The sequence below is a fragment of the Triturus cristatus genome, chromosome 1_1 (genome assembly GCF_964204655.1).
Source record: "Triturus cristatus chromosome 1_1, aTriCri1.1, whole genome shotgun sequence".
Taxonomy (NCBI): domain Eukaryota; kingdom Metazoa; phylum Chordata; class Amphibia; order Caudata; family Salamandridae; genus Triturus; species Triturus cristatus.
The window spans coordinates 525,521,737-525,665,915 of record NC_140579.1 but is presented as its reverse complement, the minus strand read 5'-3'; the positions used below and the strand labels follow the sequence as shown (position 1 = coordinate 525,665,915).

At 45.7% G+C, this 144,179-nt stretch overlaps 1 long non-coding RNA gene across 1 annotated transcript; it reads left to right on the top strand.

The window, feature by feature from the left end:
- The first annotated feature begins 30,190 nt into the window (after positions 1-30,190).
- Positions 30,191-142,474, top strand: LOC146870554 (uncharacterized). The gene is made up of 3 exons (XR_014959408.1): positions 30,191-30,452; positions 133,806-133,975; positions 140,679-142,474. It is a non-coding gene; the product is annotated as an uncharacterized LOC146870554 (long non-coding RNA).
- Positions 142,475-144,179: the final 1,705 nt, after the last annotated feature.

Below are 144,179 nucleotides of genomic sequence, written 5' to 3'. Positions count from 1 at the left end.
ATATTTATGTGTCGTAGGGTTCCAGACCCTCCAGCCATCACAGAGCCCGAGGCCTGCTGCCCAGCTGGCAAGGTTCCTTCCCTCTCTGGGTATTGAACGGGAGGCCTGAAGGGAGTCTGTTGGACTTGGCCCTTTTTACAGGGTCATCCCTGAACTTTTCGCTTTCCCTCCTAGCCTTTTTTCTGACATGGTGGTTGGTGGTTTTAGGACTCTGGGCACTGCAGTCCTGTGTAAAGTACGTGTGCTCTCTATGGTAAACAAGGTAAGATTGGTCTACACCTGTTTGGCATATTTAATTTACTTGTCAGTCCCTTATAAAGTGGTACCTCAGATACCCAGGGCCAGTAAATTAAATGCTACTGGTGGGCTTGCAGCGCTGATTGCGCCACCCACCAAAGTAGCCTTTCAAACCTTTCTCAGGCCTCTGCCACTACAGGGCCTGTGCGCGCAGTGTTACTGCCCCTGTGACGTGGCACCTAAAGTGTGTGCCACTTCTGTGACCCCCCTTTTACTGTATGTCAGTCCCCCATAAGGTAGGCCCTAGCTAGCCCTATGGGCAGGGTGCATTGTAGGTAAAAGGTAGGACATGCACCTTAAGTGCGTGACATGTCCTGGTAGTGACAAAAAGCCATTTTGGTTTCTCTCTGCTGTGAGGCTGCCCTCTCATAGGAATGCATTAGGGATTCCCTGATACGTGTTTCAGTGGTAATTCCTGATATGAGAGGAGCAGCGTGGTCAAGTTTGGTATGTTTGAAATAGTAACAATAAATGCTGCGCAATGGTGTGCGCAGATTTATTATCACTATTTTATGTTATGTTATTGGCATTTGTAGCGCGCACGGCTACTCACGAGTGTCCCGGTGCGAAAGCCAACTAAAAAGCAGTAAAACTGAGAGAAGCGCAACTTAATTGAACAGCAGAGTCTTTAGGTGCTTCTTAAACAGCCTAAGGTCTTGAATGTTCCATAGTTTAAAGGGGGGGGCATTCCAGGATACAGCAGCCTTAAAAGATAAAGAGCTGCTTCCCATGCGAGAAAGGCGAAAACGGGGAACCACCACTAAACGCTGCCCAGCTGAGCGCAATTGTCTCTTGGGCTCATAAAAATTAAAGCGTCTTCTGAAATAGGGCGGCCCGATCCATGCAGCGCTCCATGAGTGAGAATGAGAGCCTTAAACTGGACACGCCTGGCCACAGGAAGCCAGTGTAAGTCACAAAGGTGTTGTTTCATGCTAGATCTTCCAGGAATGCCGAGCAAAACTCTAGCAGCCGCATTTTGTATTGTTTGGAATTTATTTAGCTGATAACCAGGCAAGCCAATGTACAATGCATTGGCATACTCAATGCGTGACAGGATAAGGGCTCATGTCACCATCTCCTTTGCTGGTCTAGGAAGCAGAGGCAGGAACTTTCTAAGGGATTTCAGTATGCCGAAGCACATACCAGCAAGTCTCTTTATCTGAGAGCTGAACCACACCCCCACATTCTTAACTAGATTGCCATAGATTTTGGCATGGGGTACTCTGTAGGCCAGATCGTTTCCCTAAAATGTGGGGGGAAAGCCATACAGTAGTATCTCAGACTTGTCCTCATTGCACTTAAGCTGTGATAGTGCAAGACATTTGAAAACGGCAGAGAGAGACCGTTTTTAGCTTGGTCTGGGGACAAGTCGTTTTCCTTCCAGGTAAAAAGAAGCTGAGTACCATCAGCATAAGCTATGATCTTAGTTCCCAATTTCTCTGCTAAGTAGATCAGGGGCGTAACGTAGAGGTTAAAGAGGAGAGGACTCAAAGTAGAGCCCTGTGGAACGCCCTGGTCACCCTTCTAGTGGACGAGGAGAAGAGCGATATCCATACCTGCTGAGTTCTATCTTCAAGAAATTATTTAATCCAGCCCCAAGCTAGACCAGAAACGCCAATATTCAAAAGACGAGCAACTAATTGATGGTGGGGCACCATATCGAACGCGGCAGAGCGGTCCAACAAAATGAGGGCCGCTCTGCCGCCGGCATCCAAACATTCTCTAATCGCCTCCGATATTTCAACCAGGGCCGTCTCCGTACTATACGTTGCCCTAAATCCCGATTGAGCAGGATGAAGGCTTCCGGATGTCTCCACAAAGGTGGCCAACTGCTTGTAGACCTCTTTTTCACACACCTTTGCCACATCCGGGAGAAGAGATATGTCTCGATAGCTAGCTGGTGTTTTAGGGTCTAGGGAAGCATTTTTTTAATAATGGTAGTAGTTTGGCCTGCTTCCACTCAGGTGGAACTATGGCAGTCTGAAGTGCTATATTTATGATGGTATTAACTTCAGGATTATCCACCTCGGCGACCCCTGCTAGCAATCTTGCTAGACAAGGATCCGCAGGGGAACCAGATTTCAAGGATTTAAGGATCAACAGAAAGTCAGGCAACCCAATAGGAGAGAACCCCATCAGGGGGGACACATGAAAATTGGACCCTACAAAATTCCTACAAGAAGCCATTGCCTGCCCTGGTGAGCTAGTCACAAAGTTGTCCTGAATCGCCTGAATCTTGTCAATGAAAAAACAGGACAGCCTTTCACAACATGCCACAGAAGCTGGTAAATGCAAAAACAACAGTTGATGGACAGAATGCAGAACAATGTCATACATTCACCCCAGTACAGTGATCTGGGCCTAAATCCATCGTTTTTTTGCTCACCATGCCATTCCAGTTTGAACCCAGCCATATGCAAATCAGTCTTGACCCTGTGCCTCATGGGAACAGTCCAGCCCGAACTGCCAAGCCAGGTCCTCCCTGGACTGGAAACAAGCATCCTAGGACCGGTTTCGGGGTTTCACCCCTCTTCAGCCAGGATAGCTTGATTCCAGTGGCATGGAGAGCACAAGACTCACGTCTGAGCATACCCGTCCCACTCGGGGTGACAAATGCAAAAACAACAGTTGATGGATAGAATGCAGAACAATGTCATACATTAGATAGATACATAAGATAGCCTGGCTGATGAGGGTTATGAACCTGAAACCGGTCCCAGGATGATTATTTCCGGTCCAGGGAAGACATGGCTTGGCAGTTCGGGCTGGACTGTTCCCGTGAGGCACAGGGTCAGACTGATTTGCATATGGCCATGTCTGAACTGGGGTGGTGGAGTGAGCTAAAGAATGATGATGAATTAAACCCAGATCAGTTGACTGTGGGTGAATGTTTGATTTGCTCAAACACTCCGTCCATCATCCCCTTTGGTATCACAGAAGCTGGTAAGACACTGCGCTCAGCTTCAGGGGTCAGAAAGCTCTGCACAATAGAGAACATTTCCATTGAGTTGTTTTTGGACATAGCAATTCGATCTGTGTAGTATCTACTTTTAGCCTCCCTAATTGCAGCATAATAATCTCTCTGGGCCTTCGTAAGCACTGTTTTGGCCAAGGGGCAGTAGGCCAGTCTCCAGCTACATTCTAGTTTTTTACAGAGCTGTTTTAGCTCTTTAAGCTTGCTAGTATACCAGGGCTTTGAAGGGGTGTTTCTAGCTCACTTATTAGCGAGAGGCGGAGATAAGTTATCAACTGCCTGAGAGATCCAATTACAAAAGCTCTCTAGAGCTCCCACCAGATTTGTAGCAACAGAGGGGCGTGTGTCTAACAGAACCCTGCTCAGAGCCAAAGGGTCAATTCTTGGAGAATGTATACTTTGGAGATGTCCCTTAGTAAAGTGCGGCATCTGAATGGTCCATGAAAATTGGATCAAATAATGATCCTACCAGGATGTTTGAAGGGGTACTTTGACACTTAGTGGAAAGTTGGAGCAAATCAGGTCTAAAATATGCCCCCCCACTATGAGACAGAGAGCTAGTCCATTGGGTGAGTTGAGCCATGTTAAGCGAGTCCCGCAAATCCCTCGTATCACTTGCCTCCCCTCGATCCCAATGGATATTAAAATCACCGAGGAGCAACAATTTCGAGAAGCGCAAAGCCCTGGGGACAATTACCTCATCCAGAGCTTTGAGAAAGGCTCCCGTGGGGCCAGGGGGTCTATACACCAGTGTGCCACCCAGTGTAAAGTGGGGCGATAAGAAGATGGAAAAATTCAATACCTCACCATCACCAATAGCCTGGGACTCCTCTTGGGTAAAAACCCACTTTTAGAATTGGGCATTTCTATGTGCTATGTGCCTGCCTGCCTGATTTGTATTGCATGTCTGGCTCTAGAGTGACTGGGGCTGGTGAGGTGTGTGGTTCCAGGGAGGGCAGGCAGGGTGAGTCAGCGCTAGGCTGAATGGAAGATCTGCATTTGGAGTAGTGGGAGGAGTAGCTCCCTGACCCTGAATAGGTCTGTGCCTGCCTGGGTGAATGCTGGCTTCGCCCCCCTGTGGTGTGTCTGATGACCTAGCCCCCACCTGACAAAGGGGAAAAGGAGCCTGGCAAACAAAGTGCTCCACTACGCCCCAGAACCAGTTGCGACTGGTTCCCCCAGCCCTGTGCCAGGGCAGAACAAAGGGAAAATGTTGCATAAGTACTGGGGCTGTGACCCCATGAAAATGTGCTTCCTTGTGCTTCTTGGGGATACTTGCTGCTGCTGATACCCAGGAGGAACCACCACGAGGGACTGCCTCCCTTCTGGAGGGCCCTGTGAGCTGGCCTGCCTGGGCCCAGCCTTTGCCCTGGAACTTTGGACGACGCGCCTCGTGAGCGCTACATCTTACTTGCCCAGTGCCAGGACGGGCGGAGCGCTGCAGGCTTCTGTGCCCTTGAGACTCTGGTGTTGGCTCGTGTTGGAGCAGATCAGCCCTGGACCGGGAAGCGCTGCAGGATTCCTGTGCCCTTGATTTGGGCTTGTGTCGTAGCAGCGCGGTGTGGGCACTGTTCATAGTGCCAGGCGGGGACCTAGAAATTGTGCCAGGCGGAGACTACGATCATCTGCATTTCCCGCGAGAACCAGAAGTCAGGCATCTTGCCTGGTTGGGGGCGCAGCCAGAGGCGAGGCAGCGTGACCCGGAAGCCGTACAAATCGCCCCGTGTGACAGTGGGAGCTCCGCGTGCCTGGCCCACAAGAAGCAACCCTGGCAGGAGTCTACCCTGCCTTCGTGATTGCCAAAGAGGGAAAGGATAGGAGACCTCGTGCCCTGGGCCGGTCAGTCCTGGCCCAAAGTCAGGCAAGTCTGCCTGATCAGGGGCGGAGCTTCCCCCAATGGAGACGGAGCCCGCAGTGGCTCGCACCCCGGGGCACCGCCGGTGAGTGGGAGCCCGGGAGGAGGCACTGTCGGTGCCAACGGGAGCCCGTGAGATCCCCCTGCAAGAGAAGCCCCAGTAAGGGGGGCTCTCAGGGCATGAATGGTGCCGAGTAAAGTGCACCAAGAGGAGCCCAGTGAACGGGGCTCCCTAAGGCACTGTTAGTACCAGTGCTTGTGTCCACAGCTGCCCCGCCGGCCTGCGGGCAGCTGCAACGTGGGGGCCTTCAAAGGCACGGTAGTGCCAGTGCTTGTTTCTGTGCCACAGTTGCACCACGAGAGCGCAGGCAGCTGCAACGAAGGGGCATCGTTTTTGCTTCATAAGGAGGAGGTGGTGAGACGTACCCCCCCCCACGCCCTCAGTGCATTGCGCACCTTGTCTTCGCTGCATTGGCAGCCAGAGGGCCAGTGGAAGGCCCTACAGCTAACAGCCCTGACATTTGGGACAAAGGGTATTTGAGCCCCACAGAAGGCCAGTTGGCCGGGGGTCAGTGTTGGTAGGGCGCAAGGCCCTAATGTGATTTTTATGCATAATGTTTTGTGCCTATAGAGATTGCATAATGTGTTTATGCCTACAGAGATTACATAATGTGTTTATGCCTACAGAGATTGCATAATGTGTTTATGCTTATGATGTTTTATGCCTAATGTGATGCAGACAATGCGTTTATGTTGCTAGTGCTAATGCTGAGTACAGTATTTTGCCAGTAGTTACTGGTTGTGTTTTATATTTGCTAGTTGTGCTTTGTGATGGTTCTGACAGTGGCCCGATTGGCCCTGTCATGTATATAATCCCCTGTAAATTACTACCTGGTGCCAGTTGGCACAGTGTATATGTGTGATTATGATCTAATGTGTTTTGGATAATACAAAGGTTATTTTTTATATAAGCTTGTGTGGAATTTCTTTTGTGGTGTGCCTAGTGTGTTGCTACTGTGTGTGTGTGTTGCACACACGCTTTACACATTGCCTCTGGGATAAGTCTGACTGGTCGTGGCAAGCTACCAAGGGGATGAGCAGGGGTTATCTTCAGCGTGTAACTCCCTTGCCCAGACTAGAGTGGTGGTTTCTGCCTGGCTTAGGCGCATGCCCTAGCCAACCAGAAATCCTGTTTCTAACAGTCCATGGGACTCATGATGTCATTAAAGTCCCCACCCATGATTAGCTTGCCAGTAGCGAGGAAAAGTATCAAGTCCTTTATAGATATGAGGAAGTGGCAAGTTGTCGGGGGATATATTTGCTAAGAAGGCTGTATTGAGTACCATCAAAGGAGACTTCTACCATTGCTTATCACCCTATGGTAGCATGTGTAATATGGGACACTGCCATCGGCAAGGAGTTATGAAGGAGGATTGCTACACCCCAAGAGCCATGGCTGTAGCCCGCAAGGTAAACTCTGGAGTACCCTTATCTAGCCTGGAGGAAGCAACTTGTACCTAAGAGATGTGTTTCTTGCAGCAATTTGGGGCTGTGTCTGTGATGGAACCGTAGAATCATGCCTGTGGGAGAGTAGGGTCTGCTATCCTATGGTCACCCCAAATTTTTGCTTTTTGCTTCACTGGTTTTTGACATATTGAGGCTGTGGGCCTGCCAATCAGACCCCCAGCCTGCTGTTCTCTCTACTAAATTAAAACTATGCACCCTAGGTGCATAACCAATTGGAAGTGGATCACCCTGTCAGCCCCTGTACCAATGTACACTAGGTACCCAGGGCATTGGTGTACCCAAGGCCTGCCAGGGGCTGAAGCATGTATTATGCCACCCCAGGCTTGGCCTAACAATTTGACACAACTGGCTGATCACTCAGCTGGGGTAAGTTGGTGTAATCACCTCTTACTTAGGTGTAGTATACCTATACCTAACCTTAAATTGGACACCTGGTAACCTATAAGTCACTCCTATGGCAGGCCTTAACAATCCTGAAGGCAGAGTGCTTGGTTCCATGTGAGATGGTGCTCTGGCATGAGCTGAGCCTGTCTGCAGTGGTCGGAACAACTTCCTTCTACTGTTTCCAGATATCGTCATACCATATACTCTTAAGTGCATTATGAACCTCGCGGTTAAATGCTATCTTTGGTTTGGCTTTATCAAAACATGTCGAGTAAGGTGTCATACGAATTGGAATACTAACCACTCGCCAATTCTGGCGACGGGGTTAGCATTCCACCCTTCTAGAGGGACACGACATGTACAGTACCTGAAACCCGGGTAAAATCAGACATAGCCTCAGCTCCACAAAATGGATGCTGCCACCACAGACACAAGTCTGCCCTCCTGCTGCTGGGAGTCCTTCCAGCTTGGGAGGTGTGGACAAAGGGTTTCCTGCCAGGGGAGGTGCATGCACCACCCCAGACAGGATTTTGTGTATTGGTCAGGTAGGGCTTGAAAGAAACCAGACATGCCTGTGGCTCACAAGGAGCCTCGGTGCATATGCCAGTTCAAACCGGTCCTGGGGCACACCAGTCCCGGGCCTGGGGCGAGCTGGACAAAGGATTGGGGGTGTAACCACCCCCCTTCCTGGTCCCACCCATAGGGAGGGACCTAGCAGGTAGTCCGGCCCCTAGAATCCGCTTAAAGGTAGGAGCTGTGTCCTAAGACTTCAGACATCCTGGAATCAACTTGAAACTAAGAAGAAGACGGGAACTTCGACATTCTGCTGCACAGAAGACTGAAGGAAATCTCCCCTGTGGTTAGGGAGTGACCACCTTGCTAACGCAAGCACCATCCAGCGAATCAACGTCTGCTTTGCCGCCGCCTCCCGCCGGAGCCCGAGCCCAGAGACTGACAAGACCTGGACCTCCAGACCTCTCATCGCCCGATCCACAGTCCCTGAAAAGAGGAGACCCGTGGAGGCACCGAGACACGTGGAGCCAGCCATCTTGAAACGACCACGACAAGCTGACAAGTGCAACAACCGAGGCTCCCTCCAAGTTGTGCTTTGGTATCTGAGAAGCCCAACCCTCGAGCAGCACCTGCATCAAAGGTGAGCCCTCCAGCATCTCCACGATCTGCGTGGGGCCCTTCTGCATTTTGCCACTCGACGCGCCTAACCGGTTGCTGGCCCGCTGGCTAGTAGCCATCTTGGCGACGAACTTTACGAAATACACCGCTGGTCTGGTTGCTCCAGACTGGCCCTTGCTCCCCTCCAAAGGAGCAGTCCCTCTGACCTTGCTGGTCAGAACCATCAGCTTATTTCATCTCCTACAACAATTGCTTTTGCCAAGGTTTGTTTGCTTCGATCAAGTCGCCGACACCGCCGACAGCGAGAGCCTGCGTGGGACAGCTCGTGAACCGACTCCTGGGCGTCGTCGACCTCCATGGACCACGTGGCTGCAGAGACAAGCTACACCTTTCTTCCTGTTTGCACCCGACATTGCCTGGTACCCACCTGGTGCCATGCTGGTCACTGGCTAGTGACTGTGAATACTGTCCCCTCTGCTTACAGGTCTTCAACATCTCCGATCCACTCTTGGATCCACCGCATCTCTCCCGGACCGACCGCCTGCAGCATCTTTGTCTTCAGGCTCCACGGAACAGATAGAAGAAACCCGACGCACTTCGAGGCCTATGCACCCGCTTCCTGTGGGTGAGGTAAAGCTGGTGCAGTATTACATCTCTAGTGCCTGTGTTCCAAATCTTGAGTTCCTAGTCCATCCGGAAGATCCTCTTTGCAGTAACTTTGTACTTTTTACGCACCCATTGAAACCTATGGGAGCACGCGTGTGACTATTTGCTCTGCACACGCCACCCGTGGACCTCCTGGTCACTAACTGAAGTTAGCTCCTTGTAGGCCCAGCGATTCTAGAGGCCCTAGGCCTTTTCCCTTTTCTGTTCGTGGTACTTATACCACTATTTTAGTATATGGTTCGAGCGGCTACCAGGGCCTATCCATATAAAGTGCAACTTCTGTGTATTCTACTGTAATCTTGTTTGACGATTTGTGCTCCTGTGCTCATAAAGAGACTAGGGGTTACTTTGAGAAATAAATACATATATATTTTGAATATATATCTGTGTGGTGTCCTTTCATTGGTATAAAAGGGGGTTGCATTTGGTAAAACAGCTGGCTTAACACGCTTCACGAGTTTAGCCTCAAAGACTGCTTAGCCTACGCTACCACTAGGGCAGCTAGTCCGAAAAGGTTGACTTACAACCACACCATAAGGGTTGCTTGGCATGGTACAAGGTGATCACTTTAACTAGTGAGCATCATATACCAGGCCAACTTCTCACATTGGTGAGCAGCGGTTGGATTTGAGCTTGCTGTGTTTTACCATTGTAATCTCTTGGTTACCAATTGAAAGATCACATAGGTACCTGTAGGTACATATAAAACAAGATTAGATATACATAAGTTCTACTGAACTTAGTTGTTGTAGAGCAAAGGGAGTAGCACACCCTGACTACAACTACTAGATAGGTTTAGTAGGTAAACCCAAGTGTAGGTAGATTGCAACACATCCACCCACACTTAAGAGCAATGGCTGGGGCAGAGGGGTCCACTGTACCCATCTCTGTTGAGAGTGACCCCCAGAGGGCACCATCCATCTTTGCTACCCTTAATCAGAATGAGCTCAATCTTTTGGCAACTCTTAGAGGCCTTAAACAGCCCAAGAACCCTACCTCTGCTGAGCTCAGAGAACTCTTGCAAAATGATGAAAATCAGAGAGAGCTCAAGAAAGCTTCCCAGTTAGCCCCCTTAGGGTCAGGAACAGGAGGCCCCCCTTCTGAAGATGCTACAGAAGTACCCCTTTCCAATAGCCATCCCTTAGATGAGAACCATACTACAGAGGAGGAAAGTGGGGAGGATACAGAGAGTAGTGATGATGAAGGGAGAACTAGCCCAGTGCCAAGTGTTATACTTGGCCCAGCTAAACTAAGGCTATTGGGGACTGACAATGGGACCATCCCATTGGATCTCCCCAGTGGACTTAACCAGGGGCTTGGGAGGCAAAGGAATCGCTCAGGTGACTCCAATGCTTCTCATGCCTCTAGAGGCTATCAAGGTCACTCCAGGAAAAGGATGACCACCCCTCAGAGGAGGGAACATGAGGCCAGAATGCAGGAAGCCCAGCTGAGGATCAGGAAGCAGGAGCTAGAAGTAGCCCTGATGGAAGAAAAACTTAGTAAGGCTAGGCAACCTAGAGAGAGTGGGTCTATACCCACTGGTGGCAGCATTGTCCCTAAGGACAAAGATAGGGTCTTTGATAATAGGAACCTGTCTAAGGTTGTGCCCCCCTACAAAAGTGGGGATGACATCCACAAATGGATAACTGCTCTTGAGAGAGCCTGCAAAGTACAGCAGGTTCCTGAAGACCAGTGGGCAGCAATCCTCTGGCTCTCCTTTAAAGGAAGAGGCAGAGACAGACTCCTCACTGTTAGAGAAGAGGATGTCAGAAATTACAGAGTCCTGAAGAGTGTTCTAGTTGATGGGTTAGGCTTAACCACTGAACAGTACAGGTTAATGTTCAGAGACACCCAAAAGACACAGACTCAGGACTGGTCTGAATACATTGAATGTGCCACTAAGGCTTTGGAGGGTTGGTTGCTGGGAAGTAAGGTATCTGATTTTACAGGATTGTATAATTTGATGATGAGAGAACAGATTTTAAATAACTGTCAAAACCAGCAACTGCATCAACACTTGGTTGACTCTGATCTGACCTCTCCCCAAGAATTGGGAAAGAAGGCAGACAAATGGGTCAGAACCAGGGTTAAGCAAAAGAACCAGAACCAGGGCCAAGGGGGTGATCAGAAGAAAACAGACCAAAAGGGTGGAGATCAGAAATCTAAAGACCAGAAGTCTTCAACAGGGCCCCAAACTACTGCTAAGGAGGGTGGGTCCCAACAACAATCCAAGGGAAAGAAGAAAGAAGGTCAAAAGAAACCCTGGTGCAATCATTGCATGAATACAACTCACTGGACTAGTGATTGTAAGAAGGGTGGAGCCCCCAACACTGTTGCCCCTAAGACACCTGCTCCCAGTACTACTGTTAGCAGTGTTGGTCCCCAGACAAAGGGTGTAGTGGGAATCACTATGGGAACTGAAGGAGATTCTGACTTAGACAGAACCCTGACACAGGCAGTCTTGATCTGTGATGGGGACATTGATTTGTCCCTGACTGTGAGCCCCAGTAACCTGGGCAAGTACAGACAGACTCCTTTAATTAACGAAAAAGTGGCTCAAGCCTACAGGGACACATGTGCCAGTGTCACTATGGTGACACCAGGCTTTGTGGACCCTGGACAGTACATACCAGGTGAGAACTACCTGGTGACCAATGCCAGCAATGCCACTACTTCACATAGTGTGGCAGTTGTTAACTTCTCATGGGGAGGGGTAACTGGCCTCAAAAGGGTTGTGGTTAGTGCAGACCTCCCAGTAGAATGTTTGTTGGGCAATGACCTAGAGAGTTCTCTATGGTCAGAAGTGGAATACAGGACTCATGCAGAGATGTTAGGTATATCATCACATGTCCTTGCTGTGACCAGGTCACAGGCCAAAAAGTGCCTCACTGAACCTCAGGTCTTGGATCCTGGAACAATGGACCAAGCACCTACCAAGAAGAAGAACAGGAGGGTCAAGGCTGTGCCTTCCCCCCTGCCTCAGAGTGATGATCAGCCTTCCCAGGAAGCTGATCTAGAGGACCCTGAAGGAACTGTCCCTGAAGAGCTTGAACCTGATCAGGTTGAGTTTCTGGGGACAGGGGGACCTTCAAGGGCTGACTTGAGGCAGGCTCAGTTATCCTGTCCCTCTCTTGAACCCCTCAGACAGCTGGCTGCTGCTGAGGCTGCTGGGAATGCTCAAGGTACTCATAAAGTGTATTGGGATGAAGGGCTCCTTTATTCAGAGGCTAGAGACCCCAAGCCTGGTGCTACCAGGAGGTTGGTTATACCTCTGCAATTTAGGGGCTTCCTTCTTACCTTGGCCCATGATATTCCTTTAGCAGGACACTTAGGCCAGAACAAGACTTGGGACAGGCTTGTCCCTCACTTTCACTGGCCTCATATGAATGAAGATACAAAGGAGTTTTGTCGCTCCTGTGTGACCTGCCAAGCCAGTGGCAAATCAGGTGGCACAACAAAGGCCCCCCTAATACCACTACCTGTGGTGGGGGTCCCCTTTGAAAGAGTGGGAATAGATATAGTGGGTCCCATGGATCCTCCCACTGCATCTGGGCACAGATTTATACTGGTGGTAGTGGATCATGCCACCAGGTATCCAGAGGCAATTCCCCTTAGGACCACTACAGCTCCTGTTGTGGCCAGGGCCCTGCTGGGAGTATTCTCCAGAGTGGGGTTTCCTAAGGAGGTAGTATCTGACAGAGGTACCAACTTTATGTCAGGATACTTGACAGCTATGTGGAAGGAATGTGGTGTCAACTACAAGTTCACCACCCCTTATCACCCACAATGCAATGGGCTTGTTGAGAGATTCAACAAGACCCTAAAGGGTATGATCAAAGGATTACCTGAAAAGCTCAGGAGAAGATGGGACATCCTTCTACCCTGCCTTCTGTTTGCTTACAGAGAGGTCCCACAAAAAGGAGTTGGCTACAGCCCCTTTGAATTGTTGTTTGGGCACCCTGTAAGAGGCCCACTGTGTTTAGTGAAGGAAGGTTGGGAGTTACCTCTCAAAAAGCCTAAGCAAGACATAGTGGACTATGGACTTGGTCTCCGCTCCAGGATGGCTGAGTATATGGAGAAGGCATCGAAAAACCTTGAGGCAAGCCAGGCCTTACAGAAAGCTTGGCATGACCAAAAGGCTGTCTTGGTTGAGTTTCAGCCAGGACAGAAGGTATGGGTGCTGGAGCCAGTGGCCCCAGCAGGACTCCAAGACAAATGGTCTGGACCCCATACAATCCTGGAAAAGAAGGGAGAGGTCACCTACTTGGTAGACCTAGGAACTCCCAGGAGTCCCCACAGGGTACTCCATGTTAACAGGCTTAAAGCATATGTTGACAGGGCAGACATGGGCTTGCTCATGGCTACAGATGAAGGACAGGAGGAAGAGAGTGACCCTCTCCCAGACCTGTTGTCTCAGAACCCTGAAGATGGCTCAGTTGAAGGAGTGACCCTTGGAGGCAACCTCACTGCCCATCAGCAGACTGAATGTAGACAGGTTCTACAATCATTTTCACATATGTTTTCCTTGATACCTAGTCAAACTGACTGGTGTACCCATGTGGTGGACACTGGTGACAGTCTGCCTGTAAAGAACAAGCTTTACAGACAACCTGACCACGTCAGGGACTGTATAAAGGCTGAGGTACATAAAATGCTGGAATTAGGTGTCATTGAACCCTCAGAGAGCCCCTGGGCTAGCCCAGTGGTTCTGGTCCCCAAACCTCACACCAAAGATGGCAAGAGAGAGATGAGGTTCTGTGTGGATTACAGAGGTCTCAATGCTGTCACCAGGACAGATGCACACCCTATTCCAAGGGCAGATGAGCTCATAGACAAACTAGCTTCTGCAAAGTTTTTGAGCACATTTGACTTAACAGCTGGCTATTGGCAAATCAGATTAGCTGAGGAGTCTAAGGCCAAAACAGCATTCTCAACCCCAGGTGGGCACTACCAGTTTGTGGTGATGCCCTTTGGTCTGAAGAATGCACCTGCCACCTTCCAAAGGCTGGTGAACCAAGTCCTTACTGGGTTGGATGACTTTTGCGCAGCATATCTTGATGACATTGCTGTCTTTAGCTCCACCTGGGAGGATCACCTGATCCACCTGAAGAAGGCTCTTGAGGCTCTGCAAAGGGCAGGCCTCACTATCAAGGCTACTAAGTGCCAGATAGGGCAGAGTAAGGTTGTATATTTGGGCCACCTTGTAGGTGGAGGCCAAGTTCAACCACTGGAGAGTAAGATACAATCCATCAAGGACTGGTCTCCTCCAACCACCCAGACTCAAGTTCGAGCTTTCTTGGGCTTGACTGGGTACTACAGGAAGTTTGTTAAGAACTATGGGTCCATTGTGACTCCTCTTAATGATCTGACATCCAAGAAGATGCCCAAAAAGGTTCAGTGGACAGTAAGCTGTCAAAAGGCATTTGATGACCTGAAGGAGGCCATGTGCTCTGCACCTATCCTGAAAAGTCCTGACTACTCCAAAGAGTTTATTGTCCAAACAGATGCTTCTGAGTTGGGTGTGGGAGCTGTGCTGTCACAACTTAATGTAGATGGTCAAGACCAACCCATTGCTTTTATTAGCAGAAGGTTGACCCCCAGAGAGAAGAATTGGTCAGCTATTGAGAGGGAGGCCTTTGCTGTGGTGTGGGCCCTGAAGAAGCTGAGGCCATACTTGTTTGGCACTCACTTCAAGATTCAGACCGACCATAAGCCCCTCTTGTGGCTAAATCAGATGAAGGGTGAAAACCCCAAACTGCTTAGGTGGTCCATTTCCCTACAGGGGATGGACTTTACAGTGGAGCACCGGCCAGGTATTGACCATGGGAATGCAGATGGTCTCTCCAGGTACTTCCACTTAGGACATGAAGACGAGACTGGTCAAGGCTAGTTTAATGTCCCAGCGTTTGGGGGGGGGGGGGTTGTGTAGGAGAGTAGGGTCTGCTATCCTATGGTCACCCCAAATTTTTGCTTTTTGCTTCACTGGTTTTTGACATATTGAGGCTGTGGGCCTGCCAATCAGACCCCCAGCCTGCTGTTCTCTCTACTAAATTAAAACTATGCACCCTAGGTGCATAACCAATTGGAAGTGGATCACCCTGTCAGCCCCTGTACCAGTGTACACTAGGTACCCAGGGCATTGGTGTACCCAAGGCCTGCCAGGGGCTGAAGCATGTATTATGCCACCCCAGGCTTGGCCTAACAATTTGACACAACTGGCTGATCACTCATCTGGGGTAAGTTGGTGTAATCACCTCTTACTTAGGTGTAGTATACCTATACCTAACCTTAAATGGGACACCTGGTAACCTATAAGTCACTCCTATGGCAGGCCTTAACAATCCTGAAGGCAGAGTGCTTGGTTCCATGTGAGATGGTGCTCTGGCATGAGCTGAGCCTGTCTGCAGTGGTCGGAACAACTTCCTTCTACTGTTTCCAGATATCGTCATACCATATACTCTTAAGTGCATTATGAACCTCGCGGTTAAATGCTATCTTTGGTTTGGCTTTATCAAAACATGTCGAGTAAGGTGTCATACGAATTGGAATACTAACCCCTCGCCAATTCTGGCGACTGGGTTAGCATTCCACCCTTCTAGAGGGACACGACATGTACAGTACCTGAAACCCGGGTAAAATCAGACATAGCCTCAGCTCCACAAAATGGATGCTGCCACCACAGACACAAGTCTGCCCTCCTGCTGCTGGGAGTCCTTCCAGCTTGGGAGGTGTGGACAAAGGGTTTCCTGCCAGGGGAGGTGCATGCACCACCCCAGACAGGATTTTGTGTATTGGTCAGGTAGGGCTTGAAAGAAACCAGACATGCCTGTGGCTCACAAGGAGCCTCGGTGCATATGCCAGTTCAAACCGGTCCTGGGGCACACCAGTCCCGGGCCTGGGGCGAGCTGGACAAAGGATTGGGGGTGTAACCACCCCCCTTCCTGGTCCCACCCATAGGGAGGGACCTAGCAGGTAGTCCGGCCCCTAGAATCCGCTTAAAGGTAGGAGCTGTGTCCTAAGACTTCAGACATCCTGGAATCAACTTGAAACTAAGAAGAAGACGGGAACTTCGACATTCTGCTGCACAGAAGACTGAAGGAAATCTCCCCTGTGGTTAGGGAGTGACCACCTTGCTAACGCAAGCACCATCCAGCGAATCAACGTCTGCTTTGCCGCCGCCTCCCGCCGGAGCCCGAGCCCAGAGACTGACAAGACCTGGACCTCCAGACCTCTCACCGCCCGATCCACAGTCCCTGAAAAGAGGAGACCCGTGGAGGCACCGAGACACGTGGAGCCAGCCATCTTGAAACGACCACGACAAGCTGACAAGTGCAACAACCGAGGCTCCCTCCAAGTTGTGCTTTGGGATCTGAGAAGCCCAACCCTCGAGCAGCACCTGCACCAAAGGTGATCCCTCCAGCATCTCCACGATCTGCGTGGGGCCCTTCTGCATTTTGCCACTCGACGCGCCTAACCGGTTGCTGGCCCGCTGGCTAGTAGCCATCTTGGAGACGAACTTTACGAAATACACCGCTGGTCTGGTTGCTCCAGACTGGCCCTTGCTCCCCTCCAAAGGAGCAGTCCCTCTGACCTTGCTGGTCAGAACCATCAGCTTATTTCATCTCCTACAACAATTGCTTTTGCCAAGGTTTGTTTGCTTCGATCAAGTCGCCGACACCGCCGACAGCGAGAGCCTGCGTGGGACAGCTCGTGAACCGACTCCTGGGCGTCGTCAACCTCCAGGGACCACGTGGCTGCAGAGACAAGCTACACCTTTCTTCCTGTTTGCACCCGACATTGCCTGGTACCCACCTGGTGCCACGCTGGTCACTGGCTAGTGACTGTGAACACTGTCCCCTCTGCTTACAGGTCTTCAACATCTCCGATCCACTCTTGGATCCACCGCATCTCTCCCGGACCGACCGCCTGCAGCATCTTTGTCTTCAGGCTCCACGGAACAGATAGAAGAAACCCGACGCACTTCGAGGCCTATGCACCCGCTTCCTGTGGGTGAGGTAAAGCTGGCACTCCTGTGCCCAAGTGTAGTATTACATCTCTAGTGCCTGTGTTCCAAATCTTGAGTTCCTAGTCCATCCGGAAGATCCTCTTTGCAGTAACTTTGTACTTTTTACGCACCCATTGAAACCTATGGGAGCACGCGTGTGACTATTTGCTCTGCACACGCCACCCGTGGACCTCCTGGTCACTAACTGAAGTTAGCTCCTTGTAGGCCCAGCGATTCTAGAGGCCCTAGGCCTTTTCCCTTTTCTGTTCGTGGTACTTATACCACTATTTTAGTATATGGTTCGAGCGGCCACCAGGGCCTATCCATATAAAGTGCAACTTCTGTGTATTCTACTGTAATCTTGTTTGACGATTTGTGCTCCTGTGCTCATAAAGAGACTAGGGGTTACTTTGAGAAATAAATACATATATATTTTGAATATATATCTGTGTGGTGTCCTTTCATTGGTATAAAAGGGGGTTGCATTTGGTAAAACAGCTGGCTTAACACGCTTCACGAGTTTAGCCTCAAAGACTGCTTAGACTACGCTACCACTAGGGCAGCTAGTCCGAAAAGGTTGACTTACAACCACACCATAAGGGTTGCTTGGCATGGTACAAGGTGATCACTTTAACTAGTGAGCATCATATACCAGGCCAACTTCTCACAATGCCCCTTTTAATGCGGTCTAACAGGCTGTTAACGTTCCACGTTAGGACTGTGAATGCCTGTATGGTGGATCAAATGTTTTCATAAATAATGCCCTTGAGAAAGATGTATGCAGTGCCTGGAGTCTCAGGGACCATGAGGAGACCTCACTATGTGAGTATGGGCAGTAGTGGACTCCAGGATTAACCACGTTACAGTGTTTGTTTGCTATGCATAGTGCCCAGCAAAGATAACTATAACCCAACCAATTACCCCCCCCCCGCTGTACATGCCCAGGCTCCCATTCCCCATCTGAGCGCCGAACCACGGCACTCAGACCAATCAAAATGCTGAATTGCAGCGTTGTGATTGGCTATGAGGAGGAAGCCTGGGTGCTTCCTGTTCCTGCATGAGTCGTGGATGAAGAGGACGGAGGACGGAAGAGACCCGACCGCTAGGAATGTAAGTGGATTTTTCTTTATTGTTTTCCACCATTTTCTATTTTTTTTTAAACCACCCACCACTACTCCCCGGTAGCAGCTGCTACTGGCATCTTAGTTAAGTTCTAAAACTTAAGTTCAGTTTCATGGTTTCTCAGCAAGTGGTGAGGTTACAGCAAGTCTTCTGGAAGCACCTTATTCTAATTAAGAAATAGTGCTTCAAAACAGTATAGTAAACTTCACATTAAGTGCATTTTGGGCTAGACGGCATATAGATACGAAAGCTTGAGCTTTAAAAAGTGATTCAACATTTCTGATTTTTTAAGATACCCAGTGTAGCATCCCCCCAACCCTGATCACCTACATTTTCTAGTGTTTCATTGTCGCTACAAATGAACCTTGACTTTTTATGGGCGTTGATGCAGCCCATGTGTGAACCTTGGTTTTCGAGGCTGTAAGTCGTGGCAATGGATTTAATTAATTGTATTTCTCTTCAGACTTTATATTTATTGATGCACTGCTGTCGATGATGAGAATTATCGCGCAACCAATTATTTTCAATGTCATTTTTGGACAATGTATGACTTTGTTGCTTTGGTATGTCGACTTTTCTTTGACTGACATTTTTCCTCACATGCAGCCAGTCCGATATGCGCACATTTCCCTGAGGTAAACATCGACATGTCACAACCATCTTCCTCACTATCACAAGATATTAGGTGGAAGAACTGTTTGACGATGATATAGATGACGATCGACTTCATTCATTGTCGATTTGCCTCAATTGATGACGCCGCTTGGCCACATGAGTGTTAGTTGAATGTGGCTTCTGGAATGTTCTGGAAGCCATTTTGTCTTCACGCTGTGACACACTCACTTTTTCCTTCCCTTTACAAACCATCACAAAATGGTTCTCTTCCCCACAGCCTTTCTATATGTGTCCAAAGGTGGGACATTCACCTTCACATGGAAACGAAAATCCATATCTAAGACACAACTTCTTTTTACGTGTAGGCATCACTTTGTGTCCTTCAGTCTTTTACTTTGGCTGACTTTTTATACTCATGTCTAATTCGGATTGGGCATCTCCAGCCTCCAAGTCAGCAGCTTGTTTTTCAGCACCCTCCTCAACTCTGGCAACCATCAACACTCGCTCCACACTTAGAGGTTCTCTCAGCATTCGTTGTCTGAATGAATCTAACAAAGCATCCATCAATAACTCTAAGACACATAGCTTCTTCATCATTAAATTCACTGAACTTATAGTGTTTGATGCATGTATCCAGTCTCCACAAATTCATCAATGGTTACACCAACCGTTTGGCGTTCTCGACTGAAAATGTATCATTCATAATCAACGTTTGGTACTAGATTAAACTTGAGATTCAGCATTACTTTAATCTGACAGTATGTGATTTCTTCATATGTTCATGACTGTTTCTTTATGACTTCTTTCACACCATCACCATCAAGATTTTTGAGATACTTGAAAATCTTTTTTCATCTCTTCAAGTGCATCAATGAAATCATCAAATGTCTCTATCCAAGCAGTCCATCTATCAGCAATATTTAGCTTTTCGGTGGTATCAAAGGTGGTGGTGGTTTCAGGAAGGTGACAGCATGGTAACTAGTTATGGATGGGAGTGGCTGACATTGAGGGTGGAGCTTTTAGTGCTACAGTTAGCTGTCCATTTGAGCCTTTGTCATTTGCTCTGTTACTGAGGCTTTGCGATGGACCGACCTTAGCATCGTCATGGAAAATCGAGGGAACTGTGACCTCCTCCTCGGTCTCCATCGGAGCCGTTCACTTTTGGAAACCTCTGGAGTTGTTCTGAGCCATCACCAGCCAGCTTTGGTGGTGGACGACTTTAGGTATCAGACAGCTCAATAAGCAGAATCCTCATGCTTCTTCTTTGGTCTCCTCACCCAATGCTGAGGTCGCAAAGCTCCATTTATGGAGGCTCGGGAAAGTGCAACAATATAGTACTTCTTACTTATTCTGTCAGCCTGCGCTTCTATGTATTTTGTTAATATTAGACTACCGCAGGTTTTTTTGTGCTTTTTCCTGTATAAATACTTAACCGCTTTATGCAGTATCGCTCCGTATAATGTACAACTTTATCTTGCGTGGCAGCTTGGTAACTTTATGTATGGCCTGACCAGTAGGTTCTTGACCATTTACATGTAGACTCTTTGCAACATTTCTGTTGTCTTCACCTGCTTTACTGCGGCTGGAGTTGTGCTTTGACTCCACATGCATGAAGCGTTGATTCTGTACTTTGACAGCACCACACGTGGCGCACACAAACAGTTTGCTTGGGCCATGGCAAACTCTCTAGGGAAAGCAGCTCATTCTTTGGGTTACTTATCCCATCCTCGTGGCCAGTTGTAGCGTTCTCCCTGGCCTGGGTACCCGCCAATAAATATGCAAAACACACACAAGAAGCTTAATATTATGTCTTCATTTGTTTGCGTGTAATTGTGAACCCAACATTCTCAAGAAAACATTCATTGCATTCCGCTCTGGTGCCTACGTCAAGGCTCTAAGGAGTCCAAGGGTTCCTTCATAAAACTCGCAAGATACTACCCGCAGTCACCTCTTGGAATATTTATTTTTTACTTGTGGAACAGTGTCTGTGTTGTAAAAAATAACTGTGTTGGTATTGCAACAAAACGTGCCTATAACAAAGAAGAAAATATTTTTTACATACGTTTTAAATTATATTAAAGTTGTTTGTTAACTGCTGCAGAAAAAGGTTTTTCCCCAGTCCATCAATTTAGAATGTTTACCCACTCTTGGTACAATTGCTTCCTCTATTAAAGCCTGATTACAACAAATAAAAGCTAAAAATTGACTAGCAACCTTTTGTTCAGCAATGTAATGCTGTTTCAGGTCAGGGGCATCAATTTTAATAACTTTTGATCCATTTGTGATGGTTTATTCAGCCAGAGCAGCACATTTATATTTTTGTGGTAAAAGCTGCAGCCACACATTTGTGTTTTTCCTATAGACTTGAATATAAGACAGCATTTGCTCATTCACCATCGAGCAACATATTGAACCTCAGCTTGACAAGCCTACAAACATGTTAGCAGCAGTACAAGACAACTTAAGTGGCAGCTATGTGTTATATAAATGTTAATGACAAAGACTTATCTGTTTGGCAACGTGGACTTCAGCTACATCTAGAACTCTAGTGTAGGCTTCCAACAGGTTATACACAATCATCACACTGTTTCAGGTACCCAGCATAGCTCTAAAAAAAAGACCCCCTTCTTTTTTTTCACTATTTGGAAATACATCAAGAAAATCCCCTCCATTCCTTGTCCATACTTTGGCTTTCTGTTGTCAGCTTAGATTTTTCAGTATTTCAAGGATAACACTATTGCAGTTGCCCCATGGATAGTCTAACAAGTATGAAAGGCATTACATTTTATATAGTACATATACCTCGATGTCACACCAATTATACCTAGTCATGCCTTATCCTATAAAGAGGTCATCAGAGTTAAACAAGGCAAATGAACTCTCCATTCAGAGCACTATTTGGTGGGTTACATGTATTTTGTTATCTTGTTACAAGACGCTGTTTGTATGCTTCAGTGTTCTAATTTACGGTTTTAAAGTCTAAAGACCTGATTACAAATGGGTGGACAAACAAAGAGAGGAGAGAAGGTTGTAATAGATAAGCAGGTGTGTTAAAGAGTGGAGCCAAAGGAATAAGGAAGAACAGAAGAGATAAAGAGGAGCAGGAGCAAAGTGATGGACAATAGTAGGACCGCCATGAAGAGAACAAAATTGATAGAGGATGAAGTGAGTGCTATAAAGTGACAAAGAAAAAGAGGAGTTACAAATAGAGAATAAAAGATAGGAGGGAAAAAGCTACTTGATAAGGAGTGGAACATGATTTTTTAATTTTATTTTGTAATTTTATTTATTGAGTTTTATATAGCGCGGAAATGACAGTTTTAGGTAATCGAGTGCTGTACATCAGAGATGCAAAAGGGTAAACAGATAGGAGTATACAATTGTGAATAAACAACAAAGTCAATATAAGAACGATAGGTATGTAGTAGGACTAGAGAGTCTTGTGGAAGGGCAGGCCATGGAGGTTCGTAAGAGTCTGGGAAGGGTACTTTTTTATGGGGGGAGGACTCTGTTCATTACTAGCTGCTTTACTTTTTGCTTGAAGAGGGCAGTTGAGGGGTTGGATCTGGTCTCAGGTGGAAGAGAATTCTAAATTTTGGGGACGATTCCGGAGAAGGAACGCTTCTAGGTTTTCTTTTTTTTTTTTTATTTGTATGGCTTCAGGAAGAGGGAGCCTGTGCTTCGTAAAGATCTATTCTCACCTGCTAGGACAAGTCTCTTGGCCAGGTAAATTTGTGTGTTGTGGCGAAGAGCTTTATGAGTCAAGCAGGCAATTATTCGATGGATCTTTGCCTCACATGATAGTCAGTTCAATACTCTGAGGTCTAGGGTGATGTAATCACTTTTTTTGAGCCTGTGATGAGTCGAGCAACTGCGTTAAAGGTTGCCTTCAACAGTGCCAGTTTTGCTTTTGCTAGACCAACAAAGGTGGTTCTGCCGTAATCTAGTTTGGAGATCACTAGCCCTTGAACTGCTGTCTTGAGATCAGCAGTTGGAATGAGCGGTTTTAATTTCCTTAGTGCATTCAGTTGGCACCTCTTATGGCGGTGCTGATGTGATCCTGCATAGAAAGGTGATTGTCTAAGATTATTCTTAGAGATTTAGATGAGGTTATGGTGTGAGGGGTGCAGTTCCAGGCTGTTAGACATGAGAGCCATTCTTTGATGTTAGGAGTGGTGTAGTTGGGTGGAGAGATTAAGAGAAATTCAGTTTTGAGGGTGTTCAGTTTGAGGTGGTTGTGAGTTAGACAATGTTGAGTTTTTGTCAGCATGTTGTTGAGGATGATGTCATCTGGAGAGGAAATTTTAATGTGAAGCTGAGTATCATCAGCAGACGTATGATATGAGATGTTAGAGTTTAAGGATTTCAGTGAGAGGTTCCACAAGCAGGTTAGACAGGGTGGGGGAGAGAGAAGAGCCTTGAGGGACACCAATCGTGAATGGCATCAAGATGGATGGAGCGTCGTTGATCATTTCCCTTTGAGATCTGCTGTGTAAGAATGAGGAGAAGCATTTTAACATGGCACTGGAGTGGCCCATCCTACATTCTAGGAGGTTCATAAGATTCTCGTGTTTAACCGTGTCAAACACAGCTGACAGATTAAGCAGTATTCATAGGCAGGAGTCATTCTGGTCCAGAAACCCCAGGGCAGCATCAACAATATGGACCAAGGCAGTGACCTGGCCTGAAACCAGATTGGCATTGGTTGAGGAGTTAAAATTTCTCTATGTGAGTGCATAGTTATCGATGTACGTATTTTTCCATGAGCTAGGGCAGAATTGGGCTATTGGAGATAGGGCTGTAGTTGATAGGGGTCTGACTGGTCAGAGTTAGTTTTTTTTTTTAATAGGGTTGACCTGGCCACTTTTTAGACAATCAGGTATGAAGCCTTGTGTTGGTAAGCATTGATAATCCTGGTAAATAAGGGAAGTAGGGAGTGTTTGATCTCATTTGAGAAGTTTGGAGAGTAAGGGGTCATTGAAGTGGTTAGAGTATTTCAGAGAAGATAGTGGTTATAAGATGCCAGCTTCATCAATAGTTTTGAAGATGGACCAAGAGGCACTGGAGGATAAAATGAAAGAGGAATGATAAAGCTAGAAACAAGGACAATAAAGTGACTCAAGAGAATGGATAAAGCAAGTAACAGGGGGAGTAAAGAGACAAAACAGGGAAAAATGAGGAGAGGGAGGGATAAAGAAAAGAGCGAAAAAGCGAGCAAATGAGATTTTGAAAAAAAGGTATGACAAGCCAGAGAGATGTGCGGCGTAGGAGGACTAAACTGAAAAGGTGAGTAGGAGGGATAAATAAATGAGAGAGGAGTAGGGATGATAAAGTGAGGTGCAGGAGTGATAAAATGAAGAAAAAGATGCATGGGACATTTGTATTTTAGAATATATTTAAAGAAATATTGCCTCCCAAATATTGTTTACAAAAATATTGTCCCATTGGGTGTATGTCTGTTTGGATTTTCTTGAATGGGGTAACATTTCTATAAACAATATTTAGGAGACTATATTCATATCAGACGACATTCTGATAACATATTGCGTAGGATGGCTAAAGTGAGAAGAGATGAGCAAGAGATTTAAAGAGGTATAGAAGGGATAAAGAGGGTCAGAATTAATTAAAAGAAAAGCGAAGAGTGGAGTGGAGATGAAAAGAAGCATCAGAGAGAAAGAGTAGATGAGGGGGAGGAGGGATGAACAAGGGTTATCTTTTGGTGTCCCTAAGAAATACATTTTAGTAGGGGCAGGGAATCGGAGTCCGGTAGAAAAGTTCACTGTTACGGCTTTATCCTGTATCAGCAGCAGTGGAGTCACTGGCATATGCCCTTCTCCACCACACCTCTTTGAAGGAGAGTTTAGACCACCGCTTACACCCCCTTCTACACACAGCAGGATAGCAAAGAGCAAAGGGAGGGTTCAACACAGAGCAGGCCAAGCAGATGGCTCTGTGATGAGCTTCTGCAGGAAACAGTTTAGATAATGTGGTTTTCACTTGTTTACTTTGAGGTTAGCTATTTGAGAGGGTCCCAGATGCACAATATCAACATTCAGGGAGAAGGAAGTGTAAATATCAGTGTTCTCTGTATTTTGAAGCTCTTCTCTTTTTAAGGTACAGAAGGAGCGAGAGGAGGTTAATAGTTCACATTATGCCTCCACGTTTGTTTATGTTTTTATAAAGGGAAGTAAGGAATGCGGTGACAACCTTTCGTAAAATTGATTACACTTCCCAGCCATCCCTATTTATCAAGCCGATTCTGACAGTAATGACTAGATTTGACAAGTATGTATGTTTTACTTCTAAATTCTTATTAATAATCTATTCTGTCCAATGCTAGAAGACATATTCTTCTGTTATTGGGAAGGTGATAGGGTGGCAAATTAATTGCTCAAAGTCTCCTTCTTGCCACCTCTCAATTAAAAGAAATTGCTTTCCTGATCATATTCAAAGGTGCTTATTTTTACCTTGAAACATACAGACGTTTTCTAATCAGGTTCCGAACGTGGGCAAAAATTGTGTGAATGAGGGTAAATCTCTGCACCTCTCCACGCCTTGTCCTTAAATTGCATTTATGAGCATGTAAAAACATATTGCATGGTGTACTGTCTGGTAATGCTCCAACGACCTTTTGCTGTCTCCCTCCAACATATTCTGGTTTTAAGACATTAGCATGGTCACTTAAACACCAGTCGTATTCCCTGGAATGTGGTATTTTATAGCATGTGCAGACTCTGAGTGGCAACTCTTATAACAGGTGGATGGCTATTTAGTGGTACAGGAGTAAATGAGTAGTGATAGAGCTGGCGCACTCATGTGCTGATAACATTACTTGCTCTTACCACAGGTGTGGCAGGTGTGTTCAGGTCACAAATCCGTATCTAGTGACAAAGTGTTGGAAATATTGGCTGTATTGCGGGTGGGTGCTCACAAACAATGCACCTCGCTACCAAAAGAGGCAACATGCAACCAACTCAACAGGATAGTTCCTAACATTAAAAACTAGCACACCATTCGTAAGTCCATAGAATTTAAATAACTGGGAACAACAGTATAGATTTCATTCATCCAGTGTAGAGGTTGGTGTTTTTTTTAGTGTTCATATTTGGTACAGATGGACAACATTTCATTGGTTGATTAATTAAGCAAAAACTAATTTATCATAACCACAACGGGCACAGCCAACACGTTTCATCCCTTACATGAAATTTTCAAGGCAAGGAGGGTGTAACAGGGACCTACTAAGTATTCCTTGTTGGAAAGATGTAAATGTGTGGTAAGGAGAATTATTGTGCATCAAAAAAGGATGCTGTTGGTAGGTGTAGCTGGGAGGTTGTTTGACAAACACCAGTAGAGCCGGACTCGACGATAACAACTCCTCAAATGCTGTGGGTTATACCGCAAGGACCTTTTCATGGACCTCCCTAGGTGATCTTGTCAAGGTTTCGAGCCATGAGGTGGCCATCCACATAGCTCCTATAAGGAAGTAGCATGCTGCCCATCCAGCAAGTGCTTTGGGACCTCATCACCAGCATGAAGCACTATATAAAATCAACTGCAGATCAATAAGTTGGGTGAGGGTCATAGAATAGTGGTATCTCTGGTTTCAAGGCCAGTGATGCTAAGTCCAAACCCTGTGTTTACATATGTTGAAGTTTGTACTTTTTAGTAGATCATCCTCCCTTTCACTAGCACCACTAAGCTTCTGCCAAAAACACGCCCAAGGGCACAGAAAGGGGACAGGAGTGGATGGATGGAGTGGATGGATGGAGAGCTGGAGAGCTAGATAGATAGATAGATAGATAGATAGATAGATAGATAGATAGATAGATAGATAGATAGATAGATAGATAGATAGATAGATAGAGACACATATGGCGAAAGATGCAAGTTGGACAAGAATGGAAGAGACAAGGGGCGAAGATCAAAAAGAAGGATGAAAAAAGAAGCTGCAGGGAGAAGGAGTGGTGCTAAATGGATGGTGGGAAGGGAAATGAGCTTGAGGGATGAAGCTGAGAATAGAAAGCTGTGGGATAGAAGGAAGTGGCAGGAGTGACCACAGTAAATGGGCAGGAGCAAAAAGAAGATGGACAGCTGTGTTTGGTCTCCAGTGCTCAACAGATACCTGGCAGCTGCAGGGTTTCTTTATTCAGGACATCCTTTGAAGCCCCAGCTCGGCAGTGGCCATCTATGAGAATCACTCTGAGCCGCCCATGTGAAACCGTATACGAAAATTGGAAATACACTTAGTGGCACCCCTTTTGACTCTTCACCTATGTGCGCCTGTAAGTGTCTGTGCAATAATCACCAGAGAAATTGTTTACCGGTGCTTTCTAGGCAGCGACTGACTGGACCCCTATCCCTCTTCACACGGAGGTTCGTAATATTGCGTACGCCGAGTTAAACACTATTAGTTATATTGCCCTCCCGCGACATATTGAACAGTGGGAGGGAATGGGACGGTGACATTCTGACACAAAATGATAGTGACACGAGTTAGTGCACTATGGTGCCCATACTAAGATATAAAGGGCCAGATGGCAAAATATTTTAACTGCCACTATTTCATGTCCTTGGTGATAAGTTAAGGCAGTGTTTGGTGCAAGTAAATTTTACTGCTATATTATGAAAGTTGATTTCTGTAGACGAAATGTGTGAAAAGAATGTGTTATTCATTGTGTTGTATTTTGTTGTGGTGGTGATGTATTCTTATGTTTTTGTGGTGCATTTTTTAAGAGTGCTGTTGATTCGTGGAGTCATTGTGTTACATTTTGTTTGAGGGTTTTGTTGTGATGTGCCTTGTTATATATTAGTTGTATAGTTATGCTGCTATTTCATTACGTTCATTACATTTAGCTGGTTACTTTAGATACCTTACATATTTAAACAAATGCAACCATATTTCTAGACAAAAGCAGGAAAAGTGTTGAAAGCTCCTGTAACAAACAACCTTTTACCTCTGTCTAAAGTGGTAAAATAGAGCTGCTCCTGCTCCTCAGACACTTAAGACACCACTCAGCCCAAAACTGTGTCAGGCACTGCCTTAACTTAGTGCTCTCAGAGCTCGCTTTATGTGATACAGGCAGAGAGGCACAGTGAAACAGCACACATCTAGAGACCAACGCCCACAGCACTACGCATGCACTAGTATACAAGCACACCAGTACACACACACTGAAATACAAGATCACACATGTAGACACGTACACACTCAAACACAACTGAACCCCCTGAAACTCGAGGTCACACACAAGCACATCTAGATACATAATCATTTCCATGAAGCCACGCTCACAAAAATGTAAACACACAGGCGTGCAGTGAAACGCCCAGAGAAAAACAAAGAAACGCAATAACATTAACAGATAACATTATACATTGAGATAAACCTATTGAGCTATATATCACAAGACTGGAGGTGCCGATACAGCAATAAAAAATAATACCCGACAGATCAACACACTTGACAATTGATTAGCACAATTGGTATCCATAAGCTGAAGTGTAGCTGACATCCGACAAAGAGACCCCTGTGGTATAGTCAGAAAGCTGCAGCACCATGTACGATCATTAAACGGTCTCACGAATATTCACAGGATAGTGACAAATGAAAACTAAGACGAACATAGAAAGACATATTAGACAGGGTGCGAAGTTTGGTAAGACACCCAGGCATGAATGAATCCAAACATCGGACACTAATGACAGACACCGGCACTCACCTGCGAGCGAGGCGTTGACGGAAGCGCGCTCCGAGGTCCGCACTGGCACGAGCAGAATTAGCTTCGGCACGAGCTGGAGCGAGGAAAGAATAAAAGCCACAAAACCAGTCCCTGGCGGAATGACGGATGGCAGACAGCGCTCTTGCAGGATAATCTTGATTTGTGTTGTGAGCCAAGTGGGAGGTTCGTTTATACAGCAGAATTAACCTCATAAACATTTACTACATGTGCTCATAAATATTTACGCAGCTCGGCACGTGAGGGGTGAGTGGGAGGCATCGAGGTTATATTCCATGTGAGGAGAGCCAGGCACTCTGACAGGCACCAGCTCAGCCAAGTCAGACCGTGTGTAGGGGCATCCACCCTGCTCCACAGAACATGAATCCTAGCGCGCACAAGAAAACAAGCATTGGCAAAGCCAACATGTCCAGCTTTCACATGCTACTTTGATGGCGCTGGAACAATTATCAGAGTGGGGTTGCTGCAATCAATGTTACATCATTAAAGTAATAGGGACTGAGAAAAATCCAATCATCACACAAAGAACAGGCGTACGTTAAACAAGAAAATAGCCAAGTCCCTTCGGCAGGACAGTGGTAAGGGTATATAGTGTGTCTGGTGGTGCATTTTGGAGCACTCTTTCACACATATATTAGTAAAGAATAAATCCACTTACAGGAGAGCACACTGCAAAGTACAATGAATCAAAAACATACTACGCTGAGATTTACTATGATTTTATGTCGATAGGCACCCCGGGTGCCTGAGTTGCCGCTAGCAAGCACACAGTGCACAAGCGCAAACAGAGAGCAGAAATGCTCCACATCTTGGTAACTGGGAAAAAGTTCTGATCCCTCTCTTTCACGCAACGCAGCCCAGCAAGTTCCCCTGTTGAGCTGCATTGCATGAAATAGTAGTAAATGTGCCCCTGTGCGTCCAAATAAAGTTCTTCTTTATTCTTCATCAAATACATAGCAGATAACAGCCCGTTTTATTCCTTTGTTCCTTTTAACACTATGGAACTTGTTTATGGCAAAAATCGTTATTGTTTGGAATGTGACTGACATCAGGACAGAAACACAGTTATATTACCATGTGACTGACTTCCCAAATTATGATGGTAATGGAATCATAGGATGTATAACTGAACTTTTGGAAAAACACATTATTTTTGCCCGGAAGCAGTTTCATAGTGTTAAAAGAAACAAAAAATGTTGTCTATTATGTGAGTAGTAAATCTGGATACCATTGCTCATCAAACTCGTGTCCCCAAAAGTGACAGGTCTGTGTGTCACCAAAAGTGACAGCTGGTGCTCAAAAAGTTTGGGGACATGATGGATGTGTTCCTATGGGTGTGCGCAAAAGTGTCTTCATGGGCATGTTTTAAAACTGTGACGTCAGTGTTGAAACAGATGGTGCTTGGTTGGGCATGCTGAGCTGTGAATGTGCAGGCAGGCCTCAAATCCCCCCACCCCCACGGGTGGCAGTGTGAGGCTCATGAAACGCTTGGCCTTAAAAGTTACAGGATGTTTCTGTCCTTAAAAGTGACAGTTTGTGCGCAAAAAGTTTCGGGACATGATGTATGTATGGCAAGCCAATGCTGCGAAGGCAAAAAAAATCAAACAAAGAAGCTGCTTCTAGCTTCCCAGGCAGGGCTCGGTCATGATTAGCAGATGTTAAAATGATAAAGGGACAACAGACCGGGGTCCCAAACTTCCCCCAGGAGAATCGGAAACCTGATAACACTGGGCAGGAACAAACACTGCAGGAAAACACGATTCAGGAGATAAAGCTAGCAGTCTCAGCAGCCACGGCTGTGCTGACTCAGCAAGACCTACAAACACATTTCCTGGGTCTAGCTCCTTACGACAGTGCTTAGGCGTGATGTAACTGTGAAAATGTTCCCTCCAAAGACCACCACTACCTGGTTCTAAGCCTGCCCACCCACCATAAAGTGTGAGGTCTTCTAATTAGTATGCCAGGACAAGTATAAAAAGTGTACTTTAGGTGCCGGCAGAAACAAACATTGAAAAACCCTTTTGGAACGCCGTGTCTGGACTGTTTGCTGCACAGACCTACATCAGAAACTTGAAGGCCAGGATGGATCAGTGCAGCTTCTCGCAGATTGATGCTGCCTGCTACACGCTAATGGAGGTAAAATAAATAAGGGGGTACATTGTGACAAGCTTTTGGGGGTTATTTAAAGTAAAGGGGAGGATGCATTTAATGTGAACAAGGTTGCATTTTAAAAGGGGTTTAGCGCTATGTAGGACTGTGTTTATATTGTTTTAATAATGTTTAAAGAGTTGTGGTCTGGTGCCTAATGTGTAAGGTTGGAGGTGAAACGTGGTTGTCATTTTAAGTTTTTAAAAGGTGCAAAGGGCAACGGGAATATATTTAAGGTGAACACAGTTTTAGGTTTAAAAGGGTTTAGAGCTATGTAGGATTGTGTTCATGCTGCTTTAATGAATGTTTAATGTAAAGTGTTAGGAGGCTTAAGGCGTATAATGCTGGAGGTGATGAGGTGAAAAGGGGTTGTCATTTTAAGTTTTTAAAAGGCGCAAAGTGTAAGGGGAATGCATTTTAAGATGCACAATGTGGTAGTTTTAAAAAGATACCTAGCAAAGGAATGCGTTCAAGCTGTTTTAATTAATGCTTAATGCGTGGTTTTAGGATGTTTAATGTGAATAATGTTTGAGGTGTTCAGTTAAAATGGGGTTGTAATTTTAAGTTTTCCAATTGAGCATAGTGCAAGGGGAACTGTATGTAATGTGAATACTGTGGATAGTTCTGAGGCGGGATCCAGGACTTTAAATACACTGTAGAGCATTGAAGGCGTGCATTTAAAAGTGAATGCCACTAACAGTTTTGTGTATGCACAGGGCTATAGCCTTAAGACTTGTACAGCGCTTAGAAACAATTTTACAGGATTCCCTGATGACTTTAAGGGCCCCACAGGCAACAAAATGAACCCTATAAATTAGCAATAAAAAACACTGTTTCAGTACTTACCCTATGGTTATGCTGGCGGTGAACTGGCGCAGGCTGCATCTTCTGCTGCTAGTTGTCCAGGGGTGTTATAGGTCCAAAACTGTAACAAATCAACCATGGGGCCAGGTCCAAAGGTTGGAAGGGACAATGGTGGGCCCCCATAAACTCAGGCTGTAACCCCAGGGGTCTCTGAGGGCCGTGCAGCGCTGTGGGGTAGGTGCGGTACACGCTGGTGTGGGGAGCTGTGTCCCCAAAGGCTTTTCAAATTAGGCACCCCAGAGCACGCTGTGGGTTGGTTGGTGCTCTGGTGCCCTGTGTTGCCCCGGGGGTCTGTGTGGGGCTTGAGGCCCCATGATTTAAAAAAATAAAAGACCCAGGAGCCCTCGACGATCCTGGAGGGCTCTAGGGTGTGTTGAGGTATTGGGCTCGAGGCCCCAGTTATTAAAATAAAACCCCTGGAGCACGCTAAGGCGTTGCGGTGCTGCGGGGTTGTGGGCAGAGTGCAGCATGGACCACGGGGTGTTGGGGTAACAGGGCCCCTCAGCGTACTTTATTAAATAAAGACCCCAGAGCCCGCTGCCCAAGTTCGGTACTCTGGGGAGGTTGTGCAGCCTTAGTGTGGGGGTTCGAGACCCCAGCGAGTATTAAATAAATCCCCAGAGCCTGCTTACCGAGAGCACTACTCTGGGGTTGTGGGACCATGGATCACGCGTGGGTTCTGATCGCGGCGGGCCGAGGCGGGCCATCTGATACCTCCCCAGAGCCCTCTGAGGGCCGTGAGGGCTCTGGGGCTATGTGTGGAAGGGTTCGGGCCATGGGCCCACTGGCCAAAGCTGTAGTGGCAGCCCCCCCAGAGCCCGCGGTGTTCTGTGCAGGTCTCTGGGGGGAGGCTTGTGGCATGGGCCGGCGTGGGCCCACGGCCCGAAACCGGTTGTGATCGTCCCAGAGCCCGCTGCCACACGGCGGTACTCTGGGAATTTGAGAGTGTAGCGGTGGGGCCCATAGCCCAAAACCCAATGAGGCCCCCAGAGCGCGCCTCAACGCTGCGGTCTCTGGGGATTTGCGGGGCATAGTGTGGGGGCTCGCGGTCCCGTTTTATAAAAAATAAAGGCCTCAGAGTCTGCTGTCCAAGTGCGGGACTCTGGGGCTTGTGCAAGAGCTGTGAGGCTCGGGGCCCTTTTTCTAAAATAAAAGCACCCCAGAGACCGCGCTGGGCCATGCGGCGCTCTGGGTGCATGTGCGGCCGTGGTGGGGGTGGGGCTCATGGCCCCGTATTATAAAAATAAAAGGCCCCAGAGACCACTGCCTAAGTCCTAGAGCCCTCTTACTGGCTGCGCAGCTCTGGGGGCTGGGAGGGCGGTGCCCCACGTTGGGGATGATGACGGCAGCGGCAGGGGGAGCAGGGAACTTCCTCTACGTGTTGACGATGGAAGGGCCCGGCCCTTCCATGATGTCATCATGGGAACTCCCCTGAAATCACGGAGGGACGTGTCCTTCTCCCACAAGCACGAAGGGGAAGTTCCCAGGCAGGGATTCCTCCATGACTGTTGTGGGGGCCGACCCCGAAAATAATAAATACATTACAAAAAAAAGAGTGTATTTTCAGCCGCAGGGACCGGTTTAGCAGCGTCCCTGAGGCTTTCAGGATTTGTTGTTTTTGGGGCATATTTATATAGCGCAAACGCGATCCATTGGGTTTGGAGCATTTTTAGGAGAACTGTTACGTTACACATGGTGCACATTCATTTTAGGGGTGTAGGGTAGATTAAGTGCAGTGTCCAGAATCACAGGATGTTGAGCATGGGAGCGTTTCTCATGCTTTTGCCAGCCCCATCCAGCCTCTTTTAAAAAACAACTGTCATGCAGCATGTCTAGCAAGTTTCAGGCAAAGAAATAAAAAATGAATAAATAAATAAATATTAAAAACATTTACAATGTTGAGCTCAAGTGAATGCCAAACACTCAAGGAACGGCCCCCATATGGTTTTAAAACCCATCTGCTGGCAACCACCTTGCAGCCAACAATTATGCCCATATGTCTGATGCACAGAATGTGTACCCTGTAGACCACGCGGCACATTAATGTATTTGGGGGTATGTTGTGGCTGTTCTTTTTCCTAGGAGATACCCTTTTGTTACTTGCAGTTTCTAAGTTAATATCCTAACCTGGCTCTGTGGTTATTAAAGGGGTTACAAAGAACATCTTGAGGACTGTATACTATTGATATGCACAAATGTTATGGTTGTACATATGGTGGGGTCTGTGGGTGGCAACCATGGGGTTCTTATTAAAAAGTAACAGTGCCTACAGCAAAAGGTGTGAGTAGGCGTGTACGCCAGGACCAATTGTGCTCGTATTATTCACACATCCAACAGAGAACCGGTACAGAGATGAAATGCCGTCTCAAGCCAACCGCTAAAATGATTAACCATCCCCAGGCCTCAAAAGGAAATCTCATCTCGATCTGGAATGAATCCTCTACCCCCACTATCTCTAAGGGGGCAACGGCTGTAACGTGGGTTGCAGAAGATCTGTTACAGCCCCAAACCCCTAAAGTCAACCGCCTCTTGAGAAAATATCTTAAAAAGAAGCAAGGGCCCCCTACGCTACAAGTAGAAACAGTGGAAGGTTTCTTAATCAAGCCCATTACACTGCAGGACCCTTCCCATCCTCTGAAACCCTCTGTAGTTTCAAATAAACCAGCGGCGCAGGTAGAGGATATCCCCCTAGACCAGCCCCCAAAACCTTCTATAATCATTCCTGACGGGTTTAGGAACCCAATGCCTGAAAATGCTCAACCCCTAGGAGCACCTTATACCACCAGCAGGGGGTCTCAAGGCACTGACAGGGTTGGTAGACCGCCTTGATAGACCCTCAGAAGCAGCGCACGATGGGCCTGCTAACACGCCTGTTACACATTCACCCGACCCCATCCCCGACAATTCCTTCACCGCTAGGACCCTCGATTATTTCGACTGCCATTTACACTCACCGTGCCCTATGTCTCCTATCCACCCTCCAGGAGCGTATGACCCAACCAGCCCCGCATCCTGTGTAAGCCCCGCATCACCCCCATCAATATACGCCGATAACAGTACAGACGGTGGCCCCTGTCCAGATCAGAGTTTGGAGGTGTCATTTAGTGGGGCCCCAGTGTTCGCACTGGGACCATGTTTCTATGATTCCCCGGGCCCTCCTTTACAGAATGGTGTTGCGACGGTCGGTGTGAGAGAGGACGTTATATAACCCAACGGGGTGTTCATCCCTAATCCGCTGCAATACGATTCTGTACACCCAAAAGATGTACTAGGGAGCATTTGAAAGATATACAGCTGGCGGTCAGAAAGCTAAAACGCCAAACGAAAGCCACAACCTTAAAACTAGGGCTGGGTGGTACCGAGGACATGGTCAAGTTGGAGGCGCAGCGGAACATACTACAAATGGTTGACAGCTGTAAAAGGGTGATCCTCTAAACGTGTCAAACAACGGTGTCAGACATATGGGGTATATCGGCGTGACTGGGCCTACGCCGCCCCCTAAAGACCACACGGGCCCCTGGTATTACTAAAAGCACACACAAATTAAAATATAGCAGTAAGGTCCATACTCTACTGACCAAGTCCCTGCGCTTCTTACACTTGGTCAGGCGTAAAAATTACATAGAGCCCCTCAAACAGAGTCATACAGGTTCACGAACGGTGCCTGAAGCACATACAACAGTACCAGCCACCCTCCAACACATACGTTCAGGAGAGAACACCCCAAGGGGAGGGTGTTTGAAGGGCTCGGGCGGTAGAGTGGCAATACTCCAACACCAGGAACACATAGAAGGCTCGGGGGTGGGTCTGTAGCAGAGGCCTCCATGAGTACGTAGCACACATGTACAGACCATACTGTTCTGATAGGAGGGGTGGAGGTTGCCTCGAAAAGACTGGTCCAATAAAAAGCAAAAGTGGGCTAATAGCGCTAAGCAGCGGAGGCTTTTAATAAGTGAACTCAAGAAAGCCAGAATATGCGCTACACAGCGGCTTAAAAAACACCCCGAGACCGTGCTAAGTCAGGACCTCCAAAATGATACAACAGCGAACTCCCCAGCAATTCAAATTCCTCAAGATGAGGATTCAGAGGCCGTCTTTTTAAGGAGCGTTAGAAGCTAAAGTCGTACTGTAGAGAGATTTAACGCCACAGAACACTACGAGGAGTTTAGGTTTGCTAACCTTCACCAGATAAGGTCCTCCGATCATGGGATTTAGCCATACATCAGCCTATGTAAACACTCATAGAAAGGTTGTTACGCGATGTGGGTCCTAATGATTTTTTCCAACTATGCTTCAAGGGGCAGGGTTTTGACAGCCCTTTGTTCACCAAACAAAAGTCCCGCGCTGTGTTTGAGGTCGTGGAATTTTTAGAAAACCTCTCGAGGCTTTTACAGGGTAAGGCTGAACTAGTCGCCTATGGCACTTTCAGAGTCATAGCCCGCATTGTACGGGGTCGTGAGGGGGGTGTATCCAGGCCTTTAAAGAGCATGCTATATAGCTAAATAATGTCATCATGTCTAGAGCGGCTGAAGACCATGAGGTTCTTGAAATACCTCCAGACCGTATGGTCGGCTTTGGCGACATAGGTCTTTTTGAGAACTATTTTGCCATTTCGGTGAAAGTTCTTTAACACACCGGTTCTTGGAAGTACTTTACAACCCGGGAACGTGTGAGAAACAATATTGTTTATGTCCTTCACCATGAAAACCACTTTTATGGTATCTTGAACCTTAGAGGTTTTCTGGGAGTCAAGTACGTGTGCACATACTGTGACCACATATACAACACTAAGGCACATCATCAGTGTGAAATGCACTGTAAGATGAGTCAGAGGGATGGTTGCATCGTAGACGCCGACCTGAAGGTGAGGTGTCGCACCTGTAAGATGTTTTGTCGCTCGTAAGACTGCTTGAGCATACACAACAAGGCTGTTAAATGCTTCCCTAAAATTGATTGCTTTGAGTGTGGTCGGTACGTGGCGAAAGACCACAAGTGCAAAGGCATGAAATGTCCACGGTGTTACACTCCTTTTAGGGCAGGAACAAATCACCGGTGTTACATGGTTAAAGGTAGACCCCAGACCAAAACCGAAAACTACATAGTGTTCGATATAGAGTGCACACAAGAGACGGGGGTACACCAACCTAACTATATTTATGCCCACCATCTAACTTCTGACAACAGCTGGGAGTTTGAAGGGCGAACGTGCTTTGGTTATTTCCTTAACACTTTTATTCAAACCAAATTCAAAGGGTATACTAAGCTGGCCCATTACTCAAAAGCATACGACTCATTCTTTATTTTACAAAATCTGATTTGTGAAAAGGTACAAGTAGAACTCATCACCCAGGGTTCTAAGCTGATGTTGCTAACTGATGGACAGTTACAAATAAGATTCATAGACACCCTGAATTTCCGGCCCATGAAATTGAGTAAGCTGCCAAAAGCCTTTGGTTTCCCAGGGTGTAAAGGTTATTTTCCACACTTTTTTAACACCTGGGCGAACCAGGATTATGTGGGGCCCATGCCGCCTCCGGACAGCTACGGGGTTCAGTATATGATGCCTGCTGAGAAAGAGAGCTTTCTGCAATGGTTCAAACCGAGTGAAAGGCTTATTGTCAGGCGGATGTAATGATCCTACGACAAGCCTGCAACCTCTTCAGAGATGTGGTGGAGATGACTAAGAAAGTCAGAGCTTTGAAGCCCAAGTCCCCTGAAATGAAAAAGACGGTCGAATGCACAGACCCTTTTCAAAACATCACTTTGGCCTCTATGTGTATGTCCATCTACAAACACACATTTTTAAGACCAAAAAGTATCGCTCTAGTGCCGCCAGACCTCTATAACGGTAAACAGAAACGTTATTCAACCCCCTCTATCCAAAGGCTCATGTAAGTGTCTGAGAAGGAAGACATACATATTCAACACGCCTTATAGGAGGGGAAAATACCACCTGGGCCCCTATTACATGGATGGGTACGCCGTAATTAAGGGAGTGCCGGTGGCTTTTGAATACAACGGCTGCTTTTACCGCGGCTGCCCCCATTGTTACAAGCCCCACGAGTTTAACAAATTGCTGAGTACCAAATTTGAGCACTTACACAGACGTACTCTGATGAAGGCCCAGTGTGTTGAAAAATGTGGCTTTGCTCTGCGCGTCCTTTGGGAGCATGAGTGGTTAGATATACTAACAAATGACTTGGAGCTCTGCTCTTTCCCTCAGAGTCGTGATTTACCACAACCTCTGGAGCCCCGCGATGCCTTATTCGGGGGTCGTACAAATGCCATACAGCTGTACTGGGCCGTTGGTGAGGGTGAGAAAATACACTACTATGGTTTCACCAGTCTGTACCCATTTGTGAACAAAATGAAGGTATACCCCTTAGGACACCCACCATCATATATAGAGACTTTAAGCCCCTTTCCCAATACTTTGGGCTAGTCAAATGCGAAATCTACCCGCCAAGGCATCTTTACTTCCCTGTGTTACCATACAGAGTTGATGGTAAGCTGATGTTCCCCCTCTGTCGAACATGCGCAGTGTTTAAAGAGGTTGGTGGTTGTAGACACACTGAAGAACAAAGGATGCTCACAGGGACCTGGTGTAGCATCGAGGTCCAAGTATGCTATAGAGAAAGTCTACAGACTCAGGAGAGTACACGGGGTGTGGCATTTTAAGAGGACCACGAAACGCCTCTTTTCACGCTACATTAATTTGTTTCTCAGAGACAAACAGGAGGCCTCAGGATATCTCGATTGGTGTACTAGTCAAGATGCAAAGCAGAAATACATCGATGACTACCACGCTCACAAGGGTATACGTTTACGACCCCATTTAATAGAATTCAACCCTGCCCGCCGACAGTTAGTCAAGCTCTGCCTCAACTCCTAATGGGGAAAATTCGCCCAGCATAAAAACATGTCAAATACAACCTTAATAACGAATCCTGACGAACTGTTTAAGTACCGTTTTGCCCCTTGTTACGAGGTGTCCAGCTGCGAATTTATCGATGACGAGACCGTGGCTGTGTGTTGAACATACACAAAAGAGTACCCCACAACGTTTAACAACATAAACATCTTCATAGCCAACTTCACAACTGCCAACACCCATCTAGAGCTTTACGGTGTTATGGATAAACTCCAGGACCGTTGTTTGTATCACAATACTGACTCTGTGATTTTTAAACCGGGGGATGAAGACCCTTCTCTTAGGGATTGCTTAGGTAATTTGACCAGCGAACTCGATAAGGATGAACATATAGTAGAATTTACTTCCTCCAGACCTAAGACCTACGACTACAAAACAAACAACAACAAGGTGTGCATGAAGGTCAAAGGTATTACATTAAATGTCAACAACACCCTTAAAATCAATTTTGACAGTCTGAAGGATCTGATGCATGAATACTCTGCATTGGACGATCGTGAAAATTATAAAACCATAGTTGTGAATCAGTCCTGCATAGTCAGATCCAAAAAGAAGTGGGAAATTACAACCCAGCCCCTACATAAAACCTTACGCGTTGTTTTTGACAAAAGGGTCCTGACTACGGACTATAAAACACTGCCGTACGGTTATTAGATGCATTAGAGAGGGCACCACCGCACTATGGACACCAGATTACAGCATCCGTTCTCCTGCGGGTTAGCAGGGCCCTCAAACTACGGTAAAAACTACTTTATAAAAAAGCTCTTAGAAAATGCTGCCGGTGCTTTATCCCAAACACCAAATAACATTATGTGGCTTTATTCGTGCTGGCAAGATCTTTATACCGACCTGTCCCGCAGCTTCCCGCATATCAGATTTATAGAAGGTATACCTGATAATCTCAACGACGATGAGCTGCTGCCACCGAACCGTGTAAACCTAGCAATTGTCGATGACCTTATGCGTAAAGGTGGGGATCATCCTGAGCTAGAGCGAGCTTTTACTCAATATTCACACCACCGCAATCTAAGCATATGCTACATTGTGCAGAACTTGTTTTACAAGGGTAAGAACAGTCGCTCTATAGCACTCAACGCCTCATACCTTATTTTATTTAAAAAACCCCATGACAAACAGCAAATATCCGTCATAGCTAAACAGATGAAGCCGGGAAACACGCACTTCTTCATGGAGGCCTTTAATGATGCTATAGCAAAACACCATGGCTACCTGCTGGTTGACTTAAAAAATAACACTCTAGAAGACCACAGACTGAGGGCTAATATTTATCCCCCTGATCTCCCAGTAGCTTACACACCAAAGACCAAGTCCAGAGCCTATAAAAAGCAGCGCTGAAGACCTTTAGAGACATTTGTACTCCCAACCTTATAACGCCCTGTGTTGACCATGTCTGACCACTTACGCCGCAATTTAGCTCTCCTGAAAATGCTGGTTACAGCCAGTCCCCAGCACAGAAAGGGCGTCCTCTGCGCTGCTTCTAACGATTTAGTGGCGGCCATTCCAGAAATAGCCCTAAACACCCTAAAAGGTAACGTCCCTATATCAAAGAGCTAGTTATAGGTGTTGAAGAAGAAGCAACATCTTATTGAGAAGCTCAGTAATAGAAGGGCCTCACTCATTACCAAGAAGAAACTGATTAAACAGTCGGGGGGTTTTATAGGCTCATTGTTGGGCATAGCCATACCCATAATTACAAGCCTCCTCTCGGGATGGTGATGGAGCATGCCGCAAAGATGTATTTGGTTCCTAGACAACAGCTGGAGCAACTGGCCTCTCCTGCGGACAAGGCCTGGGATTTACGGCGAAATGAGACTCTACGCCTGGATGCTGAAATTAAAGACATTTTGAACCGAATGGATCTAAACCCGTATGACAAAGCTACCCTCTACACCAGCACCCTTAAAAATGTTCTAAGCTACTACAAGCCGTGGGAGACAGAAAAACATAAGCTGACTCTATATGCCCCGGACTCTGAACAGCCAGCAACGCCAGCGCCTGCTCCGCAACCCCAACAGCCACAGCCGGCCCAGGCACCGCCCTCGGATATCTTTGTTGACGACCTCCTAAAAAATATGTCAGAGGCACAGGGGGGCGGCGCAAATGTTGATGAGTAAACTCGCCGCTTCTAAAGACCTGACAGCTTGGAATGAACGCGGCAAATATCTCTAAAAGGGGCAGCCGGTTGTTGGTTCACACATGTACGATCTAGTTAAAGGTCTCACGCACCCCAAAACCCTAACACATCAAAATGCTCTTAGAGGTTGGGATCAGTTTCTATGAGCCGCCGCTGAACTCAACATCCCTTCCACACTCATGGATAGTAACGATCACCGTCATATGCTTGAAAGTTTAAAGGCACCCCTCCCTCCATCGCCAGCCGCCTCTGATGCCCCATGACTATCCACCTCTTGGAGCACCCCCCTTGTGACGACTGTAGAGAGAAAAAGGCAACTGTCCAAAGCACATACGTGGATTAATGCTTAATGTTTCTACAGACTTTTTGAATAACTATGCCTATTACGTGTATAACCGTGTCTGATTTTTCTTCATATATTTCTTTAGTAATGGATGTCATTGTAATGCACAACCTACATAACTGTTTGTAATGAACACTATTATAAGTTTTCATCCCGTCTCACTCGTCTTTTAAAACTTTTTAATTATGGTGTATGTGGCAGCATAAAAATCTGAATGCGTGTTTTAAAAATGCCTTTATTTTAAACATTCATCATTAAACATACACACATTACAGGCCCTTACAATTTTGACAAACGCTATATTCGGTTTTCACAGGTCTGACTGAGGCCCTTGTGTTTTCTTTTACATATTTCACAACTAGACTGTCATTGTTAAGAAGATCACTCGAATATAGATTTAAGAAATTTCGAAACGCCACACCCTCCGACATTTTACTGATAAAATAAATACAGTGTTCCCCGCATGTGATGGCTAACGAATCCTGGACCCTTAGCTTGGTATACTCAACCCTCGCTGCGGCTATTTTCACAAACTTGAATATGGGCTCTGTATAGATACTGTGTTCGGGGAACTCAGCTGTACTGTCAAACACTGTAACCTTGTCACTACCTATAAACAAGGCCGCCCAGTGTGTTCCACCCTTGTAATGAGGATCTGTGTGAAAGACTAGGGTGCATGGTCTTTCCGTCCCTATTTCGGTTGGTAACCCGTCGCTAGGGTAAACAATTAAAAAGTATTTCCTAGCGTATTTATGCCTGCTTAAGAAGTCACGTATCTGTACAGTGTCCATTTCACAAACGTTTTAAAGATAGTCAAACAAAATCTGTCTGGAGTGGTTGATCAGAATGATGCTGTCAAATACCGAGAATACAACCATGTTCACATTCACAGGTAGCGGATTACTAAATCGTATTTCAGCATTTAGATTGCCGTTTTTGACCAGGTTGTAGTGATCACCGTCTTCCATGTCGGGAGTCAGGTCGAATGCGAACAGCGTGTATCCGGCCCCATAGCCTTCTCTTGACACGGCTACCCCGCAGTCCCGTAGATGCTTCCCAGTTATCAAAACCAGCCCCTGATATTCCCTGATGTAGTTGGAGGTTATAAAACTGGGTGTGTAGGGTTTTGCCGGAATCACAGTGCCCTCGTGGACCAGCGCAGCGTAGTTGATGCCCTAGTGCTTAAAATTGAAGGGATTTGAGGCGTAGACGCCGCTAAAAGCTGTATTGTCCACAAATCCGATGATGATAAGCTTGGGTAGTTGTCCCAGAAATAAATTCTGCTGCTGAGTTAATCGGGTACCGGCAGGGATGCTGAATACCTTCAGAGCTACCTACTCTTTCCACCGCGTATTTGGCATTTGATATTTGCAAATCGTCGGCGTGAGCTAATCTGACGCTCAGGGACACTTTCACCCTCTTTACAAACAGACTCGCTGACAGTATGTCTAGCTTGTACTGGTCCACATCCCTGCTGATGAGACAGAATGAGTCCTTGTTGCGAGTGAGCTTGATCTTACGATCAATTCCGTTGATGAGCAGCTTATCTTGGAAGAAGAGGTCTGAATGTATGTGGCCCAGGAGGTCAAAGTGACAACTGCCCGCCGCAAAACTTGCTCTTTTTACAAAACCCTGATTGTCACCGTCCAGCTCCTTGGCTTCAAAGTGTCCGTATGTGTCCTTGTAGAAGAGCCCTGCTGAAAGCTGCGTGATGAGGATGTCGCTACTGTAATTTAGAATGCTCTCGAGGTAGGCTCTGTAGGCGTATATGTTATCGCTCTGTGTGATGAGGTGATCGCCCAGGGTGATGTCCACCTGATTAAACACGGTTGCTAGGGGGTAAGCGATCGTCGCCACTTTAGCGTCTGCTGCTATGTCGGAACCATCCGCTTTTACGATGTTACACATAAGATGGAGTAGCGTGTTGTTGAGATCCAAATACATATCCGTGGACCCTGATACATAAAACTCTATAGGGGCCAGAGGCGTCAAAGGGGCTAAAGGTGATACCTCCATGAAAAAGCTGTTTTCGATGCTTGTCTGCGTGGGCTTTAGAGTAAACAAGTTTAACTCGGATTTGGGGCACTCGCCCGATGCACAATGTACGAAGGCCATGCTTTAGCTTGCGGCGCTTTAAAAAATATATAGTTTATAGGTGGTTCTCTTCTTCTTTGAAGCTCTCTTCCGTCTTGGGGTTTTTCTTTTCTGAGCGCGCTTTGAAGAACCCCTTTTTTTTTATAGGGGCAGATGGTCCTCTGAGTCTCGAAGCGCGGTGCTTCCTTTTAACAATGGCGCGAGTCCTGTACACCTAACCAGCGCCTTCTTGCAGCTGTTTGTTCATGCACTCGGCAACCTTCAAAGTAACAGATCCTTCCATGTCCTGGGCAATGTTCGTAGCAGCCGCTTTAACATGCGGTTTTGCAATTTCATAGCCTCTTCTCAAGAAGGGCACAGATCTTCTAAACAGACTGCGGAAAAAACATCCTAGACCAGCCCTGTACATAACCGGGGACCCTTGAAAGTCCGGAGGGCCTCCATATCCGGCCTGGTTTCGGAAATAGTCCCTGGACATAGACGAGTCCCTGTATGTTTTCACAACCACCATGCTGCCTGCTTAATAGCCTTGGTCGCGTCTCGGCCTTAAATGAAGCTTAACAATAACTTTCCCATATTTAAAGGACACCGGGTTGGATTGATCATCGAAGATCATTATTGAAATAGTGTCAAAATGGTTATTAGAAACTGTGACGTAGTCGGGTTTGTTGAATTGAATATTGACCATCGTATTATTTTCGCCCTTTACATGGACCCATCTTAACAGCGGCGAGTAGCTATTGCAGATCTTCTGGGCCTCTACAATATCGCTATACACATAGAGCGTGTAGAACCCCCCTGTTAATATCGGGGCACGTGTGATCCTGTTCGATCGGACTTTTCGCAAGCTGTACTGTGCCTAAAACTCTTCTTAATTTACCTGAGCAGTTAAATGACGTGGTGCGATTAGGGGCTTTAAGAAACACCTTCCTTCTGACATTATCTAGCGACAGATGAATATTCGTATATGTTTCGATGCTGGCTATAGATTTGTTGATGGTGTCAACAACACTTGAAACGGTTGGGTAGTAGCCGTATGGGATGCTCTCGTGCATGCTCACAGTGTTCTGCTCACGCTTTATGTAAAACTTGGCCTCGCTCTGTGTAAATGTATTCCAGTTTCCAGGGTATTGGATTTCGGTTAGGGCTACCTCCCAATCCCCTTTCAGGTCCACAGGCTTAGCCAATTTCACGGTATAATTAGAAATCTGGTTGTCGGGGAACATACCCTTAGAAGCGTTGGACGGCAGGGTGATATAAAAGGGCGTTGTCTCCATCTTATCAGCAGCTTTTAGACGGTCCTCAGCTCACACACCCTTCAGGGAGCTGGCAAACACCCAACTGTTAAATTTCTCCGGCCAGCCCCGCCATTTGACATATGCCTGGCTATTAGCACCTCTACCTTTCCTTTTCATAATCTTTTCAACCCTATACACCCTGTGCGGATCATCGGGTATCCTTTGTAACTCTTCCTTGTCAAAGACCCCCGACACCACTTCCGCATCATAGTCCTTTAACCTGTAAATATACATCCCTTCCTTAAGCTCCACACTTTCCGCTATAACTATTTTGTCGCTAAAAGTCTGTTGGTAGCCCTTCGTAAAGACCCCTTTCAATTTTGAAATCCTTATGTAATCACCTTTTTTAAAAATAGGCTTCTTTACCTTTGTAGCGAAATTACGCCCGTAGACCGTTCTCCAAACAGATAAAGAATTACTAGGAGTTACCTCTACGGGTGCTGTTTTGATGGCCCTGTGATAACTGGCATTATATACAGCTAAAAAAGCCTGTAGAACATAAACGTATCTGTAAGTGTTGTGGGCCGTACAATACCTCCACATCTTAGACTTTAAAGTTCTGTTAAACCGCTCTACAGCTGCTTTTACCTCCGTGTGTGTTACAAAATGTTGCACCCCGTGTTGCTTTAATAATTTCTGAAATGCCTTGTTTAAGAATTCTTTACCGGCGTCTGTTTGTAGTTTTTGAGGAATTCGGCCCTTCTCGAAGATTGCTTTTAAAGCGGCCGTGACGCTAGCCCCACTTTTATCGCGTAGCGCTTCTGCATAGGCGTACTTGGACAAGACGTCTATGACGGTTAATATATAACGAGCGTCGCTGTTGTGTTTTGCTATATCTTGAAGGCTGAACATATCCGCCTGCCATTGATAATCTATTTGCGCATTAACTATTGTATGGCGCCTCTTAAAGCGTCTTCTGGCGGGCTTATGGAGTGAATACGCCTCCTCTACTGATAACCAGGTCTTCACCAGGTCTCTGCTTACAGGTTCATTTTCATGTACAGCCCTTCTATACAGAGCTTTGGCCCTTTCCAAGCTTCCAACTCCCCTTGTATCATAATAACGTTTTCTTAACCGGGCACCCGGCATGTTATCATCCGCTACAACACAGGCAATGAATGAAGCTTGTTTTGCGTAAGGACATTTTATTAAAAATAAAGAATATTAACAAAACATTAACAGAAGGTACTTTACATGTTCATAGTAAGCGTTGTAAAGACGGATTAACACATAGCCACCTCAAGTTGTAACATTCTACTACTTTGTTCCAAATACACACTATCATGTAACGCTAAATAAGACCTTATTTATTTAAACTAGTCTTCAGGGGGTTAAATACCCTATTCTTCTATTTTTTATATACAGCTTACACATACACCTTTCTACGAGTCTTTCTATCAACAGCCATACACAGCCCTTGCATACCCTGCAGTTTTAAGCTTGGGTAGTGGGCGTGCCGGGTCTCCTTGAGTGCTGCTGTCAAGAGCTTCAGCATATCAGGGTGGACATATTTCTTTTCAGTGGACAGTCCGTACACCACCCTTAACAGTTTATACATCTTGTACGGGTCTAACTACATATATAGCGGATTACTCGTGCTCTGTATGCATCACCCAGACACTCATGCACATCCTGCTGCGGATCCCCTATTCTGTGTCCGAAACAAAGGCCGTAATAGTCATGTTTGACACAAGCTAGTACCACAGCAGCGGCGAAACCTTTAACAGCCATCAGGTTGTCGTGGGGTACTACTTGAATTTCTTTTACATCCGCGTCGTTCTTAGAGACATAGTCACACTTCATGGGAACATCAGTACTTTGTCTTGTGGAACTTTCAGTCTGTTTTGCACAACATAGTCAGTGAAAATGGACGCTGTCTGCTTTTGTGGGATGCCCCACGGCCCCAGTTCTTTTTGGGGTTGCTCCCTAGGGTCAAAAGAAGAAATATTGACATGCCATTAGTTGAAGAAATAAAATACATCATTATGTAACTGACGGCTCATTATTTTTTTTACTAACCTCAGCATTTTCACTGCCCTCTGCGAAATCTTGAGAGTCGCTAATGTCCTGCGATGCCCCATCATCTTCGGAGCTTGTACCGGGCTGCTGCACAACGATCTTCTCAGGAGCCGCTTCCTCCTGAAAAACCATGTCTTCATAGGCGGGTGTGTTAGGAGGTGCTACAGCTTCTTCACCATAGTGCATTATGAAGAAGGTGCATCCAGCTGGGGTTGCTCTCTAGGGTCAAAAGAAGAAAGATTGACAGTACGTTAGTTGAAGAAATAAAATACATCATTATGTAACTGATGGCTCATAACAGTTTTTAACGCCCTCTGCGGCGGCTTTGAAATCTTGAGAGTCGTTAATGTCCTGCGATGGCCCATCATCTTCGACGCTTGTACCCGGCTGTTGCACAACTACCTTCTAAGGAGGCGTATCCTCCTGAAAGCCCATGTCTTCATAGACGGGGGAGTTAGGTGGAACTATTGTATCTTCCAAATCGTCCATCTCCACAAAGCTAAATCTCTCATACTCACTGCCATTACACGAGTCCACACTCCAGCTGCTATCGACCTTAATTGGCGACATCCGGTATACGCAATACTTGAGAGGGCATGCTTCCATACGCCGACAACGGTCATCGCCAAAACCAGTAACGTCGAATCCCATATCCTTAGGTGTTTCTTGTTGAGCATTCTTGTCCATTACCAGGGGTGTTAAGCTGCGGTAATATCTATCGATAGTGGGCTGACCGCCACCCAACATGGGCCTTTTCACGAGCGGGTTGAATCTCTTCATTTTGCTATGGGAACCTTTTCATATTCAGGCGCCGGCTTGCTGTACAAGGCTCTTAAGGACGCCTGATATGTATCCTAAACAACCCCTAAAAGGGGCGTGCACCTCTACATCACAACATGTCCAGCCTCCGTCATAGAGCTCTGGCTCGCTGCTGTCTCCAAAAAACAATCCCGCCCTATGGCAGACCGCCCCTTGGGTCAAATGGTCACCTACATCCATCATAGGGGTTTGGGACCTGTCACTTTTAGTGCCAGGGGCGTGGCACCTGTCACTTTTGGGAACACGAGTTTGATGTGCAAGGGTATCCAGATTTACTACTTATGTGCTTTGGATTTTTGTTGATAATTTTAATTGTACACTTGAATTTCTTTCCGTTCATTGTAGTTTGCAGTGTGCTCTCTTCTAATTGGATCTATGGATTTTTTTCTGCACATTTGCAGTGATGCCAATGGCAGCTGAATACCAGAAGGAGGCGTACCTATAGATGAACTTATGAGAAGAACTAACAAGGGGTGGGCTGGGTTTTTGATTTGCCAGAGCTGCTTGCATTGTGAATTCATAAAACTAAAGCATAGTATCCCTGTAGCCAGCCCATGCTCCATCGCGGTTGGCCTGCATTTGTGACTTTGTCCCAGTTTGGCACGGCTAGATATCCACGGTTGGTGCAATTTCCCCTAAAATCTTTACAATTCAATATCTCCGGTTTTCACTGTTTTACTGTTTGAGGTGTTGTACAAATACTTAAAGGATTGCCTCTAAATTAAGCCTGACAGCTCTGTGCCAATCTACCAGGGTCTTGAGCACAGGCTAATTTGGGGTTTGCTTGTGACTTACCCTGACTAGGATTGTGGTTGCTACTTGACCAAGGGTCACACCCAGTCAACCAGTAACCCAATTTCTAGCATTGGTGGCTTCTGTAGGATAAGACTTGTGTTTGTGCAATGCCATACAGTGATTTGGTGTACACTACCATCCCATATGTAAGATCAATTCGAGTTTCAAATTCTCCCTGATAGGCATTGTAGCTTTTTCTAAGTTCACCCTAATTATACCTGACTGATTGTGTCAGTGGCTTCACCTGCAAAGATGGATTTTGAGCTCGCCAGCCTGTAGCGTTTCTGTAGGAATCTGGCTCTGTATATACTATACAAAAGTAAGGTGCACAGAGTCCAGTAGATCCCCAGAGGTATAGCAGAGGCTAAATTATGTAAGTACTAACAGCTCTCTTTGTGATAGTGTGGGCGAGCAGTTAGGCTTATCCAGAGGGTGTGTTAAGAAATTATTGTATTCACTTAATCAATCGAGGACTGATTAGACACACTCAGAGACAGAATCCAGATCAATTAGGTAGTATAAAAAAGGTATGCTTATGTTTTCTTTTTAGAACCAAGCAGGAATTGGCACATGTAAGTAAAATATACTGTCAAATGCATGACTGTACAAGGAAATGCAGTTGTGGTTGAATTTGCAATTGTTACAGGTTGCCATTGGTTCAAAAAGAAGGTTAAAATACACAGTAATTCATTTTAGGAATACTTTTGGATTACTTTTAGATTACATCGACTACTCTGGGTGGTATGCCGAGATACCACACCAGGGATCTTACAATTCAAGGTAAGTAGGACTTTTTAAGGTTTGAAGTTTAGTTACTCTTTGTTTTCATACAATGTTCAGTTCAACACAGAATATTTTCAGGGACAAAACTCGCAACATGGGTTCCCATAAGAAAAAAAAGTCAGCCATTTCTCAGGTAAGTAAACGACTTATGTGTGGGAGTTTTGGAGGTTAGGACCAATGTTCCCCAAGGTCTAGGGAGGCACTCAAATTGCACCACCAGCGGCACTGGGGCTGCCAGGTGCAGAATGCAGGGGCCCAACGTTAGCCAATTAGGCTAAGGGGGCTTTCAGTCAGAGACTGCTTACGAGCAGGCCATTTGGTTGTGGGAGCAAAGCTCCTGGGGTTAAGGCCAGCACTGCAGGGGCCAACAATCAGCACAGGAGCTGCACCACTAGCGGCACTGGGGCAACCAGGTGCAGTGTGCCAAGGAGACATCGAGGACCCTGTGAATTCCAATAGAGACCTCTGGTTGGGTAAAGAGGCTGCAGGCCCAGGCAGGGAGACTTCCTGAAGGCGACCACTGGCTGGAGAGTTAAGTTGGGATCTTGGGTGATGCCTGGACACTGCCAGTTGGCCCACCCAAGGCGCTCGTGCTCTAGGGTGTAGGGATGTTTTCTGGCATCAGGTTTTCTCACGAGCTCCGGTCCCAGTTGGGGGGACCCTTCAGGTTGAGGCTGCAGGCATCATCCTGAAGCTTGAGGGAGGTCAGGGATCACCAGATCCCAGGTCAGGATCGCTGGGGACCACTCGTCGTAGTCTTGGGCCACTTGGGCCATGGGCGTCGGGTGCAGAGTGGTGCAGAACCAAGAGTGGTGCAGAACCGCGAGCCGCCTGGATCCAGGTTCTGGTCTTTGTTGCATAAATCCAGTGCTCACGAGTGGCAGAGTCCATAAGGTGAGTGGAGGGCAGGTCCTCCAGGCTCTCGGGGCTGTTGGACATGCCGGTTTCTTTGCTGTAGTCAGGTCAGTGCCGGAACAGGCCGGTAGGGCTGGGGCCAAAGTAGTGGGACCCTCTTCTTCCTGGGTCAGCACGGCTCTTCCGTCCTTCTTCTTTCTTCCTCACATCTGAGGAGGCAAGGCTCAGGGTCACCCCCAAATACTACGGGGTGATATACAAGCCCCTTGCGCCACCGATGCGTCAGTTTTTGTGACCTACTGATGGCGCATTTTACTGCTCCATATTTACAAGGTCAGGAAAAGCCACCCTGCATTACTTTTCCTGTCCTTTTAAATATGGCCCCTTTGCAAGCAGCACTTTGCGTGAAAGGGGCGTTCCATGGGTGTTGCTGTGGGTGTTCCCACGCAACACCCATGGAACCAGACACATTTCCAGATTTACGAGGAATCGGAAATCTGGAAATGCGTGTGAATGATATGCCTCCCCAAGGGAGGCGTAGGGAGGCGCAACGAGGAGAAATGTATTAATTTCTCCTCGTTTTTCTTTCCTCTTTCTATGCGTGCTGCATTCTGCAGCACACATAGAAAGAGGAAATCAGCTCTAATGATTGTTTATGTACAGGAAGGTGTCCCTTGCTGCACATAAACAATCATTGAAACAATTAAGTTTTTCAACTTCTATGTGTGCTAATGCAGCACACATAGAAGTTGAAAAACTGCATTTCAGATTGTTTTTGTGCAGGAAGGGAACCCTTCCTGGACAAAATCAATCTCCCTACGATGCAGGCAACCTTGCACCATGGTGCAAGGGTGCCTGCGCCGGTGCATGGCAGCAGTTTGTGCACCAGCACATGGGGAAGCACAGAGATGCGACATATTATTGTAAATATGTTGTATCCCTGTGCTTTGAAAGTGACTCAGTGCAGCGCAGTCAAATGGCTTGCAGCACGCACTGAGACACTTTCTCGTAAATCTGCACCCAGATTTACAGGCGTTAAAGGGGTGTGCAGGTCGGGACCAATGGGTCCCTTCCTTGGGGTGAGTACACCCTCTATTATGCCACGCTCCAGTGGGAGGCAGACACGAGCCTCTTCCTAATTGGTTGGGTCCCCTCATCTCTAAGATGGAAGTGACTGAAATGTGTTCTCCACCTTGCTTTCCCCACCTGAGGGGTGGTGCTGGCAAAGGGGGGAACACCTCTCCTCCTAGCTCAGGTTTCCTGCCTATTCTCCCACCCAAAGTGGGATGGAGAACCAGTGGGAGCCAGTTGCTGGGAGCAACAAAAGGCAGGTACAGCGTACAAACGAGGCAAAACAAACGTAGCTTCCCCTTTCATGGACCCAACCCATTCTTGGGGAGGAGGTGGGACACCTCTGTCCAGGATGGGCTTTGTCTCTGGACCCAGAGAGCAGAGGCACTCTACACAGGGGTCCAGGAACCTCTCTGGTGGTGGCAAATGGCGGGCAGCCATTCAGGAACCACACCAGGGCTGGTCATTTTTCAGGGGGCATCTCTAAGATACCCTCTGTGTGCTTTTTACATTAAATCCCACACTGGCATCAGTGTGGGTTTAATGTGCTGAGAAGTTTGCTTCCAAACTTCCCAGTGTTCAGTAAAGCCATTATGGAACTGTGGAGTTGGTAATGACAAACTCCCAGGCCATATACTCTTTATGGATTTACTGCACTTACAATGTCTAAGAATTGACTTACACACTGTAGGGGTACAGGGATCATTGCATTGTACTCTCACCTGAGGGCTAGTGCACACTGCTAGAGGGGTGGTTTACCTAGGCCTCAGTCAGTGGGTTGTTGGTATGGTACACAGGGATGTGTGCCATGTCAACTCTTCACTTTTCTCTGCACCAAAACACACAGCCTGCAATGGCAGTGTGTGAGTGAAAAGGTGCAAGGCCTCTAAGGGTGGCACAATAGGTGCTACAGCCCTTAGAGGCCTTCTCTAGTCACAGTGCCCTTGGTACCCATGGTACCTTTTACAAGGGACCAGAGATGTGCCAATTGTGGGTACAAAGGTACAGTTTTGTGAAAGGACACAGGCCCTGCTAACCTGATTGGTAGGGACGCAGGGCATATCAAGTTAGGTTGCATCAGATGTCAGGCAAAAGGTGGGGTGTAACTATGTAAAAAGGGGCGCTTTCCTACAATGGGCCTCTGCCATTTGTGTATTCCATGTCTGGGTTCAGAGTGACATAAGCAGGGGATGTGCATTCACACCAGACACACATAAGGGGGGGTTGTGATGTGTCCTGTCTTTCCTGGGTGACTCATAGCCAGGCTGCATAGACCTGACTGCATTTAGCGTTGTGGGAGGAGTTGATGTTTGCACCTGAATGGATTGTGGCTGCCTCTCACAAAGCTGTCTCCACTTCCTGTGGTGAACCTGTCCTGAGCCAGGCTGAACTGTTTTATGTGTGTCAGAGGAACTTTGTTTGTGGCAACGTGAAAGGAAAATGTGGTATAAATATTGGGGCCCTGACCCTAGAACTTTAGATTACTTGGACCAAGGAACCTGCCAGGAAGAAGGGCTGGAAGATCTGCGAGGAGGAGTATTGCCCCTTTGCTGTTGCTCTGTTAGGTTGGCCTGCAGTTGCTGCTTCTGTCTTGAGCAGAGGAAGGACTGGACTGTCCTTTTTGCATTCTAAGTATCTCCAATTGCTTAATGTAGAGCTTGCATCCTGTTGGAAGTCTCAACATCTTCTGGGTACTGGCTTCTGGAACTGGATGTTTCAGCTGCCACAGAGGAAAAAGGTAACCCTAATCTGAAGCCTCAGGGACATAACAGGCTTTCAACATCCTCTCATATACAGTTTTGCTCCACGGAATTCCTCGAAGTTACATAAAAACTCTGCAAAATTCCGAAGAGTTCCACCCACCCCTAGTTTTAAACTTATTTATTGTTGCAGTGTTTATAAAATTCATATTTTAAAGGTCAAAGGCCAAGTTTTCTTTGCCATGATTTTGTACAAAATTGAGTGTACAGCAAAACATTTTGGGAAAACTAATACTCAACATGATTCTTCAGATAACAATGCTGCGCCAGAGTCAGAAAAAATGTGCATAGAATATGCATACAAATTAAACTGAGTGGGATTACAGAACGGCAACAAAATACTTAGTTAAAGTACATCTCTATATTTCACTAGAATAAATGTACTCCAAATATAACGGCATGACAATGTGGTGTAATTAATATGAAAACTACGTTACTACTGAACTAAATATTGTGCGCTAACTGCCCCTAATGAACACTGGCAAAGGTGATAATGAGGGTTGGATAAAAGCAGTGCGTGCGTGCGCCCTCACTCACTCTTAACGGGTGTATTTCTGCATTTTTTAGATTGCCCTTTTAAATGTGGTATTCTGCACCTGTGGGAATGATAGCATATTTTTATTAAAACATCCTATGCACACGTATGTAAACACACACTAGAGCTTATTTTGCCAGCTTTGCAGTTAAAAAACGAATACAGCTCTCACAAGACCTGAAGATGTATGCAGGTTAATATACTGATGCAATGAAAAAAAACATCTTTCATATATTTGATGAATGTCGTTTCTTCCCCTTTCAAGCAGAATGTCGCATTGCTACGTAGTTTACAGAATAATGAATTCAAGATCCCGTTTCTGTGTTTTTATTTTTCTATGTTGCAAAACCTAATGGGTCCAGAGATGGGCATGCACTGCCACAGCCGAGCGCAAAATGTATACCTGTGCATGTCTCGGTGTCACTGTTTGTGGTTTGTAGGAGTGCGTGTGTGAGAGGGTGAATAGCAAAGTCTTTTATGCCTGTTTGTGCATGCGTTTGATTGTGTGCGCGTATACGACTGTAAGATTGATGGATTTTAGTGTGTATATGGGAGACTTCATGTGTAGAGACTTTCAATGTCAATTTGTGTTTGGATGGTGTGCATTTGTGCATCTGAATGTCCGTGTTTACTTTGTGCTCATGTATGTTTGAGAGAGGATGTGTGGAAGAGTGTCGAGTTGCCTTTGTATGTGCTACAGTGAATGTATGTGAGCGCATGTCAGCACCAACAATAGGATGCACAAGAAATACTTGCTCCACAGATAACATTAAAGGACCAGGTGGCTGCAAACATCCGCTCCCTGCACAGACACAGAAAACTTTGAGAAATAGTGTATTTCACACAAAAAAAGGGACACACATCAAATCTCCAGAACCCACCAATACATTTGCAGTGCAAGTGGTGGAGAAAAGTGCTCAGATGAGAACGCACAGTGGGTTCTTGGTAGTATTTAATTCATATGGACGACACAAACCCCACCCACTCTGCAGGTTAGTGCTGATTAATTCCACCAGCGGAGCAGAGCGAGGAATTCATTAGTAAATCTGTGCTACAAGAGTAATGCGAAATCACTCCAATGCCGCCGCTGGTGGAATTCAAAATTCTGCACTTCCCTAAAATGCACCTGGATTATTCCATCTGTGAATCGACCCTGCAAAGTGGTGTCATCCAAGTCCTGGACCTTTGGAAATGTGCTTAAGGTGCTTTGCCAGATTGTGGATCCGGCGAACCGATGTATCTCCTCTGCTGCGCGGCGCAACCCTGGGCACAACTGAAGCCTCTCCACTGCTAAGGAGGGTGTACTCATCGCACAGACTTGCATCACCTCTGCAGGCTACATCACCTTCGCCTTCTTTTAAACATTTTTCTGGTAGTAGTTGGTAGTAAAAGAGTGAGTTAACCAAAAGATACAAAATTCAGAGTACAGCTTTGAGCACCTGTACCTACTATTATTGACTACTCATAAAAGATAGTAGTCCTCATTATGAGTGGCCCTGTTAATTGATGTATGTGAAGTAACTCCTGTTACTGCACATATCACAATTAGGGGTTTAGTGACTAACACCGGACTCCTGGAGTTTTACCCCAACAAATAGTGGCAGACCAAACATGCTGAAATTTATCAACGAAAAAATGCCTGAGAATTACTGGGATTCACAGATTTTGCTGTGTTAAGCACAAGACTCCACATGCTAGTACCTATTATTGGGATAAACTTGCATATAAGAGTTATTTTTCAGATCCAATAAATTGCAAACTAGAAAAGTCAGATTTTATTGGGCTCGAGAAATATCGGCCAAAACACGGACCACTTGTAATGAAGGTCAAAACGTAAAGTGTGAGAAGGGCCTTCATTCAGCGTGAATAACTACCAAGGTGACATTGCCAATGCTGCATTTTCACTGCATTTTCATTGCTGTAGAACAGTGATCTCCAACCTGCCCCCAAGCTGATTACCTTGGGGCCTTATTACGGCTGTGGCGGTCTTCAGCTGGGGCCAAAACCACTGTGTTCCCAGAAAGATCGCCAAGGCCTTAGTGAGCCCTGCTGCCAAATCATGAGTTCAATCCTGGCCGGGCGGGTGGTGCTATGGCAGTCTCAGGGCAGCGGTATGTAAGGCTCATAGGAGAACCTATTGCCACAGTGACAGCGTCAACTGCTCATCCGTGCACGCTGTGGCATGTGCCATGTGGTACATGCCAAACAATGCACGCATGATCACGCACTTTGTGGGGAGGCACGTCAAGTGCCCCCCAGCACCCACTCTCATGGGCAGTTTTGCCCAGGGGCCCTGTTAGAGGCCCCCTTCTTGCGCTTCTGCCAGCCTTTTCATGGAGGGATCACCGTCATGAAAAGGTTTGTGTAACAGCAATCCCTAATATGTACGGCATCCCCACTTCACACTCCACCAGCACCGTGGGATCCAGGATCCTGGTGATGTCTGTGGTGTCGTAGCAGGCTGCTGGTGGTCTGACCACTGAAATTGTGATACGGCAGGGGACTGCAGTGGTCAGACCACCACCCGAGTACAACTGTACCAGGACTGCCGCACTCATAATAAGGCCCTTTGATGTATACATAAATGGGGAATTCAGAACAAAACTGAAACACAAAACATGAAAATGCGTCCTTCATTAATTGCGGCCACATATATTCGTTGACGACATTTTGACCATTGTAGATATTGACGGTCATTATCAGGACAGAAAAATAACTATCAGAGCGTCCAGGACAATAAGATAAGACATCTATTCATATGGAAAAGAAGATCCAACCAGAATTTCCGCAATGGATTTGTAGCCATCTAGTGATTGATTTCCATGGGCTTTGAGGCATACAGACCTCTCTGCTTCCTTTATTCTTGCAAGTGAAAAGCTTCAGGCTAAACACTCGTTCCAATTCTAGGTGACTTCTACTGGAGTCTTCACTAGGCTGACACCTTTACGCATTTCCAAACTCCTTTGAGACCCCATTCTAGAACCCATCCTTATTCTGAAACTAGAATCTCGCACTAGATGACTTTAGAGCTCATTCATATTTAGGAAGGTATACTAGAGTTTCTTTATGGAGCACCATTTTCAATTCCTTGAACTCTGCATTTTCGTGGCTGTGATTATTTTAAATCTTAATCTTATGAGATTAAACTTTCTGCATTATTTCAGTTTATCAACTGTAATCTTTTACCATTTTAATATTCTTTTGATATTCATTTTGGTTGGATTGATTGTTAATTTGAAATAAACCACTTAACTTTAGTCATTGACCCCTAGTCCTTATTGCGTGGCCAAATGGCCTTCTTCTTTATATTGAAAATAGAGATATTATGCATACCTTATAACATTCTTACATATACTTATCAAATTTCAAAATTTCATAGTGGCCAGAGTAACATGATTAACAATTTGCAATTATTTAAAGTATTCATACATCATTGTTGCTGTACATCCTGATTGTAGTTTCTCAGTGGTTGTACATATTTACCCAATCCCTTGTCTATCATTTTTTTCCATCCATGCCATCAAAGGTTCCCATATATTCATGCCTTTTCTCATAGCCCTTACCCCTTTACATTTATACAAAGAAATTTCCTGACAACCTATGTATATTAATCCATACAACCATTGATAATATGTGGGTGGCTCACTATCCTTCCATACAGTAGCAACCAGTAAGCGAACTATCGCCATTGTTAAAAACACAAAGTCCCTCTCCGTCGGATCTAAGTTCGTCCGTATGTCATAACCTAGTAGCATCAAGGTTGGAGTGATTTTGATCTTTTTATTCAGTAGCTGAAACCAGAATTTTTCAATACCCTCTTTTACCGAACCCAGCTTTTCACAGGAATAAAACATATGTATACTATCTACTGGGCCCAACAGGCATCTCAGGCATTTATCTGTCTGTCTCTTTAGCCACCCGAATAATTTGGCAGGCGTATAATAGAGATTGTAGACAGTTTTGTATTGTTGGGCTTTGAGGTTAGCTGACATAAAAACTTTTATCCCGATCTCTAAAACCATATATATATCAGAGGAAGCCGATGCAGAGGGGCAAAGATGGCGACTGCTAGTCGGACGTGCAAGCGATAAGCCCCTCACTGAGCTCTCCTTCTTCAATAGTCGTTACCAACAGAATGTTTCGGTGATATACTGTGATGTGGCATTAACCGAGACTTCGGAAAAGGAATAAGAATTCAAAAGAAAAAAGCGTGAAAATTTCAAAGCGATAATTGCTGCAGCAGGAAAGCAAAACATCTAACGGCATCTCACGGCAGCAGAAGCGATTGCTGTGCTCTCCACTTACCCTTCTAACCGCTCACCTGCGGGGTGTAGTGTGGGTTAACCACGCCCTATGTACAACGCTAAGTTAGCATAACCTCGATGGCTGTTAGAAAGCCAGCTTGCTGCTTCTGCTGCTTTTGCACACGACACTGTTGTTACATGTTATTCATTCGAGAACTGCTGACTCAACTTTGCTTCACATGAGAACCGTCTGTTGTTTAACATCCTTAACAGTGAGTAGTGACCTTGGTCTGTACACCGTGTAAAGAACGAGTCTGGGTCACTAGACGGGGCAGGTTGTTGTGTTCAGGTTGATCGTACCACTTCTTAGCCATAACATACATACAGCTGCCAATACCTGAAAGACGAGCCCTTTAATATTACAGAGCAGCATGTTTTCTGTTACATTCGAAACGAAGAGCTGTTGCAGGAGAGAGCCTAGCTGATCCTGTGATGTGATTCCACTAAGCTGATCTATAAGGTATGGGGTCCCCCATGCAAGCCTAAGAGACCTTCTATTAGTCTAATAATACCTTATTAGTTGCTAGAGAAAGGATGGTGGTCGCTTTCCACTGTCATTATTATTATGATTGCTCCTTTCATTTTCTATGGTATTGTAACAATGCTGATGGTGCTGATCCTAACCATTTGTCTGCTTGTGTTAGCCAAAGTACTGCATCTTAGGACGCAAGGTTTATAAAATAAACTCTTTAAACTTTACCGTGTCTTTGTTATTCTGTTGTGGACTGATATATAGCTACCAACGGGTATTTCGGATTCCCACCACTCCTGAGAGTATCTAAGTCGCTTGTTCTGGGTTGTCTATACATTGGGACCGCCGAGCTAAAATCTCGGATAACGAATGGGACACTAAGCTAGTCGGATAGGGGTTCTTGGTTCTGAGGGGAGTTTCTGGTACACCACAATTCTCTGAGGTCCTGGTTTCCTGCGCATAGTTCTGTGCATAAGCAGAATCCCTGCAACATGGCGCACCTAACATTTGGTCTTTTGATCTGAAACGCCATAGTAGTGCTTTTATTAGTCCACAACGCCCTCACTCTAGTTTCCGGACAACGGGAGTGACGGCTTAACCTACCTAGGTTTCGACTAAAGGTTCTTTCAAGCTTGATAATAAAAAGGTTTTCTTTTTCTGAACCCCAGTGCTACAGTATAGCTTTTCGTTGTTCTTGAAAGTGTGCCGATGGCGGTCAATGTTGCCGCGCATAGTAGGGTTCCCCTGACCGCACATTTAAGGGTCTATGGGGTCCCGGATGATGGCTTGGCTGTTATCTTAGTAGTAGGCGCTGATGCGGCATTCCCGTATGAGTTGTTTTACTCTTGGGTGACGTTTGACAAAGTGGATGCAAACGACAATTTGTTCCACGAATATACTCACACCGCGATGCCTGCAGCCTATGCCCCTTATCGGACACTTGAAATTCCCCTTACTGCCTGGCAGCATACTATTTGGTTTAATGGCGCCCTTCCCCATGCGGTAGCACCGGCGAGAATGGGCCCGTTGTCAATTGCAGGGGCCACATGGCCGGTGCTGGCCGGTTATACACCCCATCCCCGCTACATGACTGTGGCTGTGGCGGAGTTACGAGTGCTACACACTGCCCTGATTACGGTCCATAGGGCGTTAGTGCAGTACGTGTCTCGCAATGTACAGGTGGGGGCACCTGCGGTTGCGGGCCACACGACTGACCATCATGCGACGGTCATCAGTCCTGTTATGGTTAATTTGGTTGTCGGCAAGCGCCCCCAAAATAGGGATGAATTCCCTTACTGGCTTGCTGAAAAATGTGATCAATTTGAAGCCGTGTTTCCAAATACTTCTCCTGTGGATAAACACAGGATCCTCACTATAACTTTGCCGAAGGACCTGGTCCCGGATATTGTCGACTGTGACAATTGGAGCAAGGTCTTTGCTGCGACCTATGCGAAGTGCTACGGCACTCCGTCTATGTCTGTACTGCCCTCGGTCATCAAGAAGGTCCAAGACAATCATGGTGCCGAGGCAGCAATTGAGTTGGGATTGAGGCTTGTCGATAGCTTCGATGTGGTTTGTTCCATGGTTATGGGCAACCTCAAAGGAGATGCCATGCAATTCCAGGTGTGCAATATGTTGGCACTTGTGGATCCAGGCGACAGGCCAAAGGAATTCGCTAAAATTATAGCAAAAGCCTACAGAATGGTGGGTCGTAGCACCTTGGGTGTGAAACCCGCCGTGATCATTCCGACTGCAGTGCAGCAGCCTAAAGTGAGTTCGTCTACCAAAGACGAGAAGCCCAACTTTCCAAAACAAAGTTGGGGAGCTAAAAAACAGAGGAAGCAGCAAGAGAAACGGAGGTCTCGTTCTGCATCGCCGGTGCAGACACAAAGTGAACGCACTTATGATTTGCGCGATCTTTCTAATATTAAGTCACCTGATGGATTTCAGGTTCCTGAACAACGCTCTCCTCGTTCTTCACAGGAAATATCGGCTTATCAATCCAGTGGTGGAGATTGTGGGAAGGGAAGGGTTGCTCAAAGTCGTGAGCAGCCCCGTCAGACTGAAGGTAAAGGCAAACAGGACGAGTCTGCGCGTCAAAGACCCCCGTTTCAAAAGAAGAAAGTTGCTGCTCTGACTGCGAGATATGCCTCAGATGGTACGGACACAGCTTCTGAACCAGACATGGGCGCTGACGCTGCTAGACAGCGCGGAGGAAGTTACAGTAGTGCGACAAGCGCTTCGTCCGTTTCTGGCGGTGACAGCAACTGATACATTTGTAAGTGTTGAAACTGCTGATACTCGCGTAGCTCCCCCTGAAAGAATGTTTAAAATTGACCTTTTAATTGAGGGTGACATACAACGTAAAATTAAAGTGGTATTTTGGGATAATCTAACCTCCACCTATGATATTCTTTTGGCGGAGGCGGATTGGCCCCCGGCTTTCGTGTTAGAGGCTCCTAGAGGGGAGGTGGTAATCCTCCCGTCCTTTGGGCACACAGTGCCACTGGAACATTCTAATAGGTTAGCCGGGGAGTGGGCGCAGGTGCTCGCGCCTGCGTTGTACCGTACTCAGGTGGGCTGGGACAAATTTTCTCCCAACCATACGATTCCGTTGCGGTCGGAACCCCAGCCACAACCCCAATACCCCATGCGTTGCGAAGCTCGGTCTCACGTCGCGTCTATCCTTTAGCAATTGGAATATCAGGGAGTAATTGAAACATATGTGTCGCCCATGAATAATCCTTTATTCACTGTGACGAAGCCTGACGGATCGTACCGCCTAGTTTTGGATTACCGGCACTTAAATTCGCACTGCCGGACATGTGCGGTACAGAATACACACAGTTCGGCTCTCGACGATAGTCTTGTGAGAAAACGTTTTAAAACTACTCTTGACATCTCCAATGGCTTTTATAGCCACAACCTGTCTCCTCATAGCTATGAGTGGACGGCGTTTACCTCGGGTGGCAAACAAAAGAGGTTCAAAAGGCTCCCGATGGGCTATAAAAACAGCCCTGGGGTCTTTGCTGCTCGTGTGGTCTCACTTTTGGAGATGATTGACCCGGAAGCATATTCGTATGTAGATGATATCTACCTGACGGACGACGAATTGCTTCCACACCTTGCTCGTGTGGATAACATAATAACTATGTTTGCTGACTTTGGTTACAAGTTCAAATTTGCCAAGTCCCACATTGCCGAGTTCACAGTGTTGTTCTTGGGGTACGAACTCAATCATGAGGGTCGAGGCTTGGCTCCGCAGTTCCTTGAGAAATGCGCACGCCTCAGTACTCCTACGACACTGAAGAAATTACAATCTTTGCTGGGTTTTCTGAATTTCGGTCGTACCTACATTCCTGATTATGCCCAGCGTATCAAGTCGCTTTATGCCTTGGTACAACCTACTTTTACCAAATCTTGCTGGCTGCCTGAGCATTCGGCTGCATTGCAATCTTTGCAGTCTGATCTTCTTGCTTCAAACTTTTTACAAACTCGTGATAACCACACTAACCTAGTCATTAGAATTGTACCGGGTGCAGTGGGTTTCACCTACTTGACGTTCAATGAGGGCGACACCGTCCCCATTGCATACAAATCTCATCTGTACACTTCGGCTGAGCTGCGCTTCTCCGCTGTCGAGAAAGTACTGACAGCAGTTCAGATGGCGATCCTGAAAGAGCGAGCGCTATCACAGGGAAAGCACATGCTGGTAGTAACACCGTACCCTGCCCTTGAGGCGGTCACTAAAGCCAGTGTACCTAATTCTAAGGCTTTGCATCCAAGGTGGATACAATGGGCAACCTCCTTGACTTCGCCTGACATCACATATATCTTTGACGCGGCATTACAGACACAGGAGTTTTTGGAGTATGAATTTGTTCATCCGGCTCCTCTGACTTTGCGCCCGCTCGAGGAGTACCATTGTGTCATATACACTGATGGATCTGCGCAACCCGCAACTGGATCAAAGCACGCCTATTCAGTGGCCTGCGCAATTGTAGTAGGTACTTTCGTGAACGGTGAGTTCCAGTCTGATGTCGTGCATACGCAGTCATTGAGTGATTGTACCGCGCAGTTGGCAGAACTGAAAGCTCTAGTGCTTGCACTTGAGTTTGCTGATCCTCGGGTCACCACTCTTATAGTGAGTGACTTGTTCTATTGTGTTCAATCATACAACGAGAATTTACACTTTTGGAGTCAAAATGACTTTCGTGATTCGAAAGGCAGCACAGTGAAGCACAAAACGCTTTGGGTTCGAGTGGCAGAACTTAAAGAAGGTCTGCCCCTCGTGAATGTAATTCACACTCTTGGTCACCAACGTGTTGGTGTCCATGCTGTCGGTAACAGTTTGGCTGATGAGGCAGCAAAAACCGCAGTGGCAACATATTTAGTAGCAGCAGTTACAAGATCCAAAACTAGGATTGATGATGACATCTTGGCAGCTATTGCTGCGTCCGAGACAGGGACGGGCTTTCCGAAAGGATTCCCTTCCCGCTACCATTACCGTTTAAGTCCTGATAACGTCCCGTTAGTGAGGATTAACGACGTTGGTGACAGATTGATTCCCAACGCGGACTGCAGACCATCTCTGATTACAGCTGCCCACGAAGGTGTTTACTGGTGGTACGGTTTGTACAAACAAACGCGAGCTTATGTCCTTTTATGTGATTTTTCCCAGCAGATTAAACCTTCTACTGTCGCGCGTCCACCACAAACGCAGCTGTTTATATCTAATCAACCACTTGCTTGTGTTTATTTAGATCACTGCGGTCCTTTTTCCTCTGATACTGCGTACAAGTACATCTTGGTTGCAGTGGATTCGTGCACACGTTTTCTGTGGGTGTGGCCGCAAAGGAGTACTGATGCCCGGACGGTCATCAAGGATTTGCGTGTCTTTATTGGGAGTTTTGCATGTGGTACCCTTCATTCTGACCAGGGCCCTGCGTTTGACTCTAGGGCTTACAAAGAAGCCATGAGAAGTTTGGGGGTCCAAGTCAAATTTTCGTCTCCATACCGGCCTGAGGGCAATAGTGTTGTGGAGCGAATGAACCGTGACCTAAAGCAATCTTTGACAGCAAGGGTTTTAGGTACAGGCCGAAGCTGGCTGACCCACTTGTATGACGTACAACGTGCACTTAATAATCTCCCTAGAAGGTCTCTGGGTGGGCGGACCCCATACATGATGCTCTTTGGAGTAAGAATGTTTGTTCCAGACCTTGAGGGTCTAGACATGGCGGCGGCTGCCGCGCCTTTTGACCTAGATGATCACTGTGCTGTATTGCAGAATCTACAAGAAGCAAGAGACACTCTGGCGAAGGAACACGTACCCTCTACATGCAAAGCTGAGCTCCAGATTCCGGTAGTCGGCTGGCTACCTCGAGTTGGTGATCTGGTCCGTGAGAAGGTGGAGAACAAGAAAGAGTTTGGCCCCTCTTATCGTGCACCAGTCCCGGTGCTTGGAGTCCAGGGTACACGTACAGTCATTTTACCACCACTTCCTGGTCGCAAGGAAAACAGGTACATCTCGATTGACAATGTCAAGCTACAGCGAGTGGCCGATACTTCATAGTATGACACCTTCAGTTTCTTGCCCTTCCATTCTGCAAAATTCTGTTGTGATGCCGCCCTCGACCATCATGCCTGAGGTTGCCGTTGAGATGCATGCTGTTGCTTCCCATCCTATCTCGCCTATTGATGGTGGTTTGCCTGATGATCCTGAGTATGCTTATCCTGCAAGTGTCCCGTTGCCTCTTTCACATTCAACAGCGATTAACCAGTCCCGTTCTTCCTTTGACACTGAATCAATGACTTCCACTGCCCCTTCCAAAATTGCTATATTTTTTGCCTGGTTCAAGAGACATTTTTTAGTGGCACCATGGACTTACATCTGGCTGGTGCTAATATGTATTTTTTTGTTCATGACAATTGGCTTTGTGGTGGTGTTTTTTAAAATTATAAATGGACACTACCTGACTGAACGATCTACAATTGGATCAATTGCTGGAACTTTGGCCCCCCATTCCTCATCACTCATTATGAAAAGGGACCAGACTTTTGTGAACATTACTGCCTGGCCTGTGCGTGATGGGATCGCTTGGGATGCTGTTAAATTTCAAATTCATGGACCTACCGAAGTGATTAATGTGCCTAATGTATTTCGTGTTTCTATGGGTGATGTAGTTAAACAGAATATCCGATCTGATGATTGGGATGTACAAGCAATAGAAGCACTCTTTTCTGATCTAAAATATTATGCTGCAGTTGATGATGAAGATTTATATTTAAATTCTGCTAATTATGGTGCACAATTTTGTTATCAACATTATGGCACACATTTCCTACACAGAGCAAATACTTTTCGAAATTTTGTTAATTACACACAATGGGAACATTGTCCAGCCCCTCATCATGGCAGTTCTACAACGTTAGTGAACAAGTTCACATACTTTTCGGATTTTAGTGTGTCAAAACCGGCCTCCTTTTATTTTAAAGTGGCACCTGAAACCACCTCGAAGGTAAGGTTGACACATACCAAATTATTATATTCCAAGTCCTTTATGGACGAATTAGCTGTCGGAGGCTATGAGCTATGGAAAGCTACTATCGATCTTAAATCGGTTTGGGGTACTAAACCATGGCAGGTTCGGGGAACAGAAGCTTTGCATCGTGCCTGTCTTATCCCTAACCATATTTTATTTTTGAATTCATCTATTTTTCAGACGACTTGTTTTGGCTTGTCTACGTCTAAAAGAATGAATTCCCCCACAATCCCGGATCTGGGTGCTTATCCCGGCTGGGGTAATTACACAGATCTTTCCCTTACTAAGTTGCAGTCCCTTATTTCCAACACCACCTTTAATGTTTCGGCATTTAATCCTGAGGGTTGGTTGGTTTGGCAAACTGGTTCAGATTCTTGTCAACGTCGATTTTTAGCCTTGGCACCTGGGTACACTCAAGTCAGGGTAGATCCTCGTTTTGAATCATCACACACTGTTACTACCTACTCTGTGGGTAAGTTATGCCAGTCGTGGCTGCAACATTCCACATTAGCGTCTGTTAAACTTCATTTGTCACGTTTAAACGACAAAATTGCTTTGAATGATTTTATTAAAGGTCCTGCAATCGCAGGTCCAAAAGATGGGTATATGCTATTTACAACGAAGTTTGGAAATTGTCACAAATTGAGGCTGCATCCAGATTACGCGCTATTGACCAAGCGAATATGGAAAAAGTGTTGGCTGTGGTTGATAATAGTATAAATACCTTGTCTTCTAGAATTTATACTTTAGATAACATTGTTTCATCTGTCGTAGACATTGTGCAGGATGATTTGTCTGTGTTGTACCATGGCCAGAATCAGTTGCATTCTGTTATGCAGTTTGCATGGACTTTGCAAACGTTAAAGGCAGGGAAGGTCCCATGGGATTACATGAATGTTTCCTCTTTGTTCCTCCCTTTTAATTTAACTGCGAAACAACAGTTTATGTCTATGAAGGATGCGACTTATTCATTACTGCACATTGAGAAATTAGAACCATTGCCTTTCTCTATTGCTGAGTTAAATTCAGCCGTGTGGCTTATCCACGGGGTGATCACTTTACCTTTTTCGCTTTTTAAGTTTAGTTCGTGTATGAAACATTATGCTCTTGGCAGATATGAACAACTTGGTAGTGCGTTCCTGCACGAGGTTTGCTCGCTCCCGTTTACATATAGATGCATGCGGGAGGGCACAGAGGTTTATCTGAAGGGTGAGGAATGCACTTTTGCTCCTGATCACTCTGTGGTGTGTAGACGCATACAATTACATGGTGCTTGCAATGTACACGCTCCTAATTTGGCTTGTGTCCTGAAAGGTGTACCGGTGCCAGTTATAACCCCTTCATTTACACTGCTTGCTAACGGTAGTTATTTGCTTTTCAATAATGAAAATTGCTGTGGGATGCTAAAGGGCATTCCATATATAGTCACTGTTTCACAGCGTGTAGTTTGCTGTAATAATGTCCTTTTCCCACCCCCGTATGGCCGGCTCGATGTTTCTATCTGGCCTTCGATTCCAACCTTGAGCGCAGAGTTCAACCAGATGAGCAGAATAAGGGCTCTTTTGTCTCAAAGGGAGGTCGCTTTAATTTCGTCCCGTGAAACCTTTCTTCTTCACGTGGCAAACACCCGCATGGAGGTGCAGGCGCTTTTGAATACTGACCTCCCCTTCCATTTTGGAACATTGATACAGACTATCTTTAATGCCTCGTCTACGACCGGCATAGTTCATTTTTTTTAAATAGTAGGCTCCGGCCTCGTGACCTCCTTTCAGACTATTTTTGGTGTGATTCCCGCATTTTTTCATTCTATTTTTTCCAGCGTCTTCGGAGGTCTTCCTTTGCTTCTTGCCCTTATTGCTGGAATACTTTTGCTGGTTTGCGTCCTACGCAATGGCTGCGCAACTTGCGTACAGAGACAACATGCCCCGGCTGTTTCATCTGCGTAACCGGATGCTTGAATACTATGGCACGTTGCCTCTGGCGACTTTAAGTGTCGCGTATGGATTATCCTTCCGGTTTCCCTTCTTTACTTGTGTGCAACCCGTCTTTCACTGCCTGGATTGTCCATTCCAGTGGGCTCTGGATTTGTGCCTTTCAACCACGGTGTCACCTGTACCAGATTTTGGTCAACTGATGGGCCCCTTAACGGCTCATGAGTATGAATGTTCTGGTGTTGGGTTTATGGCCTTGGGTGCGGCACATGGAGTCCTTGGCAATTGGGCCATTGAAGAGGCTGCGATTGACTTTCCGGAACGCAGTTATATCGAGGACCCTTCCTGTTGTCCCCGAGTGGTGCTGGAGGCTCCTATTGTGAGTGAACACGTGTGTTCCTTTCCCTTGTTAAACTGGATGGCAGATACTTTTGCGGAACGCTCCAATGATTTCCTCTTGGAGGCTGTTGCAACTTATTGTGCCTAAACATTTATGGATTGACTTTTTATCCTGGTCTACCCATGAGGAATCAATCAATGTCGTTTTTTCCCAATTTTTTCATGTTTTTTTTCCCACCTGACGACACCTTTTTCTGTTTTTGAATTTTTTTTTCTTTTTCGAACTTTACACTTACCTTATATGGACTTATGGTTCATGCCCTTGGTTCCGTTCTTTCTAACTTAAACTCTGCGTTCTTGATAAGTGCGCCCCTAGTGGTTAGTAGTCCGATCAAAGGGGGATGTAGTGTGAGTTAACCACGCCCTATGTACAACGCTAAGTTAGCATAACATCGATGGCTGTTAGAAAGCCAGCTTGCTGCTTCTGCTGCTTTTGCACACGACACTGTTGTTACATGTTATTCATTCGAGAACTGCTGACTCGACTTTGCTTCACATGAGAACCGTCTGTTGTTTAACATCCTTAACAGTGAGTAGTGACCTTGGTCTGTACACCGTGTAAAGAACGAGTCTGGGTCACTAGACGGGCAGGTTGTTGTGTTCAGGTTGATCGTACCACTTCTTAGCCATAACATACATACAGCTGCCAATACCTGAAAGACGAGCCCTTTAATATTACAGAGCAGCATGTTTTCTGTTACATTCTAAACAAAGAGCTGTTGCAGGAGAGAGCCTAGCTGATCCTGTGATGTGATTCCACTAAGCTGATCTATAAGGTATGGGGTCCCCCATGCAAGCCTAAGAGACCTTCTATTAGTCTAATAATACCTTATTAGTTGCTAGAGAAAGGAGGGTGGTCGCTTTCCACTGTCATTATTATTATGATTGCTCCTTTCATTTTCTATGGTATTGTAACAATGCTGATGGTGCTGATCCTAACCATTTGTCTGCTTGTGTTAGCCAAAGTACTGCATCTTAGGACGCGAGGTTTATAAAATAAACTCTTTAAACTTTACCGTGTCTTTGTTATTCTGTTGTGGACTGATATATAGCTACCAACGGGTATTTCGGATTCCCACCACTCCTGAGAGTATCTAAGTCGCTTGTTCTGGGTTGTCTATACATTGGGACCGCCAAGCTAAAATCTCGGATAACGAATGGGACACTAAGCTAGTCGGATAGGGGTTCTTGGTTCTGAGGGGAGTTTCTGGTACACCACAATTCTCTGAGGTCCTGGTTTCCTGCGCATAGTTCTGTGCATAAGCAGAATCCCTGCAACAGGGGAAGGAGGATTGTTGACTGGCCGATAGTCGCCCCTGGTATTGGGAGCACGATACGCAACTGGTTGTCAGCCACGGCGGCGGGGAGGAGAGGTGTGCATTCGAGTTGGGCAATTCTCCGAGGCTGCTGTGAGTCGGAGAGGACTGCATCTCAGGCATCTTCGGGCCCCTGGAGGCGGTGCGCAGGAGAGGCTTGACGGTAAGCGTACTGTTTGGAGGAGGTCAGTATCTACAATGGGCGGCGGAGTATACAGAGTGCTGTGTTGTGTTACAGCTGCACTCGGGGGCGGCCAGCAGGAAAATAAATAAACTTGTAGAGCTTTGGAAAGACTCATGCTTTTGGATTTAAGCTTTGGCAGCATAAAATATACAATTTTGGCAGCGCTCTGAAAATAAAAGGTGTAATCCTTATCTCCTTTTAAAAATTGAATCACGCGATTGGTAATCACTCCATCATGCCCCCAAAATCAGCCCGTGGCAGCAAGAGTCAAGGCCAGATGGAGATCCTGGCCGGGAGTAGAATAGAGGCCATGTCAAGAGTAGGAATTAACACATAAGCGGCCCTGGAGGGTACAGTGAGCGATTTGAGCAGCAATATGCAGGAGGATGAACATAAGCTGGACTAAAAAAAAAAGTTCCACAAATGTTTACAAAGTCTAAAAAGGATAATGCAGGGAATACTATCGGTGCCAAGGAAAAGATGGTGCATGCTGGGGCTGGAAGTGATATAACCCATATGCCAGCCAATATCTCACTATGAAAAAATCCTGGGGGTAAAGTGGACAAGCAGCAAATCAAAGCACACCCCGACAAGGAAAAAGACCTGACTCCGATTCCGAGTCAGACTACCCCTGAGCCACAACAGAACACATCAGAGACAAGGCATGATGTGCCAATCATGGACCCAGAATACGTCCAAGATACATCTATATTGGATCTCTCTACGGAGCACGATCTGCAGGAGGGAAGTGTAGCAAAGACTAAGAGAGCGACTCGGGTGAGAAATTTTATTCACTCTCAGAACCTTTGGACTCATCAGAGGATGAGCAAGCCGGGCTGGATGAGCAAGATGGGGGGCCAAGTTCTGGATCTTTGGAGGGGTCAGCAATTAGCCTGTGGAACGAATCGAATACTTCAAACGTGGACGAAATAAGTTTGGATACCACTATGGTGCACAAGGAATCGACAAACAATGAGAAGGGGAAGGCACCCCACCCTGGGACAGCTAAAAGTATGATGTGGGAGATTTCTTTGTCTCCTGCACCCAGCTCCCTTGCCACAGAAACTGAGGATCCATCTTTGGGCGATATGGGTGCGGCGGTGGTCAGATGGAAGAAATATCCCTGGCTGCAATTTATCAATCCATAGTAGACCATAGGCTGAAAACCCGTACAGAAAATCTCAAGACACACACTGCCTGTCGGAAACTTCAAAACACCGTCAAGAAAATAGCAAAAACCTGCAATGAATTTACTGACAGAATGAATGAGGTGGAGGGGAGAATATCGATCCTAGAAGATGAAATGAGAGCACAAAAAAACACCTTGAACGCTATGACTTCTCATAGAGATGACACCCAAATGAAACTAGTAGATTTAGAGAACCGATTACGCCGCAATAATCTTAGAGTATTAGGTATCCCTGAAGGTATTGAAGGTCCAGATGTCCGGAAATTTTTGATCAATTTTTTTACCGAAGCCTTCCCGGACCTAACAATATGGAACTGGTCCACCGAGATCCAAACGGCCCACAGGTTTCCGTTTAGACAGCCGACAGCTAAGAGAGGTCAAACTGAGACCAGGCCAAGGGCCATTCTGATTTGTTTAAACAACTTTTTAGCACGACAGGCCCTGTACGATCTGGCTTGACCGGACAGGAAGCGGGAGGGAAAAGGGGTTCAGTTTTTTATAAGACCCGACTTCTGTCACCACACCGTAGAAAAGAGGTGGCAGTTACGCCAACTCAGAACCCCTTTTCAGAATAAGGGGCCACAGGCTTTTTTGCTAAACCCAGCCACACTAAAAGTAGTTATCAAAGGTCAGACGAGATTTTTTACGTCGGAAGTACAAGCTAAAGAATGCCTAGATTCCACATGAGCAACTAGAAAATGAGGTCGTTAGAGGTCACTGGGCATGATACCATATAGATAGATACTCGCTTAATCAGAAAACAAAGAAACAAAAAAATATATACATATATATATCTCTGGTTAATACCACTGCAACAAGAAGAAGGGGGGACACAGAGGCACAAGTCTCTCCCCATCGTAAGGGCCATTGGCCCTTTTGCCTATGTAGTGGGAAATGGTTGGTAAAGATCTCTTGGAGATTAGGGGCTATTGCTTGGCGGCATGCTCTTCTCAGAATACCATGATTAGAGGGGTTGCTATATATACCAGGCAACGGGATGGGCTGGCAGTGGGATCAGCAGCAGATAAGTGGGGGCGCTGGGCGATAGTAGAATTATCAAATGGGCTGACAGTTGTGAATGTTTATGGCTCTAATTTAGATGATGCTGACATTTGGGTCGAATTGGAAATAGAACTAGCTAATTGGCCCCAACGATTAATAGTGTGCAGTGATTTTAATATACATTTGGATGCGATTAATACCCAAAAACAGATATATGTAGGAAGGAAGCAGGAGGTTTATAGGGCAATCAGGGCACTTAAAGATAGTCATGGCCTGTGCGATGTATGGGCAGAAAAACAACGAAAAGAACCCGGATTTACATACTTTTCCCATCCACACAGGAAATTCGTACGACTGGACAACATTTTAGCCTCCCATTTACTGATAGGTAATCTAGATATTATAAAACTGGCCCAATTATATTTTGCTCATAATCCTCTGATCTTGGATGTAAGGGGGGTGACGGATGTTAGACAGAGGGCTTCATGGTCATTCGATACAAAGCTATTGCTTGATGAGGAATTGTGCACATATATCAAGCAATGGGTTCAAGAATTTTTTGATTGCAACAGATATAGTGCCTCTCGCGAGGTGGTATGGGATACTTTTAAGGCTGCCTTGTGAGGTCAGATAATTGGATTTGTAGTTCGTACCCGGAAATAACGTAAGGCACAATCCGATTTACTAATTAGTAAATTGTCTGAACTAGAGGCAGAACATGTTCAAATAATAAACAAACGGGGCCCTGAGAGCTTATTGGGCGAACAAATGATTAAATTAGCTATAGCTAAATCAGAAATAAATGCATATTTTCAGACCAAAGTGGCCCAGATGTTTCAGGCTTACCGTGGGGAATTATATGAATATGGGGAGGCCATGGGGCAACTTCTAGCTTTAAGAACAAAGCAGAAAGTCTCCAGGAACAACATTTTAAGAATTAGGGATAGAAATAATCACTTGGTATCTGGCCCACAGAAAATTACCAAGGTATTTGAGGAATTTTATACCAGGCTATATCAGCCGGAGGAACGCTTGGAAGAACATGGTGAAACAGGAGATGAGCGCCTTTTACTACCAAGATTAGATACTGAAACCGCTCTGGAACTAGAACAAGAAATAACCATAGAAAAAGTGCAGGAAGCACTAGGATCCCTCTCTCCGGGGAAAGCTACAGGTCCCAATAAAATTCCGGTCGAAGTCTATAAAATGTTATCATCTCAAATACTCCCTATTATGCAGGACCTATTCATGAGTGTACAATATAGAGGGATCCCACCCGCATCGTGGCAGGGTACGGATGTGGTTGTCTTTCTTAAGAAAGACAAACCATCAGAAGCGCCATCTTCGTACCGCCCAATATTGCTCATGAATGCGGATGCGAAAGTTTACTCCAAAATAATGGCCACCCGATTACAAAAGACCATTGTTGCACTTATATCACCTTGGCAACATGGCTTTGTTCCAGGCAGGGGGACCACAGACCATACAAGACGTGTTATCTCAATCTTGGATATTGCAGAGGCTGATGAATGAGAGATGGCTGTGGTCCTCCTGGACGCAGAAAAAGCCTTTGATCGGGTGGCCTGGCGATATCTATGGGGGAACTTGGTAGACAGAGGATTTCCCTCTGGAATCATAAGGGCTCTTCAGGCTATGTATTTTAAACCGTATGCTCAGATTAAAATTATGGGACACACTTCTAGGAGGGTGCAGATCGCCAGAGGTACATGCCAAGGCTGTCCCTGCTCCCCTATTTTGTTTGCATTCTATTTGGATCCTTTTATTACTCGCCTCTTGCATAATCAATTGATCAAACCAGTCATAACACATGGCCATGAGACGAAAATTCTCGCATACGCAGATGACATTGCGATATTCACAGCAGAACCTCGAGTGGCTATTAAAGAAATTGAAAATATGGCAGAAAAATTCGGGGAGAAATCCAGATATCTTTTAAACAAAACTAAAACACAAATTATATGTTCTTCCAAGGGCCGGCTACAAGATTCTCGGACATTTTAAATACCGTTGCTGCAGGAAGAAAAGTGACCAGGTTGCAATCCTAGCTGCAAGTAGATTTGAATGAGTGAATGAAACCCATTTTTTGAAGTTTTGTATAAGATGGACTTGACCCGAAGGTGTTGGGGGACTTTACATGAGCACGGGTTACATTACACAAGGACGCATTCTGATGCCTAGACTGGAACCTGGTTCCCCTGTTCCAAAGTTGGCAGCTCTAGCCAGAACACCGCATCCTGGTTAGAGGGAGGGTGGCAGGCAGAAGCTACATGAAAGCTCCACTTGTTATGGGTGCAAAGGCTATATATTTACCACTGTACTTGATTTAGGTGACTATATCATGTAATTGGGCACCTCTCTCGCAGGTAATATTCAGTCCATTGTTTTAATCATGCTGACTAGCAGTTTTTACATTGAATAAAAATACTCCCAATGTTAACAAAAAGGAAGCAGTTGAGCAATAAACAGAGCCACTTAAATTATGGGTCAAGGAGGGCAAAATTATGCTGCAGGGTTCAGTAAATTATGCCGCAAGAAAAGCCAAATTATGTGGCCTAATGCGGTACATTTTATGATCGAATTACTTCACTATATTGTCATTTTTACAAATGTTAGCACTGAAAGGTGACTAGTCAAGCTTTGCAAAGGATCTTCGACTGTGCAGCAACACATGTTGCTGTGATTTTAGTAAATTTTGAACCATATAAGCTAGAAGCAATTTTTTTGTTAAAATCTGCAGATTATTCAGCAGATAATGGTTAAAATACAAAATGGCCGCCAAGGAGTAGGAGCACCTACGAGGAGCTCCTGGTTTGGGGATTATCTTTTTGGTATTTATTCCCTTTTAAACCCTCTCTCCTTTTCCCTCGCTGGAAGTCGAAGATCACACGAGTTGCCAGCACAGTAGTGACTACGACCCGTGTTAAATTACCCCTACCTGCTGAGTGACGACGCCGAGTCCTCGCTACGTCCTCACCGCCCGGGACCCCATAAGGCTACAGGCCAGCTCCCTGGCCGTTGATGTGCGCTGGGAACCGCCGCCGAGGGCCGCCTGCTCCGTGGGTGTCTGGCCGGTGTCGCCGCTGAGGAGACGACCTCCGGCCGCGACCATCACCAGGGGCCCGAGTTCCTTGGACTTCTGGGACGCCATTTGCTGGGCTCCCTCCCGTCCTTGGCCACGGCTGCCTCCGCATCCTCCCGGGCACCGCTGTCGGGGTGAGAGAGGTCCCCGTACCCGAGTCGAGTGCGCCGCGCTCCTCGGATGAGTGGGCCCCCCCCCGGTCGGAATTCGAGGAAGGCTTTCACACTGCGCACTGGTCCGCAGCGCAGCCGCCGAGAGCCCTTACACGGCTCCTACAGACGCTGTACAACGGGCGGGAGCCCCCGGCTTCCGTTCCCTGGGAGGAGTTTCTGCCGGCCCTACGAGGTGTCCCGCAGTCCGCCCGACTCTGCTTTCACCGGCCCCAGCGCTCCAGGTACGACCTTCAGGGACCCAGATTGGGCTTCCTCATCGCGCCTGCTTCCGATTTTTCCCCTGGGAGTCCCGCGCTGCTCCTGCTCCGGTCCGCCTGTGTGACAGATCTGTAACTTGCCATTGTTCTTGCTTCGCTTCGGCCATCTACTGGTTAGTTGGCCCGGGAGCCTCCTGCACAGATCGAACCCAGCCCAGAACCTCACGCCTGACCCTAAAATGGCGCCCGGCCAAGACATCCTCACTAGTCCCACAGTGCCTGACTTTAGGATGGCGCTGCCCCACAACTTCACTGCTCTACCTCAATGATCCCTACTCTTAAGCACTACACTGCTATTTAGGACATGTTGCTACAGCTTACACCCGCACAGATCTTAATCCTGGTCTGAACCTTACGCCCATCTCCAAATTGGCGATCGCCTAGACATCCTCGACCCGCCCCACAGTACCTGACCCCAGCGCTGCCTCTAACCTCTGCTATCTCTACACCTTGCTCCTTTGCTGTGCCTGCAGTCTCGGCTACCTATTAACCGGCACGCAACATCCTCATTTCGCTCCTAACTGCACTTGCGTCTGCTACAGCCCTCAGTTACCTTCTCATACTCACTAGTGTCCCTCCCGTACGCATGCTTGCTACACGAGAATCTCTCCGGCGAGTCCTGCTGCTCCCACACCTGTTTACTGAGAGACCCATGCTGCCCTATTACTCTCTTACCTACATCAGTGCCCCTCCCCAGTCAACATGTCTCGCCCGGCCATTTCGAGAGCTAGGGACAACTCCTTTACTCTGGTCTACCCCCCTAACCTTTCCAAAACCGCTGCTAAATCATTCAAACACGCCAATCTAAAAATCCACCCTGAGACGCTGATATCAGACCTGCGCCTCAACGCGGTCAGTGGCACTTGCATAAATGACCTTATCTTCTACTCGAATAAAACCGCCGCCTGGCGAAAAACCTTAACTCACCTTCTGAATGTTCGCTCTTCAAGAAACATTCCCTATGGCACCAAACTCACTATTATACCCTCTTCTACCCTCAGAGCAGACCTCACCATCACCCTCTACAAAAGCGGCATAGTCCTGGTCCAAGCTACAACCAATAACCTTAACAAATTCGCTGACCGCTTCACCCTCCTCAGAAACCACGTTCATTGTACGGACAGGAGAACTGACTCCATCACCAGCAGCCCTCCGTCCTACCTGCCTACTATGCCTAGCAACCCACATACTCCCACTACTGCCCCCTCCATAGTTCATCCCTCCCCCACAGCACATTTTCTGACCCTAGCCAGGGACCCCCCTCTACACTATCGACGGTTCCCGAACCTTCGCCCCTCTCCCTGTCAACACCCCCCAGACTTCACCGATCTCAAATCTTTGCACTCCAGAGCATCCAATCTAACTCAGAACATCCATTGCTCCATTCTGGACCTTATGAACCTCCTGCAACTTGCCGAGCTCTCCCTCTCGAACCTCAAGCCACACCTACCCTCCCCCCACAGTTAAATGAGCCTCCCAAGCACCCCCTCCCGCTTCCCCTGAGACACCTACGCCCGCGCAAGCAACTCGGCCGCATCTCTGAAGAGGAATCCCGAGCTCTGGCACTCATCTACAATCCCCCCCACCTCCCCTACCCCACCTGAACTCACAGAAGACGAAACCCTTGCTATCCTCCAAGACTACAATACTGCCCAAGCCAATTCTTACCCTCCTGACACTGGTCGTGAACACCCCATCAGCACGGTCACCATCAACCCCAATAGGCCAGCCACCCGACATAACAGAAATGTGGTTAAAAGCAATCTTGCGCCTATACTCCCATCCACCCAGACACTTGACACTCCCCTAGACCCCCCATTATCTGGTCTCCTAATCAACTGCCGATCGGCAGTTAAACATGCAGACGATTTTGCTGACCTCATCTTGAACAAAAACTTGGACTTAGCTATTCTAACTGAATCCTGGCTAAATGAATACTCTTCCCCTTGTCTGGTCTTATTAGTCTCTCCTAACTACAACATTGCTAGACTAGACAGGCAGTCTAGCAGGAAGGGCGGTGGCATCGCCTGCATCTACCGATCCTCCCTCCTTGTCAAGGAACTCGGAACGCTCACTACCGACTCCTGCGAACACCTCGCCCTCTCCCTCTCCAGCAACGCCCTACATCTTTGCAATTTGCACATCTTTTACCACCCCCCAGGTTCTAATGACTCTTTCACCGATCACATCCTGGAAGTCATCACTTCAAAAATTTCCTCTAACTCCAAAAAGAGCTTCCTTGGTGATTTCAACCTGCATTGGAACGACCCCAATGACCCTCACGTCAACACCATCAAAGACCTCCTAACTGACCAAGCCCTGACTTAAGCCTGCTCTCTACCAACTCACTCAAAAGGAGCCACCCTTGACTGGATCATATCCAAGGAATCTGCAGTCAAGCTCATCTCCATAGACCCTTGTGACTGGTCCGACCACCACGTCATCTCCTTCATCTTACCTGGATCACGCAAGACAAAGTCACTACAACCGGTGATCCCCAAACGTCTGATCAGGGACACCAAAAACCTTGACCTTATGAAACTGGAGGCTCGCTGCAAACTTGACCTCTGCCCGCCCTCGAACATCATTACAGTCAATGACCTCTATGAACACTACTCGCCGTCTATATCGAACATTCTAGACGACCTTGCCCCCCTGAAACTAAAAAGAACACAAATCAAAGACAGAAACCCCTGGTTCTCTGCTTCCCTCAACTCAGAGAGGAGATCCCTACGACAATCTGAAAGAATCTGGAGACAGCACCCGTCTACTGAGCACCTTAAACTTCTCCGGCAGGCAAGAAACTCCTACAACAAACACATCCTCAACTCAAAAAAAGAATACTTCAGATCCGAATTGGGAAATGTCATGAATAGACCCCGCAAGCTCTTTGAACTGGTTGAACACCAATCAAACAAGCTGGCCAAAACCCCTAAAGAATCCCCGAAATCTCTTATATCTTCGGATGAATTCTCCTCCTTCTTCGCTGAAAAAATTGCCTCTCTAGCAATTGAACTCAGTACCGCCTCCTGCTCTCAACCCCCTCATGACCAACCGCCTCCTTCTGCACCTCCATCTCTGACCTTACCCAAAAACGAAGCTTGCTGGACTGACTTCGAAGCCTATGACGAAGACTCCATTGCTAAAATCCTCTCTTCCTTAAACCCAAACAACCTCTTCAATGACCCGCTACCATCCAACTGCCTTGCTGCTGCCACCCATGCCATTGTTCCTTGCTGGACTGCGATAATCAACGCCTCTCTCCAGCAGGGATCGATTCCGGACCCCTTGAAAGCCGGCCAAGTCCTTCCTATACTAAAAAAACCAACGCTTGATCCTGCCTCACCTGACAATTTCAGACCCATCTCCAATATACCTTTATTAGCCAAAGTGTTAGAGAAATGCGTTCAACACCAATTAAGTCAACACATCAACAACTTCCACCTACTCGATGACTTCCAATCGGGATTCAGACTGGGGCACAGCACGGAAACAACTATGCTCCACATTGTGGACGACGCCCTCCAAGCCCTTAACCAAGGCAAAACATGCCTCCTAATCCTTTTAGATCTATCTTCTGCCTTCGATACGGTCAATCATGAAAAACTATTCGAACGCCTTAAACACAGGATGGGTTTAGACGGCGTTGTCCTTGAATGGTTCAGGTCCTTCCTCCATAACCGATCTCAGAGATTCCTCATTGACGGCAACCTATCAGCTCCCACCCCGGTCATGGTTGGAGTCCCCCAAGGCTCAGCCCTGTCCCCTACTCTATTTAACCTTTATTTAGAGCCTCTCACTGAAGTTCTTCGCTCCGCCAATATCTCCTACCACATGTACGCGGATGAAACCCAAATTTACATCAATATCTCTTCACTCGAGGAGGTCCTCGCCCTGAACGAAACCCTGAAACTAACTGTCCAGTGGCTTGCCACTAACCAACTAAAACTCAACGCTAAGAAAACTGAATTTCTCCTGATCTCCCCAACCAAAGTCAACCCGGAGATACAGGTGTGGATCAAGGCCATTACAGCTTTAAATTGCCCACCGACCATTGTGGACTCCGCCAAGTCACTGGGCATATTTCTCGACTGCAACCTGAACATGCAAGACCACATTAATTCAATGGCCAAGGCAGCCAGATTCCACCTGAGCTACCTTTGGAAACTAAAACCCTTCATCGATGCTCCGGATTTAAAAATGGCAGTGCAAGCTCCAGTCATCTCCAGACTGGAATTTGGATGTTCCACCCTCTCAGGATTACCCAAGCTCTCCTTGGCACCTCTAAAAGCCTGTCTCAACGTGGCAGCCAGACTACTCACTGGCACTAGGAAATTCGACCACATCTCTCCACACCTGAAAGCTCTAAACTGGCTCCCTCCAGAGGCCAGAATACAGCTGAAATTGGCGTGCATTACACACAAGGCCTTATACGCAAACTCCCCTGCATACCTAACACAGAAACTTGTGCTATTGGGAGGAAACAGGAACTCCCGATCCACCAAAAATCTCCTGCTCCGACCCGCCCATTTTCGAAAAAAAAACCTACAATAGGGCATTCTCCGGGGCAGCACCAAGAATTTGGAACTCCTTCCCGCCCGATATCAGAAGAATCCCCTCTCTAGCACGCTTCAAGAAGGAGTCCAAAACCTTCCTCATGGGTAAATTCCTGAGCTAAGACCCCTTCTCAGCCACTATGACTGCGGATTAATCCAAGACTATTGCTTCTTCCACAGCTCTACAAACGGACACCTTCGAGAACCTGGGAGGCCACGGTTTCCACGAACCCTTACTGGAACTGTAACCTCACATTTGTGTCCCCTTTGCCCCCGTGCTCCCCTCAACCCTCCCCCTTTTATATTTTTCCGTTTTCTGAGACTTTGCTGTTTTTCTATTGTTTTTTCCTTTGTTAACCATGTAAAGCGCTCTGATACCCTCTTGGGTCATGTTCGCGCTCTATAAAACATTAAAATAAATAAAATTAATAATAAATAAATATGTGCCAAATACTGCAAATCTATAACTAGGCAAAAACAAACCCGGCTGCACAATCACATAATTCCAGTGGTCCTGGCAATAAATTCAGAAGAGTACACAATTTTGCCAAATGGGAGGTCAGGATCAAAAACTGTGTTTGCTGGTCCCCTATTTCCAACTAGACCACAACGAGTGATTCTGATGGAAAGGCAAAAGGTCTGCCCCTCCCAGGGAACTATAACTTTGTTATGGGTTCTGACCAGCTTGGAAAATGGTGTTTATTTCCATTATAAAACTGAGATTAGATGTCACATATCCTAGTTTCATGGTTAAAATGTATCAGTTGGACCAGGTCATGTGGCAGTAGGCAGTTACTAGACAGTATGTGTGGTAGATACAGATATTTACCACCAAAGTTTCAAAGTTTTAGACTATTTAATTCTATGTGGATACCACAGTTGGAGAGTGGATTACTAGTAGAGTAGGTATGAACCTACCTCTTACAATAAGGCCACCCATGCAATATGAGGTCCACACAAGGTCTCAATATATTAGCCCCTGGCTCAACCCTTGGTAGCTGGCTGTGAGCAGGCAGGCTTAACTCAGAAGACAGGTATGTAATCATTTAAAAACACCAATACATTAAATGAGTAAGGTACAACACAATAAAAATCCCAAACCAATTAATAAAAATAGGAAATATTTTTATCTTTAAAATGACAACAATAGGACAAAAATCCAATGTAGGGAACCTGAAATATTACTTTAGAAAGATTAAACACTTTATAGTGCTTAAAAACATATAGCGCTAACTTGGGACATCTGGTCAGGCTTGACCGGGACAAAGTCAAAGTTTGAGGCCGACCACGATGGAGCCCTGGGCGGATTCACTGAATGAGAGGTCCTGGTCCAAATATTACCTTCAGACTCAGAAACGTTTTTGGAGGATTTTCTCTCAACGCAGTGCGGTCCCTTCCAGCAGGCCAATTTTGATGCGAAGTCGTGGGATTGATTCTTGGCGAGGCTCCGGTCGAATCCTGGAAGTCTGGAGTTCCAGAGCTTTCAGCGGAATGAACCTGAACTCCAGGTTGCAGGTTGAAATGGTAGTCGACTTGACTCGCTGGGTTGTGCCAGTCCAGTTATGGAGCTTTTTCAAAAAGTTTCTCCAAACATCTGCAAACTTCTGGAACTTCTTCCTGAAGTTCCACTTGAGGGTTCAAAGTGTCTGCAGGAGGCTGGCTTAGTATATGGTGCACACTTATTTAAGTGAGGCACCATGCACTAATCCAGACAACCCTTTTGGTGATTTATTGGTCTTTGATAACCTTTGAAAGCTCTCAAAGTGGTAGCTGTGGAAAGCAGGCTCATCTTTAAGGAGTGTAAAGCTGCTTGTTTTACCAGTTTACTCTGTAGTGTAAGTTATATGAAAATAAACCACACAGTGTTTAGCAAAAATAAGTCTATTTATTACAACACAATATCACTATCACATCGGTATATCTCTTACCTGGAGATATCCACACAATACACAAGAATACTTCAAAAGCAATCAGGTAAGTAGCACAAAATAAAGTGGCCTCCAGGGAAGACCAAACCATATATTAAGAAAGTGGAATGCGAACTGCAAAAGAGGACGAGACTTGGACCAGAAGATGCAGAGAAGCCAAGGAACCATCTAAGGTAAGTACCTAGGAACACGGAGGCTGTGTGCAAAGTGGAAACACAGTTGCCTGTCCAATAGAAGTCAATGGAGGAGTCACGGTTGCACTTTTAGAGAATAAGGACCCTTCCTGGAGGACCCTGAAGAAACCCTTTGGAAGACAGAAGGTTGGAGAGCCACCCTTCCTGTGAATGCCCCAGGAACCAGATTACCTGCCCCAGAGAAACCGGGTGCATGGGGTGATGTGACATTAAAACCTGCCGTAGACAGCAATTGGAGACTTTGAAGAAGATGCATCTTGAGAAGACCACGAAAGAGTCGGGTAAAGAACCTGCAAGCAGGGGGACATGGTCTATGCCACTTGGAGGTGACCAGGAGGCAAGAAGACACAATGCCCATTGATGTTGCGAGGTTCTGAAGAGTCGACGGTGACCGTGTCGCTGCAGCTGTGAGGACTAGGCGACACTGAGTAAGACCAGTAGCCATGCACAAGCTGTTCCATGTCGGATGTCGGTGGATAGGTGGTCGGCGTCCAGCAGGAGCACTAACAAGCCTCGTTAGTCGCAACTGACATGAATGATGAAAAGGTAGCAAAGTCGAGGCTAGGAAGGTCCAAAGGACTCACCTACAGCAGGAGAGTCAGAGCAGGCCCCAAGCAAGCAGGGGAGCCCACTGAAGCAAGAGAAGACCCTCAGGAGGACCCACACGCCAAAGGCATAAGAGTCACAAGAGGACCTCGAGCAGCTCACCAAAGATGGAGGCCCATATTGCAGAGGATGCAGTGAGGATGCTGATCTTGGCGGAAAGAGGTGCTGGAGGCTGAAGGCTTCCTGTAGCCCGAATATCTCTGGAGTGCAGTGCCAACAAGCTATGGCAATGGCAAGTCAACGAGGTGCACAGGTATTTGGTTCCAGCGGTTCCGAAGAGGGATACTGGCCTCAGAATTACAGAGGAGAAAGGTCAGGCCTCAAGGTAGTTGCAGAACACCACCTGTGTTGCTAAGCCTCGGGAAGTCCGTAGGACAACAGGAGCAGCAGACTGGTCAGCTTCGTTGTGGTGCCTGCAGGCACAGGGAAGTGACTGCTTCACTCCAAGGGAGATTTATTTGGGTGTACTTGTTGCCCACAAGTCTGTTGAAGAACCTGGATAAAGCAGAGACACAGACGATGAAGAACACTTGAAGAACAGTGAGACCAGAAGCAGCAGGAATGCTGTGTGCAGAATTAGATTCCGTATATAGGTTTCCCGATTTACGCCCTTATATAGGTACAATTCACATTGCCCTTATTTGGACATAGAAATCCAGTCCTTATTTAGACATTGTCCATACAAACCAAATACAGGCATGGCCACCTACACCCGTCCATCCACGTCACAACGAATTCTTGGAAAACCAGACCCTTAAGCCTTAAGGAATTTCCCTCAGCTTGAATATTGATTTCTCCAAGAACTCATTAAGTATGCACGAACATTCATTCCTTAGGGGTTCATTCATGAAGTTTCTCTGCCCGACTTTTATGTCAATACTAACATTCCTAGACACCTTCAAGGTATAAATATACCAGCACTTGCCCTGGCAAATTGCGGTTCCCGGAGGATTCGATCCTACCCAGACTACGTGGTTCACCACGGGAAGTTCGGAAGGAGATTGAGTTCCAGCCTGATGCACTGACCTGACGCTGCCATCCTCCTCGCAGAGAATCCAGCTCCAGTACTCTCTCACTTCCCTTGCGGGTGGTTAGACTATCGAGTCCAGAAAAGAGATTCCAACCTCTCTCATTCTAAGGTATGTAGCTGACTAGAACTTAGAGAAACTTTTGGCAACTCTTGGCTAAACTAAAATATAGCTAGCTATACTTTAGAAATGGCACCTACTTCACACCTCGTACTGCACTTAGGTTAGGTACATTGGGGTAGAACAATTTAGAAGCATCAGATGAGTATCACATTTTAGCTTATGTTATTTATGTATGTATTTTGATTAATATATGTCATAGCTACAACCCATGCTATTGCAGTATTATTTTATCTTACTGCTAACCTCGTACATATTGTACTTTGCAGTCTGTCTTACGAATGTAACAATTCATATCTCTTGCATGAGAAATAAGACTATTCAATAAACCCTTTTATTGAAACGCCCGTCTCTCTATTTCTGTGCAACTCTGTAGAAACGAAGCATGCACAATTGACTGAGTGAAACTGTTATCTATTGTTTCCACGATTCTCAGACTGTTCCGATTCTAAAAGGAAACAAAGTTGTCATGTTTATGCGGTTGTCAGAGACTAATCCCTTCTTGTATATTCAAGAAGTTTCTAGTGACCTCTGAGTTAGCTGGCACACACAAGTAATTAAGTTTACTATACTCGATAGAGACATACTGACCTTAGTCCTATGTCAAATCTATAGTGTATGTTATTCCAATGCGCAGAGCCTATCAGGGATATAGGAACTACACTACATGGTGCCCAACAGTTTGGTAAGGCACTAATTTAATGCTAGATACTGAAGTAACACAGTCGTGCTTTTCTCAGAGACCCTCTACTCATAAAACTCCATAAGACATCTGGAGTGGCTATGGATAATATCCGCCATAGCTGAGTAGGACGAAAGTCCTATGTATTAGCTGTTTGGTTTTGTTCAACGTTGAAGGATACATGTTCCAAAATATTGTGCACCTTATCTTTGTTTCCTTGAAACTTGCTCTGCAACTTTCATTAAACAATGAAGGAGACTGACGATCCTATCGTCAACAACGGTCAAGCTGCGGCTGACCTTACAGGTCTTAATGAAGATGACGTGGGTGTTATACACATCCCACCAAATTTAAGGAGAGCCATCACTCTAAAACTTATAAAACATGGTCTGACACCAAGAGGTGGTAGAGCAGTTTTCGTGATAGAGGCACATGAATCTCCCCAGACAGAGGTATTCTATTCATGGATAGTATTCCCAGAATCAAATCCAGTAACACATATGTTCACTTCTACAAAGAAGATGAACCACCTGAGGAATATATTCCTTTAGAGGATATTGAAATTCCACTCACATACCAAGAGCATGAGCTCTTGTTTAAAGGCGCCCTAAAACATTACAATCACATTACCAGGCTCGGTCCACTAGGTAAACCAGGAGCAACATGGCCAATTTCAGCCGGCTATACACCTCATCCTGACATTGAAACTATGTAAGACGTAGATTTACTTGCTCAACTCAAAGGGTTAATCAAGATATATAGACAATTGGTTCAATATGTCATGCGGACTTTCACAGTCAAACAACCTTTAACAATTCAAAATCCAGCCCCTCATCAGGGGAATACGTTAAAAATTACTCCACAGACTTTACACTCAGTCATGGGTAAATTACCCACAAAACGAGAAAAAATTCCATTCTGGTTAGCTCAAAAAATTACTCAAATCGAAGCAGTATTTACTAATACTACCCCTTTTGAAAAACTCAGAGTTTTAACAATTTGTTTACCAATGGGGATCACACCACATCTGGAAGACTGCACCACTTGGGGCACAGTCTTTGCTACTATATACACAAAAACACATGGTGTTCCGTCAATGGCGGCAATACCTGATGTCCTGAAAAAGATTCAAAACTAATACGGGTCAGAGCCTACTCTGAATTTAGGTATGAAGTTACTTAAAAATTTCGACCAGGTGTCAGCAATAATATTATCTAATATTAAAGGAGATGCAGCATCAGTGGCGATCCACCATAAACTAAGGGAATTTGATGTAACAGAACAACCTCAAGAACTAGCCAGAATAATTGAAAAATCCTATGAGGAATTAGGCAGAGACAGTCTGGGAGGGAAACCAGTAAAATCACAACTGTCTGAAAGTCCTGATAAGGTCTTTTCTAAAAACACTCCTACCTCTTCTAAAAAGAAGTGGCAAAATAACAAACAGAATTTCAAAGAGAAACGTTCTCATTCCTGAGGCAGGTCTCTCAGAAGGAGCCCTCTGAAAGGAGGTACAACCTCAGTAATAGGGATAATTTGAGAAAACCTGACAGATATCAAGATAATGATACACGTCCCTCTCGTACCTTTCAGATATCGTCACAGACATCCGAAAGAAGAGGACGGTCAGAAAACAAGGAAGAACGCGTGAAGTCCAAAGACGATCAACACGTTCAGAAAAATAAAGCAAAACCTCAATTCTCCAAGAAAAAGGTAGCAGGTCTGAGGATCAGACATGCCGAGAATACTGAAAACCCAACTCAAGAACGGAGAATGGGCCCAGACCGTGCTGGACAGTGCAGCAGAAGTTACAATAGCGCGCCAGAACCTGAAGGGACTTCTGGAGACAGTGGATTGAATGAAGACATACAAGTTGAGACTGTAGACACCAGGGTTAGTTTTCCACATAGGTTATATGAAATAACACTCTGGATGGAGAGAGACATACCAAGAAAAGTGAAAGCACTCTTTTGGGAGCATCTTTCAAAGGGATATGATATACTTCTAGCAGAACAGGACTGGCCACCAGAATTTGTCAGGGAGTGCCCACATGGCGAGGACATCATTATGCCTGCCTTCTCCAACCATGTTCCAGTTCATTTAAAATATACATTAGCCAGGAAATGGGCAGTAGCCCAAGCCCAGCACTGTATAAAAATCATATAGGATGGGATGAGGACTCACCTCACCATAAAATCCAGTTAAAAAATCAACTGACTGCACAAAGGCAGTACCCAGTTAAGCAAGAAGCTAAAAAACAGGTCAGGGAGATTTTAGATCAACTTGAATATCAGGGGGTGATTGAAACATGCACCTCATCAATGAACAATCCTTTGTTTCCTGTCTCCAAACCAGACGATACATATCGTCTAGTTTTGGATTACAGACACTTAAATTCTTGTTCCAAAGCATTTGCCGTGCAAAATGCACATGGTACAGCATTAATGAATAACATTGTGCATAAAAAATATAAAACCACATTAGACATTTCAAATGGTTTCTTTTGTCAAAATATTGCACCAGAAAACAGATATTTGACCGCGTTCTCCATAATGGGGACCCAACGTAAATTTTGTCGACTGCCCCCAGGGGTTCAAAAACAGCCCGGGGTTATTCTCAGCAAGGGTAACAGAGTTACTACAAACTTATGATGACGAGGCATTGTCATATGTCGATGATATATATCTGACAGATGATGACCTGGATAGGCACTTGAACAGGGTGAGCACCATAATATTGGGCTTCGCCTCAGAGGGTTACAAATTCAACTTTAAAAAGTCAAGAATTGCCCACCTCAACGTCCTTTTCCTAGGATATGAACTATCAAGTGAAGGCAAAAGCCTGGCAGCCAACTTTTTAGAAAAGTGTGCGCTGCTCCAACCGCCAAAAACACAGAAAAATTTACAGTCAATTCTAGGTTTCCTGAAATTAGGAAGAACTTACATTTAAAATTACGCAGAAAGGGTTAAACCTCTCTACGAATTAATCAAACCTGATTTTAAAATCACACATTGGACACAAAAACACACAGAAATTTTGCGTTCACTCCAAATAGACATGTTAGCAACGGAATACTTGCAAACACGCGTACACATACGCAACTTAGTGATCCGAATAATTCCGGGTCAATGCGGATTCACCTACTTAACTTTTAACAAAGGTGAAAAAGTACCAATTGCATACAAATCCCACTTGTATACACAAGCAGAAATGAAATTCACTTCTACAGAACAAATTCTGACAGCAGTTCAAACCGCTGTGGCAAAAGAAAGAGCCCTAGCATAGGGGAAACACATTATGGTTGTGACTCCTGTACAAGCCCTAGAGGCAGTTACAAAGGCTAGCATTCCAAATGCAAAAGCTTTACATCCAAAATGGTTACAATGGGTTAATTCTCTTGCTGCAACTGATGTTGAATATGTTTTTGATCCATATTAAAAAGCACAAGCATTCCTGCAATATGAACACGAATGTCCTCTGCTTACTGAAATTCTCCCTCTTGATCAGTACGAATTTATAATTTATACTGACGGATCTGCACAGCCCGCTACGGGGAGTAAACAAGCTTACAGTGCAACTTGTGCTATCGTTAAAGGTTGCATGCGAGATGGCAAATTCAGACCAAGGGTCACAAAAACCCAATCTCTAGGAGATTGTATAGCTTAGCGAGCTGAACTACAAACATTCAAGATGGCACTTGAAAATACAGATCTCGAATTCCCCACACTGATAGTGTGCGATTCTTTTTACTGTGTACAATCTTAAAATGAATATTTAAAGAATTGGATTCAAAATGGTTTCAAAGATCCAAAAGGTGGTGATGGAGCAGGTAAAGCAAAAATGTTGTATACCTTCTCTAGTTTGCATGAAATATTAGTTACATATTAACTCGTACTAATTGTGTGAAGTGGTAAAATTAATCAACCCTTGCACCTTAATAAACACGAAATACACGTGGGACTAAAATGCTAATTGCATGGCTAATAATTAAATGATTAACTGTGGTACACAAACTAGCTTTAGGATGTGTTGAAATAGAGAATTGCATGATTCATGTTGCTTTTGTGATGGCTTGTGCATCCAGTGCTGCAGAATGGTGAGTAATATTGCTTTAAATGTTGCTCCACGCTAGGAAAATACTAATACATATTGCGATTAGTGTGGGTTTAAACATTAGAATCTTCATTTCTATATATTAATTACTGTTATGTTTGTTTTTGCTTAAGTTGGCATTCGGGCCTACTAGGCCGCAGTACATAAAATGGAGTTCGGAAGAGGCCACCGTCAGGTGAGCACGATGTCGACTGCGCAGACTCGGATGGCTCTGAAGATCTCCATGCGACCTCCAATGAGAAACGAAATGTTCCTTGTCAAGGATAGGAACGTGGAGGACTGCCAAAACCCAGACTAGTATGAATGACTGAGGGGACAATGAACGACCTGTATAAGAAGGTTTACATGTTGTTACTTCGGAACTTTCGCCTGTGAAACTGCGAAAAGAATACAATTGGGAAGATGTCATGCTCGGTCTCATGGGAAACAGGCAAACCTGGGAATATTGAAAAGACTTACAATTTTCAGAGGGTTTAGCCAATCAGGACACTTTCCACCCCAAAATTGTTGCACATTGTCCTAAAAGTAAGGAGAAAAAGAGTATAAAAGGGGGAGCTTTAGAAGTGTAGTATCGTCGTCATCATCATTATCCTTATTGCTGTTAGGCTGTTGGTGTGGAGAGTCGATTTGCTAGATTGTTGGTTCGTTGGTGCGATCGCCTGGTCCCTTGGCTAAATTGTGGGGACTGCGTCGTGCTGAAGGAGATTTCCTGGACTTAACTGGGTTTTCTTTGATTATGAAAGGACGATTCCATCTGAAGGGATTTTGCTTAGTGATGTGGGTTGACGGGTTCTTCTGGAGGTGGTCGTCAATGTCCAAATTTAGGTAAATATAAATGTTATGTCAATTTATGTTCAAGATCAAAGATTGGAAATCGCTCAATAGAAATCTGATTTGAATTGTAATCCTGATTATGCCAACACAGAGTGAAATAATTAGATAAACTAAACACTGATGAATAAGAAATGAGTTTGTGATTTTTTAATAAGGTAGTGAAAGTTAACCGAAAGGTTCCAAAGCTTTAAATGGGTTTTAGCTGGTTCTAAATCACCATCAAACAGTCCAACTAATTGGTCCATCGACCAAGTGGTGGAGTGCCTTGATGTTAAAGTTAGGATTCTATATGTGCAGCTGTATATAATGTATATAATGTAAACGAATTACTCCCGATAGGTAACAAGGTACCCCCCCACATGTCCAGCGCTTCTTTCCTCCTGTGTGCAGATTCGAGTGAGGCGTATGAGTGTTGGTGTTATGGGCCCCACCAATGAATGCGTGTATGAATGAGTAAGTGTGATGACGGGTCTGTGACGCAGGGCGGATATGTAAATTTGCCCTTTTCCGTTGGAGCAGTTTTCTGGTAGCAGAGTTATGGTTATTTTTGGCTAGTTTGGTGATTAGTAATGGTTTTATTTCATTGGTTTAGTGATTATTGATTTATGTTTTAACACCTTATGTTGAGTCGTGTTGCGTTTTATGTTGTCAATTGGTTTGAAAACTTCTGGGACGTAGGAAGTTGGTTGCCCTGTAGGTACACGGGGAAAAAGTGTGGCAAGTGATGTCGCACAGTGTATTGCCTGGTTGCCCTGTAGGTACACTGGGAAATGTGTGGCAAGTGAAGACGCTCAACGCATCGTCTGGTTTCGAGTTGATGACATCGTCGTGTGTTATCGGTAGGGACATTTCTGTGTGAACATGCGTGAGTGAAATAGCAACAGGCTCTCTCGTGAAACACAGGCCTTCATTCTCAGGAGCAGTGTAGTCTCCACATGTGTTTTATCCCCAGAGAAACGGATAGCCTTTTTGCTTGTTAGAAGGGTAAGGTAGATGGAAGTGCTACTTTATCGGCGAAACAGAATAATTCTGTGGTAGGGTAGAGGTAAGCGCTGCCTACTGGAAATACAGAATTCTTGTGTAAATGAACAAAACTATCTCTTTGGTTTAGCGAAACAGGCAATTGTAGAGTTTTTATGTCGTTACTAACAGATTTGATTAAAAAAAACGTAAGAAAAGTTTGCCAATAAATTTTGAAAAGGAGGGGTCAGCAGAAGCAGGAGTAGAGAGAAAAAGCTGACATCAGAAAGACCGCGCTGGGATTGGCCAGTCGTAGAGAGACGAAGCTTTCACGGATTGGTGCGTTGGTGTGAGCTGCGCTAGGAGTGGAGAATTGCCAGTGTGACGTAGACGCCTCGAATTGGCACGTTAGTGTGAGTCGCGCTGGGATTGGAGAACTTCAGGAGTGACTTAGATGCACAGGATTGGTGCGTTAGTGTGAGTCGCGCTTTGATTGGAGAGCATACGGAATAGTCGCAAGGGAAGTGATTTGAAAAGTCTAGTGATTCAGAACTAGGGAAAAATAAAAATGATGTACTACGATCCACCTGAGAAAGAGAAAAAGTCATGGTTTGGGAAAATTAAAAGTCTATTTAAAAAGCATAAGCCGATTGTGACTAGGGAAGGACAGATACTTCCTCCACCAAAATCACCTGCATCTTTTATGGTAGCGAAATATGGGTACCATACATGTATTTGGCTTGAGATTTGGGCAAAGTATACAAAAGAGGATGGAGTTCTAGCGTTTCCAGAAAGCGGTTTGTTTAGTTTAGCTGAATTAAGAAACCTAAGAGAAAGAATGATGAGGTTAGAACCGAGACCTAGACCTAGTCAGTTCGAGGCTTTGACGGAGTGGGAAGAAGAGATGTATGAAAGGGAATGGCATCGGAGTGGAAGAAGGTATATTTACATGTTTGGTAGACAGTGTGGGCAGGAAAGTCCTGAGGATCGAATGAGGAGATGGCGGAATGCAAACATGACTGATGGTATGTTTCCTTTGAGAAATACTATAGAGACAAGTGGCAGAAAGTGTACAGAAAAGAGAAACATTACAGGGTCAGAAGGTTATAAGTATGGTGTGAATGAATCGGAGGATGGAGTGCTAGAGGACATGTTTTATTAAAATCCTCCCCCGCATCAACCAAATTCTACGTTGCTGACGCCGTTTAGAGACTCTGAAATGGCACAACCTGTTAGGACTGGAAATGAAAATTCGGCTGAACTAGCTAGAACTACTCTGGAATTAACTGAGAAAATTAGAGAACTAACCAAAAATATGGAAGCAGTGACTGTACCTGTAACCATAGGGCCGGTAATGCCTGTCTTTGATAAACAGAAAGATAATGAGCATTGTTTAACAGTTCCCTACAATGGTAGTAAAAGAATCGAGACAGAAAGAAGTGATTCTGGAGGAAATGCATGGAACAATATGGCAGGAACATCAGGTTTAAGTACTCCTAAAAATCTGACTATAAATCAAAGTCCAGCAAGTAAGACGCTGATGGCAACAGAATCGGCATCAGAAACCCCAGAGAGAAATGCAGGGAGAATAAGAAGTGAGACAATCCCTGTAGGACCCACTTCTGAGGAATTAAGTGATTAGTTAAGAAGTTTACAGCGAAAAGATACAGAACCTCAACCTTTAGATGTGGCAAAATTAAAAGTAACATTGGAAGAATTAATAGTAGGGACTATTCAAACTGAAAAATTAAAAGCATATCAGGACGAGGAGCTAATGTTTCTCTGCAAGAGTATAACTTGGAGAGCGAGGAGTTTGCATGAGAAACTTGAAGAGACAGCGAGTGAAATGGGTATTGATTTTGAGAAAATAAGATCATTAAAGAAACCATATAGAGTAGATTTTTCTGAGAAAGATATTGAAAATCTGAATACTGCAGGGAGATTGACCCAAATTAAAGAATTGATTGCCTTGTTAAGGAAATGGGGTGATGTAGATAGGTGAAAAAGTAGTTGGTTTCAAAAGAGAGAGGATGTGACAGACAAAACCTTTTCAGCATTTCCGATAAGAGAAAAGGAGCCAGTAGTAACTGAATGTCCCATGAGGGAGATCCCAGGAGGGGGTTATGTGCATGTTCCCTGGACTAGGCAGGACATTTTGTCATTTACAAATGATTTCCCAAGGTTGAGAGAAAAACCAGTTGAGTGGTACCGACAGGTAGAAAGATTCGTTAAATTATCGAAAGTATTGTGGATAGATTTGAATGGTCTTTTTGATATAATTGTACCTGCAGATTTATGGGCAGAATGTAAAATTACAATAGGTTGGCCAACTCAAGAGTACCCTAGGGATCCTAAGACGGGAGCCCCTGATCCGGAGGTAATGAGGAAATATGAACAGGTAATTAAATTTCTGAAAAATAAAGTGCCGCCAAAGGAAAACGATTGGGTAAAAATTGATAGAACTCACCAAGAGGTTAAGGAATCTGTTCATGCCTATTATGAAAGGTTACTGTTAGCTTTTAAGCAATACAGTGGGGATGAGAAATTGAGGGAGAAGGATTTAAGTAATTTTGTATATCGATTTGTTTATGGATTAAGACCTGAGGTAAGCGAAATGATCAAACAGCACACAGTGGATTGGCAAAATAAAAAGATAGATGAAGTGTTACGACATGCAAAATATTTCAGTGATGAAATCAAAGCCAAACAACGCAAGCTGAAAGAAAAGTCAATGTGGGCACAAGTTAAGGTTGTGGAGAGACTAGAGGCCCAGTTGATTGAGCAGGCTAATAGCATGGGCCAAGTTAGACAAAAACCTAATATTGGAAAGGGAAAGGGACAAATCAATTTAGAGGAAGCAAAAAAGAAATGGCTATGTCATAATTGCGGAAAATTAGGGCATTGGAAATCCAAGTGTAAATTGCCCCCGAGTACTAATGGTGATAATGCATCATTGAATCCACAGGTGCAGAATGAGGTGAGTTGTCAACCGCCGCGACAGCAGCAGGTCGTTACCTAACAGTGTCAGGTGCCAAAGCCACCTTTTTCACAGAGCGTAAATCCTCAGAGATACAGTAATGAGACAGGATTCTACACCGAGGAACAGGTAACGAAGCTACCGCGCGCTAGTGCTGTTTCGCAGTATTGGCTGCAGCGTGATGAGAGTGAGTCAGAAGAGAATTATTGACGGTGCCTAGGAGAGGAAGAGGAGTGTGTACTTGGCGCAACTCTAGAGGTAGACCAGACAGGACCCTTTGTGGATGGAAAGGTAAATTATGAAAATATTACTTTCCTAGTAGATACTGGTGCTACTCGTTCAACTGTTAGATCAGCTGACGTTAAAAATCTTCCCCTCTCGGGTGACACTATCCAAGTAGTCGGAGTCTCAAATAGACAGATAAAAACGTATCTTACTGATCCTGTTAAAGTTAAAATAGGGAAATTCACCGACATGCATCGATTTGTCGTGTGTGATACTAGCCCTGTGAATTTGTTAGGGAGAGATTTGTTGTGGAAAATGAACTGTATGATCTTCTGTACACCTGATGGCATAGCTTTTGAAACTCCTGATGAGGATGTACTGTATAGAATGACAATGGCAAATTTGGAACCTGAAACCACTGAGGCATTTGTTGTATTTGATCCGGAGGAATTGCCTCAGGAATTGAAGAAAACAGTGAAACACGAGGTATGGGATTTCACAGGAGAAGATATGGGATAGATGAGAAAGGTAGATCCTGTGGAAATAACTGTAAAAGAAGGAGTAAGCTACCCGAATATTCCTCAGTATAAATTGACACCAGAGATAATTGCGGGAGTGACGCCTGTAATAGACAAGATGATTGAACAGGGAATTCTGAGAGAAATAATGAGTAGTCCATGTAACTCTCCGATCATGGGTTTAAAGAAGCCTAACGGAACTTTCAGGATAGTGCAAGATTTGAGAAAAGTTAATAAAATTGTTGTACCCTGCTGCCCCATAGTACCGAACCCTTTGGTAATCCTATATCAGATTCCCCATGATGCGGAATGGTACACAGTCATTGACCTGTGTCATGCTTTCTTTTCTATTCCATTGCACCCCGATATCCAACAAATGTTTGTGTTCCGGTTCGGCGAACATACTTTGGCATGGTGCCGTATCCCACAGGGATATACAGAAAGTCCATCGATATTTAATCAGATTCTAAAGAAGTCCTTAGAATATTTGAAAATGCCCGAAAGTTCAGTACTCGTGCAATACATCAATGACCTATTGGTGGCATCGGGGACGTGAGAGGCATGTGTGGTGGACACAGTTGCATTGTTAAATCATTTGGCAGATGGAGGACTTAAGGTATCCCCATCGAAATTAAAATTTTGTAAAAAGGAGGTCCAATCTTTAGATCATAAGATTGAGAAAGGCCTGAGGAAAGTGACTGCAGACAGGATCAGAATAATAAAGGGAATGAGAGCACCAATGACTCAGAGAGAAGTGAGAATGTTTCTTGGAATGGTGGGATATTGTCGCCAGTGGATCAGCAACTTTTCGCTGATTGCAAAACCTTTGGTGCGTTTGACAAAAAGTGATGTGAAAAATCTCCTTGAACTAAATAAAGAAGAGATGAAGGCTTTTAGACAACTGAGAGAAAGCTTGTGTGAAGCACCAGCTCTTGGAATGCCTGATTACGAAAAAGAATTCGAGCTATATTGTAGCGAGAGAGATGGATGTGCACTCTCTGTGTTAGTACAAAGGCATGGAAAATTAAGACGACCGGTTGCCTACTTTTCAGCTGTACTAGATCCTGTAGCTGTAGCTTTTCCTGGTTGTTTGAAAGCAGTAGCTGCTACCTGTAAGAGTCTGGAGCAGAGTGAAGGAATTGTGATGGAATATCCTGTGAGAGTGTTTGTTCCCCATGATGTTGCAATCCTTTTAACAAGAAGCTGCAAACAATTTATGACGCATAGTCGTCTAACTAAATATGAAAAGGTAATTCTGGGTGCTACAAATGTGAGCCTTGTAAGGTGTCTTAATATAAATCCATTGACAATGCTACCTGATGCTGTGAATGTGGAAGTGAAGAATGATGTGGATCATGACTGTTTGGAAGTGCTTGATTTTTGCACTAAGCCGCGTCTGGACATAAAAGATGTGCCTCTGAAAGAAAGTGACTATGTGATGTTTGTGGATGGGTCATGTCTGAGAACTGAAGAAGGAATTCTGAGTTGTGTTGGAAGCGTCTTGCCTGAAAGGAGTAAGATCAGCTCAGGTTGCTGAATTGTTTGCACTGACCAGAGCATGCAAGTTGGGAAAGAATCTACGAGTCACTGTGGTTACCGATAGTCAGTATGGGTTTGGAGTGGTGCATGATTTTGGACAAAGTTGGTCTCAAAGAGGGTTCTTGACGTTAAGTGGAACTCCGATCAGAAATGCTGAAGTGGTTGGGAAATTGCTTGAGGCGATACAGCTGCCTAAGCAAATAGCAGTTGTAAAATGCACAGCTCACTCCAAGGGTACTGACTATGTGTCAGCAGGCAACGAATATGCGAATGACATAGCGCAGTATTGTGCGCGGAACCAATACTCCTTGAATCGGAATCGGGAAAAGGAAATGAACTCATGTCCCTTACTTTTTACTAACACTGTGAGTACTTGGGAGGAGGTGAGGCAGTTACAGGAAGAGGCAGGAGAAGAGGAGAAGAAACAGTGGATAAAATCAGGATGTGCACCACGCGAGGTAGACAAGGTTTGGGTTTATTGTGATGGAAGACCAGTAATGCCTGATAGCATGATCTCTACCATGGCACAGATGTACCATGGACAGGCACATGTAGGTAGGGATGCCATTATTAGACTTTTCAAACAGACCTGGTATAACGCCAAGTTCCGGCTTGTAGCTGAAAGCCTGTGTCAAAGATGCTTTATATGTCAGCAATATAATCCGGGAAGAAAAACAGTGGTGAGTTTGGGACCCATAGGACGGGAGGGAGGTCCTTTCACCAGAATGCAGATTGATTTCATTGAAATGGCCCCATGTAATCGACTAAGATGTGTCTTAGTGGTTGCCTGTTTTCACGTTGTGTGGAAGCTTACCCAACTAGAAGGAGTGATGGAGTTACTTTAGCGAAACTCCTATTGAGAGAGTTATTTCCTAGATTTGGTTTCCCAGTAACGATCGAATCAGATAGAGGAAAGCATTTTCAGAACAAAATTATAAAATTGATTTGTGAAGCATTGAATGTACAACAGAAACTACATTGTGCCTATCACCCAGAGGCTTCTGGAGTAGTGGAACAAATGAATGGAACCATTAAAAACAGATTGGGGAAAATGTGTTTGGCCACAGGTCTAAAATGGCCAGATGTCTTGCCTCTGGTGCTCATGACTATTAGGTCGATTCCTGATAGGAACACTGGCCTGAGCCCCCATGAAAGTGTTATGGGTAGAGCAATGAGACATGTTTTCATTCCTGTCAACAAACTACTGCCTATATCCGATGACTTTGTTTTGGATTATTGCAAGGGGTTGGCTGATTCCGTTCATTCTGTGTTTCATCAGGTTGGACCGGATGCAACCACCCTTGAAAAGAAGCCAGCTCATGATTTGAGTCCTGGAGACTGGGTGCGGATCAAAGTGCATAGAAGGAGAAATTGTCTAGTCCCACGCTAGGGGAAACCACGTCAATTGATTCTGACCACGACGACTGCTGTAAAGTGTGCCAGAGTAAAGAATTGGATTCATGCTAGTCATACTCTTCGAATCCCTAGTCCCATAAATAGACCGGAAGAAGAGTATTTGGAAGAGTCTGATACCAGTTCTGAGTCAGAATCAGAAGAAACAAGAACAAGACAAACTCCAAGAACGGGAGAATCGGAGTTGAGCCAAGTTGCGGAGCCGGAGAATATACCATTGAGGAGACGACTGGAAAATTCCGATACTAGCTCCTAATCAGAGACTGAACAGGTGGGAATACAAGAAAGGATAAAAGAAAACATTGAAGAAACTGAACAAGAAATTCTTGATAAAAAAGCACCAAGTGCAAGCACAAGAGAAATTCCGCCTGAGATCATAGAATTAGAAGGTGAGGAATTAGATACAGAGAGTAAGGGTAAGATTGTTGCGGAAGACCCCCGAGGAGGTGTAGGGACAACACACATCCAGGTAGAAAAAGGGACAGTTAGTCAGCAGGAAGATTGTGTGGAAGAAACACGAGGAGGGAAAATAGTAGATAGTGAACCTGAGGTCCTGAGAGAAAACTCCAAAGAAAGTAACAACCAAACTGATACAGAATCGGAAGAAAGTGAAGGAGAAGGCCAAGGAGGACGAATCTTGAGGAAAAGAGCTTGGAAAACAGAGCGAGGTGAGACGGGGAACAGGTTGAAAAGACCATCGAAAGAGGAAATTTGGCCTAATAAACTTAAGAGATTGAGATACCGACTGACGAGAGTAAGATCTCCTAACGCAGAACAAGTGAATGAAGTGTCTAGTCAAGAGAAATCAGAAGACACTGAGCAGGCACACTTGAAAATAGAAAAGAGAATAAAGAAACCCAACCAGAAGTACAAGTCACCGGAGTGGACGTATGTGGCACTTCCTGATATACAAGAGGAAGCAGACAGCCAAGGAAGTCTAGGAGTGACTGTACAGGAAGTGGTTGAAGAAGAAGACGATTCAGAAATCCTGAGAGTTATCTTATCTGATATCAGAGAAGAGACGGATGATCAAGAAGTTCTGAACCAAGATTGTGAAAACCGAGACAAAGACGATCAAATGCCGGATTGAAGTGACAAAGAAAGACGCAGAGAATTTAAAACACTGGACAAGACACATAACCGAAAGAACCAAGTAGGCATTCAGAGCCTTAGGTTTAGACCAAATTAAGTTGTGAATAAAAGAGGCTAAGTCAAAAGACACTGATCATTTCCGAAATGGCAAACACAGAAGGTAGAAAACCTACATGTGGGTTTCTCTGAAGATGGTGCAAAATGTGTTGTTGTTGTACAGGATTACTAATGCTTCTATGGAACATATTAGCAATAATGATTTCATTTAAGGTGACATTCGAAAGGGTAGAAAACCTCTCTGAGAACAGGACTAATAGAGAAGAGGTTTATGATACTCATGCTACTAAACTGGTAGATAGAACAGATATTCATAAGGATAGGTCTATAACTGATTTTTCTTTTTTTTTTTTTTTTTTTTTTATTTCAGCTTGATGAGAACATGACAAGGCAAATGGTTAAACAATCATGGCAATCAGTACAAAAAATGAGTATACTATGCAGATATAGTTACAACGGCAGAGTTGGATAGGTCAGACACAGTAGGGAAAACCTTAGGTGGGGAAGAAAAACAGAGAGGAAAAAAAAAATTTGAAATGTTAATTGTTATACCAATCCGAAAAAGGCACCCATATCCTCAAACCCCTCTCACGCCTCCTCCTACCACTTTTTAAAAACACAGCTGATTCCAGATTATGGAGAGCAAGAATTATTGCTCTCCAATTCAGAAAGGTTGGAGGTAACGGGTTAATCCAGTCAGAAGTTATACATAAACAAATTAGAGACATTGCAATACAGAGAAGGGCAGACTCAGAAAATAATCTGTCAGAGCGTAAATCAGTCTCACACCCCGTTATTACTAGTTCAGGAAAAAGTGCTACCTGAATGTTAAGGGAGCTATTAATAAACAGTTGGACATCTTTGAGAAATGTATATAGTTTGACACAAGAAAAAAACATGTGTACATCGTTGGCTGCCGACAGGCCACATCTTGGACAACCCTGAACACCACTGCCTCCCCATTTTGAAATTTTGGCAGGGGTAAAATACAAATCGAACAGAGCCATATAGCTTTGAGAACGTAAACTCCCAGAAATCAATACAGCATTAGAAAGATCCAATGCATGACTAATATCTATATCACTTTTACCAAACTTAACTTCTAATTTCGCCTTCTGAGAGGAAAGATCGTCGGAAAGGCCTGTTAGTAAATTTTGATAAAGGGCACCTATTCTATCCCTCCTTAAAATTAAATCCATAAGAGTATTTTTCATAAGTGTGGTAGGGGTATTATTGAGGAGATGACCTATATAGCTGCGTAACTGCAGGTACTTAAAAAAATCGTGTGAGACCAATCCATACTTGTCTTTTAAGAATGCAAAAGAGGCCATATTGTCCTCATAAAGTAGGTCCCCCAATGTAAGAATACCGTGGGATCTCCACCTAATTGTAACCGAATCTTGAAACATTGAGGGTAGAAGCCTAGCGGCAGCCAAAGGTGTATAAAAATTAATTTTGGGTATTAACCATTTCCGACGAACCTTCCTCAAGACTGAATGCATAGCTGCAATAACCTTGAACTTAGTCTTTTTATAGTAGCTGGGTTCAAGAACCATAAGAAGAGACCCCTTAGCCTCTTGTCCTAAGCCAATCTCAAAAATAGAGGGACTACATGGTGAAGGAAGTGAGGCTCATGAGCCAAAAAGTGGGAAAGCCAGATGTTGAAGTAAGGCAGCCCAATTATATAACAGAAGACTAGGGACGGACTGACCACCCACCTCTGTCCAATGGTAGGACCATCCATTTAGCAGCCCTACGAGGCATGCGATAACTCCACAAAAACCTATTACAACATCTTTCTGCACTGCTAAGACTAGACTGGGAAAATTCAAGAGGGATGGTCCTAAAAATATACAAAAATTTCGGCAAAATCAACATCTTTAATACATTCCTCCTACCAAATAAGGAAAGATGTAAGTTGTCTAACCTGCGCAAAGTAGAATTGGCGATACCTATAATAGGTAAAATATTCATATCAGGTAGCTGTTCTACTGCAGCCGAGATTTTAACCCCCAAATACATTGCACTTTGCACGACTGGTAGCTCCGAGGGTGCCATAGTTGATGACTGGATAATCTGGGTTTTCTGTACATTAAGTTTATACCCAGAAAGTCAGCCAAAGGAGTGCGCGAGGGTCTTGATGGCCAAAAACTAAGATGACACATTGCTGGTTATAACTATGATGTCATCGGCATATGCCAGTGGTGCAGATCGGAGCTTCCGAATCCCCTCTACTTCCATGGACGGAGTGATTTCACAGTCACACACACATATACACATCACACGCTGGTGGGGCCCATAACACCAACATTCATCCTACCACTCTATCCGTGCCATGTATAAGGGGAAAACTTTTCTATACCTAACCAATCTGCATGTACCCTGAGGTCAATGAGATCAACTAGTTGTTATAGATTTGGTGATACAATTTTTTTTTTTTTTTTTTTTTTTAGCAGGAAAAACTGCATGTTTATTTTCTTCATGTCTGTCGGTCATGTTCACATAAGATTAAGTGATGTTTGAAAATCACTTACAAGGCATAGTTTTTTTTTTTTTTTCCAAAACCTTTATTGGCAAAAAGGATATACATTGAGCGGCGGTCCGCCGTTCACATGAACAAGAACCAGTCGCCGCCAAACGGGCGGGTCCCCTCACTGTCACTAACACAGCCATTCAGCCGACATCCCGGAGGACCGGCGGCGTCTTGATAACCCAACCCCTGACAAGCGCACAGTCCCGAGCCTGACTGCATACTGCAGCTTCTCCACATCTGGCCAATATAGTAGCCTGTGTATGTCTTGGGGGGGTCGTAGACTGTTGACCTGAACAGGCGAACCCAACCACTCTCTCATTAAATCCAATCACAACCCTTTCCCCAGCCCCACCCCCACCCCTCGCACGCGCACCATCTCCTCTGGACAAACTTCTCAGCCTATATATGTCCGCTGTCGCATCAGCCCCTATCAGCGAGCTGCAGCACTCCACCACTGGCAGACCGCATGCCTCACTTCACCGCACCTCTGCTCTCACGGGGACCACGCTCTCAGGACCCCTTGGGGCCCACTGTAATCCCTCCCGCAGGCCCCCCGAGCCTGCGGCCACTCCAAATCACAAGCCCGCACCATACCACCACACAGTTACCCTGGGTCCGGCTCAGAAGCCGGTGCACACTTCGCAGGAGCATGCGCATCAAGAACCTCCCCCCGCGCGCCACCACCAACCGACGGCACCGGGGTCTCAGCGGTGAGATACGTTCTGTATAACCCCCAGAAATTCTTAGGGCGACTCTTCGGCGGCAGCAACTCACTATATATCTCCGCCTGTGTACTGCAGTACAGCATGTCACTAGCCCACCGTTTCTTGGTGGGGAGGGGCCCCCTCATCCAACAAATTGCGACAACCCTTTTAGCGATAAGCAACGCCATGTCAACTAAGCGTCGCCGAGCAACCGGAAGAGGCCGCGAGTACCCCAGCAATGCCAAAACAGGGTCGGGGGCAATTTCCGTGCCCAAGATCCGGCTCAACTCAATAAATACCTCAGTCCAGAACTTAGCAGTTCCCGGGCAGAGCCAAGCCATGTGAATAAAGTCAGCCACCGGAAAATGGCAGCGCTCGCACTCCGCTGACGGCCTGAGCCCATACCATGCAGCCTTTCCGGGGTATAGTACACCCTCTGTAGATACTTAAAGTGCACTAACCTGTGCCGGCCGTTGAGCGATATCGTCTTGGTGCTAACACAGCAATACCTCCACATCTCGTCTGTGAGCTCCAATTGCAGATCCTCCTGCCAGGCTAGTCGAGCCGTGTCATACCGACGCGCCGCCTGCCGGTCTCCTATTCTTTTTAGATTCGAGATCAATTTGGGCGGTGCCACCGTTTTGATAATGTAGGTGAGTTCCGGAACCTCCGGGGGCTCTGCCATGTCCGGGGTCAGCGCCACCGACATTGCCCGCCGAACCCTATGGAACTGAAAGCGCTGCAGGAGCGTGGGGCGGATTGAGCCATCCCCAGCTGGTCCCACGTCTTAGCAACCCCGTCGGCAAATAAATCCTCCATCCGCGCGATGCCCAGGGCATTCAATGCCTGGATCACTCCCCGTTCCCTCAGCGGGGGGAGCCAAATCGCCCATTCCACCGGCAGCAGAGGTGAGTACAGCAATGCGCAGCCGTGCGCCCTCCTCAACTCCTGCCATGCATGCGTCGTGGCTTTGAGGGAGTCCAGACGCCCAACCGAGCGGTCCGCTGACTGGAAGGCGACCGCAGGCAGCGGGAGCGGATCCGCAAACAGACGTTCCAGGATAACATGGGGGACATCCGCGTCAGCATGTATCCATGCGTGTAGGTGCGCCGCCTGTGCGACCCTGTAATATCTCTCCATGTCCGGAGCCCCCAGCCCCCCTTTGTCATACGGAAGAGTTAACACCTTCCACTGCACTCTAGGCTGTCTGCCCCCCCCAGGCCAACATAATCAGAGTTTGAGTCAGCTGCTTAAAAAAGGCCTTAGACAAGACAATGGGGATGTTGGTAAAAAGGAACAGGAATCTCGGTAAAATGACCATTTTCATAATGGCTATTCTGCCCAGCAGGGATAACGGCAGTCTATTCCACGACTCGACATCGTCTACCAATTTGGCGTAGGCCACTCCATAGTTTTCTCGGAGGAGCACCTCCGGGTCTTTATGAAGCCGAATCCCTAAGTACCTAACCGATTCCGTCGTCCATTGCAGTGGATATTCCATAGGGAACAGGGTCGTGACCGGCGTCAGCGGGAACGCCAGCGACTTATTCCAATTCACCTTGAGGCCAGACAGGGCGCCGAACCGGACCACCTCTCGCAGTATTGATGAGAGGTTCTCCTCCGGGTCCCGGACATAAAGCAACGTGTCGTCCGCGTATGTGGAAATACCAATTTGGTAAGTGGGGAAATGTATGCCCTCGTACCGATGGTACTCTCTGATAGCGCACGCCAATGGCTCCGCCACCAGGGCATAGAGGAGGGGGGAGAGAGGGCAGCCTTGCCGTGTCCCCCTGCTGATCCTGAAGGCATCCGTGACCCGGTCTCCCATGCGGAGCCTGGCTGTAGGCTGATAATACAGTGCTCCCAACATCTGTAGAAAGGGCTCCCCCAATCCAATCTTACGCAACACACGTACCATGAAGGGCCACTCCACCGAATCAAACGCTTTTTCCATATCTAGGAAAATGGCCAAGGCCTTATTTTCGGGACGCACATGCTGCATAGTCCCCAGTACCGTACGGATGTTATATGTAAGATTTCTGGCAGGTATAAATCCCGCCTGTTCCGGCGCAACCAGTTCCGGCACCAGCAACGCCAGACGCGTGGCTAGCACCTTAGCGTATAACTTTGCGTCTACATTGATTAGCGAGAGCGGCCGGTACGATCCGCACGCGTTAGGGGGTCTCCCTGGTTTCAAAATGGTAACTAGAAGCGCCTCACGCATAGTGTCCGGCATGTGACCCTCCTGGCACATGCCATCGAATAAGGTGATCAGGTGCGGGAGGAGCTTATCCTTAAAGGCTTTATAAAATGCCACTGTCAGCCCATCCGCCCCAGGGGCACTGCCAGCTCTCATTCCCTCTAGTGCTTCCAAGATCTCGTCCTGTTGTATGGGGAGCGACAGGAACTCCCTCTGGGAGTCGGACAAGAAGGGCATTTTGATATAGCTGAGGTAATCGTCTATTTCCTCCTCCATCTGGGACGACCTGGCCGCGTACAGTCCCGCGTAATAGTTCTTAAACTCAGCGGCAATCGCCTCCTCTCCCGAGACCACTGCACCATCTCCCGTGACCAGCTCGTCAATGACCAGGAGTTTCCTGCTATTTCGCAGTATCCTCGCTAGTAGCGAGCCTGGGCGCTCGCTCTCCCCATATGCACGGGCCGTAGCATACTTGCCCATATGCTGCACCTCCCTGTCCGCCTCCGTGTGGTATTCCGAGACTAACTCCTGAATCAAGGCCTCGACAGCAGGGTCGGCCGACAACCGCTGTCTCTCTTCCAGCTGCACCAGCTGGGTCTCTATCACCTTAAGTCTCCCCCGTATAGATTTTAGTACACCGGAGTGCTTGGCCATGGCCATGCCTCTGATGTAAGCTTTAAACGAGTCCCAGATTGTATCGAAACTCTGGACCGAGCCCAAGTTGGCGTCAAAGAAGGTCTCTATATCCTCCAACAGTTCACCTCGGAACACCTCATCTAGGAGCGAATACGGCGGAAATCTCCATGTAAATGGTGGGATGCGTTTAACTGAAGTGTCCAATATTAGGAGTAGCGGGGAGTGATCGGAAAGCGTACGCGGGAGGACCGCACAGCCCTTGACCATCGCAAGTAACGACTGCGACGTTAGCCAATAATCTATTCTGGTGTGGACATCGTGGTATGCAGAGTAGTGCGTATACCCCCCTTTACCCGGGTGTCGCTGTCTCCAGATGTCCACCAAATCTAGTCTGGTGAGCTCCGCCTGCATGAGTAAAGCCGCCGCCGCCGGGCGGGCGGCCTAACGATCCAAAGCGGGGTCAAACGTGAAGTTAAAGTCACCCCCCCATAACATGCGGGCGTGAGTTTAGCGACAGCAGCTGGCGGCAAGTGCCTCGTAGAACTCAGGGTGGTCGTAGTTGGGACCGTACACGTTTACTACTATTAACTCATGACCTTTCCCTACGCACCGGGCAATCAAATATCGCCCATCCGAGTCAACGTCTAGTGCCGTCAGCACCAAATTAGAGCGAGGGTTCACCCAGGTGACCACTCCTCTGGAGTGCGAGGTGAAACCGGCCGCAATGCTGGTTCCCGCCAGACCCCTCGCATTGTGCATGTGGCTCGCGAGGGGGAGGTGCGTCTCCTGCAGATGCGCCAGATCTATATGGTGTCTATGCAAGTAATTCAGCACTTTCCTCAATTTACGAAAATCATTCAGTCCCCTCACATTCCATGTCAGAGCCCTCAGGGATGCCTTGCATAATCACCAGTCGATTCCCTCAGGTCACCCATTACAGAAACTCTGTTGTGCAGCAATTATGACCCAATGGACCCATTGGCAATGCTACCTGATGCTGTGAATGTGGAAGTGAAGAATGATGTGGATCATGACTGTTTGGAAGTGCTTGATTTTTGCACTAAGCCGCGTCTGGACATAAAAGATGTGCCTCTGAAAGAAAGTGACTATGTGATGTTTGTGGATGGGTCATGTCTGAGAACTGAAGAAGGAATTCTGAGTTGTGTTGGAAGCGTCTTGCCTGAAAGGAGTAAGATCAGCTCAGGTTGCTGAATTGTTTGCACTGACCAGAGCATGCAAGTTGGGAAAGAATCTACGAGTCACTGTGGTTACCGATAGTCAGTATGGGTTTGGAGTGGTGCATGATTTTGGACAAAGTTGGTCTCAAAGAGGGTTCTTGACGTTAAGTGGAACTCCGATCAGAAATGCTGAAGTGGTTGGGAAATTGCTTGAGGCGATACAGCTGCCTAAGCAAATAGCAGTTGTAAAATGCACAGCTCACTCCAAGGGTACTGACTATGTGTCAGCAGGCAACGAATATGCGAATGACATAGCGCAGTATTGTGCGCGGAACCAATACTCCTTGAATCGGAATCGGGAAAAGGAAATGAACTCATGTCCCTTACTTTTTACTAACACTGTGAGTACTTGGGAGGAGGTGAGGCAGTTACAGGAAGAGGCAGGAGAAGAGGAGAAGAAACAGTGGATAAAATCAGGATGTGCACCACGCGAGGTAGACAAGGTTTGGGTTTATTGTGATGGAAGACCAGTAATGCCTGATAGCATGATCTCTACCATGGCACAGATGTACCATGGACAGGCACATGTAGGTAGGGATGCCATTATTAGACTTTTCAAACAGACCTGGTATAACGCCAAGTTCCGGCTTGTAGCTGAAAGCCTGTGTCAAAGATGCTTTATATGTCAGCAATATAATCCGGGAAGAAAAACAGTGGTGAGTTTGGGACCCATAGGACGGGAGGGAGGTCCTTTCACCAGAATGCAGATTGATTTCATTGAAATGGCCCCATGTAATCGACTAAGATGTGTCTTAGTGGTTGCCTGTTTTCACGTTGTGTGGAAGCTTACCCAACTAGAAGGAGTGATGGAGTTACTTTAGCGAAACTCCTATTGAGAGAGTTCTTTCCTAGATTTGGTTTCCCAGTAACGATCGAATCAGATAGAGGAAAGCATTTTCAGAACAAAATTATAAAATTGATTTGTGAAGCATTGAATGTACAACAGAAACTACATTGTGCCTATCACCCAGAGGCTTCTGGAGTAGTGGAACAAATGAATGGAACCATTAAAAACAGATTGGGGAAAATGTGTTTGGCCACAGGTCTAAAATGGCCAGATGTCTTGCCTCTGGTGCTCATGACTATTAGGTCGATTCCTGATAGGAACACTGGCCTGAGCCCCCATGAAAGTGTTATGGGTAGAGCAATGAGACATGTTTTCATTCCTGTCAACAAACTACTGCCTATATCCGATGACTTTGTTTTGGATTATTGCAAGGGGTTGGCTGATTCCGTTCATTCTGTGTTTCATCAGGTTGGACCGGATGCAACCACCCTTGAAAAGAAGCCAGCTCATGATTTGAGTCCTGGAGACTGGGTGCGGATCAAAGTGCATAGAAGGAGAAATTGTCTAGTCCCACGCTGGGGGAAACCACGTCAATTGATTCTGACCACGACGACTGCTGTAAAGTGTGCCAGAGTAAAGAATTGGATTCATGCTAGTCATACTCTTCGAATCCCTAGTCCCATAAATAGACCGGAAGAAGAGTATTTGGAAGAGTCTGATACCAGTTCTGAGTCAGAATCAGAAGAAACAAGAACAAGACAAACTCCAAGAACGGGAGAATCGGAGTTGAGCCAAGTTGCGGAGCCGGAGAATATACCATTGAGGAGACGACTGGAAAATTCCGATACTAGCTCCTAATCAGAGACTGAACAGGTGGGAATACAAGAAAGGATAAAAGAAAACATTGAAGAAACTGAACAAGAAATTCTTGATAAAAAAGCACCAAGTGCAAGCACAAGAGAAATTCCGCCTGAGATCATAGAATTAGAAGGTGAGGAATTAGATACAGAGAGTAAGGGTAAGATTGTTGCGGAAGACCCCCGAGGAGGTGTAGGGACAACACACATCCAGGTAGAAAAAGGGACAGTTAGTCAGCAGGAAGATTGTGTGGAAGAAACACGAGGAGGGAAAATAGTAGATAGTGAACCTGAGGTCCTGAGAGAAAACTCCAAAGAAAGTAACAACCAAACTGATACAGAATCGGAAGAAAGTGAAGGAGAAGGCCAAGGAGGACGAATCTTGAGGAAAAGAGCTTGGAAAACAGAGCGAGGTGAGACAGGGAACAGGTTGAAAAGACCATCGAAAGAGGAAATTTGGCCTAATAAACTTAAGAGATTGAGATACCGACTGACGAGAGTAAGATCTCCTAACGCAGAACAAGTGAATGAAGTGTCTAGTCAAGAGAAATCAGAAGACACTGAGCAGGCACACTTGAAAATAGAAAAGAGAATAAAGAAACCCAACCAGAAGTACAAGTCACCGGAGTGGACGTATGTGGCACTTCCTGATATACAAGAGGAAGCAGACAGCCAAGGAAGTCTAGGAGTGACTGTACAGGAAGTGGTTGAAGAAGAAGACGATTCAGAAATCCGGAGAGTTATCTTATCTGATATCAGAGAAGAGACGGATGGTCAAGAAGTTCTGAACCAAGATTGTGAAAACCGAGACAAAGACGATCAAATGCCGGATTGAAGTGACAAAGAAAGACGCAGAGAATTTAAAACACTGGACAAGACACATAACCGAAAGAACCAAGTAGGCATTCAGAGCCTTAGGTTTAGACCAAATTAAGTTGTGAATAAAAGAGGCTAAGTCAAAAGACACTGATCATTTCCGAAATGGCAAACACAGAAGGTAGAAAACCTACATGTGGGTTTCTCTGAAGATGGTGCAAAATGTGTTGTTGTTGTACAGGATTACTAATGCTTCTATGGAACATATTAGCAATAATGATTTCATTTAAGGTGACATTCGAAAGGGTAGAAAACCTCTCTGAGAACAGGACTAATAGAGAAGAGGTTTATGATACTCATGCTACTAAACTGGTAGATAGAACAGATATTCATAAGGATAGGTCTATAACTGATTTTTCTTTTTTTTTTTTTTTTTTTTTTATTTCAGCTTGATGAGAACATGACAAGGCAAATGGTTAAACAATCATGGCAATCAGTACAAAAAATGAGTATACTATGCAGATATAGTTACAACGGCAGAGTTGGATAGGTCAGACACAGTAGGGAAAACCTTAGGTGGGGAAGAAAAACAGAGAGGAAAAAAAAAATTTGAAATGTTAATTGTTATACCAATCCGAAAAAGGCACCCATATCCTCAAACCCCTCTCACGCCTCCTCCTACCACTTTTTAAAAACACAGCTGATTCCAGATTATGGAGAGCAAGAATTATTGCTCTCCAATTCAGAAAGGTTGGAGGTAACGGGTTAATCCAGTCAGAAGTTATACATAAACAAATTAGAGACATTGCAATACAGAGAAGGGCAGACTCAGAAAATAATCTGTCAGAGCGTAAATCAGTCTCACACCCCGTTATTACTAGTTCAGGAAAAAGTGCTACCTGAATGTTAAGGGAGCTATTAATAAACAGTTGGACATCTTTGAGAAATGTATATAGTTTGACACAAGAAAAAAACATGTGTACATCGTTGGCTGCCGACAGGCCACATCTTGGACAACCCTGAACACCACTGCCTCCCCATTTTGAAATTTTGGCAGGGGTAAAATACAAATCGAACAGAGCCATATAGCTTTGAGAACGTAAACTCCCAGAAATCAATACAGCATTAGAAAGATCCAATGCATGACTAATATCTATATCACTTTTACCAAACTTAACTTCTAATTTCGCCTTCTGAGAGGAAAGATCGTCGGAAAGGCCTGTTAGTAAATTTTGATAAAGGGCACCTATTCTATCCCTCCTTAAAATTAAATCCATAAGAGTATTTTTCATAAGTGTGGTAGGGGTATTATTGAGGAGATGACCTATATAGCTGCGTAACTGCAGGTACTTAAAAAAATCGTGTGAGACCAATCCATACTTGTCTTTTAAGAATGCAAAAGAGGCCATATTGTCCTCATAAAGTAGGTCCCCCAATGTAAGAATACCGTGGGATCTCCACCTAATTGTAACCGAATCTTGAAACATTGAGGGTAGAAGCCTAGCGGCAGCCAAAGGTGTATAAAAATTAATTTTGGGTATTAACCATTTCCGACGAACCTTCCTCCAGACTGAATGCATGGCTGCAATAACCTTGAACTTAGTCTTTTTATAGTAGCTGGGTTCAAGAACCATAAGAAGAGACCCCTTAGCCTCTTGTCCTAAGCCAATCTCAAAAATAGAGGGACTACATGGTGAAGGAAGTGAGGCTCATGAGCCAAAAAGTGGGAAAGCCAGATGTTGAAGTAAGGCAGCCCAATTATATAACAGAAGACTAGGGACGGACTGACCACCCACCTCTGTCCAATGGTAGGACCATCCATTTAGCAGCCCTACGAGGCATGCGATAACTCCACAAAAACCTATTACAACATCTTTCTGCACTGCTAAGACTAGACTGGGAAAATTCAAGAGGGATGGTCCTAAAAATATACAAAAATTTCGGCAAAATCAACATCTTTAATACATTCCTCCTACCAAATAAGGAAAGATGTAAGTTGTCTAACCTGCGCAAAGTAGAATTGGCGATACCTATAATAGGTAAAATATTCATATCAGGTAGCTGTTCTACTGCAGCCGAGATTTTAACCCCCAAATACATTGCACTTTGCACGACTGGTAGCTCCGAGGGTGCCATAGTTGATGACTGGATAATCTGGGTTTTCTGTACATTAAGTTTATACCCAGAAAGTCAGCCAAAGGAGTGCGCGAGGGTCTTGATGGCCAAAAACTAAGATGACACATTGCTGGTTATAACTATGATGTCATCGGCATATGCCAGTGGTGCAGATCGGAGCTTCCGAATCCCCTCTACTTCCATGGACGGAGTGATTTCACAGTCACACACACATATACACATCACACGCTGGTGGGGCCCATAACACCAACATTCATCCTACCACTCTATCCGTGCCATGTATAAGGGGAAAACTTTTCTATACCTAACCAATCTGCATGTACCCTGAGGTCAATGAGATCAACTAGTTGTTATAGATTTGGTGATACAATTTTTTTTTTTTTTTTTTTTTTTAGCAGGAAAAACTGCATGTTTATTTTCTTCATGTCTGTCGGTCATGTTCACATAAGATTAAGTGATGTTTGAAAATCACTTACAAGGCATAGTTTTTTTTTTTTTTTCCAAAACCTTTATTGGCAAAAAGGATATACATTGAGCGGCGGTCCGCCGTTCACATGAACAAGAACCAGTCGCCGCCAAACGGGCGGGTCCCCTCACTGTCACTAACACAGCCATTCAGCCGACATCCCGGAGGACCGGCGGCGTCTTGATAACCCAACCCCTGACAAGCGCACAGTCCCGAGCCTGACTGCATACTGCAGCTTCTCCACATCTGGCCAATATAGTAGCCTGTGTATGTCTTGGGGGGGTCGTAGACTGTTGACCTGAACAGGCGAACCCAACCACTCTCTCATTAAATCCAATCACAACCCTTTCCCCAGCCCCACCCCCACCCCTCGCACGCGCACCATCTCCTCTGGACAAACTTCTCAGCCTATATATGTCCGCTGTCGCATCAGCCCCTATCAGCGAGCTGCAGCACTCCACCACTGGCAGACCGCATGCCTCACTTCACCGCACCTCTGCTCTCACGGGGACCACGCTCTCAGGACCCCTTGGGGCCCACTGTAATCCCTCCCGCAGGCCCCCCGAGCCTGCGGCCACTCCAAATCACAAGCCCGCACCATACCACCACACAGTTACCCTGGGTCCGGCTCAGAAGCCGGTGCACACTTCGCAGGAGCATGCGCATCAAGAACCTCCCCCCGCGCGCCACCACCAACCGACGGCACCGGGGTCTCAGCGGTGAGATACGTTCTGTATAACCCCCAGAAATTCTTAGGGCGACTCTTCGGCGGCAGCAACTCACTATATATCTCCGCCTGTGTACTGCAGTACAGCATGTCACTAGCCCACCGTTTCTTGGTGGGGAGGGGCCCCCTCATCCAACAAATTGCGACAACCCTTTTAGCGATAAGCAACGCCATGTCAACTAAGCGTCGCCGAGCAACCGGAAGAGGCCGCGAGTACCCCAGCAATGCCAAAACAGGGTCGGGGGCAATTTCCGTGCCCAAGATCCGGCTCAACTCAATAAATACCTCAGTCCAGAACTTAGCAGTTCCCGGGCAGAGCCAAGCCATGTGAATAAAGTCAGCCACCGGAAAATGGCAGCGCTCGCACTCCGCTGACGGCCTGAGCCCATACCATGCAGCCTTTCCGGGGTATAGTACACCCTCTGTAGATACTTAAAGTGCACTAACCTGTGCCGGCCGTTGAGCGATATCGTCTTGGTGCTAACACAGCAATACCTCCACATCTCGTCTGTGAGCTCCAATTGCAGATCCTCCTGCCAGGCTAGTCGAGCCGTGTCATACCGACGCGCCGCCTGCCGGTCTCCTATTCTTTTTAGATTCGAGATCAATTTGGGCGGTGCCACCGTTTTGATAATGTAGGTGAGTTCCGGAACCTCCGGGGGCTCTGCCATGTCCGGGGTCAGCGCCACCGACATTGCCCGCCGAACCCTATGGAACTGAAAGCGCTGCAGGAGCGTGGGGCGGATTGAGCCATCCCCAGCTGGTCCCACGTCTTAGCAACCCCGTCGGCAAATAAATCCTCCATCCGCGCGATGCCCAGGGCATTCAATGCCTGGATCACTCCCCGTTCCCTCAGCGGGGGGAGCCAAATCGCCCATTCCACCGGCAGCAGAGGTGAGTACAGCAATGCGCAGCCGTGCGCCCTCCTCAACTCCTGCCATGCATGCGTCGTGGCTTTGAGGGAGTCCAGACGCCCAACCGAGCGGTCCGCTGACTGGAAGGCGACCGCAGGCAGCGGGAGCGGATCCGCAAACAGACGTTCCAGGATAACATGGGGGACATCCGCGTCAGCATGTATCCATGCGTGTAGGTGCGCCGCCTGTGCGACCCTGTAATATCTCTCCATGTCCGGAGCCCCCAGCCCCCCTTTGTCATACGGAAGAGTTAACACCTTCCACTGCACTCTAGGCTGTCTGCCCCCCCCAGGCCAACATAATCAGAGTTTGAGTCAGCTGCTTAAAAAAGGCCTTAGACAAGACAATGGGGATGTTGGTAAAAAGGAACAGGAATCTCGGTAAAATGACCATTTTCATAATGGCTATTCTGCCCAGCAGGGATAACGGCAGTCTATTCCACGACTCGACATCGTCTACCAATTTGGCGTAGGCCACTCCATAGTTTTCTCGGAGGAGCACCTCCGGGTCTTTATGAAGCCGAATCCCTAAGTACCTAACCGATTCCGTCGTCCATTGCAGTGGATATTCCATAGGGAACAGGGTCGTGACCGGCGTCAGCGGGAACGCCAGCGACTTATTCCAATTCACCTTGAGGCCAGACAGGGCGCCGAACCGGACCACCTCTCGCAGTATTGATGAGAGGTTCTCCTCCGGGTCCCGGACATAAAGCAACGTGTCGTCCGCGTATGTGGAAATACCAATTTGGTAAGTGGGGAAATGTATGCCCTCGTACCGATGGTACTCTCTGATAGCGCACGCCAATGGCTCCGCCACCAGGGCATAGAGGAGGGGGGAGAGAGGGCAGCCTTGCCGTGTCCCCCTGCTGATCCTGAAGGCATCCGTGACCCGGTCTCCCATGCGGAGCCTGGCTGTAGGCTGATAATACAGTGCTCCCAACATCTGTAGAAAGGGCTCCCCCAATCCAATCTTACGCAACACACGTACCATGAAGGGCCACTCCACCGAATCAAACGCTTTTTCCATATCTAGGAAAATGGCCAAGGCCTTATTTTCGGGACGCACATGCTGCATAGTCCCCAGTACCGTACGGATGTTATATGTAAGATTTCTGGCAGGTATAAATCCCGCCTGTTCCGGCGCAACCAGTTCCGGCACCAGCAACGCCAGACACGTGGCTAGCACCTTAGCGTATAACTTTGCGTCTACATTGATTAGCGAGAGCGGCCGGTACGATCCGCACGCGTTAGGGGGTCTCCCTGGTTTCAAAATGGTAACTAGAAGCGCCTCACGCATAGTGTCCGGCATGTGACCCTCCTGGCACATGCCATCGAATAAGGTGATCAGGTGCGGGAGGAGCTTATCCTTAAAGGCTTTATAAAATGCCACTGTCAGCCCATCCGCCCCAGGGGCACTGCCAGCTCTCATTCCCTCTAGTGCTTCCAAGATCTCGTCCTGTTGTATGGGGAGCGACAGGAACTCCCTCTGGGAGTCGGACAAGAAGGGCATTTTGATATAACTGAGGTAATCGTCTATTTCCTCCTCCATCTGGGACGACCTGGCCGCGTACAGTCCCGCGTAATAGTTCTTAAACTCAGCGGCAATCGCCTCCTCTCCCGAGACCACTGCACCATCTCCCGTGACCAGCTCGTCAATGACCAGGAGTTTCCTGCTATTTCGCAGTATCCTCGCTAGTAGCGAGCCTGGGCGCTCGCTCTCCCCATATGCACGGGCCGTAGCATACTTGCCCATATGCTGCACCTCCCTGTCCGCCTCCGTGTGGTATTCCGAGACTAACTCCTGAATCAAGGCCTCGACAGCAGGGTCGGCCGACAACCGCTGTCTCTCTTCCAGCTGCACCAGCTGGGTCTCTATCACCTTAAGTCTCCCCCGTATAGATTTTAGTACACCGGAGTGCTTGGCCATGGCCATGCCTCTGATGTAAGCTTTAAACGAGTCCCAGATTGTATCGAAACTCTGGACCGAGCCCAAGTTGGCGTCAAAGAAGGTCTCTATATCCTCCAACAGTTCACCTCGGAACACCTCATCTAGGAGCGAATACGGCGGAAATCTCCATGTAAATGGTGGGATGCGTTTAACTGAAGTGTCCAATATTAGGAGTAGCGGGGAGTGATCGGAAAGCGTACGCGGGAGGACCGCACAGCCCTTGACCATCGCAAGTAACGACTGCGACGTTAGCCAATAATCTATTCTGGTGTGGAGATCGTGGTATGCAGAGTAGTGCGTATACCCCCCTTTACCCGGGTGTCGCTGTCTCCAGATGTCCACCAAATCTAGTCTGGTGAGCTCCGCCTGCATGAGTAAAGCCGCCGCCGCCGGGCGGGCGGCCTAACGATCCAAAGCGGGGTCAAACGTGAAGTTAAAGTCACCCCCCCATAACATGCGGGCGTGAGTTTAGCGACAGCAGCTGGCGGCAAGTGCCTCGTAGAACTCAGGGTGGTCGTAGTTGGGACCGTACACGTTTACTACTATTAACTCATGACCTTTCCCTACGCACCGGGCAATCAAATATCGCCCATCCGAGTCAACGTCTAGTGCCGTCAGCACCAAATTGGAGCGAGGGTTCACCCAGGTGACCACTCCTCTGGAGTGCGAGGTGAAACCGGCCGCAATGCTGGTTCCCGCCAGACCCCTCGCATTGTGCATGTGGCTCGCGAGGGGGAGGTGCGTCTCCTGCAGATGCGCCAGATCTATATGGTGTCTATGCAAGTAATTCAGCACTTTCCTCAATTTACGAAAATCATTCAGTCCCCTCACATTCCATGTCAGAGCCCTCAGGGATGCCTTGTCATAATCACCAGTCGATTCCCTCAGGTCACCCATTACAGAAACTCTGTTGTGCAGCAATTATGACCCAATGGACCCAGTGTGAAGTGCCTTCCACCAGCAATTGCCAGACACTTCAGTCCAGACACAAAGCAAGAAAGCAAACAACCTGCCACTCCACAGCACGTGCGATCCCCCCACCCCCGACCCCAACCCACCCCCCCACCCACAGCCGACCTCCCCCAACCAGGCCAGACAGTTCCCCCATTCTCCCCCCCGCCCCCTACAGAACAAACACCCCCCACAAACATCCCCCCAACCAAACCCCGCGGATCTCCTACTAGACTACTGCGCTAGGGCCGAGGTTGCCAGTCTCTTCAACTATCTCAATCTGGCAACGAGCCAGCCATCAGCGCGCCTCCGCCGCCTCGCCCTCCAGTAACCTAGCTGCTTGACGAGCTACTTTCCCATCTCCAACCAAAGTATCAGTGTACCCCCGGTGGCCCTCCCCTGTAGACTCCCTGGCCCTCCACCTGGGCAGAACAGTCTGCATCAACCGGCCCGTACCCCAGAGACGTCTCCGCCCAAAGTTACACAACGACAAGCCCCAGTTGCAAAACCGCTTATTCAAGCCCAATGGGGACCCCCGCTCCGCCACTCACAGTGTGCGGGCCAGCCAGCAGCTTGCCCCATCTCAGTGTCAAGTCTCCCATGGGCCTGTAGCCCGGCGGGCGTAAGGGAACACCACTGTTCGTATGACAGTCACAAATGTTTCATCAGGAGGGGCACCCCGCATAACGTAAGTGCCAGTGCACAAACAATCAACACTGGATCAGATACGGGCATTCAAGGGCATTGCGGATCCCACAACCAGCAAGCGCGGCTAGACTGACTATTTGCGCTCTGTGCCCTGACTCCCCTCCGTACCTAGTCCTGCCCGTCCAGGCCGGAGGACCCCTCCGCCGCATCCCCTGAACCTCTGGGGCTATTCTGCCGATCCCTTGTCCATACCTTCAGAGATTTCTGGAGTTCTCTCGGGTCTGTAAAGAAGTGGGAGTGCCCTTGCCTGTTAATCCGGAGCCTCGCCGGATAGAGCATGGCATAGTCCAGGCCAAGGTCTCGAAGCTGTTGTTTATACGGTGCAAACTGTCGTCTTTCCTCTTGAACTTTCGCCGTGAAGTCCGGGTAGATCGAGATATCCATACCCTCAAATTGCAGCTTGCCTTTCTCCCTGGCCACCCGAAGGGCCACGTCCCTGTCCCTGTAATTCAGGAGCTTCGCGATGATCGGCCGCGCCGGCGCTCCCGGCCGGGGGCGCAGGCCCAACGATCTATGAGCCCGTTCTACCACAAACATGGGGGAGAACACATCGTCCCCCAGCAAGGCGCGCAACAGTTTTTCAACGAAAAGTTCCATCCTCCCAGTCGGAATCGATTCCGCCACCCCCGTTATGCGAATGTTCGAGCGCCGTGACCGGGCCTCCAAATCCTCGGACTTGTCCTGGATGACCTGTAGGAGCTTGTTGAGTTGTTTGCGGTCCGCATCCCACTCTGTTTGGGCCTCTTCCACCTGCGTGACTCTCCCCTCGACCGTGTCCAACCGCTCCGCATTCTTGTCCACGCGTTCCGACATGCAGTCCATGCGATATGTGAGCGCATCTAATTTGGCATCGATGGCGGTCAAGCTGCCCTGCAGGCCCTTCTCCATCGCCACCAGCATCTCTCTGATGTCCGCACCTGCCGAGGGCTCCACACCTGCCCCGCCAGCAGGTGCCTCCTGTCCCGTGCCAGCGCCAGCGACTCCCTTCGGCTTGCGCGGGTCAAACGAGAGTTTGGGCTGCGTTTTGTCGCCTTTTCCCATGGCGATGCCGCACTGTCTCCGCTCCACCAGGCCTGCGGTCCCCGGTCCCCGGTCAGGGCGTCGTGGCGAGATTCAGGGCCCCCCAATGCGTCGGGAGAGTGAGGAAACCCCCGGACAGGGCCACCAAACCCCCTCCTAGGTCGGCGTCTCAGGGCACTCCTATTATCGGGGTCACGCCGCTCAACAGTCCCCACTCATGACCGTGCTCGCACCTCGCGGCGCTTCAGTCGACTCCCGGGGCCACCGCACACCGCCTGTCCGGACTCCTCGGCGCCGCCGGCCCGGGTAGGGCGTCACTTCCCTGGGGGCGACCAAGCACTCGACTCCTCGCTCCGTGCACAGCATGGCCCAGCACTCCCTGGCACCCCCCCCAGATCACTACGGGCGCCGATCAGGCCCACCGGCGGGGGTCAGTGGGACCCTCCTCTCTCCAAAAGCCCCCGCAGCTCCGCCGCTCCCGCTGGATCCCGGCGCCCAGCCACGCAATCACCAGCAGAGAGCGCCTCCGTTCGGCAGTGCCTGTCCCTCAAGAGCTGCGTGATGCCAATATCTCCCGGGTCTCCAGTCCGGTGCAAGCAGCACCACCAGCGTTGGTCCCAGCGAGGCCCGGGGCAGAGGGCTGCAGATACACCTCGGAGGGTGCGGGAGCACCCCGCAGCCGTCTCCACCTCCGACGATCCTAGCCTCCGCCGCTCTGCGAAGTTCTCCGTGAGACCGGGTCCGCGCCCCGCAATGCTGCCGCACGTCAGTGCACGTAGCGCGGGCAGCCTCTAAATGCAGTCCGGGGACTGGGGCCCAGCCCGGCGCGTCCCTTCCGCTGTTGATCCACGCTCCGATCGTCTCCTCCAAGGGCCGCGGGGGACCGCAGCTCAGGTCGCCAGCACCCGGAGGGGTTCCCCCGTCAGCGGCGCCAGGTAACTCAGCAGTCAAGGATATTTAAGCGGATTTATGTGAGGTGCGAGGCGGAGAGCGCTGCGCTCACACGTCCGCCATCGATGCCAGCAAGCTCCGCCCCCCAGATTTGGTGATACAATTAACACTCTAAATATTCAATAAACATGACAATAAAATAACCACCCGACACAGTAATTCAAACAGAATATTGTTAATCTAAATCAAATTGTAAGAAAAGCCAATTAAATGCAAGATCATTTTTTTCATATTTACCTATTCTGGCTAAAAGTCGTTTTCTAAATCAGAAATGATCCTCAGCAGATAGTTAAAGATTTCTAGCCGTCATGTAGAGTCACTGTCCTCTCCGTCAGCGTCGGGACCTCTGATCATTGGTTCGAGAAGAAGTGGCACTAGACCTCTCTAGTCTACTAATATTTATACCAAAATTTACATTCCAAATGTTGCAAATATAACTTTCAAAACATTCGATTGGCGGAAAATATGTTGTCTTGGCTACACCATTAAATTTTCTCATGTATTGATAGTTTCAAATTCTGAATAGAAATTAGAAGTCCATAGCTAATTCGTTACTTCTACGGATGTCTCTTTAGGATAAAATGTATCTCATCCATGGGACCATTATAAGTTCATCAGGTCGGATTTAAAGTTGCAACAATTCTTCACGTTCAGGGGAATCTGGCAACACTCCCAGATTTGTCGTCATGTTCATGGCTTTTCAGTTCAATCAGAGGACAGGGTCGCAGTCAGCGCAAAGCCTCTTTCCATATTTTCATCTACTCGAATGCAGGCTGCGGGTGGTGGCCATTTTACAGCAGGCCACAATGGTCAAATTAAGCGAAGAAAACACAAAATCATAATTACCACATGGAAATGATTATACAGTGTTATTCCCCTGCTAATACCCTTATGTGTATGTATTTATCTAGCCATTTGCGACATCAAAAGCCATTAATGCATATTTGTTATAAGAGCAAAACACAATAACATCACATAAGCAACATCTATACTGTCAATTTGCTCACCAACTTAGTTCACTTATTATTTTAGCCATGCAATTGCTTTCCCACGTGTAATTCTTCTGTTAATAAGGTTGGTTAGACCAGACTCGACAAATCTTTAGTAATTACTAATTAATCAGTAGTACTTTTAATAATGACATACAAAATTGAAATAGGTATTTGGTTTTAAATTAAAAACCCTGCTCCAGCACCAGCGCTTTGAAATTGACCGCATTAATCTTGACAGGCACGATATTGCTAGAAAGCTCTAATTTATTTAAAAAAGGATCAATATAAAGAGCAAATAAAAGGGGCGAGCAGGGACAACCCTGTCTTGTGCCCCTATTTATCTCAAACGGCCTTGAAAGCGTCCCTGAAATTGACAAAGTTGCATGAGGGGCGATATAGAGTGATTGTAGGGCATGTACAAAGTTAGGGGAGAACCCTTTCCACTTAAGAACCCTCCACAAAAAATCCCAGTCAACCCTGTCGAACGCCTTTTCGGCGTCCAACAGGATTGCTCCGAGGGGGGAGTAAGTGGCTTGGGCCCAATCCAGAAGAGCAATAACATGACGGACATGGTACGCCGTGTCCCTACCGGGGATAAATCTGTGTTGCCGAATAGAGACTAATGGGGATATGACCGAAGCTAATCTAGCCGCCAGGATCTTTGAAAAGATTTTACTGTCCGTATTTATCAAAGAAATCGGACGAAACGAGGCGGGATCCAGCTCGGGTTTACCTTTTTTTGAAACAAAATGATAGTTGTAAAACGCCAAGAATCTGGAATACTACCAAGCTGGGCGTCTCTGAGGGTCGTTAAAAGGTCCTCCTGAATCTCTGAACGGAATGTGCTGTAGAATTCCAACGGAATAGAATCAGGACCCGCTGCCTTACCACTAGCCAATGAATTTAATGCTAATTCCACTTCATCCCATACAATGGGTGCGGAAAGAACCGTATTTTGGTAATCCGAAATTTTGGCTGTATTGAGTTCCTCAATAAAAGCACCAAATTCGAAATCTATAGTATGGGAGGTGACTTCCTCGGTATATAAGGAGTTATGAAATTCAGAGAAAACTGACAAGACCCCATCAGGGGTATCATGAATAGCCCCCAAAGGATCCTGAATCCTAGTAATACGGTTAGCTAAACCAAGCAGCTGAAGCCGCTTGGAGAGGACCCGCCCAGATTTCTCACCATACTCGAACATTGTCGAGCGATACTGCAGATATTTAGCCGCGAGGTCTTGACCAAAGAACTCAAGCAAAGAGGCTTTAATTTGTGCAACCTGCGTCTGAATAGGAAGTATATCCCCACCCTCCCTAATCGTGCTTGTAAGCAAAACTTCAGCGCTACGTAATTCGTCGATCCGAACCTTAGTTTGATCCTGTATTTGCTTCTGATGAAAAAATTAGAAGCTTTTGGTCTCCCCATGGAAAGCGGCCTTAAATAAGTCCCAAACTAAGTTACTGGGGGCAGAGCCTCTATTAATATTCAAAAATTCAATTGCCCAAGGCCGCTAATGGTCTAAATAATTTGTATTGAGTAGCAGTTTTCGCTCAAAAGTCCAGGGTCTAGGGATTCTTGCAACGGCTGGTGTAGTGCATTTCATAACCAAAAGATTGTGGTCCGACATAATTCTAGGGAAAATTGCAATTGATGAGGTGAATGCCAGTTGATCAAACACAAAAAAATAATCCAATCGGACCATTTTCTTATGGGGGGCAGAAAAGTAGGTAGAGCCGTCTTTATCTTTACAATAACGAAACCATAAATCGGTCATAAAATGTTCTTGGACAAGGGCTTGCAGAGCTCTATAAACTCTAGGTTTTTGGCCCAGGTAGGTCTGCCCTCCAGTTAAGTTGAAATTAGCTGACAAATTAATGTTGAAGTCCCCACAAAGACAGATAGGCTGGGGCCATAAAGCCAATTCAACATTTAAGAAGTCTAGAAGTACAGGGTCGTCCAGATTTGAATTATACACGGTACAGACTGTCAGGGTTGAGCCATTAATCAAGAGCTGCGCGATTGCCCACCGCCCCCCAGCATTTTGGCTAAATCTTAAGCATGAGCCTATCCCATGTTTCATTAAAATAGCCACCCCCCTTATCATAGAGGCCTGGTGGGAACACACTATCAGATCAAACCCAGGAATTTTGAGACATTCTCTATTGTTCCAAGTGACGTGAGTTTCCTGCAAGCAAAGTACCTCTAAATGAAGAGCATGAATAACCCGTACAAATAAGGCTTGCTTCTTCCCATTATTCAGACCACAAACATTCCATGAAGCAATAGAAATTTTATTCGTTGTCATTAGAAATTTTAAAGAAAAACATCACAATTTTAATAATTTGCTGATTTAAACCAAGATTGCCATGATTAAAAAAATAAATTTCAAGCTTATTTTTTGAATGCGCCCTAAGCCCACCCACCCAACCACCCCACACCCCTGCTGAACCACCCCATCCCCCATGCCCAAATCACCCCCGAACAAGGCAGGGATCAAGATCCCGGTGATGGAGAAGCCGGTATGAGCAGGGACCCCCCCGCTCCAGGAGTCGCTGCCAATTCCCAAAAAAAAAAAGAAAAAATGTTTCCATCTAGTAGCTAAAGAGAAAGAGAAAGATATATCATTGTAAACTTCAAGTTACAAACAATTACATTATACATTCATTGTAATGTAGCCAAATATACTTTAGCTTGGATTTCAGACTCAAAAAATCTAGTCTGGCCTTGAAAAATGATTTTAAGTTTAGAGGGAGAAAGCAAGAAAACTTGTGCCCCCTTAGACTGAAAAGGAGCGATCAGCTGGCGGAGCTGCCACCTCCGCTCTACCGTGGCTGGACAGAAGTCCGGTCTAACAAAGAACTGACAGCCCTTTCCAGACCTTTGCCTATCAGGCCTGGCTAGATCATAAATCCTTTCCCTGGCTAAAAAATTATGCAGACAGATTAAAATGGCGCGAGGTCTATTGTCAGTCTGACCCAAACGATGCTTTAGTTTGAAGGGGAAACGGTGGGCACCCTGGATCTCCAGCCGCCAGTCCCATTCCTTCACCTCTGGAAATGCTTCCGTAAATAAGTCGATGACAAACTGGCGGATGTCAGAACCTTCCATGCCCTCGGGAACCCCCAAAATTCTTAGATTGTTTCTTCGTGCCCGATTTTCTATTACGACCAGTTTCCCTTGAATGTCAACCCTCTGCGACTGAATTGCATCAATGGTGGATTTGTGAGTCACTAAGTCATCTTCAAGCGTAGAGATCCGAGTTTCTGTTTCAGTGACCCTAGATGCAATAACCGTACAGGTCTTGATTACTCTGCGCAGAGAGTTTTGGACCCTGCGACACGACCCTTGCGCGCGGGCACTCTCCTGTCGCGTCTCCTCACGGTGGGCCATTATTGTTTGATAAATTATAGCCAATGACATTTCACCGGGAGGAGGGGCCGGATTTGGATTCCAGAATGTGGGGCGCTGGATCTTGAGAAGTGCCTTGGGGTACTGACTGTACAGAAAAAGAATAGTCCCATGCCAATGAACCAATATTTGAGCCAAGATCTATAGAAGCCTTACGAACTGTGGGGGGGTCTCTAAATGTGCCAATGAAATTCAAGGCATCGTTGGTTCGCCAGTGGCCCATATCGCTGCCCTCATGCTCTGTCCAGCCTTTGTCCAATCCGATGTCCTCACCCGAGGAGCCCGTATGTTCAGATAGTGAGAAAAAATTATCACCATCTATATCAACATCAGCAGCAGCAGAGGGAACAGGAATCTGCGACAAAGCAGTGTGAGGAACATGGACATGGGAACCAGCCATTTGTGGGCTAGGTACGAGGGCTGATGGAACTACATCTCCCAGCATCCCCTGTGAAGGTACGTCCAAACCCGGACCCAGGGCGGCCTCTGAGCAGGGAGCCACCGCCACCAGAGTGCCAACCGGTTGCCCCGCATCACTATGGAGAACCGTGGCCGAAGATGTACCCCCTTCACCGCAGCCACTTGTCACAACGGGAGAGGGAGAGGAAGAAGCAGCTACCACATCTGCGGCTGAAGAGCCGGCTGCAGGAGGAGCAGGAGGAAAACCAGAAGGGCTCTGATTGCCCCCGCCGGCCGAACTCACCCGCAACTTGAACATTGCAGGACCCGGGGCCGAAGGCTTGGAGATTCTGCTGGCTGTAATGGTAGCCGCCTGAGTCTTTCTGGGGACATATGCAGCCGGCGCTGACGCTGAAGGTGAAGGGTGAGCCGAAACTGGCGCCTGTGCCCCTGCTGCGGACCTCGCAGTGGCCCGAGCAGGGCCCCGCAAATGACTTTTCGGAGGCATCCCAGGAAACGGAGCAGGCTGATAAGGCTGGGGGCGCCGCTCAAGGCAGTACGTAAACAAGCTAACACCGGGAGAGCGGGGTGCGCCGAGATCCGAGACTGAAGATCGCGGCGTAAACACCAAAGCCGCCAAAGCAACATCCGTCAGGTAAGGACTTCGCGGTATAGAAACATCAAGATTGGCAGCTCCTGATGGGGGGAGAGGACGCTAGCACCGGCTCACTCGGCCAAAAGAGTGGCCGCCATCTTGCCTCCTATAACTGATTTTTCTGATAATGTTTTTTCAAAGTGGCTGTATGAATATGTAAAGACTATGGAAGTTAGAGATTGCTATGTGCATATGCAGTTACCTGCATTGGTGTTAGAAGGTGTCACCTATCATCACCTTCCTTTGACATATGGAATAACCTGTAGTGTATTAGCAAGCTTGTTCTATAGAACAGGGAAATTAGAATATTATTATACTGATGTAGATAATGTTTTCTCACAGATACCTGTAGTCCCTGAACTAAACAAGGTGATTCCTTGTAAAATTTTAGGCGAATTCTTCTTAGAAACTAGAGAATTAACTTTAGAAGAAGTGTTTAAGAATAATCTTACTTGTAGTCTGAGGAAGGAAGAAAAAGCATTCCTGAACATGGTAGAGGAGAGGAGAGTTAAGATGCAAAGAAAGGTGTCTGGGGAAAAGATGGAAACAACATTTTGGGATGCTGGAAAGGAAAACCGTTTAAAGGGAGAAACAAATCCTGCAATGGCTTTGGATTGGCCTTAGAGAGGGAATTGTGCATTAGTAGAGATAACACTGTTTATGATAATTATTTTGTAGGTGCAAGTGAATGCCATGATGTATATAAGATCATGGGAGGATGGGGATTTAAAGGAGGAAATGATCCGGTATTCCCTGGAATATATTACATCTGTGGGAACAGGGCTTATTATAGGTTACCGGACCACTGGTATGGTACATGCTACCTAGGCCTGGTCTTCCCAAAAATATTTCATGTGGGAAATGGGAGAGGACGGTTTGCACGACGTAGGTAGACAACTAACACATAGAAGGAGGTAAAGTTGGTCAGAAATTGTAGGGGATATTTTTGGAGCACTGATACCAGCCGTTGGAATATCTCTGAATGCACATAAAATTAGAAAATTGTCTACAGTTGTGGATCGCTTATCGACAAGCACAGCTGGAGGGTTCTTAATGGTAAATACCGAAATGGTTGCCATGAGAGCCATGATTATGCAAAATCGACTTGCCCTTTATATTATTTTAGCAAAAGAGGGAGGACTCTGTGGAATGCTGAAGGTACAACATTGCTGGACTTATATTCCTGACGAGAGCCAAAATTTAAAGAAATACATTAAGAATATAACCGATTTGCATGAGGAAATTGTTCCATTGGAGGTTGAACGTGTTTGGGAGAAACTTGGTAAAAGTTTTTTTACTATAAAGGGTTTATTAACAAGATTAGATAGTTCATTTGTAGGGTAAAATACTAATACCAGTGACTTGTGTGGTAATACTAATACTGATCTTGAGATTAGGGTGTGTATGTATAAAAAGAAGAAAATTACAAAATAGAATAAAAAGAGAAGTTGCGAAAAGAAAGGAGAAGGAAATAAGAGAAAGAGAAGTAGGAGATATAGAACTAGAAGAATGGAAAGAAAACATGTCCAAGAAAACAAGAGAGGATGAGATGGGAGATACTATGATGTAACGTAACCAAGTGTAAGGGAACTGAGTAATCATTTCCGCAAAAATATTTTTGGGGACATTTAGTGGGATTTGTGGTGATGTTAAAAATCACCAAAGGGGGGATTGGTGGAGCAGGTGAAGCAAAAATGTTGTATACCGTCTCTAGTTTGCATGAAATATTAATTACATATTAACTCGTACTAATTGTATGAAGTGGTAAAATTAATCAACCCTTGCATTAATTAATAAACACGAAATACACGTGGGACTAAAATGATAATTGCATGGCTAATAATTAAATGATTAACTGTGGTACGTAAACTAACTTTAGGATGTGTTGAAATAGAGAATTGCATGATTCATGTTGCTTTTGTGATGGCTTGTGCATCCATTGCTGCAGAATGGTGAGTATTATTGCTTTAAATGTTGCTCCACGCTAGGAAAATACTAATATATATTGGGATTATTGTGGATTTAAACATTAGAATCTTCATTTCAATATATGAATTACTGTTATGTTTATTTTTACTTAAATTGGCATTCGGGCCTACTAGGCCGCAGTACATAAAATGGAGTTCGAAAGTGGCCACCGTCATGTGAGCGCGATGTCAACTGCGCAGACTCGGATGGCTCTGAAGATCTCCAAGCGACCTCCGATGAGAAACAATATGTTCCTTGTCAAGGATAGGAACGTGGAGGACTGCCAAAACCCAGACTAGTGTGAATGACTGAGGGGACAATGAACGACCTGTATAAGAAGGTTTACCTGTTGTTACTTCGGAACTTTCGCCTGTGAAACTATGAAAATAATACAATTGGGAAGAGGTCATGCTCGGTCTCATGGGAAACAGGCAAACCTGGGAATATTGAAAAGACTTACAATTTTCAGAGGGTTTAGCCAATCAGAACACTTTCCACCCCTAAATTGTTGCACATTGTCCTAAAAGTAAGGAGAAAAAGAGTATAAAAAGGGGGGGTTAGAAGTGTAGTATCGTCGTCATCATCATTATCCTTATTGCTGTTAGGCTGTTAGTGTGGAGAGTCGATTTGCTGGATTGTTGTTTTCGTTGGTGCGATCGCCTGGTCCCTTGGCTAAATCGTGGGGACTACGTCGTGCGGAAGGAGATTTCCTGGACTTACCTGGGTTTTCTTTGATTAATATAAAAGGACGATTCCATCTGAAGGGATTTTGCCTGTTGATGTGGGTTGACGGGTTCTTCTGGAGGTGGTCGCTAATGTCCAAATTTAGGCAAATATAAATGTTATGTCAATTTATGTTCAAGATCAAAGATTGGAAATCGCTCAATAGAAATCTGATTTGAATTGTAATCCTGATTATGCCAACACAGAGTGAATTAATTAGATAAACTAAACATTGATGAATAAGAAATGAGTTTGTGATTCTTTAATAAGGTATTGAAAGTTAACCAAAAGGTTCCGAAGCTTTAAATGTGTTTTAGCTGGTTCTAAATCACCATCAACGAGTCCAACTAATTGGTCCATCGACCAAGTGGTGGAGTGCCTTGATGTTAAAGTTAGGATTCTATATGTGCAGATGTATATAATGTAAAGGAATTACTCCCGATAGGTAACAAGGTACCCCCCCACATGTCCAGCGCTTCTTTCCTCCTGTGTGCAGATTCGAGTGAGAAGTATGAGTGTTGATGTTATGGGCCCCACCAATGAATGCGTGTATGAATAAGTAAGTGTGATGACGGGTCTGTGACGCAGGGAGGATATGTAAATTTGCCATTTTCCGCTGGAGCAGTGGCACAATCAAGCACAAATTGCTTTGGGAACAAGTAGTTGAGTTGCGAAACGGACTACAGAACACTCACTTTATACACACGCTGAGTCACCAACGTGATGGAGTTCACGTTGAAGGGAATTCATTGGCTGATGAAGCCGCGAAAGGGGCTGTGCAAACGGCTTCCGTAGCTGCAATCACTCGTTCAAAAACTAATATAGACAGTGAAATAATGCTGGCTGTTAATGCATCAAGCAAAAGCAGTGGTGCGGCATTACCTTAAAAGTTTCCACTCAAATACTCATATATATTTGATGCAAATGGCGTTCCGTTGGCTCGAATCCCTGGAGTGGGGGATAGAGTAATTCCAAACATGGAACATAGACTAGGGCTAATCCTAGCAGCACATGAAGGCTCGCCTCTGTCCATGCAGGTGTTTTAGTCACAGTGGCTTAATTAAAACACAGGTACAGATGGCCCGGCATTAGGAAACAGACTAGAAATTATGTTTTGGACTGTGAGATATGCCAAAAGATGAAAGTCTCTACTGTGAAACATCCTGCGCAGACGCCCCTGTTAATTTCAGATAAACCATTAGCTTGTGTTTACCTGGACCACTGCGGTCCCTTACAAAGGGATGGGAACTATAAATATATCATGGTTGCAGTGGATTCGTGCTCTAGGTTCCTATGGATGTGGCCTCAGCGCTCGGCTGACGCTCGAACTGTTATAAAAGATTTGCGAGTCTGTATCGGCACATACGCAATAGGCACACTACATTCTGACCAGGGTCCTGCGTTTAGCTCTAGGGCTTACAAAGAACCCATGGCCAGTCTGGGCGTAGCATTGCGGTATTCTTCTCCATTCCATCCTGAGGGAAATTCTGTTGTGGAAAGAAAAAACCAGGACATAAAGCAGTCTATAACAGCTAGGGTATTAGGTTCGGGTGATAGGTGGGTCAAACATTTATATGGGGTCCAGCGCGCAATAAACAACTTGCCAAGAAGTTCTCTAGGGGGTGTCACTCCATATGAGGTCCTGTTTGGGACTAGAATGTTGTTTCCGGACTTAGATATGAAAGGCACAGTGGTGGAAAACAAACAATTTGATATCAAAGATCGTTTGGCTGTTTTACAGGACTTAAATAAACTACGAACGCAACAAAGCAACGTGGTCCTGAAGCCAACCACCACTGAGAAAAATCCGGCCGTCCCAGCAAGGACTGTCTGGATCCCAAAGCTTGGGGATTTAGTCAGAGAAAAGATCGCGGATATGAAGGAATTTGAGCCTTTATACAGACAACCAGTACCTGTCCTAGCAATCCACAGATCAAGAACAGTACTTTTGCAGCCCCTTGGTGGTAAAAAGGAGAAAAGATTTGTGTCCATCGACCTGATCAAACCACACTATGTGGCCGATACTGAACAGTAGGCCAAGTGGACTCCGCCAATGTAGCAGACGCACTCCTCTAGCTACAATCCAAGAGGTTCAAACTGAGAGACTCATCACCTTTCAAGATTCGACAGTAAGAAACAGAGGACTAAGCAACAATGCTATGGACCTTGTACCTCTTGGGACACAAATAACAGTTCGTCCAGATACACCTGTTTACAACTAAGTGATCAACTGGTTCCAGCAATTTCATCAAATACGGATGCAATTCCAACCATTGACAGAACTGCTTCTGGCTATTTCATGAACTTTGATACGTTTTCTAAGGATCCCAGCAAACCTGAAATGACGCCAGTACAAAGAACTTTCAAAGAACAAACAACAGACTTTTTTCATCTACTGGAAAAAATGTATCTGGTTTCACCATGGATTGAAGTATGGATTGTTTTGGGAATATTCTTCTTTCTACTTTGGTTAGCTATGGTGATAGCTCTGAGTATGCTGATAAATGGAAGATATATTCAAATGGACACAGCAAGTAAAAGAGTGAACTTACTTCTCCAGCCACACAAATCATCCCATCGTGAAGCAAGAGACTTGTCAGCAGTGAACATCACAGCCATTCCTATACCTGAGGGTGTAGTTTGGGACAAAACCGAATATGACATTTTTGCCCTGTCGGAGCTTTTGAAGATTCCACATTTATTTAAAATGTCATTAAGTGACTTTATTACCTCCAGTACCTTTTCTGATGATTGGGACTTCAAGACTGTTAATAATATGATGTCTGATCTAGAGATGTCAACTGCATTCACTAATAATGAATATTTACAAGGTTCATCAGACTATGAACAACTGTATTGTTATAACTATTATGGTCATTATTTCTTGCATAAATCTGCAACACCTAGAAATGTATTTATGTATAACCAATGGGAACATTGTCCTACGCCACCAAGGGGTAGCTCGAAAACATTTGCAATGAAATTTCCATATTTTTCAGTGTTTAATATCTCGAATGCAGAGACATTTTACTTTAAGAATGTCAATAAGACAGGAATGAAAACTATGTTAACGAATACCAAACAGATTTATTCTACAGCCTTTATTGCCCAACTTTCTAGACAGGGTTACGACTTTTGGAAAGTCAACATTGAGACGAAAACTGTCTGGGGTACTAAAGATTGGCAAGTACAGGGAATAGAAGCTTTGTTTAGAGCCTGTATCATCCCTGAGCAAATTATGTTTTTGAACAACACTGTCCAACAAACATCATGCCTTGGAATAGCCAAGATAAAAGACATGAACACTCCGTCTATACCTGCACCTACAAATAAAAGTACTACACAGGGGGAGGTCGACGTACATACTATTTTGAATAATAACAGATCAGATCCTGAATGGAAAAAATGGTTGCTCTGGCCCTTAGACACAAACAACTGTCAAGATAGATTCCTGAACAAAACACAAGGTTTTACTTTTCATAGGCCAGACCCACGTTATGTCCAAAGACAGCATCCGGGGGTAGTAACAACTTACAGTGTAGAGAAACTTTGCCTTGATTGGCTACAGAAAGCTACACTAGAGGATGTAAAACAACACTTAACTTTACTTCAAGAAGGCGCGGACCTTAGGGAATTCTTGCTAGGACCAAGAAAACCGCGTCAAAAACGTTTCATATATGCCGGTATCTACGCTGCTTATAATGAAGCATGGAAGGTCACCCAAGCAGAGACTGCAGAACAAATACGAGAAATTGATCGTATTAATTTAGAGAAATCTCTCTCTGTAGTAGACAATGGGTTAACAACTCTGTCGTCCAGGATATATTCTTTGGACAGCATTGTATCCTCTGTCATAGACATCATGGATCTTGGTCATGTTGCAACATAGTCAGTCACAGCTACGTTCTATCATGCTATTAGGCTGGACGCTTCAAAACCTGCGTTCTGGCTATGTGCCTTGGCGTTTAATCAATACTACGTCACTGTTTGCAGAATTCAATCTCACTGGTAGACAGATCAAACTGGCACAAAGGGGAGCAGACTACATGGTGCTGAGCATTGAAAAACTGGAGAAATGACCATTCACAGTGGCAGAAAAACCAGCTACTGAATGGATGGTAAGATTACTCTGCCTGTTACAACTTTCCATTTTCAGTATTGCCTAAAAAATATACCAGCAGGCAAATATGAAAGGTTGGGTACAGAATACATCAAGGCATCCTAGGATTTACCTTACACACACAGATGTTGGAGTGGGGGACGTGAAGTGTTTCTTAGCGGTGAAAACTGTGAACACGCACTAAGCGGTTCTCTCCATTGTCAGGGTATTACCTTACACGGGCCTGTGACGGTTCCACCACAAACGTATCCTGCCACCTGCACGGTTCACCAGCAGCAGTGATTAATCCAATCTTTGGTCAACTTTCAAATGGGAGTTACATTATGTTGAATGATCTCAGCTGCTGTGGCATGCTGCCAGGTATCCCATATCTAGTAACGGTTACATCCAGGGTCACTTTCTGTATGCAAGTCTTGTTTCCCCAAATAGACATAGTCAGGGAGTCGACTTTATGGCCTTCACTGAATATCTCTTCTATACGAGTTGATACTCTAAGCAGAATGAAAGCCATTCTTTTACAAAAAACGGTGCCTTTGACCTCTGCCAAAGAAACCTATGATTTCCAAGTCGCTAGGACTTCTGCAGAGATACATACCCTTTTGTATACAAACTTCCCTGTGCATTTCTCAGAAATGTTAGGTCGTATCTTAAACATGTCTGATACGAGCGGTATTTAAGAACATGTGTACAGGACTGTTAACACCTTTTCAAGCAGTCCTCGGAATTTTTCCAAACTTCGTGCACTCTGTGTTTGGCGGACTGCCGCTCCTTTTAGCACTCATTGCAGGGATACTATTTTTGCTCCTACTGCTACGATATGGCAAGCTAAATCACCAGCGACACCCAGTTCACCATGGAAAGAACTCTATTGGAGATGAAGTGTCGTGAGTGCATCGTCCAGATTCTGGGTTTACCTCGTCTACGAGAATTAAACACCACTTGGTTTCTGTCATTCAGACCAATCTGGCAAGATTGCATGTTACCTGTTCTACGCTGCCTGCTACGTGGTGAAGAATGCGTGCTAGACATCTGTCTAACACTCCCATCAGTCATGCCTACGGATATCGATACTCTGCTGGACCCGATAACATCCCATGCTATGTGTTGTCCCCAGCGGCTACCAATCCTGATGGCGGCATTCATTGAGATCTCACAGACGCAACATGCTACTGCTGAGGTATGAGAGGAAACACCAGGCGCGCAGGTAACATCCAATCCGGACATTGCTGATGCTTCCCATGGTGAAGGCGATAGTTTGCATCTATGTGCTGTTGATCTTCTACACGAGGTATTCCAACTCTCACCCACAACGGTAGACGACTTGTTATCTATAGGATTAGAACATTTTATGTTTTCTCCATCCCCACACACTGACTTTTGATTCAAGCACACAGTGTTCCGGAGAGATTCTGAATTTGGCCTTCATTCTTTTTCAAACGTAATACTGACTTTGGAACTTTTTCTATGATTATATATTTTTTTTCTTCTCTCTTCCCGTCCCAAAATTGTGTTTTTCATTTTTTGGCACAGTAATCTGCTTATAGTAGAACTATTCATAGAGAACAGAATTCTTTGATAACACTTCCAGGGACAGTATGCCACCTTGTCATGAATAACAATTTGACTTGTGTAACCTGATATGAAATGGTTTTGGCCCATTTTTCTTCTGTATTTACGAGCCATTTTATCACATGTATATATTTTGGTTCATTTAGCATTCCAATGTGATCCTATGCTTAGAATGGAACATTGCCTTTAATATGTACAACACTTTATGCATAGCAATGGTTTTGTAATGTATTTCTAGTGACCTCTGAGTTAGCTGGCACACACAAGTAATTAAGTTTAATATACTCAATAGAGACATACTGACCTTAGTCCTATGTCAAATCTATAGTGTATGTTATTCCAATGAGCAGAGCCTATCAGGGATATAGGAACTACACTACAGGAATGTTCCTCGCTGCAGTCTCGGTTCCAGTCGAAATCCAAGTGTCCAGACAAGTGAAGAGCGGTGTAGTTTCCGGCTTGAGTCTTGTCCCATGATGAATATAAGGACCCACCCACAGGGTAGCACTTAAGAACCCTAAGGAAAGGGTTGAAAAACTCAGGAGGCCCTCTCAGAGGGGCTGGACAGAGGGGAGAATACTCCCATGTCCCTTGCCCAGTTTTGCACCAGAGCGAGAACCAAATGTTTCTGAACTTGCTCAAACTGGAGTATGCAAGGAGGGCAACAAATGTGCCGTTCAAAGTGGCCTAGTGGTGCTGGCAAGCACCCCTACCCCAGCCCACTACATTAAGTCCTGTCTCTGAGGTGGTCACACCTCCCTGTGACAGGAAACCTATTGTTCTACCGTCCCCTGCTCAAACTTGTTTCAGCAGCAGGAGGGCAGAATTGTGTCTGTGGTTGCAACAGCACTAGCTTGTTTGCAGACCCTGAAAGGCTGTTACCGGGAGTATAGGGGGCTCCCCAAAGGAGCCCCCAGTACATGGGATAATAATTCCAACACTGGAATTGGTGTTGGGGTATGATTCCAACATGTTTGACACCAAACATGACCAGGTTTGTGCAGCCACTATATAGTTAGATATCTCGTTATGACATATGCAACATAAACAATTGATGGACGGAATGCAAATCAGTCTTGACCCTGTTCCCTGTGGGAACAGTTCAGCCCGAACTGCCAAGCAGGTCCTCCCTGGAACGGAAACAAGCATCCTGGGACCAGTTTCAGGGCATCACCCTTCATCAGCCAGGCTAGCTTGGATCGAGTGGTGTAGTGAGCACGGGACCCACGTCTGGGATTACCTTTCCCACTTAGGGCGACATATGCAAAAGAAACAATTGATGGACTGAATGCTGGACAATGCAAACTTTTACCCCCGTCACAAGGATCTGGGTTTAATCCATCATTCTTTTGCTCAGCACACCACCCTAGTTTGGACCCAGCCATATGCAAATGAGTCTTGACCCTGTTCCTTGTGGGAACAGTACAGCCTAAACTGCCAAGCCAGGACCTCCCTGGATCGGAAACAAGCATCCTGGGACCGGTTTCAGGGCTGGACTGTTCCTATGAGGCACGGGGTCAAGACTGATTTGCATATGTCTGAGTTCAAACTGGAATGGCATGGTGAGCAAAAAACAATGACTTTAGGCCCAGATCTCTGTACTGGGGCTGAATGTATTACATTGTTCTGCATTCTGTCCATCAATTGTTTTTTTTTCATTTGTCACCCCAAGTGGGACGGGTATGTCCAAACGTGGGTCCCGTGCTCTCCATGCCATTGGAGTCAAGCTATTCTTGCTGATGAGGGGTGAAACCCCGAAACCGGTCCTAGGATGCTTGTTTCCAGTCCAGGGAGGACCTGGCCCGGCAGTTTGGGCTGGACTGTTCCCATGAGGCACAGGGTCAAGACTGATTTGCATATGGCTGGGTTCAAACTGGAATGACATGGTGAGCAAAAAAACTATGGATTTAGGCCCAGATTTCTGTATTTGGGTGAATGTATGACATTGTTCTGCATTCTATCCATCAATTGTTCTTTTTGCATTTGTCATCCAGAGTGGGACGGATATGCCCAGATGTGGGTCCCGTGCTCTCCATGGCACTGGAGTCAAGCTATCCTGGCTGATGAGTGGTGAAACCATGAAACCGGTCCTAGGATGCTTGCTTCCAGTCCAGGGAGGGCCTGGAAGTTCAGAATTGACTGTTCCCATGACACACAGGGTCAAGACTGATTTGCATATGGTGGGGTTCAAACTGGAATGGCACGGTGAGCAAAAAACTATGTACTGGGCTGAATGTATGACATTGTTCTGCATTCTGTCAATCAATTGTTCTTTTTGCATTTAAAAATTAGTAGGCACACAACAGTGCACAATCCATTGCAGGAAATCTACTGGGCCTTCAAACCCCCTTGCCCTATTATATACTAGGGACTTATAGGTAGTTTTCACCCCTCTTGCCTTATTAATACTAGGGACTTACAGGGGTCTGTCATTGCTAATTGTAATTATACCTAATTACCATATACCTTTTTTCATCAGAGCACTGGCTCTGGGCCTGGTTAGCAGAGCCCTGGGCACAGTCAAAGTCAGTTAACACCAGCATCAGTCAAAAATGGAAGTGATCTAAGCAAAAAGGATAACTTTCTCACAACAGTTCATTTTTTTAAACTTGTCACTCAACATTTTCAGTACTGTGCATTCAAGGCTTACTCCAGGAGATGGTAAAGGGATTAGAACTCAAATATAGTATGAAGAGTAATCACACTCGTAAAATAAATCTCCACCTGAGTTATATTTTAACATGGCCTGCTTTAGATGGGTGGATTTTGAATCAAACCTCAAAAATCTGCTATGTGACTCATAATTCCCCTGCTCCCTAATAATCATCTTCTGATGTCCCTGCGCACGCAATGTGCCTCCACATGCCCTGTGTTTCTTCAAAGGCACAAATTGTCCTGTGAAGTTGTAATGGGAAATTGGCCATGAAGTAGGGTCCTGAAGCACCATATAGAACACAACAGGCCCACCTTGCCACATCAGAAACATGAGACCCCCACCTGCCAGTCTGTTAGGTTGACCAAACTGTCCCAGCTGTTCTTTTTCTTGCTAGGCCCCAAACTGTTTCTCTCACAAGACATCTCAGCGAGGCGCAGCTCCCCCGATCCCCCACTCTCTCCTTGCACAAGATGAGCTTGTCACTTCTCCCACCTATTGAGAGCTAGCTAACCACAAGAACACGGAACTCTTGTAAGCTCATAAAAGTTTTCCTGAAGTGACGCAAATCCTATTTGATAGATGAACAAATCCATTATGACTCATGGTCAAACATCGATTGGCCATTTTGAAGCGTGGGTGTTAGTCCGAGAAGTGACCAAAATGCATCATGTTTTATAGGTCAAAGCACCTGATAATGTCGTGATTTTGTGGTCAATTGTTCATCAGTGAAAGAGTATAAATGATCTGCCCACAGTCCATTCGTCGAACTACCTCGGGTCATGACGCATGTGTGGTTCCCTTCAGCCATCTATTTAGCATCTTTGGCTGAGGCTATAATGCTTAGAGTATTTTAAAATGGTCTCTTTCTCTCTTCTCTGCATTTCCATTGATCTAAAATATATTTGCATTGCATGAGTTTGTTCTTCATTCCAGAAATGTGTCTTTAAATGCCCAGTCTTTGCTCAGGCTCATTATTGATTTCATATAAATCAGAATGCTATTTTTCCCTTATTATTGCATTGAAGCATCTAATTATATGCTCATGTCAGATTTTTAATATGCATTGTGTTTCATTTTGTCTTTGCTAAGACACAGCTTTTCGTTTTTGCACTCAAAGTGTTTCCTTTTTTACTCCAGGCCCGGAGTGGTTTACATGTAAATAAAGTGCAAGCAAAATTGGTTCAGCTATTGTCATTTACACATGTATTTTTTCATACTTTCTAGAAGCTCCCCCTCAAATTAAGCTGTCCTAGTCCAGTACCCTGGGACCACTAAATATCTCCCTGTAACATTTTGGTGACCACACGGTCCTGCAGGCATCTTGTGAAAGCGGATGGAGTGATTGCCCCCTTCCGACGCCTCTTCCTGACTGAGCAGGCTCAACACGCTCACGGGTAAGTCTTGGACACAGGGGTTGTTTCTCTCTTGATCTCTTGGCCTTCTCTCGATGTGTGGTTTTGCCTGTATTAGATAGGTTGAGCATTTGTTGGGTGCATCTCTGTCTGATAGCGCAGTTCTTTGCTTAAAGGTATCTTGCCACGTTCCTCGATTTCCTCATTTTTTATCACGTGTAAATAACAGTTGACTCAGGTGCTGCTGCACCCCTCTTTTTAAATACTGTGGTTTTCAACGTATAGAGGTTTTATATCATAAATAGTTAGTTTTACCCCTATTGTGGCGTGCCTACTGTGTGAAAAATGGCCCACGCCTGCTGTGTGGTTACTGGCTTGTGGAAAGTTAACTATTGACAATCAAACAGTCTTCTTATTTTGCTTGGCTATGACGATTTTGTTTTACGCCTGGGAGGCGGGCCTACTGTGTGAAAAATGGCCGCAAGCTTACTGTGTGCATAATAGCTTGTGAAGACTAAGCGACAAGGGACGCCTTCCATTCTGCTTTGCTACCAGAATATGGAAGTGTTTGTTTCCTGTTCTCTTTGTGGCAAAGTTAAACGTGAGGACTTATTACAAAGACGTCGTGCCTTCTGTGCATATTTAGACAGACTGGGGAAAATGCAAAAATATTATTGTCTTGCTATCTGAGTAAAGGTGTACACATTGTGTTTGTATTATGTATATTTGAAGTGGCCTTATTTTGTGGTACCATTTTTTATATTATTGTGGCTTTTTTGCATGTATTGTGGTTACCTTTTGAACAAAGTATATGTGTCTGGTGCACCAACTTTTTATGTATCTGATGAGGGCACCAATAACTAGAATTGTAAGTGTCCTTTTAATAAGTATGTTAGTTCACCGTGAATAATAGTGTTACATAGCCACACCCTGCCCTTCTCTGGTCCTATCTAAACTATGTGGCGCAGCTCCACATTTCATTAGCACAAGTCACTTTCAGATAACTGACCATGTAATGCACAACAACTAACACCGATTTGTTGAAATAGTTCTTCATATTTAAGGTTTAGAGTCTGTATTTGGCGACAGGAGGTTTTGTCTGGCGTCTCCCACTTTGTGCCACAAATAGGTGTTTATGGGACTGCGTCTGGCAGCTCACATTTGTTTTTAACTATTTGGTATAAATTGTATTGTTTGAATGTTTAATTTTGCAAGGAATGGGAGGCATCTTATCGCATTGAGATTAACAGTCTTTTTTCAACTGTGTGCTTCCAAAAGGGGAACTATTTTTCTTCATCACATCGCCTTGTGGTTTCCTCTCTCAGGTCTGGCAGCAGCCAACGCCTAACGACCTCTCTCTCCTCACTGTTAAAAGTGTCCTCTGTTCTTCGCCTTTTTTCAGCTACATGCAGTGTACTTTAATAGATATAATATCTCTTTCCTTCTCTCGGTCTGCATTTTTTGTCTCTCCCTCTCTTATCTGGCTTATGGGCCTTTCTCTTCTCTTTCTCTCACAGTGGTACCACAGGATTTCACTACTGTTTAGCGAGATCTTATCTATGGGTGTACTTCTCTCTTACGCACTGCAGTGAGAAGTGATCAGCAGGGACATTTGGCTACGTGCCAAGCACACCCACTTTAACTGAGACACGTTCAATTTGAGACCATGCAACTGGTTCGTGGTGCATCCAGTGAATACTGTGTCTAACTTCCAAGTAGCTGCCTTCACGACTCTTAATTAAGTTTTTTTGGCACGGTTTTAGATAGGCTCACCTATTTAACTCATTACACCCTGAATGAAGTACATTCAGTTCCTTGACCGTCACACCTCATGCTTCTCACCTCACAATTTCTGGCGTGCTTGGACCCTTAGTAAAGGATCCTCCCACTTGAATATTGAGTCAAGTGGTAGAAAGAGGGGAGGAAGGATTTCACAGGCATTAATTGACCACGTGACACAGCAACCTTTTTACGTTCTCTGGTTGCTATTACGACCTAGACTTGGCCCAGCATCAAATGATAGACCAGTCACACAAAAAGATAAAAATGACATAATAGGTTGAGGTCAAGGACTGCCATCCCTTACCACCTAGAGCCCAATGATAGAAGATGTAATACTAGGTAAAATTGAGCTATTCCCTTTAATTTTTTTGGGATCATATGCTTAACATAGTACATATAATGTTCTATGGCCCACAATGTTAAAAGACTAAAGATGCCATCAATATAAGTAATATGGATTCCTGGCAAAAAGAAAATACTTTCAGTTTCAAATGCATATGAATATCTCTCTATTTAGATGACAAATTATAATTCATAAAATAATTTTTATTATAGACATGATGAATATCTATAGGCATCCATATTTCAATTCACAAAATGCAGGGGCCGACCTTGTCAGCTAGATTCACACTGAAGATTACACCAAATACTGCAGTACTAAGCAACTAAGTACAGAATAATTTACTCCTACCTGCGTCCAAATTCAACTACAGCCCAGGCAGTAAAAAGGTGCCATCTTTCCAGGCACATCTAAGGTATATGTACAAATGGTATAGAGGGATAGATCATATTTACTTTCTGCACAAGAGTTTATTAATTACCTTGGCAAAAAATCAATTTCTTCTGGCAAAATTAAATAATTATAATACAGGCACAAGTATCCATCGGTGAACATCCAAACACATAGTGTACCGCAATACAATCAATACATCAAATACAAAACAATTTCTATTTACACTACAACACGTATATACAAACTCATGTGTAAGGTAACTCAATCAAAAAATCCTTTCCCCTATAGGCTTATTCCATAAAACATGTGTGCACTTAACATTGCCTAGTGCTACATCAGAGGGTAGTCCTATCAGCAATACAAGGATATAAGTATTTCATCTAAATTTGTAATGCCAATGCAACTTATGTATTTATTCCACAATACGGTGGACTCCTCCTTTATCAAAGTGTCGACGCGTTTGCGTTTCAGCCTCCACTTTCTTTATGGCTTCCTCAGGACGGGGATATAATCTACAAAAATAATAACGCTAAAATGAACTTTAAAAACCTTTGTTTTAATTTTTATCTATTTGCGCTGTGTTCTATCCCTTATTTGCCCAGACAGTGTTGTTAGAAGAGGAGAATCCGCAGAGATGCGTGAACATAACCTCCAAGCGATTTGTAAGAACGTAACTGGAATTGAAAAGTAAAACATAAATAATAAAAGAAATCATAATAATAGAATTGATCAGTGTCAATACGATTACTCAAACGCGCACTTATAATAAAGACATGGTTCCAAGCGCAACAGAACCCAGCCAGTGGATGTGGAAAGAACGTAAGGTCCTGCACCCCTTATGTACACCAACACCGATAGAGTGAAAAACATAACCGAGGCAACCCAAGATAAACAAGTCCTAGCCCGGGTCAAGGCGAGAATACCTGTGGGTTCTAATGAAATAACCTGGTCTCGTAATTTGCAAAGCCGGGCGGCTTCTAATCCGGTCCCACTCATCAGATAGGAACTCCTACATAGGGAGCGAAAGAACTTAGAAACAACCCCTATGTATCAAAAAGGACACTATATCATAGCTACTAAAATTGGGCACCGAACCTCAAAGCTTGTGTCTTCTCGGGAGCCCTGGGTTTCTTCGACTCCTTCAAGAAATTTCCAGTTGCTAGAACCAACAAGAAGAAACAAACCACCTGTCATCAAAATGTCCGGATATTCTATGAGTCTAAGGCAGTAAAAAGGTGCCATCTTTCCAGGCACAAGCAGTAGCCCGAATGCTAGGGCAGATCCAGGAAGTACTACCACAGAGCGCACGCAGTTGGAGTTAGCTAATTCAAAAGATTTTGAAATTGTGTCTCAAGAAAGTTAGTGACACTAGACTTAGAGCAACATAAATGTCAGAGCAGATGGTGAACATTAGACAAAAGAATTAAATTAGCAAGATAAGACTGTAGGGAGAGAAGATGGGAGATAGATTGATGGAATGGAATGCACGCTAGCTACACCCATGGCATGACTTTATGGTCACACGTTCAAATGTTGCTAGGTCTCCAAATTCTTTCATCTTTCTAAGATGGATAAAATGAATACCCTTGAGTTAGGAGAACAATGAAGATCTGCTGTTTAGCATCAAAATACCCTTCTGAGTGAATGTGCGCTTTATAAAAAAAGACATATCATTTGAAAATAGGCTTTATTTAAGGTTAATGTACACTGAACACAACACGTGAGTTAGAAGGGTTAATAGATTTTTTCTTCGGCTGCCTTCAAAAGTAGCACTCCTGGCCGACCACAGATTCTGGGCGTTGAGCCAGACAAGAAAAGACATATTGAAATAGTTTCTTGTGGTTTGAAAAGAACAGGAGATTGAGGGAGTTCATGTAAAAATATGTATGTATACAGTTGGAACACAGAGAGCTGTGTAAAGAATTATAAATTGCCCAGGATCACACAATTAGGTCAGGTTAGGTAGCTGGCTTGTTTTCCCCATTTCTCACTCCACAGACCGCCATCTTCACAAGCAGATATTTATAGAATAGCACTAGGTATATTGCGTTCTTGGACGGTTTTGCCTACTTAAATGGCGTAAGGAAAAGTACTATTTTATATGTGTAGCTAAAAGAAATAATGTGTATGTATATTGATTTTTTTCATTTCTAGGTTCTTTATTTCTAGGTTTAAATTACATTGTACGGTGAAATGTGCTAAAATGCATTCTAATGCAGTGCATTCAGCAAGGACTACATCGCCTGGGAACTATTAGAGTACAATGTTTTGGCTCTTCTTTCGCTTTCTGCATGAATTGATGATTCGAGGTTTTGCAACGTTATTAAATTGTTTTGGTTCTTTCCTGTGTCCCTAAGATGTGTACTAGATTTCCTGTCTTTGGGATGTTTGCATAGAAAAGCTCAACATTTTTGTTTTCATCACCTCTTGTCTGGTTAGAAATAAAATATAAATAAGAATAAAATATAAGAGAGGAGTACAATTAGATCCCTTAGAATAGGCAGACTGCAACAGGAAAGGTTTGTCATGCCACAGGCCCTACTACATTTTCCCACACGTTTGGATCACAGCTGGACCATGTGTCCATTATGATATTAAAGCTACAACAACTTTCAGCAATGCCTGAATGGAATGCTTAAAAATAAAATAGGCAAAGTAAGCACCACAATTGAGGTAATTAAATAAATAAATAATTAAGAGAAAGCAAAAATAGTTATTGTCTATGATTTGCCCTGTTTTCATTCACAAATATTAAAAGTTCTAATCACCACTTATCACCTCATCAGCTTGTCAGTGAACAATCAGTGAACAATTGATCAATATATCAATACTAACAACTAGACCTAAAAGTGAAAGTTCTTCTGAAATTATGAAAAATGAAATGTAAAAATATTTGTATGAGTTAACACGCACTGCAAAGTTTCTTTTAACTCAGGTATCCAGGGAAAGGAGAAGGGCCTCATCAATCCTGAGCTCTCACACATCACACATTTTAAAGTAATAGACTATTCACCAACAGCTGTCCCCATTGCCAAGAGGAAAGGATTAACAGAACAGACTTCAGGGTCAACCCTGCACCCCCTCATTACTTAACAATGAACTAGAGGAGGTTAACTTGTTCCCATTGACTGTCCAAGAAGAAGAAGACAGTGACAGCTTGGTCGTTTATGGATTCAGACGTAGCAGCAACACCCGCCGCACAGAAGTGTCTCATGCGAAGTTATGTATTTTTATTGTAATATTTTGCAGTATTGTCAGAGTGGCACTAGGAAGATTGAATTAGTTCACTGTTATATATCATTGTCTTAATAGAAAGGCTTGTATTGCTCAAACTATTGCAGTTGCCAATACCACTTTGCACCCCAAGTCACCTCCAATATACCTGCTAGCACCTGGAGAAAATGGCCCCTGTAGGAATGCAAAAAGGTTCAACATCCTCTGCCAATACCGTCAGCACCCAAATACTTATGCGCACCCTGTGTCCTCATCTACTTCCCCTGTTGGAAATAATAATGTATTAATGCAATAATGCAATAATTTGAATAGTGCCCAAGCAGTTAGACAGCATACTGCTCATGATTCTCTTCACAGCAACATGTGGTGCAGTCAGATGACAACAATAGGTAGACAGAAGACTAAGGAGTACTGTTACATGACTCACACACTCCTCATGCAGTAGGCACAGATAGACTGATTTTCCTAGGGACTTACTACCACACACTGTAGAATATCTACTACACCTGTTCCTCTACAGAATAAAGGAACAAAAGTTCATATTATTGAGGCCACCTTCTCTAAAGTGTTTGTAAATAGAACAGTATGAGACCACACCCCAATAATGCACAAGGTTCTTACTGTCAATTGCAGAATAGAAGGGAAGGTAACAAGAATATATTAGATAGGTGTTTCTGACATGGACCTTAGTGTAGCTTTTTGTAGGAACACTGGGTTTATGATAACAGGATCTCTATCAGACTGTAATAGCTCTTTGTCCCACACCCTATATTGCTCATGCCAGAATAGAACAGCTTTACGCTTCTACAAATTTACATCCATGGCAAATGGAGTGCCCCAGGTTACTTGACATATAGAGCAGCCTCCTTAGGGCAACATAGTGTAGACTAGGATTATGAAGATGAGATAGACAGGTAGTCTACTTGCAGTGGGGAGAAAATGTCCAAAATTATAAAATGATCTCAACTTAAAAGACACATCTTCTCTGTTTTCTAGGATGGCAAAGTACCTGAGGGGCGAGACACAAATTGCAAACAGCACTGTTTTTAATTCGGACATTAAATATGGCACCTCCAGCCTAATGGACTTTTACTGGGCCTGCAGAGAACGTCTCTATCTCCAACAACCCTCACGAAGGAGCAGCCTGTGCTCACTAGAACATGCACAAAGTCTCCATGATAGTTCCAGCAGCAAATAGCTCCCACATCCATGCCCATCTATGGCCCTGTTACCTTGCTCCACGGACATTGGCAGTAAGCTGAGTACATCGTGATGTTCCATATCAAGGCAAACGCACTCTGGCTTCGAAATATCAAGAGAAGGGTATGCCTTCAGATGAGGAACTCATGCTGCAGAAATGGCCTAACAATGAAAAAAATGGCTCCATCACCAAAGCCATCAACGACTTGAATAAGATACAAAAGAAAATGGTTGCTGGAGGAGGTGCCATAAGCAGACACAGCCACTGATTGGTTGAACATTGACTGGTTATGTTTCTGCCTGTCTGCCATTCTAAACATTTTTTTGCAGTTGCTCTTTTTGTTGCGTTCTGCAGATAATGTCCTTGTGTGAAAAGATTGAATACTAAAGTAATAGGGATGAACAATGACAAAATAAAAATATACAGGAAGTCCATACGTAGGGTCAGTGGACCAAGGAATAGGGATATATTAGCACTGTTAGAGATAGTTGAGATCACAACGACTGGCTCACACATGTAGCAGACCCCTCCTGACATCAACTACTAAGTACATACCACTCCCCCACTTCCCCCTGGTAGACACCTTGTGGGGAGGATCCTATGTAGATCATTTTGACCAACTAGCTGACAGGCCTGAAGGAGAGGATATAAAGTTAAGGAAGACACAGGAGAATGAATATCCCAAATATGCCGATGTTCCAATGAATGACACCCCTAGGATACACCTGCTAGGAGAGCCTGAAAAGTATGCTGTAAGAATTTTGTTAAAAAATGAACAAGAGGAGGGAATTAAGTAGGGTCCCGAAGCACCATATAGAACACAACAGGCCCACCTTGCCACACCAGAAACATGAGACCCCCACCTGCCAGTCTGTTAGGTTGATCAAACTGTCCCAGCTGTTCTTTTTCTTGCTAGGCCCCAAACTGTTTCTCTCACAAGACATCTCCTCAGTGAGGCACAACTCCCCGAGCCCCCACTCTCTCCTTGCACAAGATGAGCTTGTCACTTCACCCACCTATTGAGAGATAGCTAACCACAAGAACATGGAACTCTTGTAAGCTCATAAAAGTTTCCCTGAAGTGAAGCAAATCCTGTTCGATAGATGTTCAAATCCATTATGACTCATGGTCAAACATCGAGTGGCCTTTTGAAGCGTGGGTGTCAGTCCGAGAAGTGACCAAAATGCATCATGTTTTATAGGTCAAAGCACCCGATAATGTTGTGATTTTGTGGTCAATGGTTCATCATTGAAAGAGTATAAATGATCTGCCCAGAGTCCATTCGTCGAACTACCTCGGGTCATGATACATGTGTGGTTCCCTTCAGCCATCTATTTAGCATCTTTGGCTGAAGCTATGATGCTTAGAGTATTTTAAAATGGTCTCTTTCTCTCTTCTCTGCATTTCCATTGATCTAAAATATATTTGCATTGCATGAGTTTGTTCTTCATTCCAGAAATGTGTCTTTAAATGCCCAGTCTTTGCTCAGGCTCATTATTGAATTTTAAAAGTGTTCTTCTTTCATATAAATCAGAATGCTATTTTTCCCTTATTATTGCATTGAAGCATCTCATTATATGCTCATGTAAGACTTTTAACATGCATTGTGTTCCATTTTGTGTTTGCTAAGACACAGCTTTTCGTTTTTGCACTCAAAGTGTTTCCTTTTTCACTCCAGGCTCGGAGTGGTTTACATGTAATAAAGTGCAAGCAACATTTGTTCAGCTATTGTCGTTTACACGTGTATTTTTTCATACTTTCTAGAAGCTTCCCCTCAAATTAAGCTGGCCTAGTCCAGTACCCTGGAACCACAAAATATCTCCCTGTAACATACCTGGCCGTTGCAGTGGTGACTGGGGATCATGGCTTAAAGGCCCAGAGGAGGGGCCTCTTCTTCCCTGGGACTTGCAGCATCAGACCATGGATGTGAGGGCCATATCATGTGGGCCTTGCAGCATTAGACCATAGGCCCAGGGGATTGGACAACCCCCCTTGCCTCCTCCCAGGCCTCACATGTTTGAATCATAGTAGGATGGTCCAGGAGAGGTAACAACCTCCCTCTGGGCTTACGGCACTACACCATTGTTGCATGGTAGAGGGTTTCCCAATTCTGGGTCCTCTCTCCTTGGCCTTGCAGCACTACACCATTGCTGAGGGGCCTAGGAGAGTCTAGGCCCCTAGCATATGCCTCGTAGCCATGGTGTAGCATTGCAAGGCCTTGGGGAGGGCCCCTCTACCCTGGAACTCGCAGCCATGCTTATGTGCTGCGAGGCCCATGGTTTAGTGGGCTCCCACTCTTAATCTTCTCAGCACTACACCATTTCTGAGAGGCCCATGAAGGGGCATGCCTGGTATAGACCCCTGCCATGGGCCCAATTGAAACTGTCTCACAGCTCTGTACCATGGCTTTGTGCATAGGTCCATACCAGGGGCCATCAGTGCAGCAGGTGCAGTGGCACTGGGCCCAGGGGTATTAAGTGCCCAATGTTTCCAAATTATGGCTTTCTTTCACTGTGCAGCCAGATGACAAGGTTGAGGGAACACTTTGACATTGCGCCAGGGCCCAAGGCACTATAGCTATGCTACCTGCCTCCCTTTCATAGGCGTCACAGCCATGTTCCAGAATACTCAGAAGGGAAGGCACCAGCCCATGAGCTTAGCCGTGAAGAGTAGTGCCTTGAGGCTCATTAGGGCCTCTCCTAGGGGTGTAGCTATCAGTAGTGCAGCAGGTGCAGTGTCACCAGGGATCATGGTTGTTTGGGACCCAATGCACCCAGATTATGGCTGCGTTTTACTGTCCGACATCATTTTCTTGCATCAGTGCCCATGTATACATTACTATGCCATTGGTCCCTTCTCCCATGCACTGCACAGCCATGATTCAGGGCTGCAAAGCATAGGCAACAGCCATCCTCCCCTAGGCCTACCAGCCATGGTCCAGTGCTGAGAGTGATGCAGCGCGAGGCCGGGAAAAAGGGGGAAAATATCTATATACACAACTATCCTCCCTGCGTCGCAGACCCAACGTTACACTAGCTCATTCACACACGCAGTCATTGGTGGGGCCCATAACACCAACATTCACACAATTCCACTCACGAGTCTGCACACAGGAGTGATGATGATTTTGGGCTGGACATGTGTCGGTTACCTTATTACCTATAAGGAAGAAAAGTTATTTTACAAAATATACATTAGCGTTCATCACCTATAGATTCTTAACTCTAAACATCAAGGCACTCCACCACTTGGTCGACGGACCAATTAGTTGGATTGGTTGATGGTGATTTAGAACC